The sequence below is a fragment of the Miniopterus schreibersii genome (genome assembly GCF_964146895.1).
Source record: "Miniopterus schreibersii genome assembly, chromosome: 16".
Taxonomy (NCBI): Eukaryota; Metazoa; Chordata; class Mammalia; order Chiroptera; family Miniopteridae; genus Miniopterus; species Miniopterus schreibersii.
The window spans coordinates 33,856,388-33,978,283 of NC_138116.1; the positions used below are offsets into that span (position 1 = coordinate 33,856,388).

General features: G+C 46.0%; 6 protein-coding genes across 11 annotated transcripts; 4 read left to right on the plus strand and 2 right to left on the minus strand.

Moving 5' to 3' along the window:
* Positions 1-8,510: 8,510 nt before the first annotated feature.
* Positions 8,511-33,835, plus strand: SLC13A5 (solute carrier family 13 member 5). The gene is made up of 12 exons (XM_081115712.1): positions 8,511-8,732; positions 12,942-13,070; positions 13,358-13,494; positions 15,883-16,070; positions 17,071-17,239; positions 18,671-18,793; positions 23,325-23,540; positions 24,364-24,464; positions 25,350-25,468; positions 27,604-27,765; positions 31,107-31,244; positions 32,343-33,835. Exons 1-12 carry the CDS (start codon positions 8,631-8,633, stop codon positions 32,472-32,474), a joined length of 1,716 nt encoding a protein of 571 aa, XP_080971838.1. The 5' UTR covers positions 8,511-8,630; the 3' UTR covers positions 32,475-33,835.
* A 10,074-nt stretch (positions 33,836-43,909) lies between these two features.
* LOC308568473 (uncharacterized protein C17orf100) lies at positions 43,910-59,498 on the minus strand. Of its 2 annotated transcripts, XM_081161459.1 has the most exons (3): positions 58,478-59,498; positions 54,208-54,315; positions 43,910-45,082 (listed from the first exon to the last, which is right to left on the minus strand). In XM_081161459.1, the coding sequence occupies exon 1, from the start codon at positions 59,189-59,191 to the stop codon at positions 58,793-58,795; it is 399 nt and encodes a 132-aa protein (XP_081017585.1). In that variant the 5' UTR covers positions 59,192-59,498; the 3' UTR covers positions 43,910-45,082; positions 54,208-54,315; positions 58,478-58,792. The 2 variants fall into 2 exon arrangements, with proteins under 2 accessions (XP_081017585.1, XP_081017586.1); XM_081161460.1 differs by lacking the exon at positions 54,208-54,315 and having other exon boundaries at positions 44,227-45,082; positions 58,478-59,472.
* Positions 59,499-59,570: 72 nt separating this feature from the next.
* MED31 (mediator complex subunit 31) lies at positions 59,571-65,901 on the plus strand. The gene is made up of 4 exons (XM_081161387.1): positions 59,571-59,696; positions 60,494-60,571; positions 60,854-60,950; positions 65,542-65,901. The coding sequence occupies exons 1-4, from the start codon at positions 59,669-59,671 to the stop codon at positions 65,732-65,734; spliced, it is 396 nt and encodes a 131-aa protein (XP_081017513.1). The 5' UTR covers positions 59,571-59,668; the 3' UTR covers positions 65,735-65,901.
* Positions 60,863-121,355, plus strand: KIAA0753. 5 transcript variants are annotated; one of them, XM_081161384.1, is made up of 19 exons: positions 60,863-60,950; positions 74,733-74,895; positions 77,369-77,993; positions 80,850-80,956; positions 82,045-82,107; positions 82,515-82,724; positions 84,810-85,020; positions 93,555-93,784; positions 95,050-95,216; positions 96,819-96,938; positions 98,539-98,628; positions 99,960-100,038; positions 101,090-101,173; positions 104,637-104,657; positions 104,785-104,958; positions 106,113-106,194; positions 111,483-111,609; positions 112,085-112,309; positions 119,877-121,355. In XM_081161384.1, the coding sequence occupies exons 2-19, from the start codon at positions 74,800-74,802 to the stop codon at positions 119,992-119,994; spliced, it is 2,829 nt and encodes a 942-aa protein (XP_081017510.1). In that variant the 5' UTR covers positions 60,863-60,950; positions 74,733-74,799; the 3' UTR covers positions 119,995-121,355. The 5 variants fall into 5 exon arrangements, with proteins under 5 accessions (XP_081017510.1, XP_081017511.1, XP_081017509.1 ...); XM_081161385.1 differs by lacking the exon at positions 60,863-60,950 and adding an exon at positions 69,424-69,483; XM_081161383.1 differs by lacking the exon at positions 60,863-60,950 and adding an exon at positions 69,878-69,952.
* On the minus strand, positions 66,946-69,381 carry TXNDC17 (thioredoxin domain containing 17). Its single transcript, XM_081161388.1, has 4 exons — positions 68,871-69,381; positions 68,254-68,335; positions 67,768-67,843; positions 66,946-67,157 (listed from the first exon to the last, which is right to left on the minus strand). The coding sequence occupies exons 1-4, from the start codon at positions 69,013-69,015 to the stop codon at positions 67,089-67,091; spliced, it is 372 nt and encodes a 123-aa protein (XP_081017514.1). The 5' UTR covers positions 69,016-69,381; the 3' UTR covers positions 66,946-67,088.
* On the plus strand, positions 69,809-73,168 carry LOC308568836 (uncharacterized protein; the record flags this gene model as incomplete). The annotated part of the gene is made up of 1 exon (XM_081162040.1): positions 69,809-73,168. One exon carries the CDS (start codon positions 69,809-69,811, stop codon positions 73,166-73,168), a length of 3,360 nt encoding a protein of 1,119 aa, XP_081018166.1.
* Positions 121,356-121,896: the final 541 nt, after the last annotated feature.

The following is a 121,896-nucleotide window of genomic DNA, read 5'->3' on the forward strand; positions in this document are numbered from 1 at the left end:
GCATGTTTTAAATTTTATAAACATTATCACACTTTAAGTATTCTGTAACTTATTTCTTTCACTAAATATTATAAGCTTTCATCAAATATTTATAAATTTCATTCATATTAATGTGTGTAATTCTAATTCCTTCATTTCTTTTCTGTTACATAAGTATTTGGCATGAAAATACCCCAATTTATTTATTCATTCTCCTGTTATTAGATGTTTCTATTTTTTTGCTCTTGCAAAAACTATTACCGTAGCTTCCTTTTATATGTTTCCTGGTATATATGTGCAAAAGAATTTTTTCCTGTGTTTTTTTTAGGGTGATAGTCTTTGAACTTCTTGGCTCATAGGCTCCCTAGGATAATTTTGGAAAAATTACATATTTCTTTCTACATTTTTAAGTTGAAATCTAAAATCTTTTCATCATGATTTTAAATATTAATTTGAACCATATGAATTTGCCATATTTGTTGGTTGAAAATGGTTGCATATGAACAATTCATATGATTCAAACTAATAGTTGCAAAGAATATCATGTCTTGTTATTAGAAATATTTAAAAATAAAACTGATACTTCTTCATTTTTCAAGATGTATCCGATAGAATCTAAATAGCATAGTAACTTGATATTGCTATTACCCACTTAAAAATATTAAAATAAAATTTTATATAGTTATTTTTTCCCATGTATCTTTAACATGTCCATTCCCTTTAGCTCATAAAACCTCTCTTAACCTGTTTTCCATTTGAAGTCTATTTTTCTTCCAGTCTTATTTTTCTGTAGTAAAAATATATGTATAAATTGAAATACTCATAAAGTTTCTTATGACGGTAAGACTCCAAGTGTCAAAATTTTCTTCTGCTTTGAGTTATGACAATAGCAATTATTAGTATACATTTGACCAAAGCAACATACATGTAACATAGATTTTGACAATCATTATATATAAAAGTGAAATTTGATTGGAAAGGCCACACAGTAAGGCTGATGGGGCTTTTTTTTTGGTTCTCAATTAGCCAAGGACGAATGTTACTTATTTACTTGGATAAAGCAGCATTCAACATCGATTCTATTCTTATTTTCTGTTTTGGATGTGAGCTCAGAGCGACTTTGCTCATGTAAACGGATAGGAATAGAAGATTTTTAAAGACTAGGATTTCTTAGTTCTGTGAACTTTCCCCAAGTTACATCAAATTCATCAAAAATCATGTAATGATCTGTCATAGGAAGTTGTTTTTGATATTGTATCAGTTGGCAGCTTGATTGGATTCTCACTCAGTTTTGTTGACAGCAAAGAACTGGAAATCATCTGACTTGGAAAAGCACTTGTTGCTGAAACATTCTGGGCTATTTTCTTGTTAATCTTTCAAGAAGTACACCCAAAAGTCTTTATTAGGATTTTTGAATGATAATTAAATATCTCTTTCATGTAGAGGTATCATTTAAGACCCAATATACTCCAAAAGATTTGGGAAAATGAACATATTGTTAATTTAAATACATCTTACAATTTCAATACATCCTGCAGACTAGAAAAGTATTTTCTGTTATGATGTGCTTTAATTATATTTGTGTCAAAAACGTTAGAGCTACAAATTTAGCCTAGTTTGGCTTATGGGAAACATCCTCCGTATAACCTAAGTGGTAATGTGGTCTTTAAATTTTTAAAATTAAATGTATTGGGGTAATATTGATATATGTGCTCCTATGTTCACTGCAGCCTTATTCACAATAGCCAGACATGGAAACCATCTAAGTGTCCTTTGATGGGTGACTGGATAAAGATGAGTCAGTTTTTACAATGGAATACTACTCAGCCACAAAAGATGAAATACTGCCATTTGCAGCAACATGGATGAATCCTGAGCATATCGTGCTAAATGAAATAAGTCAGATGCATGATTTCACTCATCTGTGAGCTACCAGACAAAAAGCAACAATGAACAAGCAAGCAAATTCGGTCTTTATTGTTAAATTAAGCATCCAAATCAGATATTTACTTCCTGCTTAAAAAAAGTCTGATTGCAATTTTCCACCTTGAATAGCTATGTTATTTGCAGTTCCTGTAACCACCATCTCACTTCTGAATTCGTGTAACTCAAGCACCCGAGCTCGTATAACTCACATAAGTTGATCCTGTTCCCACACACGTGGCCTTGAAAAGAGATCTCAGACGGTATATTGCTGGTGAGAACTGAAAACAGTACAGACACTCTGAAAACCAGTGTGATGGTTTCTTATAAAGTTAAACTGAACATTTACCGTAAAAACCCATCACCATACTCCTGCACAATGAAAACTTAAGTTCACGAAAACCTCTATGTGAACGTTCACAATAATTCCATTTCTAATAGCCCCACACTAGAAACAATTCACATGTCCTTCAACAGGTGATTCAATGAACAGACAGTAAAATACTGCTCAGCAGTAAAAGAAGAACATACTTGGATGGATTTCAAGGGCATTGTGCTGAATGGAAAAAAAAATCTCAAAAGGTTACTTATGGCATTATTGAATTTCTATAATGTTTTGCAAGTGAAAAAATTAGAGGGAGACAGACAGGACAATGGGGTTGGAGCTGGGAGAGGATTTGACTACAAAAAGGTGATTGAGCGGTTTTATACCCTAATTGTGGTGATGGATACACTAATATATACATGTGAAAACATTCCATAGAATTACAGATACACGCACAAGTTGTGCATGTAAAAATCATTACATCCAAATAAAGTCTGTAGTTGACTTGGTAGTATTGTACCAGTGTCAATTTCCAGCTTTTAATAATACTCTGTGGTTATGTGGAATGCTGTATGGGAGCAATCTGGAGAACTGGTACATGGGAACTCTCTGCACTATTTTTGCAGCTCCTTATAAATCAGACTGTGCTAAAATTAAAATCATCTTAAAATTGCGGTAAATAAAAAATACACTTTAGCCTGATGAGTCCAGTTCCTCCCAGTTCATATTTTACAGCTGACATTATAGCAAAGAAAATGGTATGACTAGTGAGACTGTGACATGCATAAGGCATGCCTGGGAATGCAGCTGAGAATAGATTTCTTACACTTCGAGTCTGTTTGTGCATATTTGGGCTGGATGTGTAAGTATTTCTATGGAGAGGTTTGCTCCAACGACTGGTCACAAGACTGATGTCACTTGTTTCCACACTTTAACTTGGGAACACTGTTTTATTTGTAAACCAGCTTTGGCTGCTAAAAAGTCAGGGCCTGATTTGCTCAGAGTATTGGATGTTGCTATTCAAAGAAAGTTTTAGCTTTCACTAGGTTAGGCTTGCGACAACAAACATTTACTCCCAGCTGCAAGTCCACTGGGAGCTGGTGGCTTTTGCAACTCCGCTCCTGGCTGTGGTAGACTATGGGCAGCTCCATACCCTTCTCATTCAGGACTGTGGGTCTGCTTCACAGGCTCTCTCTTTCCCGGCCCAGACTGGGGAAGCAGACACCCTCAGGCTCCGCTGTGCTCCTGGGGGAGAGCAGGAGCAAGAGCCTGGTGGGGCCTGGCAGCACCTCTAAAGCTTTGGCTCAGATACAGCCTCCTTCCCATCTCTCACCTTCTATTAGCCAAAGCAAGTCCATGGCCAAGTCCAAAGTCAATGTGGTGGGGAAATGTGCTCTATCTACCGGGAAGGATTGCAAAGGTGGGGAGGGAATTAATAATTGTACGCAAACAATATGACCTACATTACCGAACTCAAGGGGTTTGCTGCTTGGGATGCTCTATGTAAAAAATGAGATGTGATATTTGTCTTTCTCGGACTGGCTTATTTTGCTTAGCATAATATTCTCCAGGTCCATCCATGCTGTCCCAAAGGGTAAGAGAACCTTCTTTTTTACAGCTGCATAGTATTCCATGGTGAGAAAGAAAAATATCGCATGATCTCACTTTATGTGGAATCTAAGGAATAAAATAAATTGAAGAAGGATAGGACCACAGACAATTGATAGGACCACAGACATGGAAGCATGAAATGACAGATCTCAGAGGGAAGGCGGGAAGGAGGGTGGGAAGAGACTGACCAAAGAACTTATAAGCATATATGCACAGCCCATGGGCACAGACAATAGACAGGGGAAGAATTGGGTGGGTAGGAGGTGGGAGGTGAGGGGTAAAGGGAAGAAAATAGGGGACATCTGTAATACTTTCAACAATAAAATAATTTTTTAAAAAAACATGCCTGTGTGAGATATCCAGTAGCAACTCATCAGTACTTGGTCGATATTTTTTATTTTAACCATTCCAGTAGATGTGCATATATACTGCAATTAAAAAAAAAAAATTCTTTAGTGATTTCAGAGAGAGGAAAAGAGAGGGAGAGAGAGAGAGGGAAACATCAATGATGAGAGTCATTGATCAGCTGCCTCCTGCACACCCCTGACTGGGGATTGAGCCCACATCTTGGGCATGTGTCCTGACTGGGAATTGAACCGCGATCTCCTGGATCCTAGGTTGATGCTCAACTGTTGAGCCACGCCCGGCCGGGCTATGCTGCACTTTATGATCAAATTTGCTGAACAATGTCTTCTCCCCCTTCATTCCCTCTATGGAGTGCCACGGGGGTTTGCTATGAAATAGATTTCATTGAAAAAATGTACTTGGCATTCTGCATCTATTCAGCATCAGCAGTGTATCAGCTATGAATATTTTAAAGAGTAATCTATGGTTTCTTAGTCTTTGCATTATTGTGTATAAGTTTTCCAAAGTTGACTTTGATGACCATGTGAACATGTTAAGCCTGCTTAACATTCTTATTAATATACTCAGCTTTTTTCATAAAAAATTAATGAGTGTAAGCAACCTTGAGAAAGATGAACAAAGCTGGAGGCATCATGCTCCCTGATTTCAAACATATTTCAAATCTATAGTAATCAAAACAGTATGGTGTTGGCATTAAAACAGACACATATATGGATCAAGGGAACAGAAAAGAGAACCCAGAAATAAACTCATGCATATGTGATCAATTAATATATGACACAGGAGGCAAGAATGTACAGTGGGAGACAGGACAGTCTCTTCAATAAGTGGTGTTGGGAAAACTGGAAAGTCACATGCAAAAGAGTGAAACTGGACTGCTATCTACACCATACACAAAAGTTAACTCAAAATGGGTTAAAGCAGTGCTTCTTCAACCAGTGTGCTGCAAGAGTTTTTAACACATGCAATGCCTGACTTTTCAGTCAAGGACACTGACCTCTTTTCCCTTAGATTGTTAAATAAAAAATTGACGACAGCCAACGCAACAATAGCCACCTGGTGTGAAGGAATCAAAAGTATACCTATTTTTTGGTCAGATCGGCATAAAAGATAATATATTTTTGGTGTGCCGCAGAATTTTAGTAATTAGTTTATGTGTGCCATGAGATGAAAGAGGTTGAAAATTGCTGGATTAAAGACATGAACATAAAACCTGAAACCATAGAACTCTGGAAAAAATATAGGTGGCAAACTCCCTGAAATTGGTCTTGGTAATGATTTTTTTTTACCTGACTCCAAAGGCAAGGGCAACAAAAGTGAAATAAACAAGTGGGACATTAAACTCAAAAGCTTCTGCACAGCAAAGGAAAACATCAAGAGGAAAGGTAACCAACTGAATGGGAGAAGATATTTGCAAATCATACATCTAATAAAGGGTTAATATCCAAAGAACTCATACAACTCAATAACAAATGGCACACAAACACCCCAAACAATCCATTTAAAAATGGGCAGAGGATCTGAATAGACATTTTTCCAAAAAAGACATACAGGTAGCCAACAGGCACTGAAAAGATGCTCAATGTCATTACTCATCAGGCAAGTGCAACCAAAATTACAATGAGATATGGCCTCACACCTGTCAGAGTGGCTATTATCACAAAGACAAGAAAAAACAAATATTAGAGAGGATTTGTTATCATGTGATGTAATATGTGGCTAAAATTATCAGTTATTTGTGAAATGGGAGTATGATAAAAGCAAAGTGTTTCTTTGGTAAAAATTTGCATGCATAAACAACTCTCATTTCAGCTTTTGGGAATAATTAAATGACTCATGACTAAAAAAGAAGAAATAAGTTTATTAAATTATTTCATGTTATGATCAAAATTTTCTTATGTGTTTAACATATTTAGTGAAAGGAAAATGTCTCTACCCTAAAAACTAATTAGTCCAGCAGCTGCCAGGAGGCACCAAATAGTCCATGCAATCTCTCTTGTATATCAAGTTTCTACGAAAGCAGGGTTCTGTTTCTAAGCTCTTTATTCTATGCTGCTGATCTATTTTTCTATCCTCATACCAATAGTTAATGATTACATTAATTACTGTAACTTTGTGAATCTTGAATTCTGATAGGCAATTTCCCCTCCTGAACTGTCCTAACTACTCTTGGCTCCTTGCAAAAGTTTGAATTTTAGCGCTGGCCCATATGGGTCAGTTGGTTGAGCATGGTACCATGCGCTAATGGGTCGCCTGCTTGATTCCCAGTCAAGGCACATACCCAGGTTGTGGGTTCAATTCCCGGTCAGGGTGCATGCAGGAGGCAACCGGTAGATGTTTCTCTCTTATTCTCCCTTTCTCTCTCTCTAAAATCAAGAAAAATGCTGAATTTTAGATTTAGCTTCTTAAATAAAAATTCTTTGGGGACTTTAATTGGAATTGAAATGAACATATAGATTAATTTGAGAGGAATGAAAATCTTTACAATGTTTAGTCTTCCTATCCATGAACTTGGTATAATCTCTCCATTTATTTAGGCTTTTTTGTTGCTGTACTTCAGTCTCCAGTATTCCTGAATTATCTTGAGACTTTTTTTTCTCAACAATTTTAATATTTTCGTATTCATTGGTGAATTTGACTGGCTGCCACTGCTTGCCTGGCAAATTTTTACTTAGCCTTGAAGTCTCAGTTCAAATGCCACCTCCTGGGTGAAGGCTTCCCCACTGCTCCTGCCACTCGGAGCATTTTGCATTTAATTGCAAAAGGAAATATTTACTGATTGTTTACTACGTGCCAGAGCTTTGTGTTAAGTACTCTCTGAGCATTAACTCTCGTAGTTTATAAAGCAACCTTTCGAAATCAAAGTTGCTGTTATTATCTCCATTTATGAAGAAAATAAGCCCAGAGAGGGCAACTTGTCTAAGGCACACAGCCAGGATGAAACACCAGCTGAGCTATCGGCTGTTAGGTGTGTATACACTTTGGGGGGACACCCTATAGACAAGTGCAAATAGTGTTAAATGCCCTGGGATTCCGGTAGGAGAGGGAAATCCAGGGTTAGATGAGAGAATTACCAAGTGGGAGGGCATAAGGCAGGCCGATGCAGGAAGGGTCTGGGGCAATGTGTTCTTAGGTGGAGGTCACAGGAAGAGAGTGTCCTGAACTTGATTTAGGTAGAATATGCTGAGTTTTAGGGTGCCTCGAGGCCCAGCCAGGCTGATAAAGGGTGGAAATATGGGGATCTGGGACTCTCACATCATGGCTGGGTTGAAGACAGAGGGTGGTAATTACCAAGGAGCATGCTGTGGTTAAACCAGGGGTAAAACTCCCCAAAAGAAAGTTGCATAATGAGACGACAGGCTGGCAGAGGAGAAGGGAGGAACGAAGAAGGGGACAGAGGTGGCAGTGTCTGCATCCTTCTATCTCCAGCGCCTGAAACAGGGCTTAGCACAGAATAGGTGTCCAGTACTTGCTGGCAGGTGGCCATGTGAATGAATGGCCCTTTCGGGGTAGCCTCAGTGAAGTCCCTTCCTGGCTGCACCGGTTTCCCTCAGTAAAATGGCAAGAGCGGCCTCGGTCAGGAGGGCAGAGGCAGCTGCTGGGGCTCAGTCTGCCCCCCTTTCCCCCCCAAGGAGAGCGCCCGTCATTCCGATGCCCACCAAAGTCCTCGCGCACGTCGGCGGGCTGCGCGCGTGGCCGCTGGAAGGCTGACGGCGCTCAGACTGCGGAGAACGAAGCCCTGACCCCGGCTCCTCCGCGTTGCGGGAGCGCCGGGTGCGCAGGGGGGCGCGGGCGCGCGAGGGGAGGGGGCCCGGTTGCCCAGAGCAGCACCGACGCGTCCGGGGAAGCCGGGGGTGAGACGCGGGCAGGGGAGGCCCGCGGTGCGGAGGGAGCGGGGCACGGTCGTCACCTCTGCTGGAGACCCTTCCGAGACGCGGGTGCGAGGGATGGAAGTAGAGAGCAAGAAAGGAGTGAGGGATTGGGACGATAGATGGGAGAGAGACCCCAAGGCAGGGGGGCACTGTCCCCGGGACCCCTGCAGGGCCCAGGAAGGGCAGGTGCGGACGCAAAAGGGCACCCCACGCCCCAGCCGGCAGCCCCGGGGCGCGCCCGCGTCCAGCGCAGCGCAGCGCAGCGCAGCGCAGGAAAGGCTCCGAGCGCGCCGGGCCCCTGGCGGCTCCTGGAGGGCGGGTCCGACGCGCTGGAGTCCGCAGGCGCCTCCTGCGGCCGCCCGGTGGCGGAGTTGGGGGCAGGCGGGCCCCAAGGACCCCCGCGGGGTGGCCCCGCCCCGGGGCCTAGCGGAGGCCTCTCCGTGGGGGGCGGAGCTGCGGCCGCTCCCCCAGCCCCCTCCACCGTGGCCCCTTCTTAAGCGCGCGGAGCCTCTGGCTGCCTAACTCGCTCCTCCCGCCCGCCTCCCTGCAGCACGATGGCTTCGGTGCTGAGCTATGTCTTCAAGTTCAAGTCCTTCTTGCTCTTGTTCGCCAGCCCGCTCCTGCTGCTGCCGCTCGTCATTCTGGTGCCCACCAAGGTCAGTTGCATCTCCCGGCAGCCCCGAGGACTCCGGGCTACCGGTCACTGCAACGGGCCCCGAACGCGGGGATTCCCGGCGGGCACAGCTCCCCCGGGAGCTCTGGGCGCCAGACTAGACGGGAGGTGTCCTGTAAAGAATTCCGAGGGGCGCAGAAACAGCGGGGCACACCAACCTTGGGGTTTACAGATCCCAGGACACAAGAACCGTCCCAACAAGCTCAGAAACCTAGAAGTTAGCACAGGTCTTGGCCACACAGCCCATTCATAGTCTCAGCTCAGGGTGCGGAACCTCCCCAGAGGGCATAACTTCATTCTCTCCCCCATCCCCTCCCTCCGAAAAGCCGACGGTGCTGATCCAGAGCCTGGGCGCTAGCCTTTCCCCTCCTTCTCTCTCCTTTTCCCTTAGTGACTGGGGACTTCCCAGCTGTCGGTGGCATCCAAGATCAGTCAGGGACCTAAGTGGATCCTGAGCGCTGTCTTTGGCACTCTCTGGCTCTTCTTTGAGCCTCAGTTTCCCTATCTGTGGTCCACATTTCTTTCCAACTCTGAATCCCTGGAAGCCGTAGCTGAGTCAAAATGCTCCTCCGGCTGAAAGGCAGGTTATGATTGATCTGCTTTGCTTGCTGCCTGCTGGGACTGTGGCAGGAGGCGGTCAGGTTCCCAGAGCTTACGCCTTGGGTGGCACGACCCAGGGTTGCAGGGAATCCGGGCGTCCCATGCCCTGGCCTCCTAGCGCTACTGGGAGGAAGGCAGAGAATGAATGGCCTTGGCCACAGGGTGAGGGCAGTGCTGGGAGCCCTGGCCCAGGCTGCGCTGGGCTGTGCGAAGCCTCTTTGGCAGAGGCCCGAGCCCTTTGAAGCCTTTTGTGGCTGCTGGCTGCTCCTTCCTCATTCCCTCTTTCAGCCCTTTCACTCTCAGCCCAGACAGGAAAGCCCTGGCTCTCGGTCCCTCCCAGGAAGGTTTGGGAAACAGAGGAGTTCTTTAGGGGATACTGTGGGGGCAGTCCTGGAGGACTGGGGTGTACTGGGGTATTAGGAAGCCAAATCTACAAGAGAACCCAACGTCATTCACTCTTCCTTGTGATTTTATCGAAGCCTCATCATTTTCTGGGCCTCGGTGTTCTTGTCTGTACAGTGGGGCAAGGTGCTTTGGTTCTGACACCTTATCACTTAGGGTGCCCAAAGGGATTATGCTGGTACCTTGGATGGGGGCGGGGTAGGCTGAGAGGAGCCCTCCAGGGGGCTGAGCACAGGCCCTGGATGGGCCAGACAGCAGATCAAACTGCGATGGCTCTTCAGTTGCCATACCAACCGTGAGCAGCCTATTTCCTCTGTAGAAAGAGATTTGGGGCTGTTAGTATCCGTGGGAGGGAGCCAGGAAGGAGAGCTGTGATTTTAGTTCTGCTAGTGGGGAGTGATGTTCCCTGGAATAATTATACAGCTTGGCTGAACTTCCTGTCTGGGAGAGGGTGACTGAGACCCCACTCCCACCCACTACACACACGCACGCACGCACGCACCCACACAGCCCTTAGCTGGGACTCCCAATTTGGAGTGTCTATGAGTGTCATTAACCTGCCTTGGGAATGAGCGTCAGTGAGTGAAGAGGAGACATCTGCGACAGTCCTTCCAAAGGCTGCCTTCATGTGCTTTCCCTCGCTGTAGGCAGACGACTGGGATCCAGGACCCCTGTCTTGGTGTTTTCTCCCTTTGTGCCTCTGTTTCAGTCACCACTGAAGAGCTCCCTGCCCCTGTCCCCCACGGCCACACCATTGTGCAAGAAGCCCAGAGGTACTGGCATGGGACAGAGCTCCTGGGAAGCCAGCAAGAACTTGGCAGCCTGGCGGGCACTGTCCAACTGGGGTGGCTGGCGACTCTGAAGGCATGCCACCCTCTGGCCCGTGCCCCTGCCTCTCTCCTGCGGGCTTCCTTCTTGTCTTCCTCTCCCCCACCTGGCTCCCCTCTTGGCTTCATCTCTGTTCCACTTTTTCTGCCTTTTCTTGGGTCCTTTTATTTTTAAAATAGCTTTTTAATAAAATCTGTAAACATACCACTGATTTTATTATTAAAATTGTAAAAAATTCTTATCTTTTAAAAGTCTGTAAAGTATAAAGTAAAAATGAAAATACTCTCAAATCCCATAATTTATTAATATTTTGATGGTCATCTTTCCAGAAATCAATCAATCAATCAATCTCATTTCTCTTCTTCACACACACACACCCACCCATTCACCCACCCATAGCACGTTCCCTTACCTACTTTTAGTTTTCATTAAGCAGCATGTCATGGGCAGCCTTATTTGTTAGTAATTATACATGGTTTTATTCAGCTGTGCATTTTACATGCACTTATTTAGCCCAACTATTGTGCCGGGTGCTGACTTTTAAATCCCACTGCCCGCTTTAACCTCGGCTTTAAGTACTTTTCCAGCCACATTCCAGCTGCTGGGAGTGCTCTGAACTTATTTACCCACAGGGGGCCGGGCTCAGAGCCCATCTCGTTCTGCACGTAGCCACCCCCTCCTCAGACTGGCCCACCCTCGCCAGTCCTCTGCTGCTCTCTCCTGGCAGGAGGGTCAAGTCTGTCTCAGGGACGGGGCATCTCTTGGGTATCTCGAGAGTGGCACGGAGATGAGGGGCCAGTAAATCCTGTGTCTTTTCTGTTGGTTATATTTGGCGCCTCCAGGAACTGTGCTGTGAAAATTGGTTACACGTGCCACCTGCTGTTTCTAAGTTTAGAGAATAGAAATTCACCGAGCACTTTCTGTGTGCCATACGTTAAAAATGTGTACTCTTAACTCTTGAATTTATAGGCGAGGACATGAAACAAGCAGGGAGAGGGGCCGGGGTTGGGAGTGAGATGAGTATTTTATCAATGACATTGTTGAGTGACTTCTGAAAGCCAGATGATGGCAGACAGTGGACACTGATCAGGTCTGCCTGGGGTCAGAGCCTGGGATTCTAACCATGCCACTGTCCTGCCTTGAGTTCGGTGGCCTCAGTCAGCATTGATACCTGCCACTTCTCAAGCAGGGGCATCTGGCAAAGCCTGGGGAGGTTTGTGTGGTCACAGCTGGATAGAGTGTTACTGGCAGCCAGTGGTGTGGAGGCCAGGGACACTTCTAAACATCTTACAATGCACAGGACACCCACCCCTCGACAAAGAATCATCCAGCCAAAAATGTCCACACTGGATAGGCTGAGAAACCCTACATCATACAGGAGGGAGGGATCCCGAGCTTCTCATAGGGTGCTGAGGAAAGATTTAATTTTATGACTGCTAAAGCAATCCAGACAAAGAACCTGTAAGTCTTCATGCAACGTCTCATGCACGTAACACGTGCTCTTTGGGGTGACTGTAGACAGTGAGAGTGTGCAGGTGTCTTTCCAGCAGCGTTGTTGGGTCTTGAGCTATGCTAGTTCATTCCTCGAATCGGCATTTGCTGAGCATCTCCTGAGTGTCAGGCCGGTGCTGGGTGCTGAGCACAGTGAATCCACACACACTGGTTCTGCCCTCAAGGTGCTCACTGGTCGGTGGTGGTGGTGGTGGTGGTGGTGAGGCAGTCAAGGAAACCAACAATGGCAACTGCGTGTGTGCATTGCTGGGGCTGGGGGAGCAGACACAGACGCAGGGCACAGACCCAGGCTGTGGGGCAGGCCGGGGAAGGTGCCCAAAGAGAAACACTGAGCGGAGCGAGCACTCACTCTGCTGTGGGGCTGGGGTGTGTAAGAGGAGTGCTCTGGGGTAGCTGGAGCTCAGGGTGTGAGTGGGCAAGGAGATGGGGCTGGAGGGGTCTGCACAGCCTGCTCCAATGCAGAGGCCCTCCTGAGTCACCCTAAGGCATTTGGGTTTTGTCCAGACTTTTAAATGGGTGATAAGATCAGAACTGCAAAACAAAAGAGGGAGCCACAGGGCAGCGTGATGCGAGCAGAAAGGTTGAGTAGATGGTTGCGGCCATCTGGGCGGAGGAAGTGAGGAAGAGGCCGGAGAATGAAGGGCCAAAGTTGTAGGTCTTGGTGGCTGATGCAATAGGCTGGGTTGGAGTGAGGGAGAGGGCAGGGTCTGGGGGGTGAGTAATGATTGTAATGAAAGTGCTGGTGAAACATTAAAACAACCTAGGGAGGGGGTATTATTGCCCACATTTTAATAGGTGGTGAGACTGAGGGCAGCAGCTGCATGCCGAGGCCTCAGGGCTGTCTCTTCAGTTTGCCAGGTGTGCCTATGTCATCATCCTCATGGCCATTTACTGGTGCACGGAAGTCATCCCGCTGGCTGTCACCTCCCTCATGCCTGCCTTGCTTTTCCCACTCCTCAAGGTTCTGGACTCCAAGCAGGTGAGCAGACCCAGGGAATCCTGGTGGCTTCCTGCTTCTCCCCCTGGCTCCTTCTCGAAGCCCCTCTCTGAGTTGCCTGGGCCCCGGGGGGAGGGAGGAGCAGATGAGCCCCCTGTGGGTTCTTTCTGGCATGGAGACATACCACTGACCCTCCGTTCCACTCCAAACTGTCCGTCAAGTCAGCATCTGGTCTGCTCACCTGTCTCTGGGGACTTGGTTGGCCCTGGGCCCAAGCATTGTGTGGCCAGAGGCAACCCTGATGGGGCCTCCGTGCCACCACTTTCCAGGTGTGTATGCAGTACATGAAGGACACTAACATGCTGTTCCTGGGTGGCCTCATGGTGGCTGTGGCCGTGGAGCGCTGGAACCTGCACAAGAGGATCGCCCTGCGCATACTCCTCTGGGTGGGGACCAAGCCTGCACAGTAATTACACCTTCTCTTCCTTGCCACGGGGCTCCCTGTGGGCCCCAGGGCTGGGGAGGAGCTGTAGCACAGGCCAGAACACCCACTGGCAAGGGCTGCCCATGGGCTTACCTGGGCTTGGCAGGCAGGTGGACCCCTGGGGCATGTGACAAATGTGACAATTTTAGCTGAGGACTCCAGAGACATGGAAAATGATGGGGGCTTGTGGTGAGCAGCAATAGGTAAGGGTTCCCTGAATCCAGAGGAGACCTGTCAGCAAGGGTCTCTGCATGTTCAGAGGACTTCCTGGAGGAGGGGCTGCAGGGCCACACAGGCAGGTGGAGGCTGGATCAAGCCATGCCTGATGGGGCATTTGTGGGGAAAGCAGGCCAGAGGTGGCTCAACCACGGTACTCAGGGGGAAGCAGAAAGGTCATCCTTCCAAAGCTGTCATCTCTCTCCCCTCTGTACAGAAGCTTCTTATTTGATCTTGACCCTCAGCTTCTCCCCTCTCTCCAAGATCTCCCCTCCAATCACAGGCAACTGCCAACCAACCATGGAGCTGACACTGTCAGAATCACCTGGGTATACTGAGCGTCTGCAATGCCCCAGGCATGGCACTGGGAGCTTATTTATCCCCTCATTTAACTCACCGCAACTCCGAGAGTTGGGTATTAGTCCTGCCACCCACATTCTATAGATGAGTTTGAGACAGAGAGGGGTCAAGTGATTGGCTGTTGGATGAGGCCTTGCCCCCTCTAGTAGAGAACCCAGGAAGTGCCTTTCTTTTGAGGCAGTGTGCTCCCTAAATGATGGAGTGCCCCTGCCCAGCCCTGGGAAGGCAGCAATTGGTGAGTTCACAGCAAATCCCTCCTGAGATGTCCATGTGTCAGGGATTGTGCTGGGCCCTGAGCACACAGAGCCTGGTCTTCCCTCCCGGAGGTGATGCCTGGCTTCCCTGGCACCTTAGGCTCCCCTGAGCAGATAGCTTTGTGACTCTCTGGTCTCTGTTACCCTTCATGATATCGATCCCCTCCAGTGATTGGTCTACAGGGTCAAATAAAAAACCATTGAATTTTCTAGAAATGTGAGATCTCAGGGGCCTCTGAATTCTTGCTCTCAGGATCCTTTGAGCGGCCAGCCTTTCTCCATCAGTAGGTGGACCTCATCTGACGGTGCCAAACAACTTTTGTTCCCAAATCCAGGAAGTTCACGCCTGCTTCTCTGTTCCCTTCTGTCACCTAGCATCTCCTCTGAGCTTGGCTTCTAGCCATCCACGGCACTTGCCTGCCGTGGGGTGACCTTTAGGTTGAGGCCCACTTGGTGTCTTAAAGCATCATACTGAAGCCTCACGCATGAAAACGCTGGTCCTCCTTCCAGCCTGGATCCAAGCCTTTGTTCTTGTGGGCCTGTGAAGTCAACCTGCATGGACACTGGCTTGGACCTTGGTGCAGTGTAGCACCCAGATCCCTTCTTCAGGAGACTTAGTGGCCCTAGGGGGAAGACTGAGAGCAGCTTGGTTCCATTTAGCCAGTCCCCCCTGAGCACCTTCTCTTCCTGGCCTTGTGCTGGGGGCATGGGAGCCATGGAGAAGAATCCAGACCCTTCCCCTGCTCACCACCCAAGGAAAGAGCAGACATGGACACAGGCCCTCTGAGTCCAGCCAGTGATGAGTGTTGCTGGGGGCCTGGTGTGCACGAGGAGGGAGGCCACAGAGGAGGGACATTGTCTGACAGGTTTTGAAAGGCCATGAGGAGCGTTCTAGGCAGAGGTGGGACAGGTGGGAGACAGGTGTCATAAATAAAGGGAACATGTTTTCTGAATATTGTGTGTTTGATCTGGTCCATTGCAGAGTGGAGGGGGTACAAAGTTATTGTGCACAGAGAGGTGGTGCTTGGGGGTGGGGGAGCGGTCAGCCATGAGGGGGTCCTACTTTCGCAGGCTCACCCTACCCCCGAAGGCTAACTCTGTGTAGCCCTTCTGAATTTTAGAGAAGAGAAGCAGGGCCTGGGGTGGGTGGGAATCTTCTAGATAAAAGTGGGATATTGGGGCTGTTTGCACATAGGTCTGCTGCAGCACACACTAGGGCCAATTCTCCACACTGGGTTGGCACCATCTGGATGCCTGTGCTGCCCCTGCTAGACAGGAGCTCCTCAGAACCATGACTGGGTCTGAGAAAAGCCTCCTGGTGCCCCCTGTAGCCAGCAGGATAGACATCAGTAATTTCTGTGGGAGAGAGGTAGGAGGGAGAAGAGAAGGGAAGGAGGGAGGGAAGGAGGAAGGGACTAAAGTTATAGTCTCTCTTGGACTACCCAGTCTTGAACTGGTGTCTGCACCTTGGCCTTGACCTTCAAGGCTGGGGGCAGTGGGGTGGGCTTCCCTGGCTTCCCTTCCTGCTCCTCCCCTGCAGGCTGATGATGGGCATCATGAGCGCCACGGCCTTCCTGTCCATGTGGATCAGCAACTCGGCCACCACAGCCATGATGGTGCCCATCGTGGAGGCAGTGCTGCAGCAGATAGAGGCCACGAACATGACCACCGAGGCCAGCCTGAGGTCCTTGGAGCTGGTGGACAAGGGCAAGAGCAGCGAGCTGCCAGGTGAGCCCCTGGCCAGGGTGCTACCGGGGTCCCCTCTGCTGCCAAAAGCTTTGGCCCCCTCCCTGAGTCCTGAAGCCCACTTTTAAATAGGCATACAGAGAAATACTTAGGAACTGCTGTTTTTGTAAGTTAGGAACATAATTATTGCATAAAAGTTAAATCCTTTAGTGTTGCTTATAGCAGGCTTTCACCCTTGGCACCCGCCAATCACGGAAATCAGTAGGTGTTCGTCTGATGATTTATCTGAACATCTTTTGAGCACCCACTGGGAGTCCCCACCTTTGCTCTTCCTACTCATCCTCAGGGAAGCCTCCCCTGAACAGGTCAAAGCCCCCATCCGCTCTCTGCTGCCACAGGTGCTGGGGTGGCTGTCCCGGGTTGCTGCCCCCAGGGCCCAGCTCAGCGAGTCAGGTGGCGCCTGTGTTATTCTCTGCCCTGCTCGTACCCCGTTGGCCCGGCACAGGGAACTCAGGGCCCGTCCTGATGGCCTGATTGCCAGATCCTGGGCCAGGTCCTGGGGCTGCTGAGATAAAGCAGACGCACCCATACTTCGGACTCTAGGAGCCCAGCGGGGTAGGGTATTGAGGCCCGTCGCACAGTTCCTCTGCCTTGGGGGAAGCCACAGGATGCCATAAGGAGCCCAGACAAGGGAGAGGCCTTGCGAGGAGGAAAGGACAGCTAAGATGGATTTGCACACCCCCCTAGATGGAGGGACCAGCTGGAGCAAAAGCAAGGAGGCAGGAAAGGGGGCGTGCATCTGAAGCTGCTGAATGTGCACTGGGCAGATTCGGGGCGCCTGGGGAAGCGGTGGGAAGTGACTGTGGGAAGGCAGACAGGGCCGGACTACAACGCTGGGCTGGAGGCTGAGGGGAAGCCCAGGAGGAAGCTGGCAGAGCCGGTGCATCCCACTCTCGGGTCAGCAGCAGAGCTAGGTGCTGGGGCTGAGGGGGGTGAGGGACAGGGCAGGACTGGCTCTGCTCACTGAGGTGTGTCACTACAGGGAACCAAGTGCTGTTTGAAGGCCCTGCTATAGGGCCGCAGAAGAACTGTGACAAGAAGGACGTATGCAAGGCCATGACCCTGTGCGTGTGCTACTCGGCCAGCATTGGAGGCACTGCCACCCTGACAGGGACAGGACCCAACATGGTGCTTCTGGGCCAGATGCAAGAGTGAGTCACTGCCATACCTTCTGGGGACAATAACATGGGCCCTGGGGTTAGAGGACTTAGCCTCCTGTTCTTCCTCCTCAGCTGGGCCTTGGCAGGGGCGGGAGGCTGTGCCCCCATCAGTCTCTGCTGCACCTGCTCAGAACTTCTCTGGGTGGCAGCTGATGACAGTCCCCAGGCCTGGTTGCTTTCCGTCTTGGGGCTCAGTATTTTCACTCAGACACTTGGTGTGATTGAACTCTGAGCTAAAGTGGTGAGAAGTGACAGCATAGTTTTAGATGCCGGGCCCTTATTTAAAACTGCAGAAAATAGATACCACTACAGATGCTCTCCTTAAAACTGGCTCACCGACCTTGGCTGTGAATGGTAATGGTCCTATGATGTTGGGAGTCTAGAGATGGCATAAAGAGTTAGGTGTTAGGTCAATCCTTGCCTCACTAGCTCGTTCGCTGTTGTTCCTTTAATTGCCTTGAGGTGACCGGTGCCATTGTGAGGCCCCAGGTGGACCACAAGGGTGGTCTGGAGCTTTCCTTGGCCACAAAGGGACACAGGTCTTGAGGACCCAGTTGTGTGCCTGGCCTTGGTGCTGGGTGGGGCTGGAATCACAGAATTGAGGGAGACCTGGGCTCTGTCTGTGGGATACTCACTGTCTGCTGAGGGTAGTAGAGGCCTGGAGAGTTCTAGACAGGCCATGTAAATGCATTAATGAAGGAAAGTACAGACTGCAGTGAGCACAGAGGGAAGGAACAGAAGTATGCTGGTGCCCATCTTGTGCAGACAAGGGCTTTGGGCAGGTGGGGGGGGGGGGTAGCTGGGAGGTGGGAAGGACAGGCCTGGAGCCTGGCCAAGCAGACACTTGAGGTCGACAAGCAGACTATTCTGATCCTGTGAGTGTTTTCTGTAATGATAGCCTCTGGTTCTCTCTGGTGTTCCCGCTGAGTGCAGAAATTTCAGTGTCTACTTTGACACCCTTGGGCTAAAGTAAGCAATGCTGTGGGGTGGGGGGTGGGGGAGCAGAGCCTGGAGTGAAAATGACCCTCCTCCTGCCCCTGGGAAGCTTTTGAAATTTGTTTTCCTAAGGGGAGGCCATCCCTTGCTGAAGCCCACAGCCTGAGGGTTCTGAGGCATCTGTGGCCATCCTGATGCTGTTGGATCACACATGCAAATTATTTGTGTACAAAGGTGTATTTTTCTGGAGCGAAGGGCCATGACTTTCATGAGATTCTCAGCAGGGTCTGTACCCCCAGGAGGGTCTATTGGTCACTCCTTGGCCTTGTATTGTGCATGGCTGTGTTCTGGGGCCCCCACCTGATTGGGGTAATATGAGGCAGTGGACTTGGATGGCTGGACCTCCAGACCATCTCTCAGGGTCCAGCTGCTGCTCTCTGTGGCTCAGCATCTGGTAGAGATGTGGACCGGTGTTTCTCTCTCCAGACTGTTTCCTGATAGCAGAGACACCCTGAACTTCGCCTCTTGGTTTGGATTTGCCTTCCCCAACATGGTGATCATGCTGCTGCTCACCTGGTTGTGGCTCCAGTGCATGTTTGTGGGATTCAAGTAAGTTGGAACTGCTTCCGGACGAGAGTCTAACCTGCCATGCCCCTGCAGAAGAACCAACAGGCGAGTCCACAGAGTTCTTCCTGACCACCCCTATTTCTCCAGCCCCATCATCTGCTAGTCTGCCCTCTCACTTTGGCCACCTCAGGCTGGTCACCGTGCCTTTGCACATACTGTTCCCTCTTTCTGAAATGCCATTCCCTATCTTCCTACCTTTCAACCTCCTCAGGCTTCAAGGCCAGTTCAAATGCCACTTTCTTAGGGACACCTTTCCTGACTTTCCCCACACCCATTCTGTCGTGGAAGAATCCCTTGTCTGCTCCTCTGGGCTTCCCTGGGCACCACATCGCCCAGTTCCTTGGTACCTGTAGTCATGTTCCAGTTCTGCCTCGACCCCTGACCTGAGCTCCTCTGGGACCTGTGGTAAGTCCTCTCTGTCCTCTGACCCCAGCCTGGCTCCTGGCTAGGGAGAAAGAACAGGTGTGCCATCAACGTGAGTCAAAGCAATTAAAGGGAATCTTGTCCCTGTGAGCAGATCGATGCTGCTGGACAAACTCCCACTTGGCCACATGTGCCCAGTGGGTCCAGCCACAGCACACCACCTGACAGTTCCCAAACAATCAAGACCCAGACTTCTCCTGAATGCCCGCAATGTTCCCAGTGACTTTTGTTCTGCAAAGTTTACCTTCCTCTTCCCAGCAAGTTCACCAAGAGTCAACCTTGACAGCAGCCAGACTTTGGACAGAAACTGTGATGTGTGTCTGACAAATACCTAAAAAAAACAAAGATGACCCTTCACAGTGGTATGGAAAGTACTTAGCTGTGAGCCATGTGCTCTGGGCCTTAAATGACAGGCAGCTAGAGCTGTGTGGCCACAGAGAGATCTCAGAGCCTAGAGGCAAAAGCGCCCACAAAACCTGTGACTTAACCGTGGAAAAAGTGGCATTTTTATAAGTTTTCTTCTAAAGGAGGAACTGTTTTGAAAACTGCCATTAAAAAAAAAATATATATATATATAATCAAAGTGCTCATGCCAAAGACATAATAATAATAGTGGGTATCCCTCCTATGTGCCCCCCCCCCCGTGTGCAGGCCTCACATGAGAGGGAAGCTGCTCCCATGGGTGCCCGGGGCACAGCCTGGTTCTGAGGGCAGCTCTCTGCCCTGCTTTCACACCTGCTTCAGGACCAGAGTCCTCACATCCACCCAGTGGGCCTCGGGAGACCTGTCCCAAACCTGCCTCTAAAGGGGCCATAGCAATAGTAATGACCAGCATCTGTTGAGTGATGATTAGGTGCTAGACACAACTTTAATCACTCTACATATATTAATTAATCTTCCCATCAACCTGTGGGGTAGGTGCTTTTCTTATTCCCAATTTACAGGTGAGGCAACTGAGGCACAGAAAGGGGAAATGGCCTATGCAGGGTTGTGGAACCTGGAAGTTGTGGGGCTGAGATTTGAACCCAGGCAGTTTGGCTCTAGAGCCTGTGCCCACTATCCTACCTCCCTGTCTCAGTCAGCTCGGGCTGCTGTAGCAAATCACCGCAGACTGGGCGGCTCGAACCACAGACATTTATTCCACATAGTTCTGGAGGCTGCAAGTTCAAGATGAAGGTGCCAGCCCATTTGGTTTCTGGTGGGCACCCTCCTCCTGGCATGCAGGAGGCCACCTTTTCACCTTGTCCTCACAAGGGGGGTGGGGAGAGAGAGAGGGAGGGAGGGAGAAAGAGCGAGCGCTTTGGTGCTTTCTCTTATAAAACACTGATCCACCACCCTTGGGACCTTATCTAGACCTAATTACCTTCAAATGCCCACCTTCTAATACCACATGGGGGTAGGATTTCAGCATAAGAATTTAGGGGGACTCAAGAGGCCTAAGTACAGCCAGGTGTCAGGAGTCCCAGTTTCAGCAGCAGCTCAGCCTGGGGTGGGGGAGGGCCCGGAGGCCCTAAGATCTAGCAAGTTCCCTGGCAGAGCAAGCAGAGGGGAGCTGGCCTGACCCCAAGATCACAGGGACACTATCAGCCTCTAGAGGTGGACACCAGGCTCTTGGGAACTCATAGCCAAGGACCTGAGCCAGCCAATTTTGTTCCTGGTGAGAACTCAGCCTGGTGTGACGTCCGTTAGCTCTTCTTGACCCGCAGGGAGCTGGAGACTTCTGGAGCCTGCCTGTGGTTGGGCTCAGGGCTGCTGCCCATCCTACCCCTTCCCAGCATGCTGTTCCAGCCCAGGGCCTGCCCCAACCAGACTTGGAGTGTGCTGGATAGGGAGGGGGGATGGCTCACAGGAAACCTTGTTTAGATAGCTTTTTATACTCAGCTTGAAAGACTGGACAGCAGGAGATGTTCTCCAGCCCAGGCCATATCCTGCCGTGCACCAGGACCTGGTGACCCTTGCTTCTGTAACCTCCTGGGCCACCTCACCTGAGGCAAGGCAGCACCTATCTCAGTGGGGGAAGCACCTCCACTGTGCCTTCACTGGATGCTCTCAGCTGCTCTGTCATGGAAAGCAATGTTAGGGCCGTTGCCTTTGGCCTAATCCAGAAAAACAATCCCTTTGGGTTTACGGGTGACTTCCTTGGCCACTTGGAACCCACCCCCCCAGGACTACCCACGACTGATGGGGAATTATTGCTGGCTTATACCCAACTTTCCTAACCAGGCCAACCCCTGGATTAAGCGTGAGGGCTTTTCTGGATCCCTGCCACAGCAGAGGCACTAGGAGACTCAGGTCCCCTCACCACTCCTTGGCTCTGTACCAGTTCATCCGCATCATTCTGAAGCCATTCCACTGTAGTAGGACGCTTTGTACCCACCCCGCCCTCTGGGCTCCCACAGGCAAACTGGATCCACCTGCCTGTATCTTGTGCTAGCCCGGCGGTCACCAGACAGGATTAACCAGAGATGAGGGCCCTGAAGGCTTGGTGGCGCCATTGTGGGGGGCCAGCATTGGACAATTCCATGTGCGGTGCAGCCCCCAGAGTCTATAGTTGTGTGGTGTGGGACTGCCATGGGCTGTGCAGCTGGGAGTACCAGAGTTAGCTCTTGTCCTCAAAACCTGAAGCCTCTGGCCCTGGAGTTTCCAGAATGACAGTTGGCAGCAGATCAATTCTTGGTCAAACAGACTCTCCTACACCAAGTGGACGAGAGGCTACCTCCCGCACCAGCAGTAATCCCTTTGCTGGATGACCTAACGAGTGTCCCTGGCAGGTGACTTGGGACGCACAGCCTTGCTCCCTTGTCCAGCACAGAGATCCCACAGGCTGTGCAGATACGAGACTCCATCACTGCCTCTTCCTTTCCCAACCCCTGAGCACCCGTGACCTGTCCTCCTTGTGTCCCATGCTCTGGGCCTTGTCCCCTCACCCTCATGGCCTGCACAGGTAGTTCACATCCAAACTTGGCTTCAGAAATTGGCATCTCAGTTCCAGTTCCATCACCTCCTGCCCTCTTATGATGTCTGTCTTAGGGCCCCAGGAAGGATGCCCACAGAGAGGGTTCTCTAGGGACATTCCTTTTGGCTGGCCCACCACCTTCAGGCTGATGGGCTGGAACAGGTGCATGGGTTCCTCAGAGAATTCCTGAAGGCCTGAATCCTGGGCCCTGTTTGCCCCAGTTAGCCCATTCCCTGTGGCTGAGGTGCCCTCTGCACCTCTTCTAAGAATTCCTCCTTTTTCCTGCCTCCTCATGCCAGCACCCCCTTAGAGGAGGTCCTGCACGGCATCCTGGGCAGGCCACGTAGGCCAGTGGGCAGTGGTCCCTAAGGAGCCCATCCAAGAGCATGCCCTGGGCTGGCTTCCTTCCTGCCATAGTCAGGCCTGCTGCTGGCCCCAGTGTCCTGGATCCCAAATCTTACACCTCTAGCTCCTTGGGATACAGACACCCACTCAGCTCCTGCCTGGCCCCGTCTTTTCTTTGTGCCCACTTGAGCCACCTAGTGATGGGGGCTGGCATCCTGGCACCACTGAAGGTAGCTCCAGGCCACTGTGGGAGGAGGAGGACTTGGGGAACATATGAGGGAGGCCTGGCTCCACCCCTAACCAGCACTTCTCATGGTTTTTTCCCGGATGACATGACAGGAACAGCTGGTTTCCAGGCAGCTGGGCACTTGCCAGGTCCCCACTACCAGTGGCGGCCTCAGTTCTGCTTATTTGTGCCTCCAATGCTCCTGCCCTCCCCCCCCCCCCCCCATTCTGCTCAGCTTCCCACTCATCCTTTCCCGCCCCCAGACTGGTTACCATACCTGTGCCATCTCAGGCCTCCTCTGGGAGCATCTTGTAGTCCTGGGATACTCTGGGGCATGTGCTGGGCACACACAACAGAGACTTTCCCCACCAGGTCCTGTGAGGTATGGTAGGCAGATGAGAGAAACAGGGAGTGAGGAAGGGACTTGCTGCAGCATCCCCACTCCAGGTGATAGCACCACAGGCCTTTCTGCCACATGTTGCTGCCCAGCGTTCAGGCTTCCATCCGACCAGCCCCCGAGCCAACCAACCTGCCCCCCCTTCTCTTGTCTTTGCCTCCTCTAGTTTTAAAAAGTCCTGTGGCCGCAGGCTGCAGAAAAGGGATAGCCAGAAGGCCGTCTACGAGATGCTGCAGGAAGAGTACAGGAAGCTGGGGCCCTTCTCCTTTGCCGAGGTCAACGTCCTGCTCTGCTTCTTCCTGCTGGTCAGCCTGTGGTTCTCCCGGGAGCCCGGCTTCATGCCCGGCTGGATGTCGCTCACCTGGGTGGAGGGAAAGACAAAGTAAGTCATTCGCTCTGCGGCGCCCGCCGCGGCGCTCCCTTGTTCTGCAGTCGAGTCCCGCCGCCCTCTGTTGTTTCCTGACTCATTTTTTAAATCACCAGTCTTTAGGTCAAGCCCACAGGTATGTCCCTGTGGCCCCTCCTTCCCTAAGTGGCAGAGCAGAAACCGCTTGGCCAGGCTGGTGGCCAGAGCTGTGATTGAGAGAGATTTGTTGGGCTAGAGTGGGGCTCCTGGAGCTCTGGTTTCCAGATCTCGCCTCCATCATCTTCTTTCCTTCATCTTTCTTCAGATCTGGGCAAGGATCTGAAGACACAGATCTTGGGATCCAGACGCTTCTTTAGGCACAGACTTGGCGGAAGGGGGTATATGTAGTTTCTCTCCTGGCTAAGGTGTCAGGTGGTCAGATGGCAGAAAGGCTGAGAAACATGCATATCCTAGAAAAGGCAAGAGGTGTGGGTCGGGAGGGACTGATGCCGTTCTGAAGTCTGCTCGTGGTCACCTGGGGAAGCCAGAATTCTAGAGAATTTGGCCTAGAAGAGCTCATGACGTTCATCCATGGAGCAACACAGGACGTGAGAGGGAAGCGAGCTGCTCGGGGTCGCCCAACGTTGGTGGCAGAGCCAGGCCAAGAATGGGGGGGCATCTTGGTTTCCAGCCAGGATTCAGTCTGCCATGCCACTCCTGACCTTGGCCTTTGGGGCTCCAGCTTTCAGACCCAGCCGAGCCTGTTTCTCATGTAGGAGCCCTGAGCAGCCATCCGGGTTTGTGACATAGCTTGTCCTGCAGCCGAGTTGGCTCATCTTGCCCTGTCTCCCCTGCCTAGGTATGTCTCCGATGCCACCGTGGCCCTCTTCGTGACCATGATACTATTTATTGTACCTTCGCAGAAGCCCAAGTTCAACTTCTGCAGTCAGACTGAGGAAGGTAAGGCTCCGGTCTTGGCCTCTGTTCATTGATCAGGGTTGGGGCCCGGGCAGCAAAGGCTGTTGGAGGGGTCCCCGGGCTTAGGAAGGAGAAAAGCCACTGTGTCAAAGAGGACCAGCAAGATTACAAAGTCTGGGCAGAGAGGGTTTTTCAAGCCTTCCCTGGGTATTGTTTAGTGCAAAACCTCTCCTTTTTCGCTTTTTAAACATTTGAAATCTTACTAATATTGCAACAGGCACAGAAAAATGTTTCGGATTTCCCATAACACCATCAGTATTTTGGGGGTTTCTCTCTTCCTCCCAGCCTTTGCTAATTAGCACGTACGTTATATGACTATAACCAATACCCACCATTTGATCCCGTTGCTTTGCTGTTCTGGTTTCACGTTTTTGCTTGGGGGTTACTCTATAAACATATCCTGCTCTTTCCACAGTCTTCAGACTTACCTTCTCTAACAACGGCATTGTATTGCATTGAGGGGCCGTGACCATTCCCCTGCAATGGAACCTTCTGGCTCTTTTCACATTTTCATTATTATGAATCAGTGTGTTCATGAATATAGCTTTTCCTCTGAGGGTGTTTCTTCTTCGGGATAAGTTTCTAGGAGTGATGTTGCTGGGTTACAGATGTCTTAATGGCCCTTAAATGTGTTGCCAAATTGCTTTTCAAAAAGATTGTACCAATTTCTAATGCCACCAGGAGCGTGGCATAGTTCTGCCATATTATTACTAGCAGTGGGTGTAGCAATTATTGTAAATTTTAGCTAATTTATAGGTATGGGATGGTACTCACTGTCCTTACAGGCTTTTATTCCCATTGATTAGATTTTCTTTTTGTTTCATAAGGCTGCCCTGGGTTCTGTATGTTTTTATTGTTTTTTCTCAGAAAGGAAGGCTCCCTTTTATCCACCTGCACTGCTGGATTGGAAGATGGTCCAGGAGAGAGTTCCCTGGGGCATTGTGCTGCTGCTGGGGGGCGGATTTGCTCTGGCTAAAGGATGCGAGGTAACTTCTCCAGCGGTGGGCTGCTCAGAGCCCCCTCTTTCACCAGGAGGGCGGCCAAAGAATTCCCGCATCCCTCCACCCCTGCACCCCTGGGCTGGCTCTGTGTCAGCCCCTTCCACTAACTGCACCTTTCTTGAGGACGGGGACTCTGTCTTGTCATCTAGGAACCCTGTGCCACTAATAGTGCTTAGAATAGAGATCTTTGAGTGATCACCGAAATGAGTGAATTTAAGTCACCCTTGGTTAGCCAAGAGAGGTAGGACTTGGTAATAAGGATCTTCACTCTGATTTATTCTAGGGAAGTCTTCCTTTCAAGGCCTTGTGGATATTTCCACCATTACCTTTGGTTCTTCTACTTGCTGAACCCTTTGTTGATATGGTTGCTATTAAAAAATATTTCTTTAGCTAAGTATGTCGCAGTGTAGAAGGAGAGAAACAGCTTTTGGGAAAAGCCACCCCAAAAATATAACTTTTTAAAAAAATCATCACCCTAGGATATTTTTCCTATTGCTTTTCAGAGAGAGGGAGAAACATCGATGTGAAAGAGACACATTGATTAGTTGCCTCCCAAATGTGCCCCGACTGGGGCCGGGGATGGGACCTATAACTGAGGTACGTGCCCTTGGCTAGAATTGAACCTGGGACCCTTCGGTCTGCAGGCCAGCACTCTAACCACTGAGCCAAAGCAGCTAGGGGAAAAGTGTAACTTTTTTACCTCTCCCCTTCCCTGACAGGAAAGAAATGAGCTAGAGGGAGGGATGAACCAGCTCTCCTCCATGCATCCATGCATCCGTCCATCTGTCCATCCATCCAGGAATAGAATGTAATAGACTGGGTCTATCTCAGCATCTAGAACAGAGCTGGTGCATGGCAGGTGCATGAATATTTTTTGGATGAACAAATCCATCCATCTTGTCACTTCTCTGTCAGTCATCCATCTATCTGTCATTCATTCATTCTCCAAACATTTCCATTATGTCCCTGTGAGCCCAGGCATGGGAATTACAGGGGAGATTAAAATTTGGTCCTTGTTCTTGAGGACTTCACAGACTATAGAGAGGGGGACATATCTGAAAGAGCATCTCGGGAAGAAGTGACATGTCGGTAAAGGAACAAGTGTGCGGTATCTAGCTGAGGAACAGAAGATGAGGCAGGTGAGGCTAGCAGAAGCCACTTCATGAGGGTCTTGAATTCCAGATAGGGAGTGTGGACTTCATTCTGCAGGCAGTGGGCAGCCACCGAAGGGTTGAGGCCAGAGAGTGATTTGGCCAGACCTGCACTTGGGGAAGATCACTCTGATGTTTGGAGTGAGGGAGACCCTGTAGACGCTCTGTAGCTTTCATGCAGCTCAGTCTCAGGACACTGGACTCCACTGTCTCCTTGAAACTCTCTCCGCCCTTGGCCCCCAAGATACCGCTCTCTCCTGGTTTCCTTCTCACTCGGACTATTCCTGCCCAGCCTCCTTCACTGACTTTCCCTCTCTTCTCCCTGAAATATGCATGTTCCCCCAGGCTCTGTCCTTGGCCTCGTCTCTGTTCGCTTTTCATTCTCTCCCCCGGACCATCTCTTCTCAGCCCAAAGCACCAAATCCAGATCCCCAGTTTCTGGCTCAGATTTCTCTCCCGAGTTTCAAGGACTGTGGGAGACTGAGAGGAGACAATGGACACGAGATGTCTTGGGTGCCTCGGTGACTGCTTGGGTGGAAGGGATGAGGGGGACAGAGATCCCCAGGACCTCTCCTGGTCTCCTAGGTTGGACAGCAGGTGGATGGGGAGTCCATTCACCAAGCTGGGGAACCCCGACGGAGCGGCAGACTCCGGGCTAGAGAGGATGAATGCAGGCTGGGGCACGTTGAGTCCGACATGCTCACGGGACATCTGGGTAGAAATTTCTAGGAGTATGGATGTGTAAATCTGGGTAGCAGGCCAGTTGGGCTAGAAACCCAGATTTTGGAGACAGCAGAATAAAGGTGGAGGTTGAAGCTGTGGGCATAGATGAGGGCACCTGCGGAGTGTACGCAGAGAGTATAAGGAGGGCACGGGCTGAGCTCCCTAGAGAAAGACGAGGGTCCCCCTGGCCCTGGAGGAACTTTAAGCCCATAGCCCTTCAGCGACTGTCCTCCTGCTGCTTCCCAGGCCTCGGGGCTGTCCGAATGGATGGGGAAGCAGATGGAGCCCTTGCACGTTCTGCCCCCGGCACTCATCACCCTGATTTTGTCTACGCTCATTGCTATATTCACTGAGTGCACAAGCAATGTGGCCACCACCACCCTGTTCCTGCCCATCTTTGCCTCCATGGTAAGTAACCCTGCTGGGGGGAGAGGCTTAGGGATCATTTCATAAGAAGCTGTCAACCCATGATTATGTTCTAAGCCCTTAGCGGGGTCAGTGAAATCAGGGGCCAGAGTGCAACCAGGCTTCTGAGACCTGGATCTGGTCCCGGCTCTGATGGGACTTGTGTGCCCTTGATGACCGTGAGCCTGCCCTTAGTGCTTGGCTGGTTCTTTTTGGTATCCTCCATGCTGGCCAAAGTGCTAAGCACAAACCAGGTGCTCAAAATGTATTTATAAATGTAACTGACTGTTTCTCAAGATGGGGAGACAGGACTTGCATCGAGGAGGAGTGGACCAGGGCCCCGAGGGAATGACGGAGGGTGTCTGAGAATGTAGCGCCCGTGTGCAGGAGGCTGCAGAGCAGGGGCACCACTGGCTGGGATCCGCCAGGAAGAGGTGTGGGGAATGTGGGGCTTGGGGATAGTATGAGGGAGAGGGAATTCTGGAAAGATGGAGAGGCCAAGTAAAGGAAATGGGGTGCAGGGTTGAAGACTCCCAGAAGCCTTGCGTGGTGAGTCCAAGGATCAGGGATCAGTGTGCTGTGGGCAAGCACGTTGTTGAATTGGGACTTAGAAGAAGGCAGAGCTTATAGGAAAATCGGGTGTGATCTTCCCGTGCATTTTCTTCTGTCACTCATGGTGTGGAAGTACTGACCTCAAGGTGGTCAGGAAGAGCCCTGGGCTTGGAGTCAGAAGACCTGAGTCCAGGCCATGGGATCCTCGAACATGTCACCTACGTTCTTTCCTCTTACACTTGTGCTGAGGGTCAAGTAAGAGGAAGGCATGAACGTCCTCTGTGGACTGCAAACGAGCCTGGGAGAGGCTGTGGTTGCCGTCCTGGAGCTAGGAGACAAGATTTACAAAAACCTAAACACAGGATTGCAGTTGGTAAATTTCCATTTGGCTGCCAAGGTGTCCATGTGTATAAAAAGCAAACCCAAGTGGCTTCTCCTTTCGATCCAAGTGAAGATGAAAGTGTTAGAAATAGCAAGGTGGCCCCACCTCCGCTAAGCAAGCTGCCTGGACATACGCCCCGGAGCATCCTTTGATGCTGGGCATGGGGTGGTGAGGTCTCCCCTCCTCTAGCAAAGGTTTGGCTTTGTCACTTCCAGCCCCAGCAGTGGCCCGAGGGTCCAAACCAGACAGACAGAGGCCTTAACCTGAGGGGGTGGCCAGGCCCTTCCAAACAAGTCTTTCTAGAACCAGAAGCTCAAGTAAGATTCCTCACAGCTACTCCCAGGCCCACTCACACTCCTGCCTCGAGACCCAGCAGGGGGAAAGGGAAAGGTGGCTACCCACCAGCTGAGTCACAGAGCCACATGAGGTGCACACACCGTGGGCACCCAGGGCCAGGATAAAAGGGGAAATAGGCTGGGCCCCTGGCTGGGACCTTACAGGTTCTCCCAGAGGGACTTGGTGCAGCCTCTTCGGTGGCCTGTTTATCTACAGGAGCCATAGCCTGAAACCTGCTCATACCCTTTGACTCAGCAGTTCATGGCTGGGAACATGTATTAGGAAACCATCAGAGATGCCTCCAAACATACACAGTTGACTGTCGAACAATGCTGCACTGTAGAAAACCCACATACAACTTTTGACTCCCCCAGAACTTAACTAGTGTCCCTCAGTATCTATGGGGGGTTGCTTCTAGGACCTCCCTCAGGTACCAAAACCTGCAGATGCTCAAGTCCCCTGTATAAAATGGCGTAGAGCAATGCATACGTTTGGCCCTCCACAACCCAGATTCCTATTTGATCTGCAATTGGTTGAATCTGCAGATGGGAAACCTGGGATATGGAGGGCTGACTGTACATTGATTGAAAAACTCCACGTGTAAGTAGACCCGCACAGTTCAAATCCGCATTGCTCAAGGGTCAACTGTATTATCAAGATGCACATCACAGAATTATTTATTATAAAATATTTCCATAATAGGGGATTGATGAAATAAGCTATATGTTCATACAATGTAATGTTATCAAGCCAATTTTTAAAAATCAGAGTTTTGAAGGGCATTTAATAAAACGGGACTGTGTATACTTTTTAAAAAATCCTCACCCAAAGATATGTTTATTGATTTTAGAGAGAGAGGAAGGGAGGTAGAGAGAGAGCAAAACATCTATGTGAGAAAGAAACATGGATCAATTGGCTGCCTCTCGTACATGCCTTGACCAGGGATTGAACCCACAACCTAGTTATGTACCCTGTCTGGGAACTGAACCTTTTTTTTTTCATATATAGAATGATGCACCAACCAACTGAGCCACCTGGCCAGGGCTGTAATTTTTTAAAATTAAAAATGTAATACATATACATGGCTTACAAATGTCAAATAATACCAAAGAGTGTAGGCCCTATCCCCTAGCTTCCTCCTAGAGACAACTTCTGTTATTAATTTCTTAGGTATCCTTCTGGATGTAATACACACACACACACACACACACACACACACTTTTTAAACAAATGGTATCGTTCTATGGTCCTATTCTGCACCTTAAATTTTTAAAAATCTAACTGTAGATCTTAGAGATCTTTCCATGTTAGCACATAAAACCTACTCGGTTCTTCTTTACAGATGCAAACTAGCCATTGTTCGTATACACATATTTTATTTCACCATCCTGCTGTTGATGGCCATTGAGTCTGTTTCCTGTGTGTTTTGCTATTCTGATGTTGTAATGAACATCTTTGCATACGTGTCTGCCCTCCTGTGCATGTAAATCCGCACGCTAGATTATTAATTTTGATGAGTGTTGGTGAATTATATCATTCATTCATTCAAAAAATACTTAAGGAGTGTCTTGTACTCTGTACGAAGTACTATTACATGTGGCTGAATTTTAAGCTGTAGAGTAAAAAAGATAGGTACCAAATTCCATATTGAAAATGACCTCAAATGTATACAAAAACACATGCACACAGAGATGTATCTATAGGTGAGAAGAGGCCGTCCCTGCCCTCTAGGCTCTCTTGGTCCGTGGCAGGGCAGACAGACGTGTGCACACGTGGGCTGCAGGAACACTTCAAGATTCAGTGCAGTCTAAGTGGCCAGCATGGCCTTTGGCACATAGTAGGTGCCCAGGAAATATATGTTTAATGAATTGAAGGTGTTCAGAAAGCCCTCCCGGGGAGATGGCTCTGAGCTCAGCCTTTGGGGCCCAGCAGAGCCATCTCCCAGGGGCATGGCAGAGCGTAGAGGACCCAGAAGGACAAAGGCATGGAGGTGGGAACGCGCAGAGTAGTTGGGATGATCCCCGGGGCTTTCCTCTTTGTATATGTGACGCTGCAGTGCTGTGTTTTCCCCTAGTCACGTTCCATTGGCCTCAACCCGCTGTACGTCATGCTCCCCTGTACCCTGAGTGCCTCCTTGGCCTTCATGTTGCCCGTGGCCACCCCACCTAACGCCATCGTGTTTTCCTATGGACACATCAAGGTTTATGACATGGTAACGCAGCTGCTTTTGTTTACTCCTATCAGCTCTGATGCTTTTGTCGTGAGGGACCCCTTATTATGAATGACGCGTGACGTCACGTGTTTTGGGAATGCCGCCCAAAGTCCAGATCTACCCTCATTATTTGCATGTATGCTCAGCTGCTCTTCCTTTGTGAAATGGCCTCACATTTCATGCTGTCCTGTCTCCCAGAGCTAAGAGGTGGGTTACAGAATCTGCCACCTGGAGGCGCCACAGCAGCCACTCGGGGAGCCCTTGCTGAACACTCGGAAGGGGCGAGGGTGGGGGTCCCACATGGCCAAGATGGACTTCACGAACTCGCAAGAACCCGTGAAGACAGTCAGGAGGGAGAGGGCTGAGATGGGCCAGGGTGGATGGACACTAATGACAGCCAAAGAGATTGACCCACAGAGGGGTCTGCAGGTGTAGAAGCAGGGACAGGGAGACAGAGCAGTGTCCGGGGAGAGAGGCAGCCGGAGGAGGACCTCTCTCCCGTTCTGCTTGAGCCTCATGGCCCTGCCATGTGAAGGGGGGCAGCTCTGAGAGGGACAGGCCGGGAGCGAGGGTCCCTCCCTCAGCCCAGTCAGGTGTGGGCTGCTCAGAGCTTCCGCTGGGTATCTTTGGGACTCTGGGGAGCATTGTTAAAAAGTGGGTGCAGTCCGGAAACCATGGACTACAAACTCAATCCTAATTCCTATTAAAAACTCTACAACAGGGCTTAAAGCAGTTAATGAGCTTGAAGAAAGACTGGGCATCAGAAAGAGCCGTGTGGGGCTCTTGGGAAGCCAGCAGGTGCTTGTGGGACGGTGAAGGTGCTGGGGTGAGCACGGGCCCTAGAGTCAGACCGGGGCTCCCACAGTGATTCTCTGAGTGGCCTGGGGTGTTGCCTCATGTCGCCTCCCGGAGGCCCAGTTTTCCAAACGTTCAAGTAGGCAGAGAACCCACCCTCCCGCCTGCTTCCCAGGGACGCTGTGAGCGCTGATGATCCTGCGTGTCCTCCAAGAGCGCAGGCTCCCAGTGCGGGGCAGTGGCTCCTCCGTCCTGATGCCCCCTGACTGCGGGTACTGACTCTGGCCCTCTCTTTTTTTCCAGATGAAAGCAGGGCTAATGATGAACATAATTGGAATCTTCTCTGTGTTTCTGGCCATCAACACCTGGGGACGGGTCATATTTGACCTGGAAAGTTTCCCTACGTGGGCTAATGTGACACAAATTAAGGTTTAGGAAAAGCCATGAGACCACAACACAGCCCCCGCCTTCCCGAGGACTCCTGAACCTTCCGGCACACCTTTCAGCTGAGCTTTGGGGCTCACACCCCAAAGTGACCCGATGATGCTTACACCCCACAGAGACCCAGGCCGGGTCAGAGCTGGGGACGGGCGGCTGGGAAGGCAGGCTCGGAAAGGAAGGGAACCTCCCAAGGGGCACCTGGCTTCCATCACCTCTGGGACAGGCAGGCTGGAGAGACCGTGAAGCTGGCTCCTTCCCCCACGCAGCCTCGAGCTGGCCCCACGCTGGGCTCTGAGGTCTACTTGCTTAGTCCCAGGTTGTCTAAATGGGAATCAGATCCCAACTTGGGAGGTGAAAAAACTACCTTCCAGAGCCCGTGCCTCTTGCTGCTGACCTTGGGCTGCCTCGGATCATTCCTGTCACTTGGAAGGGACAACCCAGCCCAGGGACAGAGGTCTGGTCCTGGGAAACTTCCTACAGCTGGAGTGAGAGTGGGAATCAGAGCCTCGTGGAACCACCAGGAGTACAGTGCCAGCGCCAAAGGATGAGGGATTTGAGCTGATAACTTCCAGGCAACATCACCTACGGTACACCACTGGCGAACCAGCTCCCCTCTTTACCTCGCTCCATTTAACTGACAGTTTGGACCCTTTCCCCAGCTCTCCAGTACACTTCCTTCAACTCCTAGGCCCCTTTGTTTTCTGGGCCGCCATTCGCTTGGATCCCCTGGCTGGGGCCCTCCGGCACCCCCTTTTCTCCCAGGCTGGTCAGCTTGGCTCTTCCTGCCACCCCACACAGCTGGGATCACACTCCAAGTATGGGCAGTGATGTCTCCTTTGGGGTCACATTCGGGTATCTGGGTCGTCCCTCACCTGCAGGTCCAGAGTGGATACAGCTGTTAATCGCCAAGAGCAGGGTCCCTTCAGAGTTTGTCCTTCCAGAGTTGGAGCTCCCCTGGGAAACACCTTCCCACTGCTGACTGGCCTTCACTGTCATGCCTGGTGGGGACAGAGCATCGCTGAGAATGAACAGTGGTCCCTGAGCAGACAGCCTCTGCCCATGAGCGAATCTACCTGAAGCTGCCAGGGCAAAGAGCCCAGAATGACTGTGGGGACCCTCAGGACCCCTGTGAGAGACACCCACCCTCTTGCCCAACAACCCATGTTCTTTCCTCCTTGTGCTGCCCTGGAAGAGAGGCTGTGGCAGATAAATGAGGTCCGTCAACGGCATTTTTCAGGGCAAGAGAAAGCATGGGAACCCAAAGAAACCCCTTCAGGGACCCAGCATGTGCCTGGTTCCTTGGGTGGGAGGATTCTTGACCACCCCAGCTGCCTCCCATAAAAAGGTGCACTGTGCTCACTGTCTCTGGGTTTCTGTGTGGGGGCAGGGGCAGGCGGATGAATGAACACTTATTCCATGCCCACCTCCTGTGCCAGGCCTCCCTGTACTTGGTCCAGCCACCACTTATCTCATTTGACCTTTGCAGCAGCCCTGGGAGATAGGCAGGCCTTAGCATCCTTGTTTGTCTTTCAAGAACACCAAGGCTCAGGGAAACCAAGCAAGTCATGTCTTCAGTTACTCATCAAATTCGTAGCATTTAGGGTTCCAATCCGGGCCTTCAGCCTCCATACCCTCTGCTCCTTCCCCTAGCCATTAGGGGCCTTGGCCCTATAAGGCCTGTGGAGAAAGGGGTGGCAAGCCCACCCCATGGCCCTGCCTGCTCAGGGGAGACCATCCAACAAGAGCCCCTTTCCACCGCCGCCTCTGTGACGGGCTCAGGACAGTGTTGGAGCAGACAGGGCTGATCTTTGCCTAAAGAAGCAAAGGATCTGGTTGGAGAGAACAGTATGAGTGCGGCGACCTGCTCCCCCCTCCAAGGTAAAACTAACCCACCCCTCATCACTGCTCTGTACACCACTGCTGTGGGTGTGTCCGCCACACCAGCCTGGGGACTCTTGACTTACTCTGCCTGCTGGCTCCAGTGCCAGCACTATCCCTGGCCCAGAGCAGGCCCCCGTAAGTGTGCTTGGTAAACAAGTGACCGGCGTGGTCAGTGAGATGCACACCTTGTGGGGGCGGGCGAGGTCAGGGTAGGTCATCCAAGGTAAGATGGGTAGGACTGGCCAGGCTGATGAGGGGGCCTGCTGGGTGGGTGGGGGACTCTGCCAGACTCCATCTGCTTGAGGGCTGACGAGAGAGCTGCGTGGGGGCCTCAGGAGAGCAGATCCCACGGCAGGGGAGGCTGACCAAGGGCTGTTCCTACACAACTTCTCGAAGTGGGCTGGGCTGGCACTCACAGTTATGGCCACTGCCAACCAGGATTGCTTTTGGCCACAAGAGAGAAAAACCCAGCTAACAGGAGCTTAAAGCGTAAGGGCACTTAATGTCTACGTAAGGAGTCTGGAGGTGGCCCGCTGCTGATAGGTCCAGCAGCTCACTCAGCCCACCAAGGGCTTGGGTCCTACAACTGCCCTGCCATCCTGAGGGGGTCTGGCCCCTCTTTCCTCACGTGCTTGACCCGCATGCAGCATACACATCTGTACCGAAGGCGGGAAGAGAGGCGTGGGTGGGGGCATGGCAGGGTCTGCTGCATCTTTCCCTTTGATTAGGAAAGCAAAAGCATCCCAGAAGCCCTATAGACTTTATGTCTTATTGGCCAGAACTAGGTCACATCCCACCCTTGGGACAATCATTGACAAAGGGTAATTGGAATAACTATTAGAATACCTTGCGACCTATTAGGAGCCATCTCTTGGGCTTGGGGAACTGGCCTGTGTTTTCCGAAATGAGATTTCCACCCACTACAAAACCTGGGTTCTGGCAGGAAAAAAAGAGAGGGAGCTATTGGTTAGGTGATGAACAGGGCCGGTGTTATCCTTTCAGAGGTGCCCTTGCTCCGGGCTACTTGAGTGGTCCTCTTTCCATGGAATTCAGTGGAAATAAGTTCCTGGGAGGGAAGAGAGTATGTGGTTATCTGGTCAAGGGCATCAGATCTGCTTCCAGTTTTAAAGGCCAAGACTCCTCCAGGAGACCCACTGGATTAGGAGGCTAGGGTCTGAGTCATAAACTGAGCTTGGTCCAAACATCTGACACAACAAGTCAGTCCACTCTGTGGGCCTCAGTTTCCATCAGGAAAGGGCTGGACTAGAGGATCTGTGAGACCCTGTCCCCCTTACCCCATACGATCCTCCATCTGCATTGCATGGTCCTCATGCTGTGTCATCTTGGAGTCTGTCATACAGCCTACCTACCCTGTGCCCATCTGGGTCCTAGCCATTTGCTAAAAGTCCTTTCAGATCTTTTCCCAAGGTCCATATTTTGTCTCTCAGATTTTGTAAAGTGGTTCTACCCAAGACCCTTGGGTTCTCTCCAAGGCATCTGGATCAGACCTTGGGGCCTGAGGTTAGCTGAACACATAATCCTAAGCAGGACTGCTCTCAATTGCTTTGCCAGGGGGTCCACAACGATCCTGTACATTCCAAAGATCAGAACCTGGGGTTCCCTACCCTCTGATCCCACAATTGGGATCCTTCCCTGTCCCTCTGAGCTGAGAACTTCCTTAGGGAAAGACAGGGGCGGTCGCCTCTGGCAGGACCAGTGAGCATGGCATCTCCTGGGATGCACCAAGTTCTCTCCCCTCCCTGTCGTCTCTCGAAGACAAAGGAAAATAATGGATAGTGAGGCTTTTGCTCTGAACTCCAAGCAGGGAATCATGTCAGTAGCAGAGCCCAGTTCTCAAAATCAATATGAACAGTCTTGGGTAAGGCCCCTGATGGCACATTCCTGTTTGTGGAAATAAAGACCAAATGCTGATTGATTAAAAATGATACCTTGCAGTCCTGTTCTTGGCTCAGAACTCTTCTAGGACTCTCTCTCCCTGGCCCCTCAGCTTCTTAAAAGCTTGGTCTCCCAACCCACCAGGGAAGCTCCTTTTCACATTAAAATATTTCATCAAGATGAATCTTCCAAACCATGGGATGGGTTCTTACATTCCTTAACAGAAAGCTTACCATTTCAGGCTGCAGGCCTTGCAATCAGATATTCAGCTGCTTTTCCCTGGTGCCCTGAGCCAGGGCTCACGTTCTCCCTTCCCTGCCCAGGGAATGTCTTCCTTGATCTGCTTGTCCAAACACCCACCGCACCCTCCGAGACGCAGGCCGACTGCTGGCAGCTCTAGAGCAGCGCTTATGCCCCTGCTTCCAGCTACCGAGTGGAGAGAGGTACTAAAATTCAATCTTAGGACCCCAGTCAAGACATTTAAACTGATTTTTATACTTAAAAAAATATGAACACGGTAAAAGAAACTTCAACAGTACAAAAAGTATTGAGACATATCCCTCCCACCTCAGACCCAAGGCCTCCATCCCCCAGAAAGACAGGCACTGTTGGCAGTTCCTTGTCCTTCCAGAGACGTTACATACATGAACTTCTGTAAGAGATGCACACCCTCTTTGCTGTGTAGGGGAGCATAGCATGTACATTTGCTGTCCTTGTTTCCACCCCCACTCCATTCCTCACCCCCACCCCTGCTAAATTTATTTGGAGATCATTCCACTTCAGGACACAGTAAGTTTGACTAGAGTGGTGGTGTTTTCAGTTCAATAAATTTTGTTTTTAAGTTGAGGCAAAATTAAATTCAGTGACTAGCACAGATCTTACGTGTACAATTCAACGATTTAGACAACTGTACACGTCGGGTCAGCAACAGCCCATTTCCGTCTCCCTCCTTCCCGAAAGTTCTCCTGCCCTTTCCAGTCATCTGCACCCCCTCTAGGCGACCACTGTTCTGATTTCTGTTACCATGGGTTAGTTTCCCCTGTTAGACTTCCCGTGAATGGAATCCTACAGTACATACTCCTCTGTGTCAGATTTATTTTAACAAAATGCTTTTGAAATTCATTCCTGGTGGTGTGTGTGAGAACTTCCTTCGGGAAAGGCCTGGGCCGCCGCCTCCGGCAGGACCAGTGACCAGGGCATCTCCTGGGACGCGTGAAGCTCTCTGGCCTCCCATTCATTCCTTTTATTATTGTTGCTAAGGGGCGTTCCATCAAATGACTATGCCTCCGTTTGTTTTTTTCTCCTTTGATGGACATTTGGGCTGTTCCAGTTTGGGGCTATAGTGAATAAAGCTGTTATTAAATTCTCTGAACTAGTCTCTTTGTGGACATGTGTTTTCATTTCTCCTGGACGTATGCCTACGAGTAAGCCTCAGTCTTTTTAAGAGATGCGTAGCATTCCCTTGTAAGTCTATCCATACAACAAGTCCCCTCCTGATGGGCATTTGGGTCATTTCCACTCTTTTGCTAACACTGTAATAAACACTTCTGTACTTGCATCTTTGTGTGCCTGTGTGAGGTGACTACTCTCCTAGAATGAAGTGCTGGCTCAAGGAGTATGTGTATTTAAATATGGGACAGATATTGCCAAATTGCTTTCCAAAAAGAGGTAGTGCCAATATATATTCTCAAGAACTGTGCATGAGACCTTACTCTCACACACCCTTAGCAACTCCGTGCGTAATCAAACTTCTCAATCTTTGCTAATCTGATAGCTGAAAAATGCTATCTCATGATTTTCATTTTCACTACTTTAAATTTCAAGTAACATTGAACATTTTTCACATGTTTATAATCCATTTGTGTATCTTATTTGTAAACGCCCTTTTTCTCATTTTTTGAGAGTTTTTTAAAGGCCTTTTCTTATTAGTTTGTAAGAACTCTTTATATATTAAGGAAATTAATCATTTGTCTGTCATAGGAATTTATGTGAAGCTCTGGTGAAGCGAGTTACTGTTTATTTTTTTAAAAAATTTATTCCCCCTAGCTATTCTCACATATTTTTCCACAAGAATTTCTGAATCAGCTTTCTCTAATTCCAAAAAACCCCTGCTTGGCATTTACCCTTCTGGCTGTCTCTCCTAATAATGTTTCCTTCTCTCTCCAGGGTTTCTTGACTTCAGCACTATTGGAATTTGGACCAAATAATTCTTTTTTTGTGGGGAGCAGCTCTGTGCACTGTGGGATATTCAGCAGCATCTTGGCTTCTATTCACCAGATGCCAATAGCAACCCTACACCCTCCCACCTCTGGTTGTGACAATGAAAAATGCCCGCAGGCAGTGCCAATGTCTCACGGACTCACTCTGATTTACTCTGCTCTCCTCAGTGTTCCTAGAGCATGCACTCCTCTCCTCACCTCCTCTAAATCTCTGCTTGAATGTTCCTTCTCAGCCTGTTCTAAACTACAGTTCCTTCGCCTGCACCACACTCTCTCTACTGTTCCTGGTTTCCCTTTATTGCCCTTTTTATCTTCTAAAATACTATATAATCTATTCCCTTAGTGCTTTATTTTGTTTGCCTGTCTCTCCCTCTCCTTTAAAAGTGTAAGTCCCATGAGAGCTGGGATTTTTATGTTTTGTTCTTTCCTGTATCCCCTGTGCCTAGAACACACCTGGCACATAGTAGGTGCTCAGTAAATATTGAATGAATAAATGAATTAAAAGAATAGATTTGTAGATTGGCTTAGGTGAGAGATGACATCTTGACAATATTGATCCGTCCTACACAATAAAGTGTTGTTTTCCATATATCAAAGCTTCCTTTTATGTCCTCTTGTACAGTTTTACAGTTTCTTACAAGTAAGAAATTCTAAATGTTTTTTCGTAGTAAACATTTGTCCAGCCTGCTTTTTATTTTTCCTATTAGTGGACTTGGGAAGTGAAACTGCCTGACTCACGTGGGTGGGGAATGGGCTGCCAGCAGGCTGCCAGGCCCCAGTGACTTCCCCGGCAGGGTGACCCCGGGGCCTGCAGTGATGTCTGGAGGCCCCTTGTTCCCCATCACCCAGCCCAGAGCTCCTCCTCAGTGTCCTGGGAGGGCCTCTGCCTTGGCTGATGGTGCTTCCTAGGCATCCACCCCCGTCCTGCTCCCTGGGGGGCTCTAGCCAAGAGATATTGATGAGACATTGCTCAGAATAGTCCCACTGTGTGGGGCCTCTGCAGAGACCCAAGGGCTCATCTCTGAGCTCTCCTGCAGAGCAGGTGACACAAGCTAAGGGTGATCTTATCTTTCCTGGCCAGTTCCCCAGTCTGATGGGAGGGGCCCGTGATAGGGGACAGTCTGTTCAGTGGAGTAGCATGTTGGAGGAGAGACCTTCCCTTGGCAGGCTTGGAGAGGTCAGAGAATGACAGGCCTTGCCCCCTGCCTCTGTTTCCCCAGACCCTTGCAGATGGGCCCCTTCTCCCCACCTCCCACTGCACTCTCATCCAGGCCTGAACTGGGAGTGGTGGGGGAGACCCAAAGCACAGGTGAGCTCTGGACCCTCCCCCTGGGAAATGTAACCCTTCTCAGGTTCTGAGAGCTCTGGGCTGGGCATACATTGGGTACTCTGTGAAGGGCTGCCCTTATTTCATCAGCCGTCGGTGCACCCCCTGGAGTCTCCTTTTTGGCAGTACCTATGGGGATGCCTGTCAGAACCATGCGAGCCCCAGGTCCACCCCAAGATCCTCCTGACTGTGCCCAAGGTAGCCTCAGGAGGGTCTGAAACTATAATATAGAGCCACCCAGGGCAGGAATAAGGCCTTTAGAAGCACTGAGCTCCAGAAAGATTATTGGGTAGGTCAACATAAAACAAGAAACATCTGGGAAGCGAGACCAGTAGAAAGTGCTGTGTACTATCCTGCCTTAGGCTGTGCCTGGGACCTCCGTGGGGGGCCCCCAGGGGCCCTGCTCAGAGCCCAGAGCTGGGAGACCCAGCAGGCAGGTCGGGCTGTGTGGAGGCTTGGCCGGGGCCCTGCAGCTTGCAGGGCGGCTGGGCGGCAGGCCCCATGGGGCTGCGGCAGTGTCCCGTGGTTCACCACTCTACATTTATAGCTACAGCGCTTCTCAGTTTACTGTCCCTGCCGTGGGAGGCCTGACTCTCTGCAAACCGCAGCTGTGGTTAGCTGGGTGCCTGCCTAAGTGCTGAGCTGTGAGGGAGGCTCACAAGTTTCCCAGGGCGTTGGGGCCCAGCCCCTGCCCAGGGTTTACCCCGGTCTCTTCCCAGAACCTGGTTTCAGGCTGGAGGGAGCTGCTGGATGTGGAGGGTCCCCTGGTCCCCCTGCCCCAGCTGGCCTCTGTGACAAGCAGAAACCTTGCCAGAGAGCGAGTTGCTCCTCTAGGCCCCAAGGGTCTCTGGGACAGGGAGCTGATGGAGCCGGTGAGGGTGAGCCTGGGATTAGAGAAGGGGCCTACAGACCAGGGCTGGGTTGCCTGCAGCTTGACACTTGATAAGCACAGAGAAAACATCAGCTGCTGCTCCGCAATGGAATTCCTTACCCTGTGGGGTTTCCCGTACAGCCCACGGCCAGAGCGGCTGGCCCTGGGCCTTCCCCGCCCATGGCCGCCTCTCAGGGGACAGCACAGCGCCTGTGTCTCTGTCTAGCTGGGAAGGGGTCTGAGGCCAGGGAGAGGTTGGGGAGGTAGGTGAGTTGTCTAAATGTGCCAGCAGATGGGCCCCCAGTGGGGCCAGGACTAGGACCGTGAGCCTGACTCCAAAGCCCCGTTCTCTTCACTGTGCCAAGTGGACCCCAACTGTTGTCTGAACTGGGGAGTGGGGTCCTGCTGGGTTGCCAGAGCCCCAGGAGGAGCAGGGCCTGGCTCCTGGGCACCCAGCGAGAAGCTGCCCTGCTCTGACTCAGGTAAGGGGCGGCCCAGTCACAGGCTAACTCCCTGTCCTGCCCCTCCCTGACCTGGGCCCAGGGGCCCTGGCTCTGGCCTGTTTTTTGGGAACTCTGGGATTATAGAAGGGCAGGTCTGAGAGGGAGGGAGTCTGGGGCCAGGCATGAGACAGGCCTCTGGGGTGTCTGGAAGCTCATACCCTGCAATCGAGGGAAACCCCAGAGAGCAAACAGGGGAGGGGACAGGGGCAGGTAGGGCCATGATTACTGGGTGGGGTGTGGAGGGGACCCGTGGGATGGGGGTTGGGCCCACCTTGGGGAGGTGAGGCAGGGGGACAGATATCTAAAAACGGAGCTGATTTTCATATAAATAGAATACCTGTTGTGTGTGTTTCTTTTTTAAAGTTAGGATTTATTTCAGGGTTCCCTTCCTCAGCAAACACCCTGCATGCCAGTCCATGGTGGTTTCAGTTGGTGACATGGGCAGCTGGCGGGTTAGGTCATGGTGCAGTTCTTCTGGGTCTCTGAGCAGAGAGCAATTCATTTCTGCTCTGAGTGGCCGTGGATGGCTGCCTGGTCTTTGCTGAGAGATGGGGTCACAGGGAAGAAGCAGGTCCTGGCCCTGCCCTGGAGGGTGTGAGACCTCTTCCAGACTGTACAGGGCAGGGCAGGGTTAAGTCAGTCTGTGCCAATGAGGAAAGGCTTCCCAGGATCTACTCTAAGTAGAGTTTTGAAGGATGTATATGAGTTTTTCAGATTCTCCTTTTTTCCTGCAACAAACAATAAGCACCTACTATGTGCTGGGTGTCAAACTAGTAACAGAGACAGAACACAGGCTCCAACCTGAGAAGTCCAGTAGGACAGTCATGTGAGTGGTGACGTCTTAAATGTTAAAATAGAAGTGTAAGACATATCAGAGGCTGGGGAGGGAACCATCCATTCTTTGTGGGGATGTAAGAATAAGGGTCTTCACAGGGTGCTGGCTGGCTTGTCCTGGGGCTCGGCTGTGGCCAGGAGAGCTGTGTGCAGCAGGAGGTGCACCGGGATTGGGTTTTCTTAGGCACAAGTGCTTAGCAAGTTGCCCAGGGGCAAGGGACCACCAAGCAGCAGCTGAGAGTGGGACTGGTGGGTTCAGGCCAGCTGTCTGTGGATGAGCTGTGTGCTTTGGGGACTTGTGGACAAGCTGTGTGGCCTTGAGCCCCACGCTTGACCTCTCTGAGCTCCATTTGCTCATGCTAAAGTGGAAATCATGATGACAGTAGTCACACGGACTCGGCAGGGGTGATGTGAGTAAATGAGATGATGTGTGCACAAGGTCTCCTGCAGTTTGATAAATAGGAGCTGGTCTAGCTCCTCCCAGTCCCCCCAGGGCTACCGGGAGGCAGGACTGGTGGCAGGAGGGCCACGTGGAGGCAGCAGCAGTGGCATTCCAGGTGTGGGAGCAGGACCCAATCCCACTCTTGCTGTTAGGGGTGTCTTCATGGGGCTGAGAGGTGGTGTTCTCTGGTGGGTCCCAGGACAGGGAGGGGTGCAGCCCACTGGGAGGGGTGCCTATTGGTCCAGGCCTGGTTGTCACAGGGGCTGGGTGTATAAGCCTCGCTCCTTCAGGCTCCTTTTCTGTATTTGGGCAATGCCAGCCTGTCTGTGACAACTGTGCCCAACAGCCCGGGCTTGGCTCACCTGACCCCGGGACCCATTAGTTAGCTGGGGAGAGTGCAGAGGCTCTGAGGCCATGTGGACCTGACCGGGGGAGGCGGGCCTGCTCCAGGGACGGCCCTTCCCTCTGCTCTGGACTCCCGGCTCAGGCCTCCGGCTCTGCAGGGCGCAGCTGACGCATCCCCTAGTTCCCAAGCATCAGTGGTCTCTCAAGGGCCTGGGGCCGACTTCCCTTTACGCAGGCTGTCCCAGGAGGGGCTCCAACAAGCCGGGCCTCGCGAAAGGCACGTTACCTGCCAGTGCTCGGCATCCGAAATAGAATCTTGAGCAGCAAGGCCTTTAATTCCATGTGTCCCAACAGCAGGTCGGTGTGGGGATAACTATGATCTGGCTGGTCTTGAGCTATAATTACGGAGTCAGAATAAAAAATTATAGGCATTGTGTGGGCTTGCTTTAAATATAACGTAATCTATACCGTCCTCTCTCTTATTTGCTAGACTTGGAGTCTTTGGTGGCTGGCACAGGTTTTGCCTGACGTGTAGCGGATAAAAATGGCCCTTGCCAAATGAAAAGGACCCAGCAGGAGGTCTCCCCGGGTCCCTAATGTTCCTGAGTGCCCATGGCCTGCAGCCCGCAGCCCACGCAGTCGGGGCAGCCTCTCTGTTGTTCACATTATCTGCACGTCGCATCTCCCCAACCGGCCTTCCTGTCTCCAGCCTCCCCCGGCCAGTCCACCAGAAACCTCTTTGTACAACAGCCTCGATGCTTAAGAACCCATTAATGCGCCCTTATGCCCACAGGGTAAATCCAAACTCCAAGTTCCTTCACCTTTTGGCCCCAAACCACCTTTCAGCATCTATGTGGCAACAGCAGCTATAGGACAGAGGTGAAGTACACGGGCCCTGGGGTCCAACCGTGTGGGATCACACTCAGGCTCCACGTCTGATGAGCTGAGGGGGGGCCTGGGAAGTGACCTCATCCATGCGCTTTAGCTCCCGCACGACTACCGTAGGCTGCGGTGAGAATGAAATGAGGTTACACACTCCCGCAGCGACCTACGCATGTCCTGTTTCCTCACCAAGTCTGTTTACCTAGTAAAAGGAATCAATAGTCATATTGCCTTTCAAGTCAGTAGATGTTTTTAATGGTGCTTCTTGGTGTAGTTGTGTGTGGTAAGGTGGGCATCCATTAGTTCAACCTCTGGAAAGCAAAATAGAAACAGATGTGCAAAGTCCTAAAACATGTTTATACCCCAGGAGTAGGAATGTAACTAAAGGGAAGACCAAATTGTGGACAAAGATTTATATTTAAAAGATGTTTTTATGTTCATGAAGAACTGGAAATATTTAGGTAACAGTAAGCATTTATGGTGTATCCACTCAGAACACTCTCAGGCAGTCATTAGAAGTGTTTATAAAGAACATTTACTATGTTAGAAATGCTTATAATTTAATTTAAAGTGAATAAAGCAGATACAAATGACATATAGTGGATGATCTCAATGATAAAAAAAATACACATCACCACAGGGAAAAAGTTGAGATGGAGATATAACAGCAGTCATCTTGGGTGAATTTACAGGGTTATAGTTTCTTCTTGTTTTCTGTATTTTCCAAGTATTTCAGAGTAGGCATGCACTACTTTATAATAATTTTTAAAAGAGCCGAATGTTAAAAATGGTATAAATAAAATGAGAGGCTAGAAGTTTATGTCTGAGTTTCCATCTGGCTGGGACTGTCCACACAGTCTGAGATGTGACGGCGGAGACTGGACCTGAGCAGCTGCAGGTCCAGTGCCTGGAGTCAGCAATTTGCCAGCACAGGGCTCCCCAGGTGCATCTGTGCAGACTTCCTTCCACTTCAGCTGCCTTTCTGAAACCTTCCCAAGTGCCCAAGAACCTTCAATGCCATTGGAAGTGGGCAGTGTGCCAGCCCTGCTCTGTCCCTGCCACACCATGGAGTGCTGGTGGCACCCTATCCACCTGGGACAAGTGGGTTTCCCGCCTGAGAGGTGAGCTCCTTCTGCCACCTTGGGCAAGGAGTTCACTGGAGCAGGGAGAGAGGCCGAGCTGCTGTCACGGCTGCAGGCCCCTCTGCTCTCCACACATCTGGATTTTGGAAACCCCACATCCCCAACTGCCAGGATATGCAGGGTCATCTGTTCGAAGGGTGGGAAGCCTGGAACACTCCATTGGAGGGGTCCCTGAAGGACAGCTTGGTCACTCCCAGCCATTTCTCGAAGATGAGCTCTGATGAGGCCACGAAGAGATGAAAAGGGGTTCTGAAGAGTTCCTGGTGGAAGAAAGGGCCCCGTATGAGTTCAGTGGGGGAGAGAGGCCTTAGAGGTCAGTGCCAGTGTCCGGGTCTAGCCAGCAGCTTGTTCGGGCCTGTCTAGGCCTGCCCAGTCAGAAACCAGAGAAAGTCAGGAATCAGAAGCTGAAAGACCATGACAGACAGGCTTAGAGAAAGAGCGAGGACAGCACACAGCAAGAGGCAGAGAGGTGGAGAGGGACAGACTGAGACCCAGTGCTGCAGGCAGGGAGGCCATCCCCAAGGGCGACTCCCAGGAGGAGACCAGCACCTCCAACACCTCATCCCGGCTGTAGTCAGGGAAACATAATTAGAGGAGCCTGCTGTGCCACTTCACGCCACTAAATTAGCACCCATTAACCAAATGATACCATTCCAGCTGCCCAGGGTATGGTAAGGCCAGCTTAAACACACCGCCAGTGGCCCTGTAAATTAGCACAGCCTTTTAGGGAAGAAATTGGGCAATACAGCTCCAGTGCTATTAAAATGCTCGTCTCTCTCTCTCCATGGTAATTCCACTTCTGGGAATGTGTTGCAAGGAAATAATTCAACAGAAAAATGACAGGTTTGTACATAAAAGACGAGGACCACAGAGCTATTCGTTATGTCCAATATGCTACAGTATGGCACCGGGAGTATTGCTTAAAATAGGGGCTATGCAGACTAAATAACAACATTTAGCGATCCTTGTGATATGTGCAAATAAGCAGAAAGTAGAACTATCTGTATGAAAAAAATGACATAAACAGCTGCCTGGATGCCAGGTAGCTCCACCCTTGCTGGTGACCAGTGGCCCTTGACGCCCGGCTGGCCACACAGACACTCCTGTCTTCCCCTGGGACCTGCCCTGCCCAGGCTCCCCGTCTAAAGCTCTCTAACCAAGGAGTCTAACCCACAGACCTCAGACTGGTGGGGGAGACAGTCTCAGCCAAGCCTGCCCACCTAGGCAGCTCATGCTGGTGGCCCTGGGAGTCTGGGTGATGCCCGCTGAGTCACTCCAATGTCACACCTCAAGTTGCTGAACCAGAACAGATATGGTGGAGCTGGGTCTTCACTTAAGAACAGGGATAAAGGAATTTTTCAGGCTTTGGAATATCTTGCTATTTGCAAGCACAGCATTCTCTTTAAGCCAGCTGAAGCCTGGGCTCCCAGTTGGACATGTCGGGATGATGGGAATTTAGAACAGAGTGAAGGCAAAGGAAAGAAGAATTGTGGGTCACTCCTCCTGGCCTGGTCCCACAGGAGGCACAGATCTGATTCTGAACCCAAACCATCCAGTTCTCTGTCTTCCCCTCACCCCTAGTGGCCATCACAGCAGCTGGCAGTGAGCGAGAACTCAGTAAACAGAGGGTGAATGAAAAGGGAAAAGACCACGTAGGACATGAATGAGCATGTGTCACCAAACAATTCTGCCTTTATTCAAAGCTTGTCTGGCTTTCCAAATGTGCCCTCAATGGTGCTCCAGAGAAACTGTGCCCCTTGTGCCTGCCCTGCTTACTGCCAGGGGGTGCGCTGCTTCACAGGGGCCAAGAGCATCAGTGACCATGCCTGTGACCAGGCCCGACCCTGCCCACTCCGTCCATGCACAGGGAGTGAACACAAAGAGGCTCTATCACGGTGTATGCCCTTGATGTGCTTTCAATCTCATGGGAGAGATGGGAGTAAACAAGGAGAATGATGCAGGGAGCAATCAGGCAGGTGCTGTGGAAAGAGGCTGCAGCGGTGGGGTGTGAGAACACCCAGGAAGTGTGCTCGAGGACCCTGCAAGGCTCCTGGGGGAGGTAGAAATGGAGCTGGGCCTTGGACGCAGGCAGGATTTTACCTGGCAGGAGGAACATCAGAGGCCCAGGGGCAGGTGGCGTCCACCTCAGCCTCCCCCAGCTTCTCACTGTGAGCCTGCCCGCAACCCAATTCTGCCCAGACTGACGCAGAGAGAGCAGTGGCAGGCTCAGTCTCATTCAAACGGCTGAGGTCCTGAAACTCACCCTGACCATTCATTCGTTCCTTAGTCCGCTCCTATCATGAACACTTATTGCACACCTGCTCTGAGGTGCCATGACAAGTTCTGAGGGATACAGTGACAAACAAGTCAAGGTCTGTGCCCTTCCAGTGGGGAAAACAGATAACAAAGAAGTGACAAAATAAATTCACACTGGAGAAACATATAAATTGGGTTAGGGGATAAGAGTAATGAAGGTGGGAAAGGAGGTGGAGGGACTTAATCAGTAAAATCAGTATCTAATTTAACACCTAAATGATGCAAAGAGGCAAAAACACCATTAAAAAAATGCGGGCAAGAGTATTCTAGGCAGCGTACATGGAAGTTAAAACACAGGAATAACCTTGGCCTATTTAAGGATTAGTATGAAGGCCAGTTAGGTGGAAAGGAATCGGGGTGGGGTGGGCTGGGGGCAGTGGCAGGAGGCGAGATCGGAGTGGCGGCAGGGGCTCCAGGAAATCAGAGCCTGTCTTGCTTCAGAGCCAGGCTCCTCCTGCCTTGTCTCAGGACTGGATCCAGGCCCTGCACGTTAATGAGCTTGACCGGGTGCTGGTATGCGCCACCCCCTCATCCAGAGGTGCCAGTGGGTCAGACAAAGACGATGGACAAGCCACGCCTGGTGCGCCATCCTCACAGGGCACCAGATCCTGCCGCTTCCTTGGTGTCACCAGCCCCGCTGACGTGCTTCCCTCCTGTTCCTCCACGGAGTGGCGTCGGAGTAGCGGTGTAACTTGAGACCAGGTCACAGAGTGCGCTGCCCCACAGTGAGCACACGTGGCTGGAGCACCGAGTGCCCAGAGGGCCCTGGTGGCAGATGATGCTAGAGAACCGAAGGCCAACCTACACATAGTACAGGAGGCACAGAAGCACCGCAGGTGCTAGAGGAGGGGGAGGAAATGTTTGAGAAACACAATTTTGGTAGCATTTTGGACATGGATCAGAAGAGAGGAAAGGAGACCAGGCAGACAGGTAAGTTGGGACAGGTGAGTTGGGACTAGGGCAATGCTTGTGGGCAGGTTTCCAGAGACAAAGCAGACGTGTAAGGGGTGGCAATTGTGTGCAAGAAGTCTGAGGGCGCGGTGATTTCTACCAGGCAACTGGGCAGACGGCGTTATTCATGGAGAAAAGCAGGCGGAGGCAGGTGGAAATATGGCCAAAGTTCCCGGGGGGAGTAGAGGAGGCGGATGGGCCAGGTTTGGACGCTTTGAACAGACGATGAATCTAGGCCATCGAGGAAAGGTGTCCAGGCCACGAGGTCTGGTGCTCAGGAGAGGTCTGGGTGGGAGGGACATCAGCTTTCAGGCAGCAGTTGGCACTGTGAGTGCTGGGGGAGGAGTGCAGAGTGAGAAAAGAAGGTTGGGGAAAGAATTCTGGGGGCCACTGACATTTGGGGGGCTTGGGGTAGGGGAGAGGGCACAGTGAAAGGAGACTGGGCCACAGAGCTCATGGAAACCACAGGAGGAGAGGATTTCAAGGAGGGCATGGTTCCCAGTTCCGAATGCTGCAGAAGGGTCAGGGAGGACAGGGGCTGAGAAGAGGCCACTGGCTTTAAGGCCGGGAACTGCAGGAAGAGACCCTGGGAGGGGCAGGTTTGGTGCAGCTAGCTAGGCTGCAAGGGTAGAAAGAGACATCAGGATGGGGAAGTTCAAGTGGTAAGTGCAGAGGGCTCTCTGAGGAAGTCGGCGGGGGGGGGGGTATAAAATAAGATGAACCTTGGCTTGGGGTGGGGTGGGGTGGGATGGGGAAGGGGGAGTCCAGGTTGGAAATAGGGGGAATGTAACATTTTTGCTGACTTAGGCAAGGGAGCAGGAGAGGGAGAGGTGCCCCATGGACTTCCTGCTTTTCTCCCCCACTGCCCCCCAGACCTCAGGCTTCCAGGGACCTTCTGCGCCCTCCTGCCCAACAGGCATCTCTTCCCAAGTGGTTGCCTGGCCTCCACCCTTCCTTGCTCAGGAAGACAGAGCACACTACTGCGTGGCAGGCAGGCAGGCAGCCTCTCTCATCCGTCATGGGACTGGCTACCTGTTAGGAAATCTCGGTGCTCAGGTGCATATGTGGCATAGTGTTGGGAATTTAATGGGGCTGGGCCTTTTTCTATGTTTGTGTATAGATCTTACAACAAATTAAAAAAATTCTTCCTTCTGTTGAGCCCAGATGCATCTCCTTGTAGATTTTTACCCGTTGAGTCTCCCGCTCTCGAAGCTTCCTTCAGAGCAGACGGCAGCGGTGCCTCCCTTGTTTTCCTGTCCTGGGCTTGACCATCCCTGCTCTTCTGAGGGTCTCTGGGATTTCTCCGGAACACACTGCATCTCGCTATCCTTTGAAATAGGATACATTCCTAGAGGAACAGCTATCTATTCCTCTCCTACCAGCAGAAACTAGTGGTTAAGAGCACAAGTGGTTAAGAGCCAGCCTGGGTTTGAATCCTGGCTCTGCTTTTTCCTAGCTGGTAATCCTGGGTAAGACCCGACCGAGCTAATCAAGCTGCGAGGGATGCGTTAGAATGTACACAGTGCTTCCAACAGTGCCAGGGGGAAAGTCAGTGCTCAACGCATGTTTACTGCTCGCAGATGTCAAAGCTCCTTTTGGAAGGGAATATAAAACACAAGAGTCCCCCCTAAGTCAACCTGGGCATGTCACATGAAGATGCTTTGATTTTTCCCAAATGAACATGGCTAGGGCCCAATACTGAATCAGGGGCCACTGGTATGACAAAAACAAGACACCTGAAGCATCCCCAGGGTGTCTGAAAGTCCAGAGACCAGAACTCGGTCAGGGGATGGAGGATGCAAAGTGTCTGCAGCAAAGCCACCTGGAGAATGCCTCTCAGAAGCTGTCACTCCTGCAGGCAAATGAGCTGGGTCTTCTATCAACAACTATCATCTCAGGCTTCTGTCCTGCTCTCCACCTAGGTTTCTGCTCATCCCAGGATCAGCCTTAGCTGCTGTGCAAGGATCTTCTGACCCCTGCTGTCCACTGCGTGTCATGGCACAAACGTGAAGATGGCCATGACTCAGGGAGCACCTCAGAGATGTGCTTTTTTTGACTTTTTTTGACAGTGACTCCCAATGTGAATATATCTTCCTCTGTAACTATACACAAAAGTTTCATAAAGCAATTCTTACCTTTAATATGTGTGAGCACTCTGATAGATTCTCTATTTTTCTATTATATTTCAATAATAAGAGAAATGCTGATTGCAATCCACAGAATTGGTGTCGTAGCCCCAGGCTTTCTCCGGCAGTTCACGAGACATTAATGTACTTTACGGAGTTAGTCCTTTGGTCTCCCCAACACCAGTCAGTGTGCACTACATCCTTTTCAAGCCATTGGCCACACTGAAGGCTGACTGCTTGTTTTTCCTTTAAATCAATTCACTTGAACATTGTTAAATACCCACGGTAGCTTAAGTAAAATACTGGTGAAAATACAAGTTTGAGGACCAGCTGTATTTTCCCCCAAATACACACTGAATAAATGTTTAACTATAGAGATAAAATGTATTTTCATACCCCCTAAAACTATCTTGCACACCAGCAGTGTCTGCATTTCTCACTCTGGGAATCACAGACCTCAGTTCAAACATCTCATTTTATAGCGGGGGCAGTGAGGCCCAGAGAGGTGTGAATTTGCTTATCTGAGGTCTAATTTAAGGAGAGTTATCTCTAGGCGACCCCTGGCCAAATGCTGCACTAAGTCTGTCAGTCTTACCGCTTTGGGAGAGAAGCCCCTCCCCTCAAACATCACCAGAGCAAGGATATCAGTCTATAGATACTATGGCAGAGCCATTTGAAGACCTTTGTAGGTCTCAGACATCCTTATTTTTTGAGGTCCTAATCCATATCATGTCATAAATATTACAATTTATCCACATTGGCACTTATTAATTTCAATTAAAAATTTATTTATTTATTTTTGGTATTTTGAAGCAAATTAATTTTCTGAGCTCCAACGATTTCTGTAGGCCATTAAAAAGTTCACAGGCCTTAGGTTTATAGCCTGTTGTGCCCAGTGGATGAAATGGCCCTGGGTCTGGTAAAAGAGTCTGATCTAGGAAGACATACTAAAGAGAAATTACACATGGAAACCCTCTATCCTGGTCTCTCTGATGGGAAATGTGTTCAGGCCATGGACAATGGAATGCATGACTTTCCAGGGGTGACATCCTTGCTATTCTGGTAGACTGTAGGGGGCAGTGCCGTTTCAGGTTGGCTAAATGCCGTGTGACTGACAGGGGGCTCTCATTAAGTAAAACAAAGGTATCAGAATAGATTGATGATTTTCAAAGGTTTTATTTTGGCATCAGGGCCCTTTTGCAAATGAAATCTCATTAGGCCAAAAGTAGACCTGCTCTACAATGGACAAAGCTCTGATCAGCCCTCTGAATCTAACAGATATGAAGGTAAGTATGTGAAGACATCTAGGAGAATGTCCCCTAGGGATCTGCAAAAACAGAGGGGTTTCCTGAAGACAAGGGCAGGCTCTGAGACCCCTGATCTCCTCCAGGCCTTGATCAGATCTCAGCTCTAAGGAACAGCACAGCAATTTTCAAACCTCTTTTATGGTGGTGCACAGTAAAAAATAAAGCTTATGTTAAGGCAGACTACATTGTACTGAAATGTGTTCACAAAACATGCATTTATACTGTAGAAGAGAATACTGTCTGACACTTGGGCTGGGTCAGGGATGTTTTGGGAATATAATCCACAAACCTCTTCTTGGGAATCAAATATATTTCTGATAAAAAGCTTAAGCAATTTTCTGATGAATTTTTACGGGAATAAGACCTCTAAGAAACCAGTTACCTAGGCACTCAGCTAATGTCAACTTTGAGAGGGACCCAATGGCCTTTAGCTGTCTTTCAATAAATCTAATAATTCTTAACCAGAACTTTTTTCTTGTATCCAGTCTAATAATGGTTATCTAACAATTCTCTTTTCCTATACCATGTCCTTACCAATTGATACGTGTTGAATTGGCCAGGTAGAAGCCTCTTCCCTTACCGTGAGATTGTAATAAGAACTTTGAAACTGAGTTATAAATTGCCTGAAGCTTTTCCCCTCCCTCTGTTCATTCCTTAATGGTGTGATGCACTCTGATATTTCTTCTTCTATTTTATTTTATTTTTTTAAATGTTAACTGCGACCCACTAAATTGATTTCACCAGTCTTTAATGGTTTTGACTGGAAGCTTAAAAACCATGGGGAAAGTAGTCTATTAAGACAGAAACACATTGCTGCCATTAAGAAATGAAACCAGAGAAGGAAACGAGGTAAGATAAAGGCCAAAGAGTGCTTACTCTTCCCAAGTACCTGGCACACGGCAGTTGAGTAACTGTCCTTTGAAACTTAAAAAAAATAATTAAAATTTTAAAAAGGGGGCAAGCCACACATTTTATGTTTGCAATGCAAATAAGAATTTGTATTCAGAATATATAAAGGACTCAAACGTCAAAAAGAAAAAGATAAAAAAGAAGAAAAATGAGCAGAAGATGTGAACAGGCAATTTCAGGAAAGCATAGAGAACGATGCTCCGCTTCTCTGCTAGGCAGGTAAAGGAAGAGAATGGATTATTAAAACTGAGAAACTGAGTGGAGGTGCCCCTTCGCGCTCACACTCAGACCCCTGAGCAGGGGTATCAGCCAGCTGGTACTGGGCGTGGGTAAAACTGCTCCTTCAAATACCAGAAAACTGCCAAGTGATTCTGCTGCTGCTGAGAAGGAAGGCCCCGAGGTTGGCGGGGTGAAGCGTTGCTGGTGGAGTGCTCCCCTGAACCAGGAGGCTGGAAGCCCACAGACAGCAGGCAGGCAGAAGTCGCTCCCCCCTCCAGCCCGGAAGGCTCCCTCCAGTGCCCCCTGGTGGCAGAGTGCAACACGGGGCCAGGCAGCAAAGCGGAGGCGTGGTTTGCAGAGTTACAGCCTCCGCCGCAAAGCGGAATGTGGAAGGATTTGGAGTCAAGGGACAAAAACAGAAATGCCACAGCCCATCACACTGGCTAAATGAAATTCCATTCCAAAAGGAGGAAAAAGTTGTTTCTAACACCATGCGACTATTCTATATGGAAAGATGCTATTACCGTAAAAATGGAAAGAGTTCATCGCCAGCAAACCTGCACTAGAAGAAACGATTAAGAAAGCCTTTGAAGCAGAAGGAAAATGCTACCAGGTGAAAATCTGGATCTACATAAAGAAACGAGGAGCGCCAGAATCACTAACTATGTGAATAAATATAAAGAGCTTTTAAAAAGTTATTTAAATTTCTTTAAAGGCTAATTGACTGTTTGAAGCAAATATGCTAAGAGTGTACTGTGGGGTTTATAACATTGTATATGTGACAACACTAGCAAAGAGGCTGGGGAAATGGGAGTACACTCGTGTAAGGTTCTTATACTATGGGTCAAGTAGTGTAACATCACGTGAAGGTAGAATGTGATAAGTTAAAAATGTATACTACAAACCCTCACGAAACTACTAAAATAAAACAAAAACAGCAAATAAGCCAACAAAGGGGATGAACTAAATAACTGAAAATACTAAATTAAGACAAAAGGAATAAAGGGTGCAATGACCAGACGGAACAAATAGAAAACAAACAGCTAGGTGGTAGATTTAAGGCCAACTGCATCAATAATTACAGAAAATATAAATTGTCTAAACATTTCCCACAGTAGCAAAAGTGATCAGATTGGATTTAAAAAGCACCAACTATATAACACAACAAATCTATTTTAAATATAAAGATACAAGTAGGTTGAACGTAAAAGTGTGGGGAAAAGAGCACCATCCTAACAATAATAGAAAGAAGGCTGGAACAGCTGTATTAATGTCAAATAAAACAGATTTCAGAGCAGAGACTACTTTACCAAGGACCAAGAAAGCCATTTCATAAAGACAAAGGGGCCAATTTATCAAGCAGACATAATGATGCAAAGTGTTTCTGCACCCGATAAAGAGCTTCCAAAGAGGGAATGAGATGTTTCTGGAGCCTCATGGGAATCACAGTGCTCTGTAGGATTCCATATCAATGTTATTTCTTTAATTCTTCCTCTTCTATTTTTAGTATTATCTATTACGCTCACTGTAAATTGAGCTTGAGGACACTATACCTACCTTTATTTGGTTATCAAAGGAAACCATCCTGGGAGGCAGTAAATAGCGGTGGCAAGTTAGTTTGGCTTCTATGGACTTCATTTTTTCCATCTGTACCATGAAGGTCAACTGTTTAGGAAAAAAAAAGTTTTTAAACAGTGAATTATTTCTCCGGCCTAACAGCATGTATAACCCATACAAGCATGTGGAGCAGCAGAGGCTGGGTCAGATATCCAGGCCTTGGGACCTTGTTCTTAGCCATGCTGGGATGGGAGCAACAGCAAGGACGGAGGACCAGGAATCCTGGGAGATCTAATTGAGAACTTGAGCCAAATACCTCGCTTGTTGGGCTCTTAATTCTTCCCCTGGCTTGTGTGATCTGGGGAAAGAGTATTCTATTAATGGCATTCTTTCATTTTAAGTATTTTCAACAACGGACAGCAAATTCATATGAATTTTATAAGCTTCCCTCAGCTGATATGTAAATTAATAGATTATGAGAATGACAGGTGCTGACTTGTACTTATTTAATTTTTCAAACTGACCTGGTTGGCAACAACTGAAGGCAAGTGACAGCTACTTCCTAGCTCAACAAATCCAAGGGATTAGTAGATGGAGACATTAGAGGCTTTCTTGACCGGCAATGGAGATGACACCATTGCTCTTTGCTCTCCACTGCACACACGTGCTCAGCATTAGATACCACGTCATAGGTACAACAGCACCCTGTGCTCCTTTGAAGCTACCATGAGCGGACAATGTGGGGAGGATGCTGACACATAACATGGGTAGCACACACATATAATATGCAGCAGGTACATTAAGAATTCTGGCAGATACAAGCTTCTTTAATACACAGAATCATTTTGTAAGCTGGGGAATCTGGTGTGTAAAACAGCATGTATGGCAAATATCTTGTCAGCACCCTTTTCTCCAAGTCTCTTGTCTTTTTTGACACTTTCTTGCTCTGTGTATACCCCTTTGGATTTCAGCTTTGAGACACGGAAAAATGAAATTTGGAGGAAGAAGCCTAGGTGACAAAGGATAACAGAAAGAAAGAAGGTTCCGCAACTCTGTATCCTTCCAAGAGATCAGCCACCTAGAAACCAAGTGTTCAGCTTTTTCACAGTAACCTTCCAACCAGTCTCACAGGTACTACTAAGCAGGGGGATCAAAGCAGTTAATACAGAAAAGTCTAGAAGGATATACTCCAAGTTGCTGACAGTATTTCCAGAGGATGGAAATGGAAAGGAATGATGACAAATGATTAAATTTTTCTCTACACATCTTCGAGTTATTTTGTCACATTAAGCACGTATCCCTTTTGTAACAGATATTAATAAAGAACACTGTCAAGAGAAGCAACTGCCTTATTCACTTAAAAACACTGATTAAGAGAGTGTTTGTATGTAATGCACGCACATGGTCTGTCATATGAAAAAGAATTAATAAGCTCACCAAAGACTAAAATTCCAAAGTCTAGTGATTAGTTTCTAGCAGAAGTTTTATGAGGCAGAAGCATGAGGGTAGTCTTGGGTTTATAACATTCCTCTGGCCTGAGCCCCTAGTCTTCTGAGCAGCCCAGTGCACTACCCTATAATGAAATAATGTCAGGCATGACTTAGCACAGTGTCTGGAAGCAGCAAGCACTCTACCTCACAAAAGGTCCCACAGAATCAAAGTCATTCACATCCTGTTAGGTGGGACCAGCTTTCCTCCTGGGGTAAAATCACATACATTATTGAAAGCAGAGATGTAAGGTCTTCTCAAAAAGCAACATATTCCTCTGTTCTGAGAGCTCCTGCCCTGACATGTGACACAGGCCACTACCTTTAAACCTCTCCTGTACTATAATCCTATGATTAGTGGGGTGCTTCCTCAATGGATCATGCTTTGGCTTTCTAAGCTGCTAGAATCTTCAGGGACCTTGGTACTATAGAGATAGATTTCAGACCCAGTGCTTCTTTGTTGTAAGGGGCTGGATAGGGGATAGCCTGTGTCTTGTAGAATGTTTAGTGGCACACAACACACACCAAACTGCTCAAGCCAAAACTTTACCCGCTAGATGCCAGTAGCATCCAAACTCCACAGTTGTGACAAAAATATCTCCAGACATTGCCAAGTGTCCCTTGTGGGGGAAAATTGTCCCCAGTTTAGAACCATTGTTATTGATCAATTTAGTTGTTCTTCAGCCATTCCAGAAGAACCTAAGGCTAGGACTACACATTAATATCCATGCACCCCTCCACCACCAGGAAAAAAACCCCATCCCCAAAACTTGAACTTTTAAACTTTAAGATCTTCTTCCAAGGAGCAATGTAATGTTAACCGTGAAAGTCAAGTTTTCTGAAACATTTATCTAACATTTTAGTGCAAACTTTCTCACTTATTGGTGGCTGCCAAAGGACTATAGGCAAGGAAAACAAAGGTAGGTCAGGCCAGGCCCTGTGGGGATGAGAGGGAGGGAAGGGGTGTTCAGCCAGCTGGTGCTCCCCCAAGAACATGATCTGAAATTCATTCATGCAGCATAAAATGAGTGAGACAGACTGCAGATGATAACTGCTTAGTTGCATGGCTTTAAATACCATCTATGAACTGATGACCCCACATTTTATATTTCTAATCCTCACCTCCCTCATGGTAGCCAGCTTCTTGTATTGAACTGCCACTCAATGTCTCCATGGGGGGCTTGTACAGGAATCTCAAACTCAGCATGGCCAAAACTGAACATATTTTCCCTCGTAAGCCTGAACTTCCCCTAGTATTTCTCATAAATGGCCATGCCACCATACACTAAATTGCTCAAGCCGATACTGAGAAGTCATCCCTGATTCTTCTATTCCTCCTTCCCTCACCTCCATATCCATGGGTCATGTCAGCTCTACTTCCAAACCCATCCCTAATCTCTCTTTTCTCTAGATCCACTCTTGCCACCTTAGTATGAGCCACTGTCATTTCTTCCTAGACCATGGTATTAGCTTCCTAACTAGTTCTTATAGCCTCTCTTGTCCCCTTTATTAGGTTTTCTCAATATCATATATTGGGATTTGGGGCTAATTCTTTGTTTGGTGTATGTGGTGGGGAGAGGCCGTCTCATGAACTGTATGATGTTTAGCAGCATCCTTTGTCTCCAACTACCAGATGCTAGTAGCAAAATTCCCCTCCCCCCTCAAACTGTGACAAATAAAAATGTCTAAATATTGCCAGGGGGAAAGAATCACCCACAGGTGAGAACCACTGTCCTGCATCCAACATACAGAAGCCAGGATATTTTAAAAATATAAATTGCATCATGGCACTTCCCTGATGAAAACCTTCCAATGTCTTCCCACTGACCTTAGAATAAAATCCAAGCTCCTTGCTGTGGTTTACAAGACCTCTACGACATGGCTCCTGCCTACTTCTCTAACAGCCTCTCTTCCATATCATGGCTCTCCCTCCAGCCACACCGGTCTTCTTTCTGTTCCTTTACGGTTCTAGGCTTGCTCCCATCCACTCTTTGCACTTGCTGTTCCCTCCGCCTAGAATGCACTCTTTTCAGATCTTTGCATGGCTCACTGTTCACTCACACAAATGTCAGCTCCAATGATGCTGAGTCAGCAAGGCCATCCCTGATCACACTATGTAAAGAACCCACTTACCTCCATTCTCTACCGCATTACCCATTTACTTCCTTCATAGTGCTAATCAGAACAGAAAACATCTTGCTCTGTCATTTGTTGTCTGCCCCTTCAAGCAGATTGTGAACTCCTGGAGAGCCAGGCCATCTCCCTGGTTCACTGCTAGAGCCCAAGTGCTAGAATACCATCCCAGATAGAGTAGGTACTCAAAAAGCCCCCCTCCGCCTTCTCAAATCTCAGGTCAGGTTTCTCTTCTAAGACTGTTATCCGCATGCATTCTGAGCACCCATCTGGATGGGGGATCAAACCACAACCCCGACATATGCCCTGACCAGGATTCCAACCAGCTACCTTTCCTTGCATCGGATGATGCTAAACCCACTGAGCCACATCAGCCAGGGCTCTACGGTTATTCTTGATTGCTGATGTTGTTGACCTTCATTTTTAACTACACGTAGACCTATGTTAAAAAGTGTGTCGCTGGGGGGGGGGGAGGGGGTTTACCATGTACAGGGCTTGGTATGAAGAAAATAACTGCTTATTTTGAAACATAAACAAAGTCTGTTCCTTGACCCTCAGGTTTTTAGCAGGCATATAATCATTCTACCGGTCATCATTTCAGATTGCTTCCTGTCCCTAAGCAGCGAAGAGACTATGAATCTCAAACTCACCTGGCTCAGAGGTTCAAACAGCCTCTTCGTCCATCAACTCAATTTATACTGCAGCATGGGCCTGAAAACCTTTTGTGCTGGCTTCAAGTTAAAATAGTTGCCTGGGTCAAAGGCTGGCTGGTCCAAAGTGCAGCATGGTCAGTAAGTGTTGGCTGAGTCCCGAAACTGGAGCTCGGCTGTTTCTCACGTTGATTTATGGGCTGTTTGCATGAAATCGAAGATGCCTGGTCCATCCCGCAGCTGCGTGGCTGCACACTGGCGGCAGTGCGGTCCTGGCCGAGGGCCATGGCCCTTTCGCGGCCTCGGGGAAGCCTTTCATCGGGGCATTTTTACATTCTGGCTGGCTGCAGCCCTGTCCCTCCGGGGAGGGCTCTCCACGCGGTGCAGAGACGTCTCCACCCGCTGGGACGAGGCCCGCACGTGGCGGGAGGACGTCTCCGTGCGCTGCGAGGAGGTTTCCACGTGCTGGGAGGACACCTCGAGCACGCGGGGGAGCCGCTTCCCCGAGGGGAGCGCGGAGGGCCTCTCGCTGCGGCGCTGGGAGGTCTCCACCTGCCGGGAAGACGTGTGCACCAGCCGGGAGGAGGTTTCCACGCGGCGCGACGAGCTCTCCACGCGGTGCGACGAGCTCTCCACGCGCACCGTCGACGTCTCCTTGTAGCGGGTGGTTTCCACCCGGGGCGAAGCGGTCTTTCCCCGAAAGGGTGAGGCCATTCTACGGGTGTCACGGGAATGGGGGGTGCAAAGCGGCCTCGGGAGGCCCCGCAGCCCAGCACTCCCCGATAGTCTCGCCTCTGGGTTACATCACAGGGGAAGGGATGATGTCACAATGGCGTGTTACGTCACCGCTGGCACAAAGGTGGACGAGAGCGCCCCAACACGATGACGTGCAAGCACAGGGGTCCCGCGGGGGCTTTTCTCGCCCTTACAGAGGATGGGTCCTGCCCCCGGGCGCTCCGCGGGCCCCGCACCGCGCCCTCGCCGTTTGCGAGTCTGCGCGGGCGGAGCGGGGGCGGAGCCCGGGCCGGCGCAGGATGGGCGGAGCCTCCCGCTCCCACGCCAGGCTGTGCCCGCCCCCGCATCCCACACTGCCCCGCGACAGGAAGGCGGAGCTGCGGCTTCCGGAACCTCCTCCGCCACTCCCGGCAGTTGCAGTGTGGGGTTGGTGGCGACTCGGCTTCTTTGCTTGTGATGGCCGCGGCTGTCGCTATGGAGACAGGTCAGTAGCCCTCGGAGCCTTGCGTCTTCGCGAACTGGCCTATCCCGGGCCCGACACCTCCTCCCGCTTCCCCGCGGGACTCCTCGCCGGCCTCTCAGCGGGGTTAGAATTCGGACGGGAGGCGCGAGGGCTCTGGTAGCCGTGGGGAAGGCGAAGGTAGTTCGGCCTTTTCAGAGTCTGGTTTGTTCGCAGACCCTTTTTCCTCACTTGCTAGTTCAACACCGACCCTATGGGCTTCCTCGCGTGGGTGAGACTAACCGAGAGGAGTTCCATTTGTTTTCTGCGTCTCAAATGAACTTTCATAAGTTTGAAATTTCATCGACACGCTCTCTGATTTTGCACACACGTCGGTCTCTTTTTCAGCTTGAATTTTAAACTTTGTTTCGGATTGATTTAACGTTCGCTTAGCACTTGCTTGACCTGATCACATTAACATTGTAACGCATTATTAAAATAGGGGAATGCATAGTTATTACCACTTACCCAGGGATCACTGTTAAAATCTCTGCATAGTGGCTCACAAGTGATAAATATCCTGCCTTCTGTGTGTTCTTGTTTTCTCTGATGACTTCTCTTTAGAGAAGCTTAAGTCATTTTAATCAGAGCTTTTCTTTTCTTACCCTTGTAAGGAAGGTTAATCTCCTCTCACATCCAGTTTAGAAAAACCGTCACCAGCCCTTCATGTAGAAATGTATCTCAGCATTAGTCATGTTTCTTTACTGCTGTTTTCTTTCTACAAATCAGTATTATATAAGGTGACCTTTATTTTGGATGATTTTTGCTATCTTCTCTCCTAGATGATGCTGGAAATCGACTTCGGTTTCAGTTGGAGTTGGAATTTGTGCAGTGTTTAGCTAACCCAAATTACCTTAATTGTAAGTTGTTGAGCACCTCATTGAATGGAGTTAATGATTTCTGACAGACAAGTTGCAATTCATATTAGTGTCTGCTTTTATACATTCTCAATTGAACGGAATTACTGCTGCACTTAAACTGGTATATATATAATTGAGCAAACTGGGACTTGTTTTTTGATTTCATTGTGTGTTGGTAGTGGGGATGTTATGTAAGTAAATTCTTTATGTTAGGAGTCACAAATCAGCAGTTCATGGATTGGTTTGCTCTACAGATGTATTTTTTTTTTTTATGCCTTTCAGTTCTTGCCCAAAGAGGTTACTTCAAAGACAAAGCTTTTGTTAATTATCTTAAGTACTTGCTTTACTGGAAAGAACCAGAATATGCCAAGTATCTAAAGTAAGTTTAATTTTTATAGTCCTAAATATGTATATACTTTATTATACTCCAGAACACTGATATTTAACAGACTTCTTAGTTTCACATTGGAAAAAATATATTTTGAATCTCTCTACTTCTTTTACGACCACTTTATGAGACACACTCATCTCTAACTTGGATTATTGCAGTAATCTACTAGCTGGTTATCTCTGCTTTCACTGTTACCTTTCTTCTCCCCACCCCCAGACAAACAAAGCAAAACAGTTCTTTACACAGAAGCCAAATTTATCTCTTAAAAATGTAAATCACAATATGTTACTTTCTTTCTTAGAATCTTTCAATGGCTTCCTATTGCATGCAGAATAAAACTCAGTCTCTTTTCTTGAGCTAAAGTTCATATGATCAGTCTTATCTGACCTTATCTTGTACCTCTCAACCCATCTCACTGGTTTTCTGACCCCAAGGAACCCACAGTCTGTAAATGCAGGAACATAGCCAATAGGTTAAAAATTTAAGAACGTAAAAAGGGGTACTTGTAAGGATGTTTTCTGGAGGAGGTAACCTTACCTGAGTTCTTAATAGCCACTGCCTTTTTTAGGGCCTCTTATTTGCCGAGTACTGTGCTCATTAAAAAAAGTATATATATATATATATATATATGTATATACACACATACACACATTTATGTTGTGCAAAAGATGCTGTCATTTTAATGGTTACTAAACTGCAAGAAGCATATTATAATCACAAACCTATTCCTTTTTAACGGTAAAAAATGAACTGAATTCACACCTCTGCTTTGTCTTAACTAGCTAGTCAAAAAGCAGTAATAAAACTTTTTGGTTTTTTTTCCCTAAACACACAAAAGTTTGAGAGGGAAATGTTTCAAATTTGTGCTTTTTATCCAAGTCACTTCTCATCTATGTCGAATAGTTGATTCACGAAGTTGCCAGTAAGGGACCCTTTGTACCCTTACTTGCTGTTTATAAACAACCACTTATTCACTTAATAATCCACAGAAAACACTTTTTTATTAGGTTGCAACATGTATGTATGTGGACTTAGAGACTTAGTTTCATCCACAGCATTGCTGAGATGGTCATCTACACTATGGCTAGAGGTTTCCATTGAGCCGATATTGCTCCATTTGGGGACAGCCAATTCCATTGTTAACTAGATGCTACAAAGTTCTTCCCTATATTGTGATATTATATACCTCTATGTAACTTCAATCCATGTTCCCAGTTTTGTCCCTGAATTAATCTAGAACCAGTCTCTGCCCTATTGGGGCAAGGGCCCTTCAGATATTTAAATTCAAGAGAGGTTGCAAATTAACCCTTGTTGGCATATCATTCAGTCCTCACAAGGATTTTGTTATTTTAACAGTTGCCAACATTTAAAGATTGGGAAGTTTTTTATAATCAGAATTCTAGCTACTAACTACTTGAAGCCATTTCTCGTGTCCTCCTTCAGATATTTTGCAATTATGCCTTATCTTACTCAGCCAAGAACTAAACACAGACCTTCAGATGTAAGGGTGCAGTGGACCAAATAGCACTTTTTTCTTCATTTGGACATTATACTTCTAGTACTTCAACCTAAGTTTACATTATCTTTGGAGGGGAGACTGGAGGGAGGAAGGATTCACATTGTTGATTTCCTGGGAGCTTTATGTCAACTAAAATCCTTCAGTTTTTATTTTCATTAATGCTATTGAGTTCTTTATTTGCGTCTTGTTTACTATTTAAAAATCTAAATGCATAGCTTTTCTTTTGTATCATCTTGTTAATGCTATAATTGTAGCCTGTCAAATTAATCATAATTCCTCATTGTATCATTTATGTATTCTGAGCATTATCTTTGGAGGGGGAACTGGAGGCGGGGCAGCAAACTTGTCCTTCAACAAGTTTGATAAAAGATCACTGTGTCTAAATTTAGTTATTGACTTTTAGGTGCTACTTGAGACCATTCTTAGTTGTCACATTATTTTACAGATGAAGAAACTAAACCTCAGAGAGGTTAAGTACCTTGTTCAAGGCCACCCAGCTGGTGAATTGCAGAGCTGGTATATGACCCAGGTCTTTTCATGAAGGTGCCTTCATGAAAAAGAAATAGCTAGGGTAGGTGAGGGTAGGGCATTCTAGGCTTAGCAACCAACAATTACAAGCAACTGTGTATCTGGAGTGTAGATAGCAAACCTATAATATCTTGGAAGGACAGCATGGTATTGGGCCCTACTACTCAGTGTGGTCCTCAGACCAGCAGTATTGCTATTACTTAGGAGCTTGTTAGAAATGTAGAGCTTAGGCCCCACCACAGACCTACTAAATCAGATCTGCATTTCAAGAAGTGATTCATGTACATATTAAAATTTGAGAAGCACTGCTGTAGTATATGGTTTTCCAAATTTTAGTCATTTGTACCACTTACACAGTTTTGGCTCTGTGTACTCCCTATATGATTTGATGTTTTTTATTTACTCATTTAAATTTGATGTCTTTTCTATTCAAAATAATTTCACTTACAAAACAGCATGGAAAAACAGTAAAGAGAATCCTTGTATATTCATCCATATATTCTTCTTTTTTTTTTTTTTTTAATATATCTTTATTGATTTCAGAGAGAGGAAAGGAGAGGGAGAGAGAGAGATAGAAACATCAATGATGAGAGTCATTGATTGGCTGGCCCGCAACCCGGGCATGTGCCCCGACCGGGAATTGAACCCCGATCGCCTGGATCCTAGGTCGACGCTCAACTGCTGAGCAACGCCCGGCAGGGCTCACCCATATATTCTAAATGTTAACATCTTATATAACCACAGTACAATGATCAAAATCAGAACATTAACATTAATATACTATCTAACTTTGTTATCTCATCTACAGATTTCAAATTTTGCAGGCTGTCTTACTAATGTCCTATGTCTGGTACAGTATCCATTCAAGGCTCATATGCTGCGTTTTGTCTTATGCCTTAGTTTCCTTTGATCTGAATTCATTGGTTTCCCCCCCCCCATGACTGTGACACAGAAATGATGCTGTATCCTTCTAGGTGTATCAGGAGTCACAGGAAGTCAATTTACCCACGACTGGTAATGTTAATTTTGATCACTTGGTTGAAGTGGTAGCTGCCAGTTTTCTCCGTATCACGTTACTATTTTTTCTATTTAATAAATGCCTTGTGAGGAAATACTTTGAAACTATGATGTCTTGTTTCATATCATACTTTTATCCACTAATTTTAGTATTTTTTTTTAAAAAAATGTATCGATTTCAGAGAGAGGAAAGGAAGGGGGAGAGAGAGAGACAGAAACATCAGTGATGAGAGAGTCATTGATTGGCTGTGAGCCCGCAACCCGGGCATGCGCCCTGACCGGGAATTGAACCCCGATCTCCTGGATCCTAGGTCGATGCTCAACCGCTGAACCACGCCCGGCCGGGCAATTTTGGTATCTATTGAAGATAACTTGCCTCAAAGAATCTTTACTGTGGTGATTTTCTAACTCTAATTCCACCATCCTTTCTACATTTATTAGCTGGAATTCAGTTGTAAGGAAGGAATATTCCCTTGTTCCCAATTTATTTATTCACTTAAAAAAGTTGCATGAGTATATAGTATGGACTTTTGGAATCTTATTTTTATTTTGTGGATTATAATTATATATTCGCTTGCTCCAGTGATTCCAGATATGGCCATTAGGAGCCCCTTCAAATTGTCTCGAGTACTTTTGATATGTCCCCTTAACTTTTTGAGCACTTTTCTTTGGTACTACATAATATTCTAGGTCCATCTTGTATGTTCCCTGCCTTAGTCCTGGAATCAGCCATTTCTCCAAAGAACCCTGGAAAATGCTATTTAAAACCTATGAATTGGGTAGTAAGTGTGCTTGTTGGTACCAGCGTCATTGCTCCTAGGCCCTCTCAGCATACAAACTAAGAACACATAATCTATGTCTATTTCTATGTCTGTGTAAAGTCATGAGTTCATACTGCTGTTTTCAATTCCTGCTCAATAACAGGGTTCATTCCTGTCTTTCCTGTTTCTTCATCTGTCTCTTTTTATGATAGCCAGAAATTTGGCTCTTTATCCACAGTATATTTATTTCTATCTTTGCTCAGTCTTAAGTAGGCATAATTTCAGAATTCCGTATCTCCATGGAAAATTTGTGCATAGTTCTTTCTGAAATTGACTCACTTTTTAAAAGTTGTCTTTTTATCATTATTGATGGAAAACCAAGCTATCAATTAAACACGTACTTACTAAAATTAAAAGTGTTCCTATTCCTCACCTTGGAAACTGCCAGATTAGAATAGCATGATTTGCCCCCAAATGTTGACTCCAATGACCAGTTATTGAATGGTCTTGGGCAAGTTACTTAATCTTCCTGAACTTAAGTTTTCTCACTTTTGAAAATTTTGCTTAATGCTGACTTTTGATCACTAGCTTCTTTGCCTAAGCAGGAAAAAAAGAACTCGATGTTACCAAAGTGTACTAAGTTAATGTTTCAGAAATTGTAGGCTACAAGATCATTTTTATATGAATAACTGATTAGAACTTGGCGTTATTGACTTCAGTTATGCCGATCACTAATTTATAAACTTAAACCCAGGTACCCTCAGTGTTTACACATGTTAGAACTACTCCAGTACGAACACTTCCGCAAGGAGCTGGTGAATGCTCAGTGTGCGAAATTTATTGATGAGCAGCAAATTCTGCACTGGCAGCACTATTCCCGGAAGCGGATGCGCCTTCAGCAAGCCCTGGCAGAGCAGCAACAGCAAAATAACACATCAGGAAAATGAAAAGCTGGATCCAGACCAGGCTCCTAAGACTGTATATATTGCTTTTGTACAGTGAAGACCAAAAAAGACTCATCTTACCTACTTTTATTGTGGTAGCACTTAGTACCTTGAGTGTGCTATTTAATCCAACTAACTTTTTATTGTTAATAGATTATTTCTGTTAAACCAAAACTGTTATTTGACTTCCCTCTGGATTTGTAAGTTTTTATTAGTATTTAACACAATCAACTGAAAAGAACAGAAACATTTGGTGCTTTAGACCAATTTAAGGAGGCAGTGTGGATGGGGCAAAGGGTAAGTGCATCTCCTGGAACCTTACTGTCCCTCAGATCAGCTACCTACCCTTCTTATCTACATAATAGAGTCATTGACTCTTCCTTATCTACATACCTAAGGAATGGAGTCAATGACCTCTTTAAATCACTGAGCAGGACCAGCATAAGGTTTCTTAAGTTCTGCAGGAGAGGAGGACATACCTGTATCACTAACTTGCTTTGCAAGAGCTTTTATAGAAGAATCATTGGTATGTCGCTGACCTAGTGATGGTAGGGAGATTGGTAGTTAAATAATTGGACTCTTGACCTTAGACTAGAACAAAGATGAGGTACCTCAAGTACTCGTGCTCATTTGGTAAAGCTAACATTGATTTGGAAGACACCACAAACCAGGCACTGTGTTAAGTGCTTAACTGCATTTTCGTTTTAGTCTCAGAACAATCTCTGTTCAAAAGGAGACTGAGGTTTAGACAGGTTAAGTAACTTGCCTATGGTTATACTACTAGTAAGTGGTAACCAGAGAGTGACTGACTCACAGGTTGGAGTCCTTCCTACGGCTAGGTTATATTGCCTCTGGCCCCCTGCTACTCATCTCTTCCCAAGTAGTACTCAGACAGATATAAAACAGCTGCCTGCTTGAAGTGGGGGCTGGATTAGATGTGCTGTGCTTTCCTTCAGTGGTTAGGTTAAGTTCTAAATTCTAAAGCCAAGAAGGTATTTTAGGAATAACAATTCTTTGTAAATTCATGGAATTTAAGGTAAAAGATCCTAATTCATTTAGAGATTTGGAAGCTATCTACTCACTATTAGGGGCTTTCAGATATTTCTATAACCTCCAGTAATACATTCCTCTGTGCTATTACTACCACTCCTGAAGACTTATTTTACCTTTATCTTAAAGCTATCCATATGTTATAAACAAACTGAGAGGCACGAGCATTTTATAGCACTCTGTTGTTTAGACATGCCAGTTTTTTTACATCATTTATTTATGTCTAACATGAATTCAAAGCAAGCATGCAGTTTCTTTTATACTAGAGCAAATCAGGAAATCAAGACACAATTGTCATAATCAAATCTTAATCTTCAGAGAACAACATCTCCACGAGGTTGGCCTGAAGACATTCCGATTCTACCAGTTTTTGAGGCTGTAAGAGAAGAACAGTCAAATTGTGACCCACTGCTACAAAAATGTTATTAGGACAGGATAGAGTTGTTCAGCCTTGAATGACAGAAATCTTGGAACCAAAAATTATGCCATTCAGAAACTTTCAACTAGTTGTAACAAGTTTTATGAAACAGTTAAGATATTTGCTTTAAGATGAATCATTAAAATACTTGGCTCAAAACAGACTAAAACAGGAGACAGCAAGCCAATGCCATCCCCTTGCCCTGAACTCTTTAATTTAGAATCCCAGGGCCATGACTAGAGGGGCCCTTTCTTTTCAACCAGAATTATGGGTTAAATGGAAAACAACCATTGATGCCAGTGTTTAAGAAATCATGTAAACCAACTTTATTGAGCAGCTGAAATTTTAAATTAATAGCTTTTAAAAAGCGTGAAAAAGATGTAATATTTAGATACATTACTAAGAGTTTATTGGGATTGGCCATAGAGGATGGACAAATGCACTCTGAACAGCAATGTGATACTTGGGATGAAATGTCAAGACCTTTCCACATCTGAATCCAGAACAAGTCAAAAGAGTTTTGACAGGGCGAATTGTAGCCCCAAAAGAGCTGAAGAAAGATACTCACTGTTCCATATTTAAGTAGTGTAGGCACTGCAGTTATTTTCAGGTTTTTTCTGAAGTCATTATTTGGATCTTTCCAACTATTTCGAAAAGAAAAAGTGATCATGAGAAACATTTACTTCCTTACATTTTGTTTAATACTGGATATATTCCTACATTTAATCTTTTAGTAATCATTGCTTTAGTTGTAAACATTTAAAACTTGAGGACTGTCACTTATTCCCCTGTGTAAAAGTTTTCATTTAAAGTGTGACTAAGATATAAATGTAAAGACAGTTAAGTTCTGAACTAACACCAGGCCAAATTCATTGAATTATCCTTCTAATACAAGTGGCTGAACATTCAAAATTTTAATTTGTACTTAATAGCTTCCTAATTGCTTGACTTATCCGAGTGTACCTTATACATAGAACCTGAGTTCCCAGACCCTTCCTGCCTGTTTGCAAAAGTCTAGTGCATGTCTGGGAAATGAGTATATATTGCTACTTACTAAGGTTTTTCTCCTACTTGGCAGTAGATGAACACACATCCTTCACAAATATGCTTCAGTCCCTCTCGTACGACTGGTTCGGCTTTAAAAAAAAGTTGATATAAAATAATTACACATCAACTCTACAATCAGGCACTGCTAAACAGTGTCCCTCTCCCCTCCCCTCCCCTCGGTGTTGCTAAGAACTCAGACTTTAACCTGCAGTTAACTGACGAGGTTAACAGAAGCCAGGGACTCTGATTTGAGAGCCACTTCAAGGGTAACTAAATCCCAGTCCTGATTTGTCCCCACACCCCAGCACCCAGAATAATGAAAGGCATAAACATTTGCTGACTGTCCCCAGTAAGACACTAATTATACTGAGTGAGTGAGAAGTTTTAAAGGACTAAATTTCAAGATTATATGGGTCGAATGGTAGAAAGCACTCTTGGGTGGGGATGGACTTAACAGGAGAGAAAGGGACAGGGTGGGAAAAGGAGGCAAGATGCCAGCTCATAGCCCTGCGGCTCTCCGTGAGTAAGACTCCTTCCTCTGCCTCTTCTCAATTCCGCTCTCTGGCCAGAGCTTTGGCCTTCCTGCCACGTCCTCTAGGCAGCAGCCCCGAATCCCGGCCTCACCCAGCGCGCAGTCGGGGCACCAGCTTTTCCCGTCGGCGTCCTTAGAACCGGTAAAGTAGGCGAAAATGGTCTTGCCTTTGTGCTGCTCCACAGCTCGGCTGAAGTCCTCGAAGCCGGACACACTCACCTCCTCGTACGGGGCCATCGGAGAGCGCTCCCGGGACTGCGGGCCGCCCGGGGAGGCGCGGAGCCGCACCGCCTAGAGGCGGGGCCCCGCGTGGGGCGGGGCGGGGCGGGCCCGTTTCCGGGTGCGCTAGGAGACCTGGCGCCGCAGGGAGCCCACGGGGCTTGGGTGCTACAGGGGGCTCGGAGGGCCAGAACTCCTTCGTACCGCCTTTCTGCGCCCGTTGCTCCGATCTTCCCATTCTGGTTCCATTCCGAAACCCAGGCTTCTGCCCTGACCTGGGCTCAGCCCCAGCCGCGTCTACAATGGCTGCAGAACCTGACGCTTTGCAGCCCTAGGGCCTTCAGGTGGCTCGCTAGCCCCAACGGCTCCCAGGCCGCCCCGCGCCTGTTGCTATGGCGACTGGGCGAGCGGCCGGAAGCCAGGCCTAATTGAGGCCCCCCCCTCCCGCCCGCTTCCCAGTAGCAGCGCTCCGCCGCCTCCGGCCGGGTGGGCACCCGCGGGGTTGGGGGATTCTGGGGAGCCGCCTTAGGAGTCATGGGCCTGGGGGAGGGGAGACCTTGCCCCAGGGCTGATCCTGCTGCTCGTCGCCCCTAATTACCTACCCTCCCGCCTGGGCTTTGGGGTCGGGGGGGCCGGGGAGGAAGTCCGGCTGCGTGGCGGGAGCTGGGTGTGTGAGAGCGAGTGCGGAGCGGCGCCGGGAGCCGGGCGCCCGGCCTGCGTGGGGGACGATGGGAATTGCCCTCGAGCGATGAGCCGGGCGACCTGCCGCGGGGCCGCGCCCGGGCTGCGCAGGGGCGGGCGAGCCGCGGGGATGCCGCCGCCGGGCCGCCGTGGGGGGCCCTGCAGGGCCGGGCGCGGAGCTCGGCGGCCGAGGGGGAAGAGATGGGCCGCAGGGACGTCCCGGGGCCGCGGAGCCAGGCGCCGGGCGAGGCCCGCGGTGTGGGGGACGCGCTGTGTGAGTGCGGAGAGGCCGCGGGACCGTCGGCAGCCACCCGGGGAAAGACGAGCGGCGGAGGCAGTGGAGGCCGCAGGGGCGGGCGCGGCTGGGAGGACGCCTGGCGCTGCAGGCTCCGCTGAGGCCGCGGGGGACCCCGGGGCCGTGTGGGTGAACGGGGCCGTGGGGGAGCCCCAGGTGGTGGGGCCCGCCGGGTCCGTGTGGGTGACCGGCACTGGGGAGGAGGCGCAGGCGGCCCACCGGAGTCCCCGCGGCTGTGAGGGAAAGGGCCGCCCGGGCTCCGCGGGGCACGAGAGCATCCTGGAGCTGTGGCTGAAGGTGCAGGCGATGAGGGCCGCTGCAGGGTGTGGGGAAGGCAGCCGAGTCGTGCTCCATCCCGTCCCTGCCGGGCAGGGGCCCGTGGAAGGGGGTGTACCTGGGCGAGCTTCCTGGGTGGAGACCAGCCGCGGCGGCCTCACCGGACCGTGGGTGGAAGGACGGCTTAGGGCGGCCCCCCAGGCCTCAGACGGGGCTACAGCTGCTGCCCTAGGGGCAGGTCGTGAGAGGCCCCCCGGCTTGTGCGGGCCGGGACTGGCTGCGAGGGTGCCCCCTGAGGGGGTGCCTGGGGCTGTGGAGATAGGTTCTGGGATGGCCCCACACCTGCTGGGGGGAGGGCAGGCTGCGGGGGTGCCCGGGACTGTGGCGGAGGGAGGCTGTGCCGGTGCCCCAGGCCCTTGGGGAACAGCACCGGCTGTGGGGGTGCCTGGGGCCCCGGGGTGGCCTGAGGCTGTGGAGGGAGAGGCAGGCGGTGGGAGTGCGCCAGGTGTGTGGGGGGGAGGGCGTCCAGTACAGGCGCCTGGGGCTCCCGCACAAGAGGCCGTCTGTGGGGACACCTTATGGGGCGGGGGACAGGCGGTGGAGGCCCCCAGAGCTGTGGAGAAGGAAACTGCCTCTGTGGGTGCTCCAGGCATATGGCAGAGGAGACAAGCTTTGGAGGAGACAGGCTCTGGGGGCATCCCTGACTTGTGGGGCACCAGACAGCCTGTAGGGGTACCTTGTGCTGTTGAAGAGGAAACTAGGTGTGGTGGTGACCCAGGATTCAGGGAAAGGGGACAGGCTGTGTGGGTAGAGACAGGCTCTGCGGGTGACCCAGGCTCATGGGAAGCTGCCCAGACTGCAGAGGTATCTGGTCCTGATGAGCAGGAGGCAGGTCCCGGGGGTGCTCCAGGCCTTTGGAGTGTAGGACAGGCTATGGGAGTACCTAGGGCTTTGGGGAAGGGGGCAGGCTATGGGAGTGTCTCTGGTCTGTGGGGAACAGACCAGCCTGTGGGTGTGTCTCAGGCTGGGGTGGTACCAGGAGCCACAGGAGAAGGTTGCGGTGGCATCCCAGGCCTGTGTGACAGGCAGCAGGCTCTGGGGGTGTCTCTGGCTGATGCAGTGCCAGGGGTAGTTGGGGAGGAGACGTGCTGTGAGAATGTCCTGAATCTGTGGGAAAGGAGGCAGGCTGGTGGGGAGCAAGAGGCTCTGGTGCCTACAGCTTTAGGGGTACCCGGGTCTTTTTATCAAGAGGCAGGATATAGGGATGTTTCATGTCTGTGCAGGAGACAGGCTGTGGGCTTGTCTGAGACAGTAGAGATGTCTGAGGCACCAGGCATGCCCAAGGACAGGTGTGCCCCCGCCGGGGTCCCCACAGCTCTGGGTGTGCCTGGGTCTGGAAGGGTGCCTGCCGCTGTGTGGGTGTCTGGCCCTGTGTGTCCAGCTATCAGCTCTAGAAATGTCTTGAACCTGTGGGAAAGAGTTCACACTGCTAGAATACCCGTGGCTTCAGGGGTGCCTGCGGCTTCTGAGGAACTGTTTGCTGTGAGAGAGAATGCTGGTTCTGCGGCGTTCCCAGGGTTGTGGGGAAGGAGACAGGTTCCCGGGGTTTCCGTGACTGACAGGGTTGCTCTGGCTCCTGAGGTTCCTGGGCTTATTGGGGAGGAGACTGGCTCTGGGGGTGTCCCAAGATCTTGGGGAAGGAGACAGAGTACCAGGGTTCCTGTGGCTGCCGAGGTGCCCACTGCTGCTTGGGTGCCCTGTCCTTTGGGGGTGGAGACTGGCTCTGGAGGTTTCTCACACTTGGCAGGAAGGAGACAGACTGCAGGAGTACCAATGACTGCAGGGGTGTCCACAGCTGGTGGGGTGTCTGTGGCTCCCAGGGCACCTGGGCCTGTGCAGGAGGAGTCCGGTTCTGGAGGTGTCTCAGGCTTGTGTGGAGAGAGAGAGAGAGTGCAAGGACCTGCAGGTGCCAAGGCTCCCACAAGGGTGGTGATGCCCACCACTGCCAGGATGCTTGGGCCCACAGGGGAGAAGCTGGGCCCTGGAAGCATCTCAGGCTTGTCGGGAGGGAGACAGACTGCAGGGGTATCCATGACTGTGGGGGAGGAGACACTCTCTGGGGGTCTCTTGGCCTTATCAGGAAGAAGACAGACTGCTGAGATGCCTGTGGCTGCTGGAGTTTCCATGGCTGTGGGAGTGCCCACGGCTGCTAGCGTTCCTGGGCTGGTGGTGGGTGGTAGTAGCTCAGGGGATGTCTCAGGTGTATCGGAAAGGAGACCGGCCCCTGAGAGGCCCACTGCTGCCAGGGCTTCAGGGCCTGCTGACAGGGAGACTGGTTCTGATGGTGTCTCAGGCCTGTGGAGAAGGAGACCCAATGGAATAGTCCCTGAGGCTGTGAGGGTGCCTCTGTCTTTGGGGGTGCTTGCAGGTGGAGGAGTTCCCATGGCAGGGCACATGCCTGCTGCGATGTGGGTGATGGGGTCCACAGGAGAAGAAACGAATGCTGCTGTCTCGGGCCTCACTGTGGTGAGGAGACAGTCTGCAGAGGGACCTGGGGCTTCAGGGCAGGAGAGGGGAGGTAGAAGTATCCTGGGGCTGGCAGGGAGGAGCCAGGCAGCACGGATGTCTTACACCCATGGGCGTGGGACCAGGTTGTGGAGCTGCTCAAGGTCTGTGGGGGAAGAAACAGACTATGAGAATGTGCCAGGAGTGTCAGGGACAAGAATGCCTGTGGGGGTGGGTGAAGCTGTGGAAGTGTCCCCAGTTTCAAGGGAAGAAACAGACATTGGCCTTTTCAGAGATCACCCACAGCAGAGAGGGAGGAGGCAGACTGGAGGAGTGTCTGGAACCAGAGTGAGGGGGGACAGTTTGGGAGGAAATTGTATGTGGGAGGACAGATTGAGGGGGGCATTGCAGTAGTATACGTAGGGAACGAGTTGGGGGTCCTGGGACTTTTTGGGAGGGAACAGTTTGGGGGGAGATTTTTCCTGGGCTGTGGATGAAGGCACAGGCTGTAGGGGTGTCTCAGGATGGAGGGGAGATTCGGTGTAGAGAAGTCCTATGGTATGATGTGTGGTAACAAATTGGGACGTTTCCTGGAGCAGTTGGAAAGAGACAGGTTTCAGAGAGAGAGGTGTCCCAGGACTTTGTACAGGGGAAGTTTGGGGATGGGTGTCCCCGGACTGTGTGTGTGTGTGTGTGTGTGTGTGTGTGTGTGGCATCACTCGAGGTATCCTGGAACTGTGGGGATCACCTAGCTTTTTTCCTGGTAGAGAATGGATTATTAGGCCTTTGGAGTCCTGGGGGAAATTGTTAACCACATTAAAGTTGCATGCAGTTGCCCTGGCCCCCGTTCTGCAGACTCCCCCATTCTGTGGCTCCAGCCCCTGAACTGTGGTGATACCAAGCCAGTTGGGATTACCTCACTCATGTGCTTCCTCCCATCTTTTGTTTTTTGATCATGTTTCTGCAGCCATAGGAGTAAGGACTCTTGGACAACTGCCTTTATATTCCTTCAGATGTATCTGTCGTTAAGCAAATCCAGCATACAAATGTTGGGTTTATTCAGAAGGTTAAATTAGGGATTTTTTTTATAACCTGAATTTCCCCATTGATTTACTATGGGATTCTTTGAGAGAACAAATTCTCCAGTACATTTAACACTAGTCAGTTTATGGAAAATCAACTTAATTCAACAAATGTTGAGTTAAATTGTCTACTATGCTCAAAGCACTGTGTTGTGGGAGATATCAGAGAAGAGCAAGACAAGGCCCTTACCCTCAAGGAACCTTGTCTAGCTGGGAAGATGAGACATATACCTGGGAAATAGGTAAATAACCTGAGACAAGTGTGTGATAAGCACATGATGAGTGCAGGGATAGTGAAGTGTCTGTAAGGAGGCATTCAGAATCGGGAGCAACTTACAAAATGCTTTCATGTCTTTTATTTCCACTTTGTGTCCAGGGCGGGGAAAGTGGAGGAAATTGAAGGTTTGGAGAGGTCATGCCGGTAGTTAATGGCAGATCCTGGCATAAGTCTAGACATTCTGATCCTGAGGTCTACTTAAAGTCGTTCAGTTATGTCCCTTAGAGCTACCTAGTAAAGTGTGGCTACTTTTTCACTAGTGTTGAGGACTTATTAACGTAGAAAGTATGTCTATAAAATGCCCTGCTGGGAAGTGCTTGTGGACCATAGCGGAACTCTGTTTTTGGAATAATGTCTTATTAGAGACCCTTGATATATGAAATTTGGATTGAAAGGGGCTCAAGAGATTGTGTGTCCTCTTATTCACTTGGGAAATATAATTTCAAAGTATACTTTTGAAAATGGAAGAAACTGTCACATACCTGTCCTTAAGTTCGCTCTTTTAGTAAGGTTGCTGTGGGCTACTAGAACTCCTTATGTGAGCATGATCCTGTGTTTCACTTATTCTTTCCCTTTGTTTGAAGACGCCTGTTCTGAAAGTAGCTTTCTTTCATTTTAGGCAATGGTTTTGGGGAAGAGCTATTGGCTGATAACTAGACTTGCACTTTGGTTCTGCACTGTCTGACATGATGGGACCAGGCAGACCAGCTTCAACCTGTGTTAACCTCGCATCTAGTGTCCAACTAGATGGGAGGAGTGACCCCTGGAGACTTCAGACCCAGGTAGTTTATTTTTTCCTTCATATTTTTATAATGAAAAGTTGAAAGAAAAGGGCAAGAACACCTTTTGAATCTTCTAGTTTCAACAGTTGTAATAATTTGTCATGTTTTTTTATCTAACCCATCTCTCTAAAGTTGTTGCAGAACCATTTCAAAGTAAGTTACAGATATCATGACACTTTATGTCTAAAAATTTTAGAATACTGATCCTAAAAATAAACTCTTCTACTTAACCATAATACCATTATCAGACCTAAGAAGTTGACAGAGAAATTTTCCTAATATTACCTAATAACCACTCTTTATTGAACTTCGCCCCGTTGTACCCAAAATGTCATTACCTCCAACATTGTATCATGAAAATCTTCAAATATACAACAAAGTTGAATTTCACAGTGAACACCTCGATTCCATTACTATTTCACTGTGTTTAATTGCATATCTGTCCTTCACTCCATCCCTCTAGAATCCATTCATCAACCCATCTTATTTTTTGACGTATATCAGAGATTTCAGACACAAGCACCCTAACTACTTCAGCATGCATATCATATACTAGAATTCATTCTTTACCATTTTTTCTTTTGATGTAATTTTACATCTGAAATGATTACATTGAAATGTATATGTCTTGTCACACTTGCTTAAGTTAGACAGATGTATACACATGTGTAACCCATACCTCTTTCAAGATACAGATCATTTCCACTACCCCAGAAAGTTCTTTTATGCCCCTTCCTGGTCAATCCCCCCCCACCCTCCAGAGGCAACCACTATTCTGATTTTTTTTCCACCACAGATTAATTTCATCTGTTCTAGGACTTCATATAAATGGAATCATATGCTATGTACTCTTTTGTGGGAGGCTTTTTTCACCAGGTAGAATTTTTTTAAGATTCACCCATGTATCGGTAGTTTGTTCCTCTTTAATACTGAGTAATATTCCATAGCAGGAATGTGCCTCAGTTTGTCCATTCTGCAGCTGATGGACATGTGGGCTGTTTCTCGTTTGGGTTATTATAAATGAAGGTGCTATGAACATTCTTGTACAAATCTCTTTGTAAGCATGTTTTTAAATACCTGAGAGTGAAATCTCTGGGTCATAGGGTAGGTGTATATTTTTTTTGACAAACCAACAGACCTTTTCCAAGGCGGTTTTACCATTTTACATTCCTACCAACAGTGAATGAGAGCCCCTCCGTTGCTCCACATCTTTGCCAATATTTGGTGTAATTTTTAAAATTATAACTTCTGGTGGGTATGTAATAATACCTCATTGTGGTTTACAAAGAAAAAACTTTTTAAAATTTTGACATAATTTCAGACTGACAGAAGAGTTGAAAGAATAGTACACAGAATTCCTTGATACTCTTCCAGTTTCCCTAAATGGTAACATTTTATTACATTTTCCCTCCCTCTCTTCCTCCCTGTCTTTTTCTCCTCCCCCCACATTTTTTCTAAACTGAGTAAGTTGCAGACATGATGCCCTTTTACTTAGTACTTGTATTTGTATTTTCTAAAAACAAGGCCTTTTCTTCCTTTTTTTAAATTCTCACCCCAGGATATTTTTCCCATTGCTTTTCAGAGAGAGAAGAAGGTGGGGAGGGGTGGGGGCGGGGAGAGACATGGATTGGTTGCCTCCTGCATGCGTCCACTGGGGCCAGGATTGAGTCTGCAAATGAGGTATGTGCCCTTGGCCAGAATCAAACCTGGAACCCTTCAGTCTGAGGGTTGACACTCTAACCACTGATCCTAACCAGCTAGGGCAAGGCCTTTTCTTATATAATCATAGTACAGTGATGAAATTCAGGAAGTTAACATTTAAAAAATACTGAAAATGATGAGAATGTGGAAATATGACTATGCTAAGTGAAAAACAAAACAGCTTGTATCTATTATGATTAAAACTGACAAAACTTAAACCTGCATAATGCATAAGAAGGTGTAAGTGGACTGCTTAGAGTAAGATGAACTTAGGTGCAGGATAAAAGGTGTGACCCAACTGCCAGATGGAGAATCTCAGGGAGACCTGAAGAGAGAATGTCAGAGAAATGACTTAGGTCCTGTGTAGCCGGGCGGTGTGTCTGGGAGCAACTTTGGGGATTTCTTGTAATGGATTTTATTGGTCACTTGCTGGAACCTGATGTTTGAAACAGGACAGAAGTCCATAACTGGGGAGTTGAGGAACTTACTGGTTGCCGCTTGAAGTCTTCTGGGTTGACCTTTAGAGGAGCATACAATATGCTGTTAGTACACAGAAGGGTAGTGCTGTGGCTCTGAGCGATTGGAGGGTAGAACCGGGGCTATGTGATGAAGTCAGTGTGTGAGAGTGGCTGATTCTATCAGTACAAAATAAACATACCTGTGAGCACTGATAATTGTGTTGGTGAAATTTTAGAAACTTGGTTGTAGACATACACCAGCTATGTAATGTGTTATTTTTCTAACGAGTGCTTTTATTTTATTTTTTTTAAAGAACCAGCTGCAGTTTAATAAGGATGTTCCTACACATCCAAGCAACTTGGCAATCCGGTATTCTTACCCATGTGCAATTAAAATTGAAAAACTGAAGAACTCACACAATGAGTCAGACCATTGTAAAGATTTGGATTTTAGAGATGGTTCTGACCTAAGCCGTTCTGTTTCATTTTCTGTCATATCAGAAGAGAGACTTAGCTATGCTGTCCACCTAGCCAAAAGAGATATGAAACGAAGACACTTTGAGGAGCATGTGAAAAAACACCATCTGACAAGTCAGCCCAAGATCTCTCAGAAATGTGGATATACCAGGCATAAAAGATCTGACCTTAGGGTGGAAAGGAAGGAATTGAAGAATCAGGAAGTTTTTCATTGCAGCCACCAGCCATCCAAGGTAGAAATTTCCAGCTCAGGTGCCAAGGTGTACGTGTACACATCTCATTCAGGACAGTCAGATCTGCACATGCCAAAGTCATCACCCACCCATGATCTAGGACTGCAGCCACATGGCAGGACAGGTGACCACAAAAGCCTGTGTGAACACAGAAGCCTGCTTGAGGTTCAGCGGCTCCAGAAAATATTGAGCAATTGTATCCGTAAAATTGAAGAAGTAACAAAAGAAGGTGAGAAAAATTGGTGCGAGTGGGATAGTTCAAATACATTCATTCTTTTGGGACCCCCGCCCCTATCAAATTCCACTCCCTCCTTCTGTCACTGCCCCAAGCACTCATGACCAGACAGGTGGACTTTGAGTTTGACCAATGTCTTTTTTTCTAAAGGGTTTTCCCTGCCCTAGCCCCTCCTTCAAACGTAGGCACAGCTCCTTTCCTGAAGGCTGCACTAGGCCATCGACTGACCGAGGGCCCAGCCTAAGGGTTGGGGTAGCTGCTGGTGGAACCTTAGGTCTTCTGTCACTAGAGTACAAACTATCCTATAATGTTTTGCTTCGTTACCCAGAAGTCCTGACAAAATTATAGTTAATTTATTCAAAAAAACATAGTATTATGTACATTTTAGATGAAACCAGTTTCGATTTAGACAGTGTTGAGATGAGTACACAGCAGTGACAAGGGAAATGGTGGATATATATGCAAATATCTTACCACAGGGTGGAAAGGAAGGTGTATAATCACCATATACTGTTTTCTACAGTTCTTCAGTGTTCTCTGTGCCTTGTGTTTCCCTGAGGAGTAGAGCATTGATTCCATGTGGAGAATTTAGGGTTACCATAGCTAGTGAGTAGGGGAATCAAACCTAGCTCAGGCTCCAAGGAGTAGGGAGTTGAGCATCACATGGACCCACTGTGCTAGGATAGTACATAGTCTGTGATGGTCTTTGGAATTTAAAAATTTATATATGCTTATGTACATAAACGCATGTTAAATCAGGAATTTAAAGTGCCTCACAGAAATACCTGTGGTTGAACAAGCTAGGGCAAACATGGAAATGAGGGTATTGTGGCAGAGGAAAAAATAAGGAAAGGCAAAATAAGATTTATTAGGGATGGGTTACAGATTTGTTTCTGAGCTTCCCAGCAGCCTGCTAAAGAGGAAAGTGATCAGCTGCGGAATTTACAAAGTCTAAAACAAAAAAAAAGATTGTGTAAGGAAATAATTATTGCATATATCGAGGCCAGAAAAAATTTCTCCTGTGTGCCTTCATAAAGAGTATGTAATGCGATATGATGATCAATTAAAAACATTCCTACATCATGCTAATGGGACTGTTAAGATTCGTTTCTTATAACATTCCTCAGTGTCCGTCTGTGGCATGACCCCATGGCATACTTTGGTGGAAGCCATGCTCCCAGGTGAGAAAAGCCACGAGGCCCACTGCTCTGATGATGTGGCTTAATACAGGGGGACCTTTAGAGCAGAGCTTCTCAAACTCACTGTGCGGAAGGTCTTGGTGGGTTTTTTGTTTTTTTTGTTTTTAAGATGTCAATCTGTCACAAATCAGTACTTTCTAAACTATAATAAAAATATCACGACAATAGCATATTGCTATAAAAACCTGTAAATGCATACTTTTGATTTCTCTGTAGCTTTTTGTGGACTGGTAATAGTTTGTGACAGCCCCTGTCTGCAGCCTACCTGTTCAATAGCCCCGAAATGCCCAGTTGTGCTTCCCAAGTGCTGCTCTGCAGACTGGTTGCACCAGAATGATCTGCAAGGGGGGGAGGTACAAGAGGGTAAAGGGGGGATAAATGGTGATTGAAGGAGCCCTGGCTGGTGTGGCTCAGTTGGTTGAGCATTGCCCCGTGCACCGAAAGGTCGCCAGTTCGATTCCCAGTCAGGGCACATGCCCAGGTTGTTGGTTTGGTCCCTGGTCGAGGTGCATGCGGGAGGCAGCCAATGAATGTTCCGCTCTCACATTGATGTTTTTCTTCCTCTCCCTTCTTCTCTCTCTGAAATCAATAAAAACTTATTTTTTTAAAAATGGTGATGGAAGGAGACTTGATTTGGGTTGGTGAACACACAATACAATATACAGATGATGTATTATAGATTTGTAAAGTTTTGTTAACCAGTGTCACCCCAGTAAATTCAATTTTTAAAAAAAAGTAACCTGCAAGAGGAGCAGTTAAAAACTACTCCCGAGTCAGTCACCATTGACATTTAAGTACATGAACCCAGAGTTTTTCCATGCTGTGCAGCCCAGCAAGAGAGACAGTTTGGCTTGTAGGCTCCTCTGAGACTACATCTGTGTCCACACTGCTTGATTTCAAATTTTTTATTTCTTCAAAAATATTTTCATTAGTTGATTTTTAATGAGCAAGTATTAAAAAATTTGAATTTATAAAATATATTTAAAGCACTTCTTTTATCTGACTTGTTTAATGGAGTTTTACATAAGAATTTGCATTGTATAGACATTTGAAAACCACTGACGAGAAGGAATGACTGGGTTGCACATCCCTCAGGCAGTCAGTCTTCCAGAAACATTTTCTTTCAACTAACCTTTTGAAAATGTGGATCACCAGTGTATACGAGAGTGTACTTTCTGACAAATATATGAAGGCTTTGGACATTTATATAATCTTCATATGTTGGAGAAAAGATTTCTCTCTTGGATTCAAGAAAAGAAAGTGAAAAAGAAATCTTGCTAAACATAAAAATGGGCCAATAATGGTTTTTGCAAAAATAACATTACAAATTTTGGCTCAATATAAAGAATTTTAAAGTAGTAAGAGTTACCTCATAGTGGAGTAGGCTGTCCAGTGGATTTTGGTTCAGGAAATTCTGCATGGAGGGGAGCTTGACCTGGTTAATGACATTGTGGCCCGCCCTTCTCTGAGTCAGTACACAGGCCCCCTCACCCTGATTTCTTGGCTGATGAAAAATGACATTTGTTATGATGACAGCCTCATTTTTAAGAGAGAGATCTTCCACTTTATTAACTCTTCGAGTAATTGAAAGTTTTGTAAGTTTTTATGTTTGGTTTATAATCCACTTTTGGGGGGCCGGGGTTATTTTCAGATAAAACAGAGGCAGCCTTGGATCCAGACCAGGAGCGGCGGATCCGTGTCTGGAGGCAGGAGCACGCGGCTCGCTCTGCCCGAATGCTCTACGCCCTCCAGCAGCAGGTGCGGGAGCGGGAGCAGTGGGACCTGCAGCCTGTGTTACCTTCTCAGAGTTCGTTTTCCTTTTGTCTCAGGAGTATTAGCGCACGGTGTCCTCCACGAATTCTAATGTGTTTGTGAGGCTAAGTTTCCTCAACACGTGGGCAAATACTTTTCTTTTTGTCATCTGCCTGGATGTGCATTTGTGTATTATGTATAAATAGCCAAACTCCTTAAATAGTGGTTTTTGACTCATTGGTGTCAAAGACTCTTGAGAATCTACTAAAAGCCATGGGTTCTTTCCTCAGAAAAAAATACTTATCCAGCACATATTTTTGCAGATGAAGTCAAGAGGATTAGTTACCTTAAAACCCTTTGTCCCCTGTTATGAACCCTAATCTTAGAAGAAAGGGCCTGTTTTAGTTTCCCATCTGTCTCATGTTTATTATATACTAGAACCTTAGTAATAGTAAATAATTTGATGGTCTTTATTGAATAGTGAAGAATGAAGACCACGTTAAGTGTCTTTCAGGACACATTTGGTGGCTGATAAATGAGCATTTACATTGTTTGTGGGTAGATTTTAAAAAATGTTCTAACTTTAAGGCCTTACTCATTAATAAGTCTTTAACTCATTTCTGGTCACTTAAGTCATATGTTGGCCTTATTGTTTGAGCCAAAACCTGGACCTTTTTATTTAAAAGAAAACATCTGAGTTAGATTTAGTTTCATATTCTTTTTGGGTTCTGTGTCGGTCTTTATATTGCCACTGTAGAGATTGTTTTACCTGTCAGACTTCTGCGTGAGAGCCTCCAGTGCTCTCGACGTGGAGGATGAGAGCCGAAGCTTTGTTGGCACTGAGGATGTCATGATGTGGCCCCTGCTCTCCAGAGTTACTGCCACCTTCCCTCCCTCATGTTCGTTCCTGTTACACTGGGGACCAAGGGATGGAAAGCCAGTAACTGTTTTGGGGGTACATGAATGCAGAGCCTTGCCTCGTTTTCAAGTGACTTGAGTGAATGTTATATTTGGACAAAACAAGCAGTGTCCTTTTCTACAAAAAAGATCAGTGGAAAGGTACAAAGTTCACATTTTCCTTTTTTACAAAACAGGTTAGAGAAATCCAGGAAGAATTGGATAAACTGAGTCCACATAATACTAAACACACTAAGAAGGTATGATATAATTTAATTTTGATTAATACTTATTTATAAATTAGATTTCCAGTGTTTTGTTTGTATCTCGTGTGTGTTCTCTGTGCTAATACTATTTTCAGTGCTTGTAGAGACGCGTTAGTGAGGGCACGAGCACCTTAAATACTCTGAACTTGGGGTTGTCTTCCAGGGAACAGGTTCTGAAAATAAATGTTTGTTGTTGTTGCTGGTATAAGAAACTAGAATAGGAAGGAAAAGACTTTGTCATGAGAAAATCTTTAAGCCTTACAATTCCCTTTGCTATGGAAAAGTTTCACAGTGGAAATATTCACTATAGAAAGAAGGTAGACTGTAAATATTAAGGGTGAGATTAATGTCAAGGAAGTTCTGAATATTGAAATAATTTCTCACATTTCACTTATTGCCAGTCATGGGCAATGTCCAGGCTGGCATCTGCCCATCGAGGAGCCATTCGGGCCTTACAGATGTTTGTCACTCAGTTTACTGACCGGGGGGAGCACCCAGTGCCTGCGCAGTACAGGGAACTGGGCAGTCTTATCCGCCAGCTGTCACTCTGTTCCACCAAAGTCGATGCTGATTCTTCTGATATGGTAATAGATATCCTGCAACAAATTGAGGTATGACATTGACTTATGTTTGTTAAAAGTGCTTTTGTTTAATACTTACCCAAGGATATGTTTTTTATTGATTTTGAGGGAGAGGAGAGAGAGAGAGAGAAACATCAGTTGGTTAGTTACCTCCCATACGTGCCCCTACCGGGAATTGAACTTACAACCTTTTGGTTTATAGAATGACGCTCTAACCAATTGAGCCAGTTGGCCAGAGCAAAAGTGCATTGTTTCTAAGCAGGGAAATAATGTTTAGCATCTCCAAATTTCATGGAGGATACAAGACAAAGCTGCTACACCTAGTATATTAAAGCTTTACCGAGGGCAGAAAAAGGACTTCATTTTTATTTTATTGTTTTTATAGTCTGGTCTATATAATATTGTGTTTCACTTCTTTAACAATTGGTGACTTGAGCCTAGAACATATAACAAATCTTAACCAGGTCCATAAATTAAGAATTTTCCATTTTCTGACCTTGCCAGTTAATAAAGAATTTATTAGCATAGAAAAAGAAAACAGTAAAGCAATCTTAAATCAGTGCTTTAATTAGAATATCAGTATGTAATCTAGAGAGATTTTTGGAAAGAAGAGACATTTTAAGATATATGGAACCAGAGCCTCAAGTCTTGTGATATGGCGAGAGACTTCTGGAAATCACACTGGCATGTACTAGTCAGGAATGAATAGTGTTCTTTGTTCTTACTGGTGACAAAGACAAGAAGGACAGCATGGCCTTAAATCTTGATAGTTCTCCGAAGTTCTCAGAGTGCTAACACATAATTTTGCAATTTTATCTTTACTGCAGTGCTGTGATTTGCAGAGGTTTTATTTTACAGATAAAACTTTTTGAAAAGCAAAGGTTAGAGAGATGACACAGTTACTTCTCTTGAGAGCTGGGTGTCAAATTCCTATCTTCTGATCCTTGCCACTGTTGCTTCCACTACCCCACACATTTTCATCCACAAAAAGACAAACAATGTCAGTGTGACATAGTAAGCTGTGGGCTGTGAAGGAAAGATGCAGTGGGGAGAAGCATGGACTAATTGGCATACCAGTTTTACCATTAACTAGCCCTTGGGCGTCTTTAAGCGCCTTCTACCTTTACAGTTCCATTCTCCAGCAGATCTGTGAATGCATTGGTTTCATTCATGTATGTAGAGCTCTCTCAGGAATGTTATTGTCAAATTCAGACCTTTTAGGCAGAATATCAAGTCATTTGATGCTTTTTAAACTTACCCATAAGAAACATTTATTGGTCAAAATGATTTCATTTAGAGGAAATATCTTTATAATCCTAAAAGGATCTCAAGAGATTTTCTAGTCCCTGAGTGCCTTTATAATGTTTCTTAAACATAATGTTTCTCTCTCCTACTTTTGAAAGTATTCAGTAGTGCAAGCAATTTATTCTTGTTGATAGTACTGTACTGTCCCATCGCTTATTTTTTTGTTGCCTTACTGTCATCTGAACTAAATCTCCCTGGCTATGTTCAGTTGTCCTTAATTTGTACTGGCCAGATGGAGACTAGGCCCTCACCTCCAGCTAATGAGTGAGTGTGTACTTTGTTAGAAGATGTGCCTCTTTTAGAAAGGGGGGCACTGATCTCCTACCATTGTGGTAGATGAGTGATCAGAGCCACTGGACACACAATTTCCTTTAGTTTATGAAAAATTTATATTAAATATAGTCTGTTTGCCCACTTAAAATATTATTTGAGTTTATGAGTTTTTATTGAGAACTAAAATGATTTTAAAGCATATGGGTTTATAGTCTGAAAACATAGTTAATATCTAAAATGGTGATCCTTAATTTTACGAATTGGATGTCTTTAAAAGTATTCATATTCTTTATCTTTTTGCTATTGGTTTTAGTTAGCTTAACATGTAAAAGGACATGCAGAATTCCTTTTATTAATTAATTTGGTGCCCGAAATAATAGTTTTAAAATTAAGTTAAACAAGATTTCCTTAATCATTAGAGATAGCCATTTAATAACACATTTCTCTGGAGTCCTCATTTTCAGTTTTGTGATTAAAAGTCAGGCTTTTTAATCACTAAGAGATAAACTAAGAGAATAATTGACTGTTTCATGGCAGGCTTTGGAATCCCTCCTAGAAAAGAAACTGTCACCAAAAAAGGTGAAGAAAAGTTTCACTGAAATTAGGAGAAGATTTCCTGTTGGTAGCCCACGGTCCTTAGAGAGATGGCAAAGTTCATTGCCAAAGAGCGAGAGGAGACACTTCGTAACAAAGAAGATATTTCCACAAGAAACAAGACAACCTTCAGTGGCAAAGAAGGTTCTTGCTGGTATGTGTCCTAAAGTGTTCATTGCAAGGTATTTTATTCTTTGGAATTGTCTGAACTGTAACAGTTGCTAAACTGAGGGGAAAGTTAGGATTTCAAACCTAGTCCTCAATAGGTGTGCTTGAACCAGGACAAGTGAATTGCAACCAGGATGCTTCCTTAGGCTGGGGGCTGGCATATTCTTCCACGGGGAGGGTGGAAAAGTACAACTCCCTTTTCCTACATCATAGCATTTGGACTACCCAAAGTAAATTTCTACACAGCTGGAAGTTAGAGCCCTACTTTTAATTTTCATTTTAACAATAGATAAATGCATATACACATGCATATTAGATATATATGTATCTTTTTACTTAGGCAATAAATTCTTGTTATTCCAAGAAGTGGAATTGCTAGCTTTCATTGTGTGCACATGTAGACATACACTGCCAACTTGCCCTTGAAAGTGGGCATACAATTATGTTTCAATGAGCAGTGGTCATCAGTATATATTTCCCCATATCCTTGCCAAGTACTTTATATAATGAAATTTAAATTTTTTTCCAGATTCTCAGTGGAAAATGGTATCTTATTGTATCATATTGCATCTCCCTGGTTCCTAGTGAGGAAGATTATTGTTTCTTTCATGTGTTCCTTAGCCATGCCTATTTCCTTTTCTGTGTTTGTCTCTTCATATCCTTTGCCCTCTCCCTGCTGGGATCTATGTCCTTTGCTTATGGATGTATAGAACTTTGTATAATCTGAATCCTAATCCTTTTTTGGTATACATATATTATAGATATTTTCTCTTAGTCACTTGCTTTTGCAATTTGTTTATATCTTTTCTGATACAGAAAATTTAAATTTTTTCAAAGTCAACATTCTTTCTTATATATTTTAACATTTTATGAGGCCACTCTTTCTGTTTTGTTCTTCTTTTTCAAAATTTTGCCGATGGTGATTGATTATCTTCAGAGGAATTTAAAATGAGCTAGTTAGTCGGGTTCCATGAAAAATGCTGTCCCAGTTTTGATTGGTATTACATTGAGTTCATAGATCACTTAGGGGAGAAATGACATCTTTACAGTATGAAGTCAGCCCATTGATTTATTCATGTCCGTTTTCTGTCCCTTCAGTTGAATTTTATAATTTTCTGCATATAAGAATTCCTGACATAGGAATACATACGAATGCCTAAATTCCTTGTTAGGTTTATTTCCAGTTATTATTGTTCTTATGAAAGGGACCTTCTTTTTTATTACATTTTGAAATTGGTTATTGCTATGTATAGGAGAGCTGTTTGATTCATACATTGCGCTTATCTCTGGTACCTGGCTATAATCTTTAATTTGTTATGATAAGGTATACATTTGAACATTTCTGAAATTGGGATACATACTTTTTTTTTTTTAATATGTTTGTATTGATTTGAGAGAGAGAGGAATGGAAAGGGGGAGAGAGAGAGAGAAATACTGATGTGAGAGAGAAACATCGATTGGCTGCCCCTTGCATGCCCCTTACTGGGGACTGAGCCTGCAACCTGAGCGTGTGCCCTGACTGAGAACTGAAGTGGTGACCTCTTGGTGGAACAATGCTCAACCAACTGAGCCACACCAGCTGGGCAGGATACATTCTTAAGTTGTTGATATAATTAATAGGCAATATTTTAAAATTTGCTCTTGGTGCGTAAAATAAGATGTTTATACTCAATGTTTTAGATTTGATGAAAACACGAGATTTTGTTATTTAATTCTTTTGTATTTTTCCAGATAGATGAGATCACCTACAAATAAGTTTTGCCTTTCTCTGCAATTTTTAGGCCTTTCCTTTTTTCTCTTTCTGCTTTGTTGGGTGGGCTTTAATTCAGAATAATACTGAATAATAGTTATAATGGTAGACATTATTTCCCCCCTGCCCCAGATTTAATGGAATGCTTCTCCTTTTTTTTTTTTTTTTAACTTTGTAAGCTATGTTTAATTTCAGCATATATCTGTATATATATGTTCTGACTATTATTGGTTATTTACCATAATCATCAACACAAATTTTAAAAATCAGAATTGCATATATTGTACTTGCATAATTGATTAATGTTTATACTGCCCTAAGGATTACTAGATAAAAAAAAACTTTAACACTTTAATGAACGTCATTGTTCTCTGTATTTCTTTCCTTAAGATACTATTTTGGTGCTTTTTAAATTTTATTTTTCAATTACAGTTTACATTCCATATTATTTTGTATTAGTTTCAGGTGTATAGCAACAGTGGTTAGACAATCATGTACTTTACAGAGTGTTCCCCTGGTATTTCCAGTCCCACCAGGCACCATACATAGTTGTTACTGTGTTATTGACTGTATTCCCTGTGTTGTACTTGACATTCCTTTGACTGTTTTGTCTCTACTTCTTTTTCACCCAGTCCTCCAACCCCCTCTCCTCTGGCAACCATCAGTCCGTTCTCTGTCTCTAGTTCTCTGTATCTATGCTCAGTTTAGTTTATTTATTTTGTTCTTTGGATACAGTTATTATCATTCATTTTGTTTATGTGGTGTAACATGTTACTTGGCTTGCGGATATTGTACCAACCTTGCATCCCAGGAATAATCCCACTCGATCATAGTGTGCGATCTTTTTAATGTATTGCTGGATCTGATTTGCTAGTATTTTGCTGAGGATTTTTGCACCTATGTTCACCAGGGATATTGGCCTATAATTTTCTCTCTTTGTAGTATAAAATGAGGTTGGGATTCTTCCCTCCTCTTGAATTTTTTGGAATAGTTTGAGAAGGATAGGTGTCAGTTCTTCTTTGAAAGTTTGATAAAATTCATCTGTGAAACCGTCCGGCCCAGGACTTTTGTGTGTTTGGAGTTTTTTCATTCCTGCTTCCATTTTGTTGGTTGTAATCGGTCGGTTTAGATTTTCTGTTTCTTCTTGATTCAGTTTTGGAAGATTGTATGTTTCTAGGAATTTATCCATTTCTTGTCTGATTTGTTGGCATATAGTTGTTCGTAATATTTTCTTATAATCCCTTGTATTTCTGTGGTGTCAGTTGTTATTTTTTCACTTTCATTTCTGATTTTACTTATTTGGGTTCTCTTTTTTTCTTGATGAGTCTGATTAAAGGTTTATCAGTCTTGTTTATCTTTTCAAAGAACTAGCTCTTGGTTTTATTGATCTTTCATATTGTTTTTTTAGATTCCATTTTGTTTATTTTCATTCTGATCTTTATTATTTTCTTCCTTCCACTCTCTTTGGGCTTTGTTTGCCATTCTTTTTTCTAGTTCCTTTAGGTGTAAGGTTAGGTTATATATTTTAGGTTTTTCTTCTTTCTTTTTTTTTAAAAAATATATCTTTATTGATTTCAGAGAGAGGAAAGGAGAGGGAGAGAGAGATAGAAACATCAATGATGAGAGAGTCATTGATCAAGCCCGCAACCGGGGCATGTGCCCTGACCGGGAATTGAACCCCGATCGCCTGGATCCTAGGTTGACGCTCAACCACTGAGCCACACCGGCCAGGCGGTTTTTCTTATTTCTTGAGGTACACCTGTATTGCTGTGAATTTCCCTTTCAGGACTGCTTTCACTGTGTCCCATAGATTTTGGGTTGTGTTTTCATTTTCATTTGTCTCAAGGTATCTTTAGAATCTTTCTTGATCTCATTATTAACTCATTCATTGTTTAGTAACATGTTATTTAGCCTCCATGTGTTTATGTGTGTTTTTTTAATCCTTACCTGAGGATATTTTTTCCATTGCTTTTTAGAGAGAGTGGAAGGGAGGGAGAGAGAGAAACATCCATGTGAGACACATTAATTGGTTGCCGCCTACACTCGCCGCCACTAGGGAGCAGGGAGCAAACCCCCAACCCATGTTATGTGCCCTTGACCAGGAATTGAACCTGAGACCCGATAGTGCACAGGCCACACTCTAACCACCAGGCCACACTGGCCAGGGGTAATGCTGAATTTTTTAATGTACTATTTATATGAGAGTGTGGACAAATCCAGTGAACTAGTTTTCCTTTTTTATTTAAAGTATAATATACACAATAGAAGAGTACACACATTGTAAATTTATGACTCAATTATCAGAAAACAAATTTCTATAATCACTACTAAGTCAAGAAATAAAGTTACATAATCGGTATTTTCTAGGGACTGGCATCTTTCACCTAACACTTTGTGAGATTCATCTGACCTGTTTGTGTAGCTATGATTCATTTATGTTCATTACTGTATTTCATTATCTGAATATATCACAGTTTTAAAATTTATTCTGTTGTTTTAATTATTGAGTTTTTCCAGATTTGGACAGTTGTAAAGAAAACTACTGTGATTGTTCTAGTCTCTTAGTACATGTGTGCATGTGTTTCTCTTGCGTATATTCCCCGGAGTGTGATTGTTATATGTTTATTCAACTGTGGGAAAGATTTTTTTCAAAGTAGTTTTATATTCCAGCCGACTGTGTATGAGAGCAGTTACTACATATCCATGTCAGCACTTATTATTAATAGCTTTTAAAATTTTAGCCACCTAGTTGGTGTGTAAGGCTGTTGTTGTGGTTTTAATTTACATTTTCAGGATGAGTGATGATGAGGCCATTTCTGTGCCCACTTCACCCCCTTGCCCACGCTTCCCCCTTTTCCTTCTCTCTCTCCCTTCCCCACTCCCTCTCCTTTCTTTTCTATTGATTTGTAGTTCTTCCGAGGAGTATTCTGCACATGGAACCTTTCTCAGTTATCTGTATTGCAAATATCTTCTTAGAAATAAGCCTCAGCTTGCTTTTAAATGTTGCAGTGGTGTCTTTTGAGGAACAGAATTCTTAATTTCACTGCAGTCCAATGTGGCAGTCTTTTCCTGAGTTTTTGTTTTGGTATCTTTTTTTGTATTCTGTTTAAGAATCTCCCCTATGCCAAAGTTAAGAAGACCTTTTCTATGTTGTTTCCTAGAACAAAGTTTCATTTTCTTGCTGATGGATGTCCAGATGAGCCAGCACTGTGTTGAAAGGATCCCTCCGAAATTGGCATATAATGTCGCTTTGGTCATAAAGAAACTGTCTACATATGTGCGGGTCAGTTTCTTGGCCCCCCTGTTCTCTTCCACTGATCGTATATTGGTTCTTATGCTAGTGTTCACTGTCTGAGTTATTCTAGGTCTTGACGTCTAGTTCTTCTTCCAGAGTGTCTTGGCTAATCTTGACCTTTGGTCTTTCTATAGGAATTTTAGAATCACAATTTTCACTTTCCACCAACCTTCCTGTTACCCTGAAAACAATAATAAAAATCAAGCTATTGGAATTTTGATGAGGAATTGATATCTTTATAATATTGAATTTCCCAGTCCACAAACAAGGCATATCCCTCCATTTACTTAGGTTTTAATTTATAGCGGTGTTTGTGGTTTTATACATCTCTTCATTAGATTTATTCCCTGGCATAGCTATTTCCAATTCTCTTGTAAATGATGTCATTTAAAAATTTTAATTTTGCCCTGCCAGGCGTGGCTAGCGGTTGAGCGTCGACCTAGGATCCAGGCGATCAGGATTCGATTCCTGGTCAGGGCACTTGCCCGGGTTGTGGGCTTGATCAATGACTCTCTCATCATTGATGTTTCTATCTCTCTCTCTCCCTCTCTGTTCCTCTCTCTGAAATCAATAAAGATATATTAAAAAAAATTTTTTAATTTCTAATATATATTGCTGATATATAGAGATACAATTGATTTTATGTACTGCTGTTGTATCTAGCAACCTCGCTCAGCTAATTTATTTCTAATAATTTATCTGTAGATTATTTGTGTTTTGCTATGTATATAATCATATCATTGGTTTCTTTCCTCCTCCCCAATCTTTATTTCTTTTTCTTCTGTACTTTCTAGTTTTATTTACTGATCTGTAAATGACTGGTATAAAGGTATGTTAAAATCTCTTTTGATACTTGAGACTTTCTTAATTCCTTATGTATTTTTATTCATTTTTGTTTTGTGTATTTTGAAATTGTATTGTTAGATGCATAAGAGTTCTTGGCTGTTAAATCTTTTGGGTGGATTTTATATGTTATATTATAAAATGTTTCTCTTTGTCGTTTTTAATGTGATTCACTTTATGTTTTGTTTGGTTTGGTATTAATGTTGTCTCATCTACCTAACTTGTTGGACATTTACTTAGAATAACAGTTTTCATTCCTTTCTGCTCTGTCTTCCTTTGATGTTTTATTTCAAGAAAGTTGCTTGTGAATAGTTTATCGTTGGTGTTTTTAATGCAGTTGTATAGTTCTTTTTATTCAATCTACTTAGATTTACTGGGACTAATGATACATTTGAACTACTTTCTACCTTATGTTTTTCATTTGTCATGGGGTTTCCCCTTTGTTGTGATTTATTATATTAATAAAGTTTTTGTTGTTTCATTTTGTTTCCTCTACTGATTTGAAAGTTGTGTATCAGTTTGGTTTTCATTTGATTTGTTCTCAGTCTGCCGCTAACTCTGTGGCATCCAGTAACTTAATGCGCCAGCTCTAACATGAACGTGACAAACCTGGGTTCTTGGTAGACAGTTACTGACTACAATGTGATACTTTCTTCATCGCCCGGAGTTAGAGCTAGTAAAGCATCTGCCTTTGCCGGCCTTTCCCTTCAGGACAAGTGTCATGTCTCTTTGCCGTTATATCCCTTATATAGCTCAGTGTCTGAAACACAGCTAGGCACTTAGAGAGAGATGGTATACCTCATTGTTTTAATTTGGATATCTTTGACTCCTGGTGATCATCTGTTCACGTTTTTATTGACAGTTCATCTTTTCTCTCTAAATTGCTTGTTTCTGTCCTTAGTCTGTTTCTCTGTTGGATTATTTGTTTTTCTCAAAGATCTGTGGATGTTCTTTATATATTTTGCGTATTAATCCTATGTTAATTATTTGCGTTACAGATCTCTACTCCCAGACTCTGGCTGTGTGTAGACTTCATGGTGTCTTTTTGTCAGAAGGAAGTTGTAGCTTGGTCTAATTACTTTCAAATATATTAATATTATATTTGAGTTTAAGAAAGCCTTTTCTGTCCTGATATAATCATATTCTCCCTATATTTTATTCTAAAAGCTTAAAGTTTTTCTTTCACATTTAGGTCTTTGTTCCATTTAGAATTTAAATGTTCTGTGTGAGGCGAGGATCCAGTTTTAGTTTGCTACCTGTGGGTGTGAGTAGTCTCAGCACTATTGAGCACAGTTCACACTCACAGAGTTCCACGCCGCCTTTGCCACATCCATTTTGCATCACTGGTTTCTGCCTGTTCCTTCGTCACTCCCGCATCCCCTGATTGTACAGCTTCCTCATGAGCACTGTATCTCTGGTGGAACATGTCCCCCCACCACCCCGCCCCGCACTTTGTTACTGTGCTTCACAGTTATTTGGGCGGTCCTGGGGTGTTACTCTTCACAAGAATATTGGGGTCAGCCTGTTTAGATCCACACAAAAAAGTCTGTTGGGATTTTAATTGAATTTGCATGACAGTTATAGATCACTTTGGGGGGAACTGAAATCTTTACGGTATTCTTTTCATTCATGAAAATAACTTACTCATACCTTCTTTCTTTCACGTTTTTTAAAAGTATCTTTGAACTTTTTCTGTAAAACTCTTAGGTATCTTTCGTGAGATTTCTTCCTAAGTGCCTTATAGTTTTTGTTGCCAAAGAGAATAGAATATTTTTGTTATGTATTCTCTAATAATTTTGAAATGTGGGAATGATACTGATTTTTTATATGTTTTTCTTCTTTTAGCCAGAAACCTTGCTGAACCCTCTTCTTAGTTGTAATTGTTTGTCTGTAGATTCTCTTGATTTTCTATATAGAAAGCATTATCTCATCTTCAAAAAAGGGACTTTATTTTCTTTCCCATTGCAGGCTGAATGTCATGTATGGACTTCAGACTCTATTCTGTATCAAATGAGGAGCCATCAAAAGCTTTGAGAAGTGACGTTTAAATATTTACTGACTCTTTCTTTTAATCGTCACCCGAGGATATGCTTACTGATTTTAGAGAGGGCAGGGGGCGAGAGAGAGAAACATCAACATGAGAGAGAACATCGATTGGTTACCTTCTGTACGTGCCCCAATCGGGGATCGATCCTGCAACGTTTCAGTCTGTGGGACGACACTGAGCCACACCAGCCAGGGCATTGTTTACAGTTTAGGAAAGACAGTTTTGGTAGCCAGGTGAAGGTGTGTTTGAAGATAAAGAAGGGGTCATTTAGGAGATGCTGTTATCACTGTCACAGGGTATTGCAGGCCTGACGTAGGGTAGACACAGAAGGGAAGGAAGGGCAGAGATAAGTGCAAGAGATAATCTAGAATCGGTCAAAGGGACCAGGTGGATGAGTGCATGGAGGAGGTGAGAGTGAGGGAGTCAACCATGGCACCTGGATTCCTGCTTGTGGAGGGCAGTAGGAGTCATAGGGTAAGGAGTAACTATGTCAGCAAGGAGCTTATCTGTCTATAGATAATCATTCTCTCCCACTTGGTTTGAATAACATTTCCCGCAGTTTTTCCTTTTGAAATCTCCATATAGATAAGTATCAACCTGATGAAGAGCTGCCAATGACCCCGAGGTTGGAGAAGGAGCTTGATGTGTTCCATGCGGATATCCTTCCAGAAGAAGCTCCATCTCTTCTAGACCAAAATGCAAGCTTCAAGGAAGAGGCAGCCCTGGCAAAAACAAAAGCAGTGGGGAAAAAGCCTGTGCCTGAAAACGTGCCATTTAGGAAGAAAGATGCTCTGGCATCGGCAACTCCCCCACAAGTATGAAATCACTCCTTTCTTTCAGCCCTTTTGTTTTAACCCTATACTGTCCAGCGATGCGTGATGCGTAGGCTAGTAAGGTGGAGCCAGGATTGGAGTTCTTAGGGGTTTGAATGCCAGAGGCCTTGAGTTCAACTATCTAAATTAAGCTGACTTAGCTGAGCTCTAGGTTATTTTTATTTTTTAACAAAAATAGCAATTTTTAATGTTGTTGCTAAGACAGGGTAGTCTCTCCTGTCCTGGTTTGCTAATATCCTAACTTATTTGATACCAAGGTCCTAATCAGGCAGGCTATTTTAATATTTAGGTTTTTCTGCTTCTGATTTGGAAGCATGAAATTCAAGGGGATTAAGATTTGGTTCCTCCTAAAGATAAATATTGATAAATAATAACTACTCAATACTAAAAGGCATCCTAGGGTGAGTACTTTCTAATACGGCTTTGGAAGCCAGCTGGCTCGAAACTACATTATATTTTAAGCTTCTGTTTGGAATTTAACTTATGGTCCAACCAGTGGAGAATGGCCAGAAGACCACCTCCTAGTCTAAATACCCTTGATGGTTACTGCCATTTAATGGTGCTGTTCAGAAGCTTCTATAGTGAACCCATGTATTATCCGGTGACCCCAGAAACAGAGATCAGCAGTTACCACCAGTCACTGCAGATCATGGATTTGGATCAAGACTTTCTTTCCAAACAGACTCTTTTGGGGTCGCTGGGAAGTCAGAATTGAGCCTGTGTGAATGAGCTTGGTGCTCCTCTTCAGGGAGAGCCTCATTTTCTATAACATTTAATACAGCCTGAATCATCCTGTTCAGATGGCATTTGCCTTTCTCCCTTCCTCATCATACTCTCCTGTATTAGCCCATTCAGCCTTCTAGAAACTGGTGAAGAAATGATCTCCCATTTTACAGATGTGAAACCTGAGGCTCAGAGAAGTTAAATATTGTGACCAAGAATGTTTTACAGTTTAACGTCCTTTTTTTCTGTTTGTTTGTTTAATTAGGAAAACATATAGAAATATATTTATATATTATATATATCAAAAGATGGCAAAGCTAGGGATTCCAATTTTATACCTCCCTCCAACCCCATCAGCATTGTTTTAGTGTAATTTACACCCTCCCCCAAATTTCCACCACAGTGCTTTCCAGTTAGGTTTTTGCTGAATGGATACATGAATAGCATTGGGGCACTGGAAGCTTCAGTAATCAGAGTTTTTTTGATATCCATTTGGCTTTATAATTCATATTTCTCTCTTACAGGGACTTCACAAAGCTGAAAAAAGTAGACCAACCCAATCTCACAGCAAAAGTAGGTTGCATCAGACAACAGTTTCATCCAGATTAAAAATAAACCAACAGCCTATGAAAGACACAAGGGCTCCATGGATACCTCCAAACCCCACATCCCCACCAGCATCTCCTAAATGGTACGTAAAAATTCAAGGGACCATTTGAGTATGTGATTTTATTTTTCCTCCACAGGTTAAAGGTTACCTATTGTTTAGAGCAAATAAAGCAGCAGCCTTAGTTCCCATTAAGAAACTATTAAAAGCTTTTTAGGGTGAATGATACTTGGAAAGTTTTTGCCTAAAAGCCTGTTGGTTCCTTTTTCCTACCTGACTATGGGTAGTGTAACCTACATGGACAACCCCAGCACCTTGTGGACATGAGTCATTGTATGGAGGCTCCTAGGCTTTTTCTTTCTTGTCTCTTCACCCAATCAATTCTAGTTACATGAGGCCAGGAACTGTGCCCTCCCTGTATCTGAAGGTTCATGCCTAGCACAGCGCCTGACACTTATTATATCTTAGTAGGCATTCAGTAGATCTTTGCTGGGTGCGTGAATATTTTAAAGTAATTCTGATTCCAGATAATTATGAATTCTTTGGGGAATTGGTTAAAGGGTAGCTTGTTTACCATGGGACAGTAGTTCTTGAAAGCACAATGGGAAGGACCAGGGGGTAGGACAGTGAAAGGAAGACAGCAAAAATGGAATACTGTGGGGAGCAGATGAGTCAGAAGTTAGGTGCCTCAAGGGGTCTGTCTTTTGGGAGGCTGGCAGAAGACAGGGTAAGTAGCTTGGTAGAATGGATTCCCCTAAGGCTGAATGATTCTGAATGGATGGTTCTGCTTATCCACCAACCCTCCCTTTAAAGGCGGAGAAGCGGTGTCTAGAGAATTTAATGTCTTGCTAGTAGAGCAGATCTGGGATTAATAAAAGGTCTTCTGATTTCATAATGTGCTTTTTCATTTTTATTTCTCTCTAAATTCTGTATTTTACTTATATGTTAGTATAGAGATGTGAGTTCAGTTGGTAAACATCAATTAATTGAAGTTTATATTGCAACCAAATATATAGTGCATTGTCTTCTCAAGCGTATGTTGGTGGGTGAGGGAGGGGAGTGGATAAGGCTTCCAGGCTCAAGGTGCTATATTAGGCCTTATAAAGGTAAAGGGTTGCTTCATAATATGGAATGTAATTAGTGACCCAAATCTGTATATTATAACAGGATTATGTTGAAGTTTACCCATTCTTCTGTAATTGACACTTTTTTTTCATTTAAAATAGTGATTGGCCCTGGCCAGTGTGACGCAGTGGTTAGAGTGTTGTCCTGCGCACCGAAAGGTCGCGGGTTTGATTCCCAGTCAAGGGCACGTCCCTGGCCCGGGCAGGTGCGGGAGGCACCCAATTGATGTCTCTCTCTCACATTGACGTTTCTCTTTCTCCCCCTCCTTTCTTCCACTCTTCTCTGGAAATCAATGGAAAAAATATCCTTGGGTGAGTGTTAACAAAGTAAATAAATAAAATAGTGATTGCTTCTGTGAAGCAAAAGGAGAACTTCTTTCCTTCGATGCTGAGCCTGAGTCCTGGAGGATCTCACTCCTGTTTACATTCAGCTCCTATGTCAGGTCCCGTGCTGGAGATCACTGTTTACTTTATGCTTTTATCTTTTCTGAGTTGGCACTTTTCAATGTGCCATTGGACGTGGAGTGAACAATTGCAGAGAGATACATTCCATTCCTTGCAGTGCTGCCTGGCTGAAGGTGAAATCTAGCCCCAGAGATGCCACGAAAGAGCAGTCTGTTGAGCAGGAAGGTGCCCAAGAGGAAAATCAGCTGAGAGGTGCTGCTGAGCACGAAGCAGCTAGGTTTGTGCTATTTCCAGATCTTTGGCAGTGTAAGGGCCCCTTTCACATGGATTCTAAACTGAACTTTCTTCTCTTCCCTGTGTATAAAGTGGTTATTTAAAATGTAAATTATTAACATTTTCTGTCAAACTGTACAGCTTAGACATTGAACCCCTTTTTTATTCCTTCTTAAGAATTATGTGTGTCAGGTGCATTACATGTGTTAACTCTCTTGATCGTTGTAACTGTATAGAGTAGATACTGAGGTGATCACCCCCATTTTCCAAGTGAAGCACCTGAAGCAAGAGGTGTTAAGTAACTTACCCATGGTCACACTTTAGTCAGTGACCAAAGCCGGACTTGAACCCAGGCAGTCTGCCTGGGGACGGTGTTATTCTGGTTGCTAAGCGCAGCAGGTAGTTTAAGATCTAGGATGGACACTGGAGGAAAAAAGATTAGGAGAGGTAGGTTTGGGAGTCATCTTCTAGGCAGTGTTTGAGTTAGTTACATGAGTAGGTGAGATCTCCAAGGGAGGAAGCTGGAAACAGAATTTGGTTGTGGGTCAGGATTGAGCTTCGAATAGCGGGGAACCAGCGGAAGAGCATCACACAGTAAGGAGAGGAGAGCAGGATAATGTGAGGCAGCCAGAACGGAGGGCTCCGGCGAGGACATCCTGCTTGTTGGACAAATTTCTAAGCTTGCCTGTGCCCTGGCCTTGGGCAGTTTGGTGGCACCTTTGGACTTTGTCCAACAATAATATTTGTAAATGTGTAAGTAAAATATACAATTATAAAAATATTTTTAAAAACTATATGTGTGTCGGTTGTCTACTGACAGTTTTGTATATGGTACAGATGTGAGCACCATGGAGACTGTTCAGAAAGGGCCAAAGAGACAGACCCAGCCCCTGCTTATTTACTGTCGAGAGGGGGGACTTATCATTAGCTGTACTTTAAGATAGAACATGTGCACACGCCAAGAACTAAAGGATTAAGAACAGATTTTAGAAGGGGACAGGATGCTGCAGAGACATAGGATTCGTGGAGGGAGATGGAGAATAAATTAGGACGGAAAGAATAGGCCTTAAATAGGGGGCGATAAGGCAAGAACATTGTGTGTGAGGACAGCAGTGAAAACAGGTCTCTGCTTTCATTTGACTGAAATTGTTCTTGAAATTATGGGAAAGCAGATATGTAAATTTGATAGTATTTACATATCCTAAACTGAAAGAACCAAAGCCCATCCACATACAGTTAGCTTTTCCTTTCTCTTTTATTTGACTTCACTGTGCCCTAGGGCTTTCCTGAGAGTCCATTTCTTTGTCTAAACTTGTAGCTACAGCAACAGCTTTATTTTATAGTTGAACAGGGAATCCTAAGTCCAGTGGTGGCTAGTTTTTTTGAGAATATTCGCTGGCAGTTTTTGTGGCTCTGCACACTGGCTGGGAGTGCTTTTTACCCAGAGCGTTACATGGAGAGCTTTATGGGTCCAGAGAGGTCATTACCTCCTGTGTCCTTCCTGGAGCCAGGATTGGAGCTCCTGACTCCCGGTCTGTTTCCATGGTATTGGCACCTGCGGGTCCAGGCAGAATTGGCCTGACTCTTTTTGTACTGTCTGCTAGACTCGCTTGGCTTGATGCAGAAACTTCCAAAAGATTGAAGGAACTTGGAGAATTAAAAACTGAAGAAATGGACAAAATGCAAAATGAGAGGTAAATACCCATTTCTTAGAGAAAGATAAAGCAGGCCCGTTTTACATCACCTATCTATTTTAATAACTAATTGCAGTTGTTTAAAGGTGTAGTCACACTTTTTATGCTTATTGGCTGTCTGCCTGCTTAGAAGATTTTCATATCACCTAAGAAGCCTATAGTGGAGCCAAGATTGGAGAGCCGGGGAGTCCTGGCTGCTCTGAGGAGAGTTGGGGTGACCGTTTGTACTGTCTTCTAGGCTCTGTTGGCTTGATGCTGAAAGGATTATTGAACTTGAGCTTTATTCTAGGGTCATCTGGGTGGACTGTTTGCTAAGGACCCTCATGCTGGTCTTTAGGTCTCTCCTTTTCGGGGAGGGGGTGGCAGACTGTCCAGAGAAGAGTTCTGATTTTCAGCCTGGAGGTACCTACAGCCACTGCTGTGCTTGGCATCCCTTAGAGAAGAGACCCGTCCAGTGAATGAGCAACCAGACCTCTCACAGAGTTGGAGAGAGCTCCATCTTCTCAAACTGCCTTTGGTTCTTGTCCTCCATACTGAAGCCACCTCCCCGAATACCCCAGGCCTGGGCGTACCTGGTGCTGCCAGTCCCGTGCCTGTGTATGTCAGTAGTGCACGCAGTGTGGGTTTTTGACTTTCCCATTGCTGGCTGATAATTAGCTTTCTCAGGTCAGCTAAGTTAGTATTTTGGCCTGTTTTCCAGCACCATTTTTCTTTCCTTCACTTTCTAGGTTTATGTGTAACTCTATTATTGTGGAATTTAGGTAGGGAACAAAATTAGTTTCACTTTTTCCATCTTCTACCCTCTTTAGTTGTTTAAAGGCAGCCATTAGTCTTTTAAAATGTACTGAAAGCCTGACATACTTCTTAGATGTTTGATGCAGGACCAGCAGTGTTGCATCTGTCTGGGAGCTTGTTGGAAGTATAGAATGTCAAGCTTTAGTCAGACCAACCTAGTCAGAGTCTGCATTTTAACAAGACCCTAGGGGACTCATGTGGCCATTAAAATTAGGGAAGCATTGCCCTGGCCGGGTGGCTCAGTTGGTTGGAATGTTGTCCCATACACCAAAAGGTGGTGGGTTCGATTCCCTATCAGGGCACATACTCAGGTTGCAGGTTTGATCCCCTCACATCCATGTTTCTCTCTCTTTTTCCTCTCCCTCCCTCCCTCTCTTCCTCTCTCCTTTCCTCTGTCTAAAATCAATGGGGAAAAAATTAGAGAAGCATTGTGGGTTTATAAACATTTGATCTTCCTTCACCTGGAGTGGTAAATAAATAGGCAAACTGTGATATTTTCTTGCTTTTGATTTTAATTTTCTTTTATTTCTAAATAGTGTTTCTGCTACCCGGTTAGCAGACAAGGTAGAGAAGGCTGTTCTGGAGCGTTTGAAGCCTCTCCTGGCCAAGGCTCAGGTAATCCACTTCATCTCATTTGCTTGCCTCTTGAAAGTTCTAGAATAAAGAGAGCTGCCACAGAGGTCACACTGACCCTTTGTAGAACTGAGTGTTTGGCAGCTGGAGGCTGCAGTGCTGAGCTGTGCTGCATAGTGTGGGTGCAGTGCTGCGAGGGCCTCTTGTGGGCATCACAACCCACCACACACTGTTGATGTGCCTCCCATTGTGGGCTGGGGATGAAAACAAGGGAGAGAGAGTCCCACTTTTGAGAAAGGTGAAACTTTAGTTTGGGGAATGAGTTTTGATTGCAGTTTCCATTCTTAGTCAAATAGATCTATTGGTGATGTTGTGTTTACTTAACTGCTTTCACCCTAATCCTGTGCTCTTTCACTTCAGAGGTTTGAGATGATTGGCACTATTTTTCCAAAGGAGAGGGATGTTAGGGCAGCTTCTGGCACATGCCAGGGCATTTTTGAAGATGAAGTTGCATACAGCATCACCAACAGGCTGTGCCATCCTCCTGTAAGCAATAAGCTGAATGTTATGGCCAGACCCAGTGGATCCATGTGTAAATAGGAAGAGTCTTTTTGTGTAAATGGATGAGGCCACAGAAGAATATTATCATTGTAAATGGAATGAATGGCATTCTGGGTCCCTGAAAAGGTCACTGAATTTCTGTAGCTCTAGTCTTTAGGAAATGTTGAGTTATTATTATGAGTCCATGGGAATCTCTGGACTATAGAACTGGTAGGGCTCTTAGAGACCAAAACACCCAATCTTCTCATTTTATCAATGAGGAAACTATGGAACCGAGAGGTGGCGTAATTGCATAAAAACACACAGCTACTCTGACAGTGTTTACAAAGTTGAGGGAGGAAAAGGGGCAGAAAGCCAGGATCAACACCTGACATTTATTTTCATGAAGACAGTGCTTTGAATTGCTGCAAAAAGCCTAATGTAGCAAAAGCTGATGAACGGTTCCCCAAAGTTATTCTGTTAGAGAATACGTTTGTGCTAATATGGGTTGTAAATTTCTATAATTCATGAACATGCTTCTCTGTTTTAATAGCGAGCCAATTCTTCTCTGGGAGCAGATACTCATTTGAAGGATCGACCATTGGTAAACACAGCGACAGTGCAGCCTGCAGAGGAGGTGCGTGTGGTATTATTACGTGGTAATGTCTCCGGGTGTAAGGAAAATGATGCACATGTTCCTTTGCAAACACTAGATTATCCTACTCAGGAAGTGGAAGTTATTTTTCATATTTGGCATGTTAATTCTTACAGTGTGTGTTTAGCATTAAGAGTTAGATCCGCCTTGCAAACAGCTCACAGAAATCTCTGGAGTCACAGGTTTTTGTTAGTGGCTCTTTTCCTCTCCTCCTGTTGACAGAATGTGAGTGGACCTTGTGACCCTGAATGTTGATGGCCCTCGGCAGGAGAATGGCTGTCCTCATTTCCTTTCATTCAGCCTAGTTTTGCTCATTACTGGCCTAATTTCCTTTATACTTAGAGCCTAATATTTATTGTTAAGCCAGCATGTTTTGAGTGCCCAATAATGACCAGTATCTGGCCTCACAGAAAGAAAAGATAGCCCAAGAAAGAAATGATAACATTTGAGAGCAGAAACAACATATTTCGTGTTGTCCATCCTCTGGAGGAGCTGTGGGAACGTTCCTGGGGCTGTGAGTGGAAGGTGCCAACTGCATCCACTGAATTTTTGTGCAGCTTGGAAAGAAGTTACTGCTGTATGTGCTCAGAGCAAGTGTGAAGGTTTCAGAGTGAGAAGGAAGTTGGAATGAAGCTCCAGCAGTCCAACGACCTTGGGAACAGGAAGGAAGTAGATTTCAAAAGTCTATCCCTATTATAATTCTTAATCAGTATTTTAGCTGCAGATACTTTCATAAACTTTGTGATTATAAGTTTATCGTTCCAATATTTTGTGACAGAATCTCACGTGAGATGAGGCTTCTAAGCCTGGAAACTGAAAGCCTGCATTTAGCTCTTACAAATCAGGGGTGTTGCAACTTGGTATCCTGTGCAGCAAAGCCACCAAGAGATGCTTTTATCCTAGCAAAAGAACGAGGCTGGTGTCTAATCTGGGGAAGCAATTCCATATGGCATTTTAATAAGAAAGAAAAATGAAGTGATTATAAATGCTGTCCATGAAGTGGACATGTTTGAATATTATTAAGAATAACATTCAATATTCTATGTAAGAATTATACTATAGGCATTAAATACTCTTTAATTTATTGAAGAAGAAAAGTAACTCGATCAGTACTTAGTATTCTGGGCTGCTGTTAAACATCAGGATTGTTGCAAAGAGCTTCCCAAACACACCATCAAGAATCAATGTTTATAGGCCCTTGTGGCCCAGTTGTGCACTGAAAGGTCACCGGTTTGATTCCTGGTCAGGGCAGGTGCCTGGTTTGTGGACTTGATCCCCAGTAGGGGGCGTGCAGGAGGCAGCCTATAGATTTTTCTCTCTCTCCATCCCTCTCTCTCTCTAAAAAAAAAATGAATTAAAAGTCTTCTTTAAAAAGTCAATGTTTATAAATAACTGAATAAAAATGAACAAACAGAAACCTCAGTGAAGAAAAAGAATTATTTTGCTGCGCTGACTGACCAGGGGGCTGCGGGACCATGAACTCAGGTTCTCAGAAGTTGCGTCTCCGAGATGGAGAAGGTGGTTGCTGCACTTCACCAGTAAAATACAGCTCTCAGTGATTTACCCACAGACAGCACGACCTCTGATATCAGGACGGAGCTCTGGAAGGGTACCATTGCAGCATATTTGCCTATTGCTGCTGCTGTTGTCACTCACTGAACTGGCACTTGAAATATATTTTTCCAAAATGTATGAGTTTTTTTAAAATTTAAAGTTATATATGCGCATGACTAAAACTTCAAACAATGCAGAAAGTATAATATAGAAAGTGGAACCTCCCCACAAAGGGATCTCATATGCTGGTTCTGCACCCAGCTTCTTGCTTGGCAATCTCCCCACGTCAGCACACCAAGGCCTTTCAGTCTTTGTTAGCGGCACACGGTGCTGTTGACATTCTGTCCTTTACAGGTGAGGTTCAGCCCACGTACAAACACGTGCAGCTCAGCGAGCTCGACCCCATTACTGGCTTAGTTGTCTCTGGAGTTTTGTGATTTTATCATACTGGTTATTCAACTGATTCTGATTTCTTTAACTTTGATTAACATTGGGTATTTCTTCATATCTTTATTGGCTGTTAATCATTTTCTGTGAATTCTTAAAAGTTTTTTAAAACTGGCTGCGACTGCAACTGCCTTCCTTTGTGTCAGCCACTGTTCTGCGTACGACATGCCAGTGCCTGTGTAATCCTTACAACTTACCTACAGGGTTACTGTTCCCATTTTACAGACAAGAGGCTAAGTAAACTTGCCACCGTTGCAGGCGCATCACTGAGCAGAACCAGGCTGTGGTCCCAGACATGTCTCATTCCAAAGCCTGATAGGATCATTTGCCCAGCAGACATTTTTTTACTCCTCACCCAAGGATATGCTGTCACTGATTTCAGAGACAGCGAGAGGAACTCTGATGTGAGAGAAACATTGGTTGGCTACCTCTGGCTGTGCACCCAGACCAGGGGCCGAACCCACAGCCTGGGCACGTGCCCTGATTGGGAATCAAACCTGCAACCTTTGGGAGCGCGGGACGACGGGCCACCGGTGAGGGCCTGCAGCAGACATCCTTTGCAAAACTTCTTTCAGAGAAGATTATAGACATCTATTATGATCGTATACAGTATAGATGTGTATTAGAATAAGAAAGTACAATGCATATAAAGATGCTGTGCAAATCGTAAAGTGCTTTATGACTGTCAAGAATATAAGGTCAAGAAAGGCTGGTCAAGCTCTCCTGGGTTGTAGGCAGAAAGTCTCAAGCAAAGAAAAGAATTGTGAACTTTGTGATGTCATGAAGCAAAAACATTGACCCAGAAGAGAATAGGTGCATTCTCTGGGGGGTATGTAGCATGTAAAATATTGGATATTCTTCTGAGTGTAGAACAAGGAAGATACTTGCTTTACTTGATTTACCAACTGGCAAAGCAGATAATAATGATACTTTACATTGGGTGCAGGACCTTTTTTCTGCCAAGGGCCATTTGAATATAACATCATTCACGGGCCATACAAAATTATGAACTTAAAAATTAACTATAAAAATAGCTCCTAGATTTATTGAATTTCAAGCCCTGCCTATGGTTGCCTTGGTAGGGTCAGACCAAACGGCCCGTGAGCTGGATGTTTGCCACCCCTGCTGTACATGGACAATAATAGTATTACTTGGTTAATGCTTCTGTTTCAGTGACTGGTAAAAATTGTACTGATATTACTGATTTTGATATTTACTGACTTAGAGATTTGATTTAGCACAGAAACTGCCAGTTAGGCCCTAACTGGTTTGGCTCAAGGGTTAGAGCATCAGCTCTCAGACTGAAGGGTCCTGAGCTCCATTCCGGGCAAGGGCATGAGCCTTGGTTGCAGGCTCAGTCCCCGGCCCTGGTTGGAGCACAGGCAGGAGGCAACCAATTGATAAGTCTCTCTCGCGTTAATACTTCTCTCTCTTTCTTTGAAAGCACTGGAAAAGATGTCCTCAGGTGAGGATTAAAAAGAAAAGAAACTGCAGGGTGGATCACCACGTGGTTGGTTTATTGTGCTCAAAATTAATCTAAGTTCCTCCGTTGTCTTTGTTTTGCCTTTCCATCCCTTTCCCTTGTTTCGCAGGCTACTGCGGTTGATTGTAAATACAACAGTCCTCAGCTGGATGATATTTTGGAAGATACTACTCATGAGCTCCGAGCTATGACTCATTCTAAGATCTTGGAGCCTGACGCCTTGGCCACCTCAGGGGACAGCCTGTATCTGGAGACCATGTTGCGCCGAATGGAGGAAATGGAAGTAGGTCTGGGGCTGCAGGCTCTGGTTGGCCACGGGGGACTGGCCTCTGCTGAGTGCAGGTCCTCTCGTTTCTGTGGATTAGCAGTGCTTCAGAATCACACCACTGGCTTTAAGTCCTGGCCCATCTGCCAGCCAAGTGTATGACCTTGATAAATCACTTACCCTCTCTAATAAGTAGGGTATTTTTAAAGATAAAATGAGACATTATGTGTCGTCATGCCCCTAGTAGCTTACTTCTGGGCACATAACTCAGGAAGTGATCATTATCAGTTTCCCCTGATATCACTGATGTGATTCAAGAAAACACCAGGACCATGGGCTCCTTCATCCCTCAGCCTGTAAATGCTGTTGCTTTGCCTCTTCTTCCCGGCTCGCATGTGATCCTGACGCATCGCAGAGAAGTTTTCCTTCTTTAATTTCCATGATACTCCTTTAGAATGCTTTTCTCAGAATTCTCAGTCTTGGACATCACCTGACCCAACCCCGGGGTTGTTCAGAGCAGGAAATTGAGACACAATAAGGGAGTAAGTGATGTGGCTAAGGCTGAAAAGACATTCCCACCAGAGCTAGGATGAAAATCCACCTAGGCCTCCTAACAGCCAGTTCAGCATTTTTTAAATAATTGCACCACGATTAAATCTCATTTTGGCTTTGCTACTAAGTAGAAATATTAGGGAAGACAATCCCGTGTTGCTTTTTGAAAATTTAAAGATGTATAGTTTATCCCAGTCTTGTAACTTGATTTCCCAGTCTTGGGGGTAACTGTCTGGACCTGAAGTGTCCAGTATGGTAGTCTCTAGCCAAATGTGGCTATTTAAATGTAAATGAATTAAGATTGAACACACCACTCATATTTCAAGTGGTCAGAGTGGTCCCTAGTCTGTGATTACTGTATTAGACATGGCAGCTATACATTTCCATCATCACAGCAAGCTCCAGTGGGCAGCGCTGTCTAAATTAGATTAATTAGTTTGATTGCTTCATTTTATTTTAGGCTTCACCTCATAAACTAATCACTTCCTGCCCTGGCAGATGCTCATTTCTGGCAGTGTGTCTGTATCAAATGTGTCTGCTGAGCTATGACTTTCTTACTAGCTCTGGTTTGTAATGAAACTAATTTATTCTTATGAATTAAACTTTTTTTTTTTTTAAAGAAATACCAGGAGACAGTTCGTCAGAGATATACTAAAATTGTATATACTGATCTTCATCTTTGGATGCAGGAAGAAAAAAATGGTGAGTGTTCCCCTCACTTTTACCCCAACAATATATCTTGAAAATTCTCAAACATACAGAAAAGTTGAAAAAATTCTACAGTGAACACCCACCTTGTAGATTCTACAATTAACGTTTTGCTCTGTATGCTTTATTTATTTATCCTCTGTCCATTTATCAATTCGTCTTATTTTTGGATGCAATTCAAAGTAAGTTTCGGACATCCGTACATGTCTGCCTAAACATTTCAACTTGTGTATCAGCAACTAGAGTTTACTATGTATGGCTCTTTTTCCTTTGAGGTAAAATTTACATATAATAAAATGCACAAATCTTAACTGTGCCATTTCCTGAGTTTTCATAAATGGATACACTTTTGTTATCCAAATGCCTATCAACATACAGACTCTATCATCACCTCAGAAGGTTCCCTTATGCTCCTTCTCAGTCAGTTCCCCACAACCCAGGCAACAGTTGTGCTTTTTTTCTTCTACAGATTAGTTAGGCCTGTTTTAGACTCTCGTATAAATGGAATCATACATATAGATTCTTTGTCTAAGACTTCTTTCATTCAGCATGATGTTTTATAGATTTATCTGATACTTGTTTCCTGTTGCCACTGTAACAGATTTAAGTTTGTAACAAGTTAAAGCACAGATTCAGTGATTTGAAACACAAATTTATTCTCTTACACATCTGGAGGTCAAAAGTCTGAATCAAGTCTTAAAAGGCTAAAATCAAGGCGTAGGCAGCTTCTAAGGCTGCTTGCGTTCCTTGACTCATGACCACACTTCTCCAGACTCTGTTTTCTGTTGTCACATTGCCTTCTCTTCCGTAGTCAAATCTTCCTCTGGCTGCCTATTATAAGGACACTTGGGTTACATTTAGGGCAGACCCTGATAATCTAGGATACTCTCCCCATCTCAGGATTCTTAAAGTCCCCCTTGCCATAGAGGGGGACATTCTCAGGTTCCTGGTTCCAGGGATTAGACTGTGGAAACCTTGCAAAGCCATTATTCAGCCTACCACACTTGTATCATTTCATTCCTTTTCGTTGCTGAGTAGTATTCCATTTTCTGCATGTGCCACATCTAGTTAGCCATTTGCTTGTGGATCTACATTTGGTCGTTTCTAGTTTTGTGCTATTAGAAATAAATCTGCTATGAATATAGTGTCCCCAAAAATGTATACACACTTTAACAGCTGGTAACTCACTTAATTTTCACTCCTTTTCAGGTTTAACTGATTTGAAATAATGGGTGAAGTCAAACTAAGCTTTAAACAAAGAAAATTTATCCTAAACTGCCATTAGATTTTTTTTATGGGGATACATAAAAGATAAAGTTTACGGTACAAACCGGCAACAGTCAACAAATTGAGGGCACACAAATACCGAACGAAATAATTCTTGGTGTTTGCCGTTCCATTGCTTTGCGTTATCAGTGCCTGGGCCAGAACGGTCATCAGTTTGAAAACAGGCATTACAAAATCAAGTATTCATTTCTGTAGATTCTTTTAAATTTAGAAAATGAACTGTATGTTAATAAACACTGACTTTGTAACCATTCAAAGTGTGTACATTTTTTGTTTGTTTGTTAACCCTCACCCAAGGATGTTTTTCCCATTGATCTTCTAGAGAGAGTGGGAGAGGGCAGGGGGTAGAGAGAGAGGAGAGAGCAGGGGTTAGAGAGAGGAGAGAGGCAGGGGGTAGAGAGAGAGGAGAGAGGCAGGGGGGAGAGAGAGAGGAGAGAGGCAGGGGGGAGAGAGAGAGGCGGGGGGTAGAGAGAGAGGAGAGAGCAGGGGTTAGAGAGAGGAGAGAGGCAGGGGGGAGAGAGAGAGGAGAGAGGCAGGGGGGAGAGAGAGAGGCGGGGGGTAGAGAGAGAGGAGAGAGCAGGGGTTAGAGAGAGGAGAGAGGCAGGGGGGAGAGAGAGAGGAGAGAGGCAGGGGGGAGAGAGAGAGGCGGGGGGTAGAGAGAGAGGAGAGAGCAGGGGTTAGAGAGGAGAGAGGCAGGGGGTAGAGAGAGAGGAAAGAGGCAGGGGGGAGAGAGAGAGGAGAGAGGCAGGGGGTAGAGAGAGAGAGGAGAGAGGCGGGGAGAGAGAGAGGGGAGAGAGACAGGGGCGGGGGAGAGAGAGAGAAAAACATCAATGTGAGAGAGACACATCGATTGGTTGCCTCCTGTATGTGCCCCAACTGGGGCCGGGGATCGAACCCATGACCTTTGGTGCATGGACCAATTCTCTGACCACTGAGCCGTGCTGGCCAGGGTAAGTATATACTTTTTGGGACATCCTGTATATTCATATATAGTCTGTGTGAACATGTGCTTTTGTTTTTCTTGGATATATACCTAAGAGCAGGCTTGCCTAGTCATGGGATATGTATGCTTAACTTTATAAAAAACTGCCAAACCTTTCCCCAGGGTGGCCGTACCATTTTATACTCCCATCTAATTGAGCTCCTGTTGTTCCATGTCCTTGCTAACATTTGACGTTGTCCGTCTTTAACTGTAACCATGCTGGCGGGTGTGTAGTGATAGCTCACTTTGGTTTACATTTCATTTCCGTGGTGACTAATGAGGTTTAGAACATTTTCAAGCGATTATGAGCCATTTTTATATTTTCCCTTGTGAAGTATTCAAACATTTTTCTAATGGGTTATCTTATTTTTGAATTACAGGAATTCTTTATGCATTCTGGATATTCATTCTTTGTCATAAATAGGTTTTTTTATAACAGCTTTATTAAGATATAATTTACATGCCATAAAATTTACCCTTTTAATAGTTTTTAGTATATTTGTAGAGTTGTGCAAACATCACTGCTCTCTAATTCTGGAACATTTTTCTCACCCCAGAAAGAAGCCCAGCGTCCATTCAGTCACTCCCCACTGTCCCTCCCCTCACCCGGCAGCCACTGATCTACTCAATGTTTGCAAGTACTTTTCCCCATCTTTGGCTCACATATTTATTTTCTCAAATGTGTCTTATTACAGGAAGACACTTTTAATTTTGACAAAGTCGAACTTTCAATTTTTCTTGTGTTGGTTTTGCTTTCTCTGATCTAAGAAACCTTTGCTTAGTCTCAATTTGAGAAGAGAGTCTCGTTTTCTTCTAGAAACTTTATGGTTTTAGCTTTTACATTTAGGTCTAGGATTCATCTTGAATAAAGTTGGCTGCTGGTTTGAAGTAGAGGTTGCGGCTCATTTGTCCTCCTTAATGGTTATCCATTTGTTCTCATACTGTTTGTTGAAAAGACCTTCGCTTTACTTCCCCACTTGTAAAAATTCATACAGACGCATTTGGGCCACAGTTGCTAGGCTACTATCACCTTTTCATCCGGGAAGTGTTACTCAGATTGTTTGACTCAGCTTATCGGTTACTGCCTCCTCAGTGAAGAGGTGAGTAGACCGTGGTTAAACATTCCCTCTGAAGGAATTTAAGTACAATGAGTACTAAGGAATGGAGAAGAAATTGTGGGTACAGACAGCTTACAACAGTAGCCTGGGTCGCATATAATTTTTTTATCCTTGCCTGAGGACATGTTTTTATTGATTTTAGAGAGAGAGGAAAGGAGAGAGAGAAACATCGGTCAGTTGCCTCCCGTACGCGCCCCGACTGGGCATCGAACCTGCAACCTGGGCATGTACCCTGATCGGGAATCGAACCCGAAACCTTTTGGTGTATGGGATGACGCCCAACCAACTGAGCCACCTGGCCAGGGTTTCACTTATAGTTTTTAAAAAATATGTGTTTGGGGTGTTGTCTTAGAAAAAGTGTTCTCCATGTCAAATTTTGACAGAAGGATGGGCCTCTAACCACAGTACTAATTTGTTCCCTTTCTGTTCAGGTCGTTTTCAAGCACTCTGTCCTTTGCTCCTTTGTTTGTTCTTCCCCCAGCTCTAATCCCATATCCTCATGAAACCATCGACACCATCCTTGAGGCCCGGCTCACATGATCCCGCCTGGACAGAGCTTGCAGTGCTCTTCCCGGGATTCCCGGGTTGGAACTCGGCTCCCTTCCGCACAGGCCTGTGAGCTCCCACAGGCTTCCGGCCTGTCCTGCCTTGTGGAGCTGTCTGGGGAGAGGCCTTGTCTCTCCCAGATCAGCGGCAGGGCCTCTGAGGCCAGAGTGTTCATCATGCTCAGGTGGGCTTCCCACTGCACCTGGCACTGGCCTGGCCCAGGGACGGCCCTGCGGGCTGTGGCTCAGTGATCAGTGGACACCTCGGCACCTTTCCGTGTGAAAGCAGAGGAAAGGGCGATTTGTTTCACTGATGGTTTAGCCATTGGCACAAAATTAGGTTGCATCATGCAAATGACAGTCTTAACCTAGGACTCTGTGTTCTCTTTTTCAAGGGCAATTTGAATTATTAGTCACTATCTGTGACTCTGCATAAAGCCTAGGGACACAGTGAAAAGGAGCTCTTAAAACACTAAGAACTGAAATTAATTTTCAGACACTTAGATTCCAGAATCGTGGAATCATAGTAAGAGCCCTATGTTTCTGGTTGTTCAGTTGGTATGTTCATTTACATCACAAAACCAAATTAAAGTGACTTTTGGATTGTTCAGGGTCTAATCTGTATGTCTTCTCTTTCTGTGAACAATTGAAAATTGCTTGTACTATTTGCAATAATTTTACAAAAACCCACTTATGCAGTCAGTATTCCTGATGGTAAGAAATCACAAGCATATAAATGAGTTAGAGAAAGTTCTTTGACTTAGAGATTCTCCTTACCTAAGAGAAGGACAGATCTTCCTACACTTGAAATGCATTTAAAATTATAAATAGTCCAGATCTCAGAAGAGCTGCCAGGCCTACAAGGTCCAGTTAATAGGTTAATGTTTCGGTATCATTACACAGATTTTCCAGCGATGCCACCGACAAATCAAATCAGCTAATTTAGTGCTCAGGTGTAAGTGGGCTTCTTCCTTCTCCTTGATCAAACCATTTAAAGGCTAAGAAACAAACCCAGCTGCTGAGGACCCTGGAATGGCGGCTGGGTCCTAAGGGAACCCGCAGAGCCCGGGCTTTGCGCAGACTCCTCATGGAGTCTTCCTCAGAGCGAGCAGCGGCTGAAGATGGAGTTTGTTATTTCTTAACAGTGATTCCTCATTGGCTGTGTCTCTGTAACTTTTAAATTCGCCTTTTCCTTTAAAACAAGCATTATTTTTCATTGCACAGCTCGCTGAATCCATTATGCTTAAGAGGGATGCATGTGACTTCCTCACAGGTCATTGGCTGATGGGTCGCTCTGATATGTGCAGAGTCTTCTTTACATGCAGTCACTTTATGTCTCTTCTTTTCCAGACCAAAAAATGGCAGCAGCAAGCGGAAGGCCCCCTCCTCCTCATCCGATCAGGATCACAAGCACGGTAGCTCGCAAAGACTCGAACGCGAACGTCAACATCGTGCTGGAGAGGCCGTGGAACGGCAAGTAAGCGCTAGCGAGACTCTGATTTCATTGTAATTGGCTACCTTTGATGTTGTTGAATCTTGTGTTCCTTCAAGTCCCACAAGACAGAGAGGGTCTTTTGAGCAAGATCTTCCCAAACTCCAAGATGGCTCAGTAAAATAGGGTGTTTATGAAATGGGCATAGATTATGTTGCATCTTAAGGAGCCTGGTTTTTACTGTTGAAGGCATCACACTGGCATGGTGGTTACACTGATAATTACCGCAGGATTTGCTTTAAGACTTCTTTTGTCTGCGGGACAGGAACTCCCACCATGGGGAAGGTTAGTCCAGTGAAAAGGGGAAACTGAGTGGTGATGATAACGTGTTGAGTTTTATTCATTGTGAGAGCGAGAAATGAAAGCAGCCTTTGATTGGCAAACCAGCAGGGTGAGTTGAACGGGTTACCCTTGCTTACAGGTGATGCTGAATGTTATCATACTTTTAATTTGCTCTCAGTTCCCTGGATGACAGTGTGGGAACAGAGGAGAAGTCGGAGAAAAGAGAGGCTCACCCTCTCTCCCTGTCAGAAGATTCTGGACAGAGGAAGGGTCGCACTGCCCTTCTTGTCCCCCCTGCCATGCGACGCAGCATCGGTGACTACTGCAGCCGCTACGAGCGGTACCTCCGGATGGTCTCTCATGAGGCCGTGGGCTCCTTCAATCCGTGGCTGATTGCTGAAAGGTCAGTAAAATGTTACGTACCTCTCTTTAGGAGCCAGGTGCCAAATGTAACTGACAGAAAGGCTGGAGAAAGGACTGGCCAAGTTCTCATGCTGTACTTTCAGCCTTAGAGTTCCAGTGGTTGCTTTTAGGCTAGTGGTCTGGTTTCTCTGCTAACGTCCTGTTTTCAGCTAGAAGAGACTGTAAAACAGCCTGGGTGATGTCACCCAAAGGAGTGTGTCTGCAGCCTCCCCTTCTTAGGCAGAGGCACACTAGTCAGGTCAGGGAGGCTTTCCTGTTGCCATTAGAGGGCTACGTGCATCAAAGAACACAAGATATCACTGGGTCAGAAACACCTATGGTCGTGAAATCTTCACAGTTGGGACAAACTTGCACATAGGATCAGGCCTCTGGGCTCTGCAGTGTTTCCTGTAACCCTTCTCCTTCTAGGGCCACCTCCCCTGAGAAAAGTCGCTTTGTGGAGTCTGGAAATACAGCCCTACTGCTAACAAAGTTTTGAAGAAAGGGCAACCTTTTTTCATGTAACTGGTTAATTTAAGGATATGTGTACATCCTAATTCATTCTTTTTAAATTGGTCCCAAGTTTAAATTCCTCATGGGTATCAATTTTTTATAAACATGCAAATATTTTTTATCACTGAGCCAAGTAGCATACTGTGATTCTGTTCTTTCTTGAGCAAGTTTTAAACATATTCCAGGAGTTAATAATTGCCTCTTTATTATTTGCTTGTTCTTTTATATATTTATTAACTTTTCCCACTAGCCAACATCTCAGTGTAGTTTTCCTCAAGGATCAAGCGGATCAGTTAATCTCTGTCTCTCACCTCCACCCCTACACTTTCTCCTGAGGCCCCCTCTCCTCCATGCTGCCCCAGCCTGGCTCTGCTGCTCTGTATCTGCCATGTGGCTCTTGCTCTGGGCTTCCTTCTTCCTGGCCCTGAGTGTAGGATGACCCCCTCCCAGGTCAGAGGCTTTTACCCCTGGTGCCCTTGTTGTGCCCTCTCTCGGTTTACTCTCTTCCTTTGGTGAAGCATGTCTTGCTTTGTGTATTGGGGGAAATTTCTTGACATTTGCCTGTTTGAAAGTATCTTTATTCTGTCTTCATACTTGATTGATTCGGTGAGTTTAAAATTATGGGTTTATTTTTTCCAAAGAATCTACACCTTCCTTCATTTGTGGAGGTGGAGGGATTGTCACTTAGCTGCCAGGAGCAGGGGTGGAGACCTATCAATCTAGCTGCTCATTCTGCAGATTTTCAACCCATGCCCTGATTTCCTACCCCGTACCTCCCTCCACCTTCATGAGCTTCAGTACTCTTACTACCCGAGTCTTTGTTTTGTGAGACAAATCAGCTTGCTTTTCCTTGACATCTCTCTGGACAGGCTCCTGGGTTTCAGCTCCCTCTGTCCTGCTGAGTTAGGATTCTTTTGTGTGCATTTTATTTTCAGAAAATCTTGGACATTTCTCATCTACCGTTGTCTTATTTTTCTCCTTGTAGACTGATGTATTTGTTTATTTCCTTTTATTTTAGTGGAGTTCTGGGTGGGATCCGAGATAATCATTTATATCAATCCCCCAGGTTTAACCTGAGGTCCTAAAACTCCCCTTTAATATACGAGCTCTTTGGTTCTGGTAGAAGTTTATTTTGTGGGGGAGGAGAGGAGGTAAACTTGACTTGCTTCTGTGTGAACACAGAGTCCTGCAGCATGCTTTCTTGTTTGCCCAGAGCCTGTCTGGGTGGTTAAGTTAACTGGCATATTGGGAAATCCAAAAACAAGCCAAGGAAGATAGACTGTTCCTTGTATGTTCTACCACTTGATAAATGATACACTTTGTTCATAGTTGTCTGTTGCAGTAGGGAAAGCGCTCTCAACCTATATGGAGTAATAGGTGACAGTGTAGAGGACGGAGCTATTGAAATACGCCTGGGCCTCTGCAGGTGTCCTCCTCCTCTGCTGTTCTTTGGCCCTCACATGACAGGGCATCTGAATTTTCTAGCTCTGTTTTTTATCTCTTGCTTTTGTTTCTGATTTGAGTGTTCCAAAGCGAGAGGTGTCTTGATCAGATCTTGAAAAATTATCCTAAGACAGTTGACTTCACTTAATAGCCTCTTGTGTGAGGGAGAACTTAGATTTTTTTTTTCTTTAATGTCTCCATTTCTCCTTACACCTGAGGAAAAGCACTGTTTCAGTGATCAAAGGGAGCAGATACTGTAACCTGGATGTAAATAAGTGAGTGATGGTGAAAGGAAAGGCTTAGGTGATGCTTGTGGTGAAAGCAAACTTGTAAGGATTCCTGGTTTAAAAAACAAATCAGGAGGCTTCTGGGTGAAAAGATAGATTGAACATATGCGTTAATCTTTATCCTATATCTCTAACCAACTATATGTCACTAAAAGAATAAATAAAAGGCATGAACCTGTAAATGACAACAAACAAGAAATAGCAATGGAATTTGAAAGCCATAAAGCAGTTAGACAAATAGCAAATGACTTAGCAAACCAGAGAGAGCCAAGTACCTGGTGAGGGTGAAGCCAAGAACCAGGCTGATTTATGCAGAAACACCTGGTAAAACGCAGGCATGAGAAGCACCGGATGCGCGTAAGGCATAGGTGTGATTAATTCAGAAAATAGGAGGCTGTGACGCTCTGGTTCTTGAATATTGGGGACATTTGGTGAAAGCCAGGAAAGATGTATAGCCTTATGTACAGATAAAAAGATCTCTGAGGAAGCCAAGACAGTGCAGGAAGGAGAACAAAACATTAGAAACAAATGAGAATTAATATTCTCAGAGAATAAGTGAAGTATTTCATCATGAAACAACAGGATATATATATATTTTAATATGTTTTTGTTGATTTTAGAGAGGAAGGAAGAGGGAAAAAGAGAAACATTGGTTGGCTGCCTCCTGCACACACCCTGACTGGGGACCAAACCGGCAACCTGGGCACGTGCCCTGACCGGGAATCAAACCAGTGACTTTTTGGTGCAAGAGACAATGCTCAACCAACTGAGCCACACTAGCCAGGGTAGAACAGGATATTATTAAAAATAAACTTTCAAAGAATAAAACAAAAGGTCTTAGAAATTAAAAATATGGCTGAAATAAATTCACTAGAAGGATTCAAAGAAAAAGTCATCTCTCAGCAAGTAGAATTAAAAAAAAACAAACCAAGGTTAGATAATAGTGAAGAAGAGATTTTAAAGTTAGAGGATTATTCTAGGAAATCGAATGTCTTAGCTCAGGCTGCTATAACAAATACCACAGGCTGAGTGGCTTAAACAGCAAAAATTAATGCCTTATAGTTCTGGAGGCTGGGAAGTCCAAGATCAAGGGCCTGCTTCCTATTTTGCAGACAGTGTTTTCTTGTACTCTCACATGGCCAAGAGAGATCTTCTCTTGTGTCTCTTTTATAAGGGCACTAATCCCATTCATGGGGGCTCCACCCTCATGACCTAATTACCTCCCAAAGGTTCCACCTCCAAATACCATCACCTTGGGGATTAATTAGGCTTTAAGATACGGGTAGGATAGAGGGCACACAGATTTTCAGTTTATAGCATCCAACATCTGAATAATTGGAGTTCTAGAATGTGAGAATAGGGAAAATGGAAGAATGGGAAATTATCAAAGAAATACTATTAAGAACATTTCCCAGAAAACTGTTAGTCTCTAGATGGAGACGGAGTGAGTGAGTGAACAAATAAGACAGAACACACGGTGGCACATCATTCGAAAAGGAAATTTGAACATTTCAGTGTAAGGAAAAGATGATAAAACGTTCCAGAGAGCTGAAACTTGGCCTGTTCAAATAATCAGGACTGAGAATGGCACACAGTTTTCAGGAGCAATGCTGCTAGCAGGTACTAGAGCATGCTTCCAAAACTCAACCTAAATCCAGTGCTCAGCTAAACCATCAGTTAAGTATCAGGGTAGTGCAAAGTTTCCAAAAATCTAGTCCCCATGTACTTTCTCAGTAAGCTGATGAACGGTGCATGCCACCAGTACAGGTGCACATTGGGAAAGAGGAAGACAGGATTTAGGAAACTTAGACTCCGACAGCGAACTTCCAGAAAAATGGCCAAAGCTATTTCCAAGAACTCAGTGAGCAGGAGTAGGAGGAAAGAACTCCAGGAGGAATGGTTCCCGCAGGGGGACAGCAGGGTGAGGAAGGTCAAAAAGAAGAAAACAGATACATTACTTAATGTGTTTGAATGCATTAGGAGTGCCTTGGCATTTCATAGTATGATGATTTCATAATGTAGAAGAATTCGCAATAGGAATGTGGAAAGCAAAGCAAGTACAGAAACAAGGTAATCACTGGATGACGCACAGGGTAATTGGGACCACTTCTCCCACTGCGGTAACTCTTAATAGAAATGCTAGATTAAAAATAAAGCGTAAGTGCTGGAAGGCATCAGGAAGTTAACTAGGTGACGCAGAATAACTGGAGCAGGATCGTGGAGAAGGCAGATGGGGGGTGGTGTTAGCCCCTGCCTGGCACTGCAGTGTTCATTCTGGGGGGACAGGGCACCTTGAGTGACATTTCCAGATCAGAAGACAGAGGGTGGTACTCGGGCTTGCCATGGTGGGGAGTTGCCCTGGGGAACCTGCCTCACTTGTTGGGGAACCTGCCTTAACTTGTTGGGGACCTTGAAGTGAGGGTGACCTGGATGCCGGCAGCCCCTCTTGGACTCCTCTCAACTCCAGATTATCTAGTTCTGCAGATTGTATCGCGGTGGTTCTAGATTATTGTCCGCCAGGCATGAGGCAGAAGCTAACGTAAATTTCCTCTGAGTGTACAGAACATCATCCTAGACTTAAATTACATTTAGAATTTTCAAATACAATGCCTGGTATATGGTGGAGAAGAACCAGGCAGCAGAGGGACATGACAGTCACAGGAACTACAGTAGCTCCAAACTGTAGGCCCGTTGGACACAGCCATTACCGTTGGGCACAGCCATTAAAATGACAAAGACATCAGGCTATAAATTCAGGGAGCTCCAGAAGCCCCAAGCAACAAAAAGAAAAGTAAATCTAGACATAGGCATGTCATAAGAATGTTGAAAAAGCAAAGAGAAAGAGAAGATCTTAAAATCAGCTGGAGGAAGAATGAAAAGGAAACAGACAATGGAAGCTGGACGATCTAGCATATCTTTTAAAATTCTAAAAGAGGAGACTTTCCAACCTGGAGTTCTAAGCCCAGTGAAATGTATTTCAGGAAGGAAGGTAAGAGAGCCTCCAGACAAAGCTGAGAAAATTCATTATCAGTAGACCTTTATTGTAGGAAATATTAAATGGATATTTTTTTAGCCAGAGCAAAACCAGTCACAGATGAAAGGTCAAAAATATAGGAAGGTGTGAATTTTTAAAAAGGTCAGTCATGTAGGTAAGTGAATATTGACTGTATAAAACAATAAACTGGTGTCCTGTGGGTGTGTGTATGCATTTAAAACACAGTAACAATAGCACGTGAGCCAGGGAGATAGTAGAGTGTTAGAGCTGGGAGGGGAATGGGGCAAAAGGGGTAGGAGAAGAGGGCGAGTAACACTTTCTGCGTTTACCTCTTTTGTATAATTCTGACTTTTGGAACCGTGTTAATGTTTCTTATATATCCCTCCAAATCAATGAAGGGGGACCCTAAGTGGGGATACAAACAGAAACATGAACCTAACTGCATGTCCAGTAACAAGATCATTCTAAAGGGAGCCGGGACACATAAGAACTAGTCAGAGTAACTTTTGAACGTGGTATTTTGATTCTGTGCTCTCTGGTTAAAGACAAAAAACAAAAATCTGTAAACACATACTAGATTCTGGCACGTAGGTTTCTTTTACATGGTGGCATGGGTTAATGATTCTAAAATTACCTTCTCTGTATCGTAGGATTGATCAAATAAGTAAGTATATTGTGAGTAATAAGAGCTGGGTTTCTGGGGCAAGGCTAGAATGAGTCATCTGTTGACCTAGCATTGGAGGTTTTATGAGTTTATAGTTTTTGGTAGATAGGGAAACATCACATGGAGTATGTGCGTCTGTCTGAGTCTACCTGACAGTGGCACCAGTGGCAATAAACACATTTAGTACCTAGATCTGTGTTTCTAAAAACTGTTTTCCATGAAAAGGTACCAGGGCTTCTCGGAGAAATGGCTCATTCCAGGACTGGGGCTGGGAAATGTAAGATGAGCCTGAAACATCATGTGCCAGAGAGGAAGTGTTCAGAGAATGATGGGGACATGTCAAGGGGACCCAGGAGCCAGCTTGAAGGGGCTCCTACTGGCCAGACTGGGACATTTTAGTATCAAAATAAGTAAAAGTAGTAATGGATTACAAACTATTGAATAAAGAGTCTCCAAGGCCAAGCCTATATGAATGAATGATGAATGAATGAATGAATGATGAATGAATGAATGAATACATAAATAAAGGAGAAAGGAAAGCTCTTTGTTCTGTAGAATGCCAGCTACTTGGTGGAGAAGGAAGGATGGAATTAGAAAATCAGTGTTGGCAACTCTGTGCTCATTGACTCAGGTGAGTTGGATGAGAAACAAGGTATTTACATAATCACACGGCATCTCCCCACATGTACTTGTTCGTCACAAAGGGAAAATAGTCGCTGGACAAGGGAGAAGCCTGGCAGGCATCACCGTAACCAAGGGAGAGCAATTCACACTCACCAGTGAGAAGATAATAGACACACTGAGGGGACACAACCGTCTGTGCCATTCGTTCCAAAAACATGTAACCTGACTCTACCCGTGGGGGAGCATCAGACAACCCAGACTGAGGGACATTTTACTCTTTAAGAAGTAAGGTCCTGAAAAACAGAAGCTGAAGAACGAGTCCAGGTTAAAGGAGAGTAAAGAGTCACGATGGCTAAATCCAGCGTGGGGCCCCAGGCTGGACCCTGGACTAGGAGAGTTCTCTTTTAAAGGACATTATGTGAGCAGTTGGCAAGCTTTGAGAAAGGTCTGTAGATGAGATAATAGTATTGCATCAGTGTTAATGTGATTTTTATAGTTACGGTTATTTAAGAGAATGTCCTTGTTTTTAGGTCATGTAAACTGAAGCACTTGAGGAATATCAAGTCTGCAACTTACTCTCAAACAGTTTGGAAGAAGGTTCATGTGCTTGTGCGTGTGCATGCGTGCATGTGTGTGTGTGTTAAGAGAAAGAGGGAAACACAAACTTGAGTGTCCTGCATGCAGCTGTCTCTGCTGGGCAGTCAGGCAGCTGTCCGTGGTGGAGCTGAGCTGGGGCTGGGTTGCAGGTGGTTAGTTTCTGGTCACCTCTGGTTGCACCCACCTTGAGGGTGAGGCCCCTCCCTGTATGTAGTACAGGCCCCTCCCTCTAGCCTGATTGTAGAGTCTAAGTGCTACCGTCTTAATATACAGGAAGGCAAGGCCTCACCTTGTTTTTTCTTCTTCAGAAGTATCTTGGCTCTTCTTGGCCTTTTGTGTTCCCGTTTAAATCTTCGAACTGACTTGGTGTGTTCTCCAGCTGAGTAAAGGGGATGGCGCCCCTCTTTGGCTGCACGTACCTTCAGCTGCGTTGTTTGTCTTCCAGCTTTTCAGAAGAGCTGATAGATGAAGCTCTGGGGTCCGTGGCTGCTGAACTTCAGGATGTGTGTGAAGATTATGCGGAAGCTGTGTTCACCTCAGAATTCTTAGAGGCTGCCGCCTGAAGGCTCTCCAAGACGGGGCCCGTGTCGCACTGGAGAAGTGGCCACAGCAAATGTTGATCCTCAGGCCTCAGCTGTCCATCCAGGCCCAGAAGGTGCCGCGCTCTGAAAAGAAGGAAGTGCCTGTGAGGTCCTCCTCACTGCATTTTGCCATTGTCATGGCAGTGGTTCTAGTAGTGTATGGCGGAATGTGATACATTGATTAGTACCCAGGAATCAGGAATCGATTATGACAACATATTTTCTGAATGTATGGTTTTCCTATTGATACATTCACCCACTGGCTAAGTTTGGTGATCAGAATGTTTTGAAAAATAATAGATGGGTATATTTCATACAGGGATTCAAGTTGCTGTTGAACCTGTGGGTGGATCAGTGCCAACAAAAGTGCAATTACTGTCTTGTCCCATCACCTGGCTCCTGTTTCATCTTTGGCAGTTTCCCAGCAGGACACTTGTCCCCACTGGGTTCAGACGCGTGGTGAGCCCAGACTTAGGCTGTACTGCAAACCTCTGCTCTGTTGCAGCTCAGTAGTAAGAAGCACCAGTTATCAGTGCATAACAGTAGCACACATTTTTCTTGTGTGCAGTTCCTCAAAGTCTTCCATTGTTTTCGGTCGGCATATTCTGTATACAAAACTTTCTCTGAATTCAGAGGAAATTTGAAGGGTGGGCTTGGCCTTGTCTTGTGCCTGGTGAAAGGTCCAGAGCTCGCTTCCATCCCTGGTGAGGTCAGACACTTCTACATCTCGGAACCGCAGAGAAACCTTTGTGGGAGAGGATGGATTTGAATGACTTGAAGACCCCCGTGTCTGGGTCTCCAGAGAAAGGAAGAAACTTAAGAACCGTAATAACTTGGTCCTCGAACATCTTATAAGTCATATTTTACCGTGAGAAAAGCCTCTGTGTTTTCAGAAACAAGTCAGAAAAAGGGGTGTGTGTGAAAATAAGGCCACTGCCGGAAAAAGGGTCCCTTGGTGTTTTGCCCAAGGCTTGTGAGAGAAATGTGAAGCATGAATGATGTGAGCCATGCCCCATGGGATAATGTGAATCTTTTTTGTAACATATATATGTATAGTGGTGTCACCTGGGGTTTTTCTCTGAAGTGCAAGTATTCCAGATGATAATTTAAGCTGCTTGATCCCACTTATTTGTACAAAATTGATTTTTTTTTAATGTTAATGTTTTCTTGATTAATCTTATATAACCTCAGAATTAAAAATGCTTCAAGGAAATTAAAGGGTTTAATTTGAGGAGTCAGATGTGTATACTTGAATTGACAGGATCGTCTGTCACTGATAGCTCAAAGTTATTTGTGTGGCAGTTTTTACTGTGCTGATTTTTAAATAAACAGTATTTTAAAGTATGTGCATGTCTGTTTGAAATAATTTACATCTTTTTTTCCACAGGCAAAGTGAAATGTTACAGAACCACTGAGAATACTTTTATATTTGATAAGGGCATAGTGGATTATTTGCCACCCCTTACCCACCAGAAAGAAAGAAATGATAATAATACTGTGTACCAGGCATTGCTCCAAGTGCTTCCCACGTGCTAATTTGTTTAATCCTCATATCTGTGTGAGGCAGACACCATTCCTTTTATTTTATAGATATATAAAATGAGGCACAGGGAGGGAAAGGACTGTGGTCAAGCATCGTGGAGTCACTTATTCCTATAAAGGTCCCTGTCACCCTTCTGAGAGTTCACAGGAGTGCGTTCTCCTGCCCTCGGCTCAGGCAGCAGGGCCCAGGGGGTCGTGAGGAGCCGTCCCTTTCCTAAGCACTTCCCTTACTTTGTTTCAGGATCTTTCCAGTCTCTCCTGCTCCTCCCACCGGCTGGGTCTCCCCATCTCTGACTCAGCGAGGGTGAGGTGACACCTGCCTCCTTCCCCCGCCTCCCTCCC

What these genes read in the sequence shown, in the direction of transcription:
- SLC13A5 (XM_081115712.1), top strand. Translation starts at nt 8,631, where the DNA reads ATGGCTTCGGTGCTGAGCTATGTCTTCAAGTTCAAGTCCTTCTTGCTC. An exon ending in TGGGTGGAGGGAAAGACAAA is followed by an intron (nt 23,541 to 24,363) that starts GTAAGTCATTCG and finishes TCCCCTGCCTAG; the next exon opens with GTATGTCTCCGATGCCACCG. An exon ending in ACATCAAGGTTTATGACATG is followed by an intron (nt 31,245 to 32,342) that starts GTAACGCAGCTG and finishes CTTTTTTTCCAG; the next exon opens with ATGAAAGCAGGGCTAATGAT.
- LOC308568473 (XM_081161459.1), bottom strand. Translation starts at nt 59,191, where the DNA reads ATGGCCTCACCCTTTCGGGGAAAGACCGCTTCGCCCCGGGTGGAAACC.
- MED31 (XM_081161387.1), top strand. Translation starts at nt 59,669, where the DNA reads ATGGCCGCGGCTGTCGCTATGGAGACAG. An exon ending in GGCTGTCGCTATGGAGACAG is followed by an intron (nt 59,697 to 60,493) that starts GTCAGTAGCCCT and finishes CTTCTCTCCTAG; the next exon opens with ATGATGCTGGAAATCGACTT. An exon ending in GAATATGCCAAGTATCTAAA is followed by an intron (nt 60,951 to 65,541) that starts GTAAGTTTAATT and finishes ACTTAAACCCAG; the next exon opens with GTACCCTCAGTGTTTACACA.
- TXNDC17 (XM_081161388.1), bottom strand. Translation starts at nt 69,015, where the DNA reads ATGGCCCCGTACGAGGAGGTGAGTGTGTCCGGCTTCGAGGACTTCAGC. An exon ending in GTGCCCCGACTGCGCGCTGG is followed by an intron (nt 68,336 to 68,870) that starts GTGAGGCCGGGA and finishes TTTTTTTTAAAG; the next exon opens with CCGAACCAGTCGTACGAGAG. An exon ending in CACTACTTAAATATGGAACA is followed by an intron (nt 67,158 to 67,767) that starts GTGAGTATCTTT and finishes CTTCTCTTACAG; the next exon opens with CCTCAAAAACTGGTAGAATC.
- KIAA0753 (XM_081161384.1), top strand. Translation starts at nt 74,800, where the DNA reads ATGATGGGACCAGGCAGACCAGCTTCAACCTGTGTTAACCTCGCATCT. An exon ending in CTCTCCTGGCCAAGGCTCAG is followed by an intron (nt 100,039 to 101,089) that starts GTAATCCACTTC and finishes CTGTTTTAATAG; the next exon opens with CGAGCCAATTCTTCTCTGGG. An exon ending in GCCGAATGGAGGAAATGGAA is followed by an intron (nt 104,959 to 106,112) that starts GTAGGTCTGGGG and finishes TTTTTTTTAAAG; the next exon opens with AAATACCAGGAGACAGTTCG.